The sequence below is a fragment of the Corvus moneduloides genome, chromosome 5 (assembly GCF_009650955.1).
Source record: "Corvus moneduloides isolate bCorMon1 chromosome 5, bCorMon1.pri, whole genome shotgun sequence".
Taxonomy (NCBI): domain Eukaryota; kingdom Metazoa; phylum Chordata; class Aves; order Passeriformes; family Corvidae; genus Corvus; species Corvus moneduloides.
Window position 1 is genome coordinate 58,507,958 of NC_045480.1, and position 121,244 is coordinate 58,629,201.

At 39.4% G+C, this 121,244-nt stretch overlaps 4 protein-coding genes across 11 annotated transcripts; 1 reads left to right on the plus strand and 3 right to left on the minus strand.

The window, feature by feature from the left end:
* Positions 1-1,748: 1,748 nt before the first annotated feature.
* On the minus strand, positions 1,749-35,780 carry ANAPC10 (anaphase promoting complex subunit 10). 7 transcript variants are annotated; one of them, XM_032110198.1, is made up of 5 exons: positions 35,620-35,780; positions 28,571-28,687; positions 27,177-27,267; positions 26,284-26,404; positions 1,749-2,130 (listed from the first exon to the last, which is right to left on the minus strand). In XM_032110198.1, exons 2-5 carry the CDS (start codon positions 28,683-28,685, stop codon positions 1,900-1,902), a joined length of 558 nt encoding a protein of 185 aa, XP_031966089.1. In that variant the 5' UTR covers positions 28,686-28,687; positions 35,620-35,780; the 3' UTR covers positions 1,749-1,899. The 7 variants fall into 7 exon arrangements, with proteins under 7 accessions (XP_031966089.1, XP_031966086.1, XP_031966083.1 ...); XM_032110195.1 differs by lacking the exon at positions 35,620-35,780 and adding an exon at positions 34,931-35,245; XM_032110192.1 differs by lacking the exon at positions 35,620-35,780 and adding an exon at positions 34,395-34,467.
* ABCE1 (ATP binding cassette subfamily E member 1) lies at positions 34,571-52,636 on the plus strand. Of its 2 annotated transcripts, none has more exons than XM_032110190.1 (18): positions 34,571-34,714; positions 41,723-41,890; positions 42,192-42,277; positions 42,791-42,888; positions 43,267-43,384; positions 45,198-45,335; positions 45,482-45,551; positions 46,633-46,729; positions 47,693-47,782; positions 48,366-48,487; positions 49,151-49,372; positions 49,790-49,849; positions 49,934-49,992; positions 50,166-50,276; positions 50,367-50,509; positions 50,606-50,728; positions 51,745-51,856; positions 52,103-52,636. In XM_032110190.1, exons 2-18 carry the CDS (start codon positions 41,788-41,790, stop codon positions 52,148-52,150), a joined length of 1,800 nt encoding a protein of 599 aa, XP_031966081.1. In that variant the 5' UTR covers positions 34,571-34,714; positions 41,723-41,787; the 3' UTR covers positions 52,151-52,636. The 2 variants fall into 2 exon arrangements, with proteins under 2 accessions (XP_031966081.1, XP_031966079.1); XM_032110188.1 differs by lacking the exon at positions 34,571-34,714 and adding an exon at positions 35,450-35,542.
* A 1,701-nt stretch (positions 52,637-54,337) lies between these two features.
* On the minus strand, positions 54,338-72,073 carry LOC116444628 (OTU domain-containing protein 4-like). Its single transcript, XM_032110187.1, has 15 exons — positions 71,987-72,073; positions 70,025-70,082; positions 69,521-69,639; positions 69,230-69,294; positions 67,451-67,551; positions 66,033-66,157; positions 65,740-65,920; positions 65,016-65,181; positions 64,053-64,173; positions 61,968-62,023; positions 61,262-61,420; positions 60,601-60,739; positions 59,323-59,592; positions 58,619-58,659; positions 54,338-56,965 (listed from the first exon to the last, which is right to left on the minus strand). The coding sequence occupies exons 4-15, from the start codon at positions 69,257-69,259 to the stop codon at positions 55,739-55,741; spliced, it is 2,616 nt and encodes an 871-aa protein (XP_031966078.1). The 5' UTR covers positions 69,260-69,294; positions 69,521-69,639; positions 70,025-70,082; positions 71,987-72,073; the 3' UTR covers positions 54,338-55,738.
* LOC116444630 (OTU domain-containing protein 4-like) lies at positions 71,983-80,208 on the minus strand. Its single transcript, XM_032110191.1, has 7 exons — positions 79,678-80,208; positions 78,056-78,139; positions 75,105-75,155; positions 74,748-74,794; positions 72,907-72,979; positions 72,363-72,444; positions 71,983-72,131 (listed from the first exon to the last, which is right to left on the minus strand). Exons 1-7 carry the CDS (start codon positions 79,840-79,842, stop codon positions 71,983-71,985), a joined length of 651 nt encoding a protein of 216 aa, XP_031966082.1. The 5' UTR covers positions 79,843-80,208.
* Between the last annotated feature and the right edge of the window lie 41,036 nt (positions 80,209-121,244).

Consider the following 121,244-nt stretch of genomic DNA (forward strand, 5'->3'; position numbering starts at 1 on the left):
ATAGAAAACTGCCATCTTATCTTCTGGGAGAAAAACAGGAAAATTCCATGCCTAATAATCTCCTTTCTTAAAAACCATCCATAACTTATCAAAAATAACTAGATAAATCCAGGAGAGGATTTTTGTTGTTTTTTAACAGCAGACTATCATGTGGACATCAAAAGTACATAATTTGCTTTCAATTAAGTGAATGGGAATGTACAATTCCCTGACACTATATAAGAAAATCCACTGAAGAGACAGATTTGGTGAAAGGCACAAGTTCAGCCAGCTTCTGCTAAGCAGGAATTCTGCAGTTGATCCACCTTTTACATGGAAAGGTAAAATAACATTAAGGTCCGCCCAAAATGATTGAATCTACATTTAAATAGAAACCCCAAATTAGTCATGCACTTCTCTACGAGGTTCATTATCAGGAAATGCCCTGTTTAATGACCCTCCTAAAGACTGTGGAATTCAGTCACAGATAAAACTTTCCAGTAAGCAACAGCTTCATCAAGTATATAAAATGAATTTCAACAGTTAAATCTTCCTCCTTCTTTGACAACTTTCCTATTTTCCTCTATTTCACCTCCTTTCTCCTCTGCAGGATTATGTATCATTGTTTGATGAGCCTCCACTATTGTCAGCCTTTCCTTGCTCACAATTAAGAAGAGTGACAGAAGTTTTCCTTGGCTGAGATCAGTCTGGATTGACCATCAACTTTCATGGCGCTATGAGGGAGAATGGGTTTGATCAGTACTGAACATTTTAAAAGAAACCTTTGAACTTCAACAACCTCTCTAAAATCTACTCCATTTTTTAAAAGATTAAATAACTAATGACTAGATTATGAGACATTAGTAGAGGTGCTGAATATTCCTACTCACAGCAAGCAGACAAAGCACACATTTTCCTCGCAATGCTCTTTACTTTAAAACACACATTAAAAGAATTCTGTGCTCTGAACCTGAGATTACTTGTGTTATACACTTGAGTTCACAGTACTTTAGAAGGTGCATTGGACCACCACATTTATTCCTACATTGCTCCAGGATGCCACAGCGTTCCTAACTCTCCTGTTTTCAACAGCTATCATGCTAGATGACCTATACACAGTGTATCTACATTAATGTATATATACTATATGGAATAATTTGGAAAGGTTTGGTTTTCTTCATGTCATTGTCATCTTCACTGCATTATCAGTCACTAGAACAGGCTCCCCAGGAGAATGGTTACAGCACCAAGCCTGTCACAGTTCAAGGAGCATCTGGACAACACTTAGTCATATGGATTAGTCTTAGGTAGTCATGCAAGAAGCTGCAAATTGGAGTTGATGATCGTTCCAGGCCTCTTCCAACTGGAGATGTTCTATAATTCTATGATTTACTTTGCAATTACAAAGAAGGCTAAATCCATGCAGATGGCCACTAAGCAGAAACAACCCTCTAGAGAAAAGGGTACAACACATTAGCATAAGTAATAGTGGGAAAATACTACTGATAATGTCTTTAAATCCTCTCTGTTCAAGAAGAAGAGCAACTTCTAAAAGAGCAGGTTTTGGTAGAAGAACAAACTATTTCCATGCATGATCATTAGGGGAAGAAATCACCAGCCCAAAATACCTGTATGACATCAAATTAATTATTGATTCCCACCCAGTCAAATACATTCTTTTAAGAGTGCCTGGATTGTTTTTTCCCCTCCCAGAGAGTACAAGAGCACTCAGACTCCTAGAAAAAGAAACAAAATTACAGACTACAACATACTGTAACACAAGATTATCTTTATTTCAAAATTGTACAAAGTATAAAGATATAATTACACTGAAGTAAACCCTGCTCTTTAAGTATCTGAATACTTTAGCAATGATATGGTCATGAAAAAAATACCTTTACCATTTCTCTTTAGGAACTTTTATCTGATGGAGCGATACATCATGAAATCAATTGTTGTACATCTGGGAAATTTACCAATGGAGCTCTCCTCCACAGGGGTGTACACTTTGATTTGCCTCATGTGAGTGTCTCTTCCATTTTGGTGATTCGCTAGAACAGCAATCTGGATCATAAAGGTGCGAATGGGCTTCTTGTGAGTATCTGTCAGAGGAACATGGATCCAGCCACTCGGTTCCACTAATTCCAGTTGCTGCCAAAAACAAGACAGGAGAGCAAAACACTCAGAAACAGTTCACATACTTCATATAAATGATCACATATTATACCCATTTAATAAAGCAGTCTTGTTAATCAGATTTTAGTTACTTTTTCAAATTAATTTGAAATAACAGAGTTGAATACTCATAGCTAATTTACTGGTCACATAATTGAATACAAATTAATTTGGTTGTCTGCAGTTGTGTTTGCTTTTGCCTTTCAGAATCTACTCCTCATTTTGTGCCCTAACCTTAAAATAAAAATCAATATAGAAGAACATAGAATCCACTGTAAACTCAAGAAAGAAAAAGCAGTAGTATTTGGACCTTCTCACTGAAGAGCAATGCTCAAAGATGACAGAAAGGATGCATTTTAAATTGCTTTATCTAGGCGCTCTGAACTACAATATACTAAAATTACTTATGTAGGAAATTAGGTGCACACAAAGTCTGGATTTTCAGAAATTCTTTAGATTATTAGGGGGGTTGGGGAGGAGGAAAAGGAAGGTGACAGAGGATAAAATATCTCATGTATCAAGACAGATGCCTGGCCAATTAATAATTGCTGCACAGCCATTTAATCACATTCTAATCACACTTCGACTTGCATTTTTTACAACATACCCAGTGTGATATGATTCTTTTTTTCTTTTTTAATTTTAATCCTACACAAACCAATGCCAAGGCAAGCAAAGAACAGCATTTTGTTAACTCTAAACCACATCACTGACACATCAGATTGCTGAAATCAAGCTGGATGCTATGCAGAGCATGGTAACAGCTTTTGTTTAAAGCTAGCTGCCCAACTTCAAAGCACAGCTCAAGACACACATGGAAGAGCACACAAGTAAACAGAAGTCTTGGGGGGGAAAGAAAGCAAAACACAAAACAATTGTCCACTAGCAAGCGGATTTCACACAGCTAAGCAAATAAGAGTGCTGTTCTTAGCAGCTGAGTTCCCCTAAGGAAGATGTCTGTGCTTTGAGCAGCTCAAAATTCCCATCGTTCTCCTGAAAATACTGCATGGCACATCCTGTTCAAATGCCTTGTTTATGCTGAAGCTTTCAAAAGACCCATCTGAGAGCTACTGGTTCAGAGGCAAACACCCTGAGAAAATTACTCAAGAAACAAGTAAAAAAGTTTGATGACTACTTCAGCTTAAAGTAGCAATCAAAAAAAATCTTTTTCACCTCCACCTTAAAAGGAAGAACAAGAAAAAAACAACCAACAAAAAACCACAACCCAAAACTCTCCACTGCTGCAGACTCTCCAACGAATTATTTCCAAAGCATTAAATTCACTAAATCTTAGCAGCAAATCATTTTACTCTGGGAGCTAGACATTTCCACAAACACACAGTCACTTATTTGTTGTAGCGCTGTCCCTTTCAAAAACTTTTAAAATCTTTTTTTTTTTTTTTTTTTTTTTTTTTTTTTGCAAAGGAAACTTCAGGTAATGGCTGGCTTTACAAAGGGATAAAAAAAAAGATGTCTTGTTGATGCAGCTTGACAAAGGGGAAATTTATCATGGTGAGGTGGCAGTAAACAGCTTGAGCAAGGATGCTTTCCATTTTCATAATAAACAGAGGAGGAGGATCCTCCTAAAATTTTATTCAACTACTACTGAGGTCAACTGACTGTGATTTTGAAGAGAATTAAAAGGCTATTGTTTTTTAATAATATTATTTTTAATTACTGTTAATTAAACGTGCATTTTAATATTATTCTCAGCATCTACAAATTTTGACTGCTAATTCAAAGTGGAAAATTTGAGTTCAAGAGCTACGATACTGAGATTTTTATGCTTGAATCAATATGAAATTGATCAGTTAATAAAGTTTTTTTTTAAAGTACCAAAAATAAAAGTATAGCATATTTTTCAATGCTTTGTTTCCTCCTGATCAAGGGAGGTGGTTACACACTATTCACAGCATGTTGTTTTCCAGTCCTGCTACAGAGGCAACCAATTTCTTCCCAAGCCTTTCTACAGAGACCGGACAAGTCATTCCTTCACCTGTAAAATTGGCAACTGAGGCATTAGGTTAATTAGACTAAAAGGTTCCCCGGCTCCAGATGTCATATTTCACGTACTCTGAGCTGGTTTTTACTGTCTTAAGTGAAATACAGGATTTTACAGGAGGTTTAGCTCCCACTGAGTTCACTTGCAGTTCTGCATTTCTGCAAGTAGATCCAAGTTCTCAACACAGCCACTCGAACACAGAGTCTGAGCAGCCACCTAGGAGCAGTCACTTGAGTGCCTCTCGCAGAAATACCACGACTGAGCACAGACAGAGTGCAATTCATCAAGCACCACTGAACTGTCTTAGCCACAAAGTCTTTTTCTTAATTCCCCATGTCTCAGCTTCACTCACTCCACATTTTTAAACTTCCCTAACAGATGAATACACAACCTTTACTTGTACAAATTCTGGACTCATCAGAATAGGCCCCTTTCCCCATTCCAGTCAAACAGTTGCCTCTTGGACAAAGCACACGGCACTTGTGATAAAGTTGGAGGCTACAGTGTACTAAGTGCAAGAGGTCAGAGTTAGATGTTTGAAAAAAGTGAGCTCTTGATTTCTGCCCTCTAAATAACATTCCTGTACTGACATTTGAGTCTAACCTTTTTTTTTAATTGATGTTCACATAGTTCATTAAAACCTTGATACCCACTCAACTATGGAGGTTTAAATGCAACAAAACCAAACAGAACATTCCGTAGAAAAGGAAGTATTGTTTTGCCAGTATGATACACACATTTTCTGTGACCAAAGGAATGGTATAAACCAGACACACACACTCTCCCAAATTCTTCTCCTCCACATCTGTCATGCTCTTTCAGATGAGTGAGACAGTTTCTTTTTCCAGAGGGCACAGGTCTGTCACCAGGGAGAAGGAACAGGACATGGGAATAGGCAGGGGTGATACAAGACACAATGCTGCCCACTCCTAGCTCAATGTCAGCACCCAGACCCAACCGTCACAACTCCTAGCAGAAGTGGGATGAAATATGCAGCTCTACTCTGCCTGGAGCATTCCCAGTGTGAACAGAATCTAAAGGAAGCTTACTGTGAAGTTTTCAGAAATTCCTATTAAGCCCATGCAAATGGCAATCTTTCAAAGCCTTGTAAACCGGTCTGGAAATTTGGGTGGATTTTTACAGGGAGGCAAAAGGCACATCCTCAACACAAAGGCTGAACTATTGCCAAATTTCAAATCCTTGCTTTAGAGCTTGGGGGCACTGGAGCATCAAAGAAGGACACCAGAATATTCTCACACAAGCAAAACAGCATACTTTTCACTAGCCTTATTCTTGGAACAGAACTGCTTTGGCTGAAACTTTCAAAAAATTCAACCCAAAGCAGATATCTGGCATGGAAAAATCTGTCTGAACTTTGCCAAAAGTTAAAGTAACTAAGAGTTAAGCCTTAAAATGGAAAGGGTCCCATAACCTTATGTACAGGTGGCACTGGCATCTCCACCTACAGTAAATACTATACTTGAAATCCATTTCAGTCAACTTTCCTCAAAGTCAAGCCTGTTCTTTAAAAGCACAGACTACTGCATATACATACAGACATACACACACACACGTATATTTCACCTCAATTCTGTAGCATCAGTCCACTATGAGCAAATACCAGATTAAGTTTCCTCCTGTATTTTTAATCTTATGTAGATCATTAAGACTCAGTCACAATTAAATGTCTTCCAAGAAATTTTTAAAAAATCAGCTTTATTACTAATCACCTGAGTGAAATTAAAAATTCAAAATTTCTTTCTGCGTTTTTCAGGAAAAAGTTTTTTTTAAAAAAAGGAAAACACAGGAATGAATCAGTGCAAGTTCAGTATTGGTAACTCAGAACAGTTCCTGCAGCTCTAGACTAATCTTACTGTACAATATACTAAAAGACCAGGGTTTGTGGCTTTTTAAAATTTGCTTTTAATACTATACATTTTATGACAATTGGAAAACAAGAAGACCATGAAAGTCAAAATAAAAGAACAAAGGGATAAAAATTGAAATGGAAAAATCACTCACTTGTCCTTGCTGCTGTTATACTCTAGCTCTTCTCCTGCTTTCTCTCCGTTGCTTTCTTATTTTTCCTGTCCTCTGCGTGCTACAGCTTTACCTACGGACATACACTCCCAACTCCAGGAATCCGCATTATTTGGAAAACCAAAGCAAAATTAATGTTCTCAATGGAAGTCTCCTCCCCAGCCTATTTAACGGCCCTGTTTCTTCATTTTATTGTACAGTCCAGAGGTTCTACACAATTCCATACATATTTGGCAAGGCTACTGTTGCAACTAATGGGTGTCCTATCATAGAAGATGCAAACCACACAACAAAACGAAAATTTAAAAAAGAAAAAAAGACCAAAGCAACTTGAGGCTACACTTCAGAGAGATGACTGAACACAAGATTTTTAGGAGGAAGCTCGTTCTACAATCACTAGCCTCCTTACAGGCTAGGAAGTTATTTACCCAAAGAATACTTTTCTATTGTATTAATCCTACTTAAATTGAATATTGATCTCTTTTCCATAATCAGTGATATTTTGTTTACATTCTGTAGTGTCTCCAAATGGCACTTAACTCTAATTGCTATTTCTACTGGGTTACGAATGCAACCCAAGTTTTTGGCAACATTTACAGCAAGCTAACATCCTTGAAATAAGACATGATTTTTCTTGCCCTTTAAGGGTATCTTTTGTGAAGATACAGAAAGGAAAAAACTCCCTGTAAGTAGTTTCACACTCAGGGATGTATGTTAGACAGGGCTCCCAGCTCAGGGGAATAAATATATATATATAGGAAGAAAAAGAAGCCCATTTTTTTGCTCTGGGAAGAGTGTGCAGAAGAGGACCTATGTACTGACAGAAAGCTGAGAATTCTTGCTGCCATCACAGCTTCAGCATGACAACATGGTTCTGAGATGTTGGTACCTCATCAAATTTCCATTTCATCAACTTTACTACTAGATTCAAATGGCTGTGAAATCAAACAGCATTTGATTTTACTCCTTCTACTTTTCTCATAAAACTGTTAAAGCTGCTTTTTGTTTTAGTGACTCAGCCAACTATGAAATTAAAAGTAGTGGCTAGACTCCTCTTCACACATACAATTTTGTCTCTCTATGTGCTTAGCTAGTTCTTACAATACACTTCTTATAAAAACCTAAGCTTTCCAAACAGGTGTTCTCAATAAATAATGTATTCTTTCAAGCAGCAGATTATAAAACTAAGTTTCAGGGAAAAGAAATGCTATGTTCAGAAATTAAATATTTATCAATACACAAACTTTCTCATGTAGGGAAAGGCTTTTTCCTGTTTAGCCATTGTTTTTTACAGCTATGCAAATATGTTTTCACAACAACTGACAAGGAGAAAGAAGGCTGGCTTGAATTCCAAACTTCTGTTTCCATAACTGCCATGTCCTACCATGTAGTTACCAGGACTGAGAATCTGTGTGCCTCTGCATAATTCCAAGTATTGGAACTGTCAACACATGAAGTAGCAGAGCTTGGGCTTCAGCCATCACTTCACTTAGGAAGGAAGAGAACCAGTTAATAGCAGTGATGCACCAGTTCCAGCAGAAAAAATGAAGCATGTCCAAAAGAAACTCGGTGAGTTCCAAGTGAGCCAAAGGAGGGACACCACATTAGCAGCTTAACAGGGAACATAGGAACAGGCTCAAAGGACCCACTGTGAACAGCACACTCCTGTGCTCGGATGAAGCAACGACCACCTAAGGAGGTGCCTCTGTGGTCTTAATCAGCCACCTCCTTAAACGGTCAAGCAATCTCATTTCAGTCCATTAGGCAAGAGAAGTTTTCCATTCTTTTAAACAGCAGTTCCTGAAGAGTCTAGAGGAAACAGTCCATCCCTCAGGAAGAGTCCGCTGTGGATTTGGGTAGACAGGAGACTGATGCAGAATAAGCTATATTAGAGAGTGAAACCTGCAAACACCAGAAGTTCCTATCTTTTAGTATCCTATACACTAAAGTATCCTATAAGCTCTTTGTTCAAATAAAGTGAAAGAAATAACTTTTGGGAAGACTGGGAAGGTTGAAAAAGGTCCAAAAGATCCTTGCAAGAAGTTTTATAGAACCTCCTTCAGACTATTCTGCTCTAGATTAAAACAGTAAAAATTAATCAATGCCCAGGTGTTAGAAAGTTGCATCCAATTAAAATAAAGACAACTAAACACTCAAACCAAGCTAGGAAGAATATGTAGAAAAGGAAGAAAATCTAGAAAAGGTAATTCTTCATGGATCAAGGATTAGTATTCACAATGCTTAAATACAGATTCTTACACTGCCTTTCCAAATTTCCTATTTGAATGACTTAAGCAGCACAACACACGTTGGACAACGTCAGTGGGTTGTGTCACAGTGCCACTTTCTGAGGGGAGCAGATGATGCCAGTTGAGCCATGTATGACGCAACCTAAACTTCATTTGGCAGAATGACTCACCAGCCAACCCATGAAATGGTCTCAGTGACTGGTCCTCTTTAATATTCTTCAGAATTGGGTGTCTTGATTGTAATTTCCCCATACAGCTAAAAAGGAACCCTTTTGATTCTGCTGAGAAACCAGTGCAATACCTTCCAAGATGTATAGTTGATTCAGACAGAATTTCAATATTACAACAGGAATAAAGTTAGGAAGAGTTGAAATTTAACCCATGGAATGGTAAACATGGAAAGTCAGTTTTTTCATTATGGATGCCCTCATAATCTGTCTTTGAAATCTTCTGAAGTCAGACAAAGAACACATAAGAAGACAACAATTAAGTCTTAGACACAATGGGCAGCCTCTGGTAAGTATGTACATGAGCCTACTGTCAAATGGAGGAAATGGGGTACAATGGCACACACTGTGGAATACCAAGAGTTTTAGAACATGGATTCACAGGAAAAGCAGCTCTTTCAAAAGCACCAAGTGATGAAGAATCCCACGTAATGATGCCTGCAAAAGGGTCATGGCTGTGCTGAACTGCCCACATACAAAACTCCTGACAGATGAAGTCATGGATGGTCTCGACACGTGTGGAGGGGCCCCTGTCCGTGGTACTTAAGCAACCTCCACCCTGCCCATCACACTCCCACCACTGCATCTGCTCACAGCACTTGCACAGTCAGGTACATCCAGCCTGAGAGGCAAATAAATAACCTGCCAAATGCTCAACTACTGTGAAATTGTCAGCCAGAACTGTCTGACTCAATTGCCTGCTTAACTCTGGGTGGCAGGAAAAAAAGCAAAAGGAAAGGAAAAAAGAAAAAAAGAATTGACAACAGTCTTTGAATACTTCATTCTCTAAAATGTGGCTGAAAACAACTCTTCATTCTAGAAAATTTACCTGCAGAAACCATCAGGAATTTGTCACAGACTGTTTGCTAGGAAAGTCTCTCTGGAAAGAAAGAAACACTGTTTTCCCATTTGCTGTGCCATATGCACTTTTTTTTCAGTATGTTCTGTGAGGAGCAATGCATAGGGAACTCAACATTTATTACAAAAATGCATACCTCAAGAGGTACATAATGCTTCAGAGAAGGACAAAAATGTTGAACAGCCTTGGACAGTTTGCTTTTCAGTCCCACATTTTTGAAATCCTATTGTAAAGTGAGGTCATTTGAACTTTCACGTAACAGTTTATGCTGGACACATCCATAAATTAAATCTTGTTCGGGAAGGATTGCCAGGCCGTGTATGCCTTAAGTGGCAACCATCCTATCCACTGGAACTTCAGAAAAAAAATACAAAGACCTTCTCCCTGTCCCTTTGAAAAGCAGAATGATCAAGCCAGCAAATATAGAATGACAATGCAGTCTAGAATGGAGTTTCATATGTGCAAGTACGGAAATAAGGCCTAAAACCCCAAAGCAAACCTACCCACAGCAGGAAGTCATCTAAGTTTAGTTTGGTATCAGCTAAAAGAGATTCCATCTTAACAGGAATCTGTTGCTCCAGAAGGAATACTATCTCCAACTGAAATCAGCCGTAACAGCTGTGAAATTTTGAAACTCTGATTTAAAAAAAATGGGTTTCATAACTCATTTAAGAATCAGTCAAGAATGGAGGAAAGGAAGACAAATACATCCTAAGTGCAGCAGCATTCTCCTGCAGGGACCTAGTCTCACTCCACAGCTGTCACAGCCCACAGGAGTGCCATAGCAGTGCCTTTGCAAGGGCACTGCAACTCTGAGAAGATTCCTGTATTGGGAGAATCCTTCAGATCTACAGGGACTCAGCTCCAATGTGAACCTGTTACTGCCCCTGAGCTTCAGCACACTGAAGATGAAAAAGCTACCAAAAAATTCTTAAGCTTAGGCTCTGGCGCGGTGGCCTGGCTGAGAGTATCAAAAAATAGGTAATGCAGCCCAAAACTAGCCTTCGGCTGCAGTTTGCCTATTTCTGGTACCTAAGTTGTGTAAAGTTTTAGTTGCAGACATACTGGAACAGACTGCATCTGGACAGTCTGGCATGAAAAATGAATGGTAGAAAATCCATGGTTTGCTGCAAGTCTTTTCAAAATTCCAGCATTCTGAAAGAAGAATGAGGATTTTTTTTTTTTTTTTTTTTTTTTAACCAGGGTACTTTGCAACTCAAATTATCGGTGACTCAGTATTATAGATGCAGATGTGAGAAAAGAAACAGTACATTCAAAAAACAAACAAAAAAACAAAAAAAACCCCCCAAAACAAAACAAACAAACCACAAAATATTACTGTAAAATATATAGCGAACACTGCACATAGCACATTTAGAAAGAAGTGCAAATCTCATTTAATGAAAACAAATGTTCTACACCTTTAGGGAAGCACTTCAAATCAAAGTTTATCTTATTAATGTTTCTTCATTTTATGGACAAGTAAGTAACTAAGGAGGAGGCCCCATATGCACAAGGTAACTGTGTAAGGATGCTGCTAAGCAGGAATCTGAAAATGATGACCAACTGATACAGTAACTTTTGCAGTGCTTTTGAAAACCCTCAGTAAATTTTACATGATCAGAAGATTGGAAAAAACAACTGTCAAACATAACAAAAGCCACTACAGCTTTCCATGTTCACTCAAACAAATAGTACCATCTGCATTCAAAGTTTTTTGTCATAACACAAAATAAAAAATAGTGACAAAAGTATCAGAAAACCCCCATCTGGTTAAGTATGTGGACTGAGGTTTTCATAACAAAGGAAATAGGGCACAGAGTTCTTAAAAATTACTTAATAAAACATATTACTAGCCCTTTTATTTAAGTTTGTATCTTAGTCATAAATTTGAGTTCTCCCTGCCCAAGCACCAAAAAGCCCTAAGATTTTCCTGTACTGAGATATCAAAATCTTAGTCCCTCTTCAGAGCAGCACCCACCCAATATAAAGACATCATCTCTTACAACTTCCAGGTGAGTCAGGCTGCTCTCAGGGAAGAGAGTAGCACTTCATCTACTGAAGAGAGGCAGGGGAAACCGGTAATGAAACAGCAGACAGCTACACAGAGAGAATAGAAACAGACTGAACAAGGGCTACTGCAAAGAAGCCTGAATATATATTTAAAGAACCATTCTGAAGTTCAGGTTGAATTTGCATTACAAATGGAACTGCAGAACGGGACAAGGCAGCTGCCTTTTATGAAAAGTAACAGAACAGGCTGGACTTGATGGTCTTAGAGGTCTTTTCCAACCTAAATGATTCTATGATTAACACCACAGAATCTTCAAGGAGAGTATAGACAGAATATTCTTTAAGCAAGAAACAAGTGCTGTGAACAATGGCCTTATACAAGAGGACCTTAAGGCAAATAGAATGAACACCCAGAAGATGGCAAAGCATAAAGGGAGAAGTCCTATGAATTCTTTTTGAGCTAGAACTGCTGGGTACAAGTAGGAACAATATAAATGTATTCTATGGGCGCACTGCACATACTGACTGTAAATGGAGGTTAAGGCTGGAAAACATTTCTGGGAAGTAACTAACTTTACAAAGGGGCAGAAGTTTGCAAATTGGATGAAAACTGTACTGCAGATGTCTGCAGTTCCCATTTCTCCTAACATATATAATGGAATGATACTATGTTTGCGAGAAAGTGCAAAAAAACCCAGGTCATAATTTACCTTCAAAATTGTTTAGCCATATCCAGGAAATATGTCTAGACATAGCTACAGTTAAATTATACAAAGAAAGTATTTGAAAAAAAAAATTATGCAAGGAATATTAAAGATTTAAGTGTCTGAAAACTGGCCACACTGAGTTAATTGTCTATCAAACCATTTCAAATAACTTAGTGGCAATAACCTAGTGACCACATTTCATACCATGCACTTTGCATCCCAGAGAATACAGAAAATTAATATGGGAAATGAACAAATGTAAAAAAAATGGGAATATCATGATATTTAAAAATTAGTCCATAGTAGTAGTAGCAGCCAGCTGCTAGCTCTCAAGAATTTTTTATAGGTGAGGGGAAGAAAGTACATCTAAACCAAAAAAAAAGACCAACATTCCCCTCACTGAAAAGGGCTATTACCACACCTTGAAGAGAACTAGATTCCTGGTCTTCTACCAGAAGACAGGCCCACAAAACTGCATGGCTGTAACTTTTTATCTGTTACACAAGATTGCAGCTCCTGAGTGACTTTATTTCTCGGAAAAGACAGGAACAAATTATACCTGAGTGCTACCAAATTAAAAAAACCTTGCTCATTCTTTACCAGCGAGAGGAAAAGTTGCTGCTTTAAGACACAAAAAGCACTGGGGTTAAGGGAAAGCATTTTTCCTGGTTTCATAGGAGTGGCTTGTTTCTGAGAATTGCAGAGGGTTGCCTCTCACAAAAATCAAGGAATTTGAAGACCCTAAACCTATGTAAGTAATCTCCAAATCCTGCAGAAGTACAGTATGCAAACAAGTAAAACATTTCTGTGTCTGAATAAGGACTCTGTGTACGCTCAGTAAAAGCGAGCGGGGCAAAACCTGATAAACTTCAAGATTACTCAAGTGTGTTGTAGCATGCCAGGTTTCAACATGCAAATGTAGAGTAACATTTCACAGGATCCAGAGTGTAATGCTCAGCTCAAGGAATATTTACTCTTTGGAAACAAATGCAAAAGACTGTTGTGAAAACTATTTGTGCAAATTTAAAATGCAATGCAAAGTCTCATCTAAGAAAGATCCCAAATTCATAAACATGTCTCACTGGAGATATATTTTCATAGGAATGAACTTTAAAAGGGAAGAAATATGAGTATATCTGTCAGCGGTTCAGCTGGGTAGTTTTATGTGAGCCAGAATACACTTCCATAAATTTGCAAAGCTGGAATCAGGTCTGTTGCCCAATGGAAGCATTTAATTTTACATCTAAACAGAATTTCTTTAATGTGCTGTAACAAATGCAGTGGAGTTTTTACCTTTTGCTTGTGTTTTCTTACAAATCAGTAAGAAAGCATGTCCAAAAAAAAATGCAAGGCTTTTTTCCGTTGTTTTATGTGGAGGTCAGACTCTAGACTCTGCTTCTTTCAATCTAGATGAATTTTGTTTCTTGACTTCTTTCTGGGACTCAAAGGTTCCTCAAGTCATCATTTACTCAAAGAATGTACAGTTTAAAAAGGTATTCAGTGGTGCTGTACACTGTTGGGCTAACAACTCCCGCACTGCAACAACACTTCTGCTACAAACAGCATCTGGAATAGCCTTCGTGCTACATCCTACAGACCAAGAACATGAGCTTTTCAGCATGAACTGTGTAAGAATCAAAATAAAATGACATCCAAAGTATGCTCCTGAAAAATGAGGGGGCAGGGCAAAAAAAACAAAGCATGAGAATGAGATAATTAAAAACTTGTTTACTAGCAGGCCTGCTATGTCCTAAGTCTAGAGCTACTGTGGGGTGTCATCTTACTGCTTAACAAAGTGCAGTCAACAACAAGCAGATGGAATTGGATTGCAAATCTATGCGATTTACTGTATATCTACAAGTCCTGTGGCTACATATGCTCCTCTGCTTAATTTATTTCTGCTATGCAAGTAAATGTCTAACTCCTCATGACAGCTTAAAGAAAAAGAAGAAAGTCCAATAATTCCACAATAGAAGTTCCTACTCCAGCAGTGCTGGATTTACCGAAAGCTGATTTATGAAATCCTCTTTTAAACATGGTGACCATCATAATCACAACAGAGACCTGTTCAAGCAGAGGGAAGTCTACTTCAAAATTTTACTACATCATTTCTCCTGATATGGAATCACAACTCTTTTTGAAACAAAAAAAAAAACCAAAACATGATTTGATTTTTACCTTACTAATTATGCTCAGCAACACCATCTTACTAAGAAGTAACAAATTAATCTCAGCTAAGAGAAACAAATCAGGATTTTCTGCATTTGCTAGTAGAAATAACCCAAAAAATTCCTTCATACCCACAGTTGAATTTGATCTCTGACAGATGGGGGGGGGGGGGGGGGGTGGGAATAATAATTAAAAAATAAGTATTAGGGGCTAGGCCTCATGATTCACTCAAAAACTGTGACTGAGAACAGCATTCATAAAAAACTTCAATAAAAAACTGTATTTGTTAACATTCTTTTAACATGAGACATAAAACACTACAGAATTCATTCTGAAATAAAATAGGACTGTTAGATAAACCTTCTTTAGGAACTGGATGAAGGCAGCTAGAGAGCACAGGCCCTCAAGCCAGACACATATGCTACATTATTATTCTCACTCCACCCTCTCCTGTGTGTTCACACTGAAAATGGAAAAATCCTGGGAAAGGTTTTTCCGACTCAAACACACAATCTCAGTTATCTTATGACAGATTAAGACAGAGAACAGCCCTCAGAAAGAAATAAATTTATACTTCATATCTATAAAAACATTTCCATGCACTACTTGAGATAAGGAACAGGGTAACACCACATTCAATCCCTTCCCACCCAATAAAACTTAGCAAAGAACTGAATTTATACCCTGCGTAGCAGTGTTCTCATCAAAGCTACACGCAGACAAGTGATCTCTGACCAAAACAACATTTCAGTAATCACAGGAGCAAGACCTCACTCTGGAAAGAACAGCCATGATGGCAGCTCTGAAGCAACTGAGCCTCTTGCTCAAGAACCCTGGATTTGTTCTAGATCTCTACCACCTGCCAGGTAGCATTTTCTTCTGAACACTGAGGAGTGCTTTAATTTACTACATCAGAATTCCTTTCTGGAACTACTTTCCTAGTGACACCATGAATAATCTCAGCTTTCCACTAGAATGTTAGGCTTCAAGAATGACAAAAAAAAAAAAGGCAGATTGTAATTATAAAATCCCCCCCATGTGCCTACATAAAATACCCTTGTTCCTTTATTTCTACCTGAATTTATGGAAATTTTTGATTGGATTTTTTTGGTGCTGACTTGACAAAGCATGGCACATCCAGTGCATTTAATGGATTTGTTTCAGGGGTTTTTTAATCCTAATTAATAGCAACACCTGATAACTTTGCCACAAGGCAGTATGTACTGCAAATAGCCAAGTGTGACTGCATTTGTACAGATGCAAATAAAAGTATTATAACATGGAAGCCACACATACAGAGAATAATAAGTGGTGGGCCAATTGGCTCCTAATTTCTTCTAAATTGGGGCCACTTCCTCCCTCCACCCCACTGCCAAACTATTAGTTTGGCAAAGGGTGGTGAACACAGTCACAGGATGTTTCCAGCTGCTGGTGCCTACAAGTTGTTTAAGTGAAACATAAAATAAGGTGTGCTGTGCCAGCTGACCAGCACCAGTTGAGATGACAGCTTAAAACTTTGTTAGGTATCCAAGAAAATTCCCATTCCTTTCATATCTTTTCTTATGCTTAAACCAAATTAAATGTTGACTGCTGGCTTTACTTTTGGAGGATTTTGATACTATGCTAGCAGCAGCACCCAGAGGGATCAGAATCAAATCTTGGACTTGACCTTGCTGCATGTATTTGGCACTTCTTAATGTCTGAAAATATCTAGTGCTCCCTCTAGTTACTCTCCACAATTAAGTCTGTGAAGGCAATCAGGTAAATCAAAGATGATTGTTTATAATTCACTGACTTTATCCTCCCAATCCATTTCACAGTGTAGAAAAAAGTAGCTTAAAGGCAAGAAGCTTCCCAAAGGTGAGCAACCTCTCTAGAAAGAGGAAAGCAGGAGTGAGTGAGCAGCATCTTACTGTCAGTTTTGACACAAGTCTTTAACATCCTTCAAGCAAAAGATGGTGGTGTGACTCCCATGATGTTTTCACATTTGGAATCCAAAACCAGAGGAGATAATTTTGGATTACTCAAGCCTTCAGAACTTACAGAATGGGAAAGAGCATGACTGTAGAATGTAGTAGGGTAGAAGAAGAAAAATGGGATAGAGAAATAACCCTTTATTTAACAATTTCCATGCACTATGCAGGGCCCTTTACTACAGAATAATAGAATTTCCCTTCCAAATACAGGTCTGCTGCACTTTTCCAAGATCTCCTTCCTAACATGCCGCCTTCTTGAGATCAAAGAAGTGTCCCTTGTTCCAGACAGTTTCTTCCATGGTACCTACCTCCTTGCTCTGCTAAATAACTGTGAAGTCAGGTGTCCAGAATCCACTTCCCCAAAAGCCAATAAATGATACAGCCAGCCAACAAAGACAAAGATATTCATTTTCCCTAGTTCAAACCTTGAAGCCTTATGTGACCAGGAACCCCTTCAAACACCCAAGTAAAAAAATGCACTAAACAGTTTGCCTACCAGGGTCTCCATCCTTCTGTCCAAGTGCAGAGAGATCAAACACAAGAGATAAAATAGATGTTGCTACATGCTCCAGTTTGCAAGTGAACAGGATCACGTTTCATAAACCACAGTTCAAATGAACTCCGATCAGCTGAGGGGGTTCGCCTGACTGAGCACCATGAAGATGTTCTGGGTGAGCATCACACTGGCACCCACTATAAGCTGTAATGCTGGAGGCATTCGTATGTTTTAAAATGTCAGCTAGACACCACACTTGCATTAAAAAAGGAGAGGGAAGGAAGGGAAGGGGTTAAATATCGAAGTAGAGAAGCTAAGTATGTGTCTTCTGTCATGCTGTCACCTCCCCCTCCATCCACCCACCTTATTCCTCACTCCCATGTTCAGTCTTCAAGAGAATGCTTAAATGAAGAGAAAAGCAAGCACCAAGATCTTTCTTGTTACAGTTTTTATGTTGCCAAATCCCTGCTTGCTTCTCTTACTTCTGAAACATTAATGATTATCTGCAAGAAGTATCTAGTGAGCCTACACTGGTAAACTGTAACTAGAAATCCCTACAAACTTTGAAAAACCATTGACCAACAAGTATCCCAGTACACTCCCCAAACACAGAACCTTTATTCCAACAGGAACTTCCAGTAAAAAATTATGTGTGAACAGCAGACACTGATGTTCACACAAGCTTACTGCATACAACCCAGCAGGCGATTTTTCTGGTTTTTTTTGGATTATGCCCTGGAGGTGCTGGCACAATGGAATTTCAATATAATTGCTTATTTCTCTGTGTGCCAGCTACTGAAATAACAGGTAAAAAGAAAAAAAAATACACATAAAACAAACATTCTCTTTTTTTAAATTACAGGAATCACAAAATGAAATGTTTTTAATTCTCTAGTTCAAACGATGTAATTTATAACCATGACACAAATAGAGAAGAAGCACAAAAGAAGGGAAAATACAGAAATAACATAACGTTCCCAAGGTTCAGTTTACAAGGACCTCACACAAAGTTTTTTTTTTTTTGCAACTCTTACTAGAAACAGTATTATTTGCTAAAAATGCAGTAGCTGCCAAAAGCTATGATCCATCTAAAGCAAACATGTTTAAGATGGAAATAGAGTGTTAATGCTGAAGAAAGACAGAATTGAGTATACAAGTTTTCTTTTTAAAGTGTGGAAGCAACTGCAGTACAGAGTTAAGTTTGCTTTTCATCTTTCTGAGCAAAAATTGATTGCATTTGCAGATAAACACCTAAATTAAAGAGAAGTGCATTAAGACAATAACAGAAGTAATCAAATTTCAAACTTTCTAATTAAACCTCTTTTTCCTGCAGAAGGTTATTGGGAATTCAACACTAGCCTTGGTTCACATGATAGAACAATGGGAAAATTTTCCGAATGGTTGAACGCTAACCCTGACAAGTGTGGAGAGCCAACTACAATACATTATATGGTAGCATAACCTGCCACCCACGTTGCTGAGAGAACAGCTTTCAAACACATGCACCGAGCTGTAAAACCACAAAATCCCTTATTACACATTGTCCCTTACTTAAGGTGAAATACACTATTCCCCCCTCCTCCTTTTACAGATCTTGGTGGGGTTTTTTTAAACCTTCATCTCTGAAGTTTATTTAGCAGCTAACTAGACCATTTTTCAGACTTTATTTTCCAAATGCCATTTTTCCTGTTTTGTTTTCTAACCAAAATAAAATCATGTTTTTATAGTACACAGTGAAGCCTGTTGTGCCTTTCACTGTTCCTTTTTTTTTAAATACTACTTCCACCTGTGTGACATTATCCAAACTTTTAAAAGGAAATGTCTGATATATGACTAATTCACTTGTGAAGACTTATTTCTGGAGTGAAATATTTTCCTTTTTTTAATGGGAAGATACATGACTCATCACTGGGTAAAGTAAAAAAAATGGTTCCATCGTTCTTTTGATTGGAAGACCAGATATTCTGATATTTACTGTGGTTCTTTTCCACTGTTATGCAATCCGAATGTATTCAAAAAGATAAACTGCCACAGCCTGTGTGGTTATAGACACTGGCATTCATGAAAGTCAACCATTGCTGCAGAATGACAAACACACTCCACCCTCATTACAACATGCTGTGGTTACCAGCCAAACACCTTCGCCTTTTCTGAAAAGGCTACATTATAATAAAAGCAGACCAGCAAAACAAATCATACAAGGGGACCCAAGGGATGGTAAAAGTAGTAACAACTGGTAGAAAACATAACTCTGAATATGTAAAGTGAACAACTTAATGATTTGAGGAATGCATACAGCCTCATGCTGCAAAAAGAGCCCACTGAAAACTGCTGGTACGTACAACTTTCTTGGTTAATGATTCCCCCCTCCTGCCCCCTCCCACTGCACATGTCTGCTGCCTGAATCATTGCATTCCAAGATAGTTAGAGGATATACAAAGTTTCTTCAGGGGTTTTCAGTTGCAGCTTTGCTGGCAAAGGGAATTTTATTTGCAAGTGTTTCTATTCTACTGACAAGGTCAATTAGTCCCGCGAACTATTGGTTGTTCTGTCTGATAGCTCTGTGTATTTATTCAAGCAAGCACTTTTATAACCCACAATTGAATGCAGACAGTTACCCTTGTAAACACGACTGTCCACAGGGATTTTCACTACATTTTGAGCATGTAAAAGAAAAACATGCTTTTCTTCCCTCAGCCTGATAGCACATAAGTTTGATTACAACTTGGAAATTTCAGGGAGCGAAGGGCATGGGGGCTACTGTTTTAGATCGATATGATCTACTGTACATCAATATACATATTTGGACCAATTCCTAGGAGCTAAAGAACACAGACATTTGATCTCTCTAAGAGCTCCAAAAATTTGGTAATGCTATCAAAGGAAGACAGATCAGCATCTCTGCTCTATCCAGGCATTAGAAAGAAAAAGCCATGGTTTAAAAGAAACCAAGCTGTATGTAGCTCTAAGGGCTGAAGGCTACATAAAATGCTTTCACAAAAGCCAAAAGCACAATATGTGTATGTGCGTGTGTGTGTCTGTGCAAATCAGGTGCAGGAGTTGGTAGAGTTAAAAATAAAATCAGGACAAAAACCCAAGACTATTCAACAGCTCTAGCTAGAATTTTCGTATATGAGCAGCATGGCCATGCCACTGGCAACATCTGCAGAGGAGAAAAGTGACAAACCCTACTCTCACAGAACTTTTATTAAGACATACGTGTGCTCCCTTCACCATACATGTACTCCCTTCATAACAGTATCTTCTTGTGAAGAAGAGATTCTTCATTTTTACTAATTAGGAATGCTAAGGGGGTTAGTCTATTGGTACACTGATCTTCATTACTGAAGTCTTCCCTGAATAAATCTTTCAGAGATATAGAGAAGGTAAGAAACTATCAAGGAAAACCAGCAGTTTTTCACAGCTCCCTTCAACTGCTTTGGGTATTCTAGAGGTACTAGAAAGATTGAAAAGCCTACTGAAACAATCTGGGAAGTCTGTAGTACAGTAGACAATCACAGAGATAATCAATAATGAAAAATGTACTCCATAAAGCAATAAACTTGGTGAACAACACAGAAGTGTACACAGTATATTTAATCTCTAACATCTACCTAATCAATATTAAAGCACCACTAAAACCATACTTTTCTGAAAAGTGTCACCGAGAAAAGCTGACTCAGTATAACAAACTGATGAACAAATTGGAACAATAGGTTTTAAGGACTGTTCTTAATGGGAAGGAACTTTATACTTAAGTGTGTATGGTGCTTTTTCTGGGGAGCTTTTAAGTAAATGATACCAGTTCAAGCCAGGCAATCCTACACAGAACTAATTCACTTGAACAAAAAATGTCAAGCAGCTATAATCTGGTACCAAAATGAACAACACAATTGCAAGTTTCAGTCAGGTATAAACTTTGACTTGGGATACTGGTTCAATAGCAGAGATAACCTGCATAGACTACAAACAAACCACTTCACTCTCCTACAAGATGATTACTATTCTATAACAGTAGTATAAGATAACTATCACAACTATTATATGATTACTACTCTACAACAGTAGTATTATCCTACAAACTTCAAAAGAGTGCCAGAGATTATGCTCACCTAATATGCTCTATAGCATTCTATATCTGCTGTAAGGCCACAAGTCTATCCCTGCTTTTTAAAAAAAATACTAATATAAAAAGTTCAAACATCTGACTCTCTTGCCCTCACACACAGAGCGCTGTGTGCAACCTGCTCATGGCCCAGCAGAGAAAGGACTGGAATGTGTTTACAGTATTGTAATTAGAATACAGTAGGGAATGCTGCATTAAAGCCAATGAAAGATTACCCCATCATGCTGGAGGACAGTTTAACTGCATTGATAACATATAGTTTGAAAAATTTGAATTTTTAAGCCACTGGTACCAGAAAGACTTTTACATAAGTAAAATATTTAACAAAGATTTTGGGGAAATCTCTTCAAACCCGCCTACTAGAACTTCATGCACAGAAAAGAGATGAAACAATGTAATAAAATACTGGCTACAGGAAGAGAAGGTGGCAGTGTGACCTAACTGTGGCCTTCCAGTACCTAAGGGAGCCTATAAGAAAGAGACATTTTACAAGGACACGTAGTGATAGGACAAGGAGGAACAGTTTTAAGCTGAAGTTTAGATTAGATCTTACTAAGAAGTTCTTTACTGTGAGGGTGGTGATTTTCCAATTTCTTTTCCACGGTGGAACTTAAAAGAACCATCATGAAGAAGGTTATAACTGCAGGAGAGGCTTTCACACATATGTAACACTCAGTGCTTCAATCAGTTCCTAGGCTCTCTGTACTTGAGTTCCCTCGAGGAAAGCTCTGTACTTCATCAACTTGCTGCCCTCCACAGAAGCTGTTGCCATATTGTTTCACATGGCTTTTCCTCTGCTTCAGAAAGTCAAGTCAAACTGACAGTATTAAAAATACAGGGCCTCTTTAAGGTACCCTTCCCTAATTGAGCCCTTCTGTGGCAAGAAAAGATTCCTTCATAGATTTGTTTCTGACTGCTCAGAAACAAAAGAAAAAATATTTTTTACATGTAACACATACCACAGCACAAAAACCACATTTAGTTTTCCTCTACAAAAGAGATGCTTACTTCTCTTAATATACCATTTCATAGCAAGGTAAGATAAAAATGCTTAACAATTTTATAGTGTGTAGGCCAAAATAATCTTCCACTGTTCTACTAGCTCTAATGTGGACCTCCCTATTTGTATATACCTCATATGCGTAACAGGCTATTTCAATAACTGCATTTCTCATGACTGCACAGTAAGCTCTGCTCTAATGTATTACCATTCCAGAGTATAAAAGGGCAGGAAAATTGTAATCCTGTTCATAATTTCCACAGTTTGAAGCATTGAAATAACTAATACATTAGTTATTTCCATAAGCATATGAATGATGAAAAGGTCATATCACCTACAGTGATGATGATATTGGCAGGGAACGGTGATGTTATGTCATTTAATTTGCCTTCTTTTTGTAAAGATGAGTTCATGTAAACACCCCAGTTGGGGATTCACAAAATATCCGCTGCTGGAAGGTGGAAGTACGTATGGAGTACCAACTGCATCAAATGGAAATAACCCTGCTTCCAAAATTTGATTCCTACCTTTGACATCAATCACAAGGCTTGATAACTAACCAATACCAGTGGAGCATTCTACTCCCCTGCTTTGCAGATTTCCAATACCAGTGCATTTTAGATGTAAGGAACAGGTCCTGTGTGCATCCTGATGAAACAAATCCATACTCAGCCAGCATTAAGAGGAAGATAACAATCAAAACTAACAACTTGTGTGATGATTGTGTCTGTGGAGCATCTTAGAGACAGACAGGAAAGACTACAGATTGAAATTCTATAAAACTAAAGTTTACTCAGTCTTTTCTTAGCATCAAGAGTAGTTTGCAGAAACCAGACTATTTTTAATTGACATTCTAAACCCAAGGAATAATTAGTGGTCAGAAATGTCTCTTTTCTTGAATGGAAGAAAGAATACAGAGGAATGCTTTCTAACCGAAGTACCTGAAGCCTAGTCAGGAATCTAAAGGAATAACAACTCAGTACTCCACCTTCAGTGGCAAGCAGTTTAAAAATGCACCTTAGAGATTTGATTTCCTTGATTGAATACCTTGCAACAGCCTTATGACAAGCTAGCATGTCCTCACTCCTCAGTATCTAAGTTTACTCCACATACAGGAAATAGGTGAAGATTGCTCGCTGCTGGATTCCAGAAAACATCTTCACTACAGTCACTGGACACTGCAGGAGTAAAGGCATTACAGTAGGGTCACTCTTCCTTAACTATCTCTTGGAAAAGCTCCCCAGCTTGGGCATTCCTCCAGTTGGTAATTCGTCCCTCTACTGCAGAATCTCTTCAGTGAAGAAGGAGCCCTGTCCGTGGTGCTCAGTCACAACCCCACACCATCAGGGAGGCTGCTGTGCTTGCACCTGGTTACAAAACACCAGGCAAGGCCAAGAGGGACAGAAAACAAACTGAAAACAAACCAGACAGCAATCCAAAGGAAAAGCAAACAAACAAAAAATCCCAACAAAAACCTAAAACAAAGACTTCTCACTGTTGCCATCAAAGGTGTATTAAGATTACAGGGCTTTCACCTGAGTCTACATGATAGGCTGACAGCAGAAACCCCTGCAACTACGAGGTGTGTGTATATATATATTATATATGGATAGAGACTATACCCTGAAATACTATGTGCACTTAGCATCAAAACACTTAATATTCTCATAGCAAGATGAACTGCTGAAGATCTAAATGTCTCAGAGAAGTACAAATGTAATAAGCAGGTGAGCATCACTTGAAGAGAGCAGAGATCTCTCACAGACAGTACTTCACTCATACCCTTTGCAGTGGGTTATTTTCATATAATGAAAAAGTGTAATAACTTAAATCCTGAGGAGTCTGGACACTGTTCCAAAAACGCCTCTACAGACTATCTTGTCCATCCAGACTGTTTGTACCACCATGTGGGAAAACTCTATGACTGGAAATGAGAAAACATTTGCTCTCCAAGCCTGGCAGCTGTGATACAAAGGCACTTAAGTCATAGGAGAAGGCTGACTGCACACACCTTAACTGCAGCAAACAAGGGAACGGTCCTGCCAGATTGCGACGGCTGTTCCCATCACAATCCCTTACAATGGAGTACAAATGAGGGGGAAGAATTATTCAGAAAATAATTTCATCTTAGGTTCCAAAAAAGATACGCCTACATACTAGAATACAGACTAATACTAATCTTATATTTGTGACAAAATTTAGCCTAACAGCATATTGCATTGTGTTGAAAATTAGACCATTAGAAAAGAAAACACATTCATTAGACACTATGAGTTGGGCAAGCATCCATGGAAAAATATAAAATGCTTTAGCCTGATTTTCCACCCAGTTAATCAGTACTGAAGCCAATGGAATCATTGTATAATTAAGCAGATTTCTGTAAAGAGCTCATAACAGTTCACACTGCTTTAATAACCTCCCCATGTGTCAGAGAAGCTGAAGAAAGGAGACAGTTTCAGGACTGAAGGAAAATGTAACAGTATCATGCAGTTTAGGAAATATGAAAATTGATAGCAACATGTAACATCATGGTGATGACAGTCACAAGCATTTTACAGCATCCAAGTATTGTATCTCACTAACAAGAAGTGTGACCGTATTTTCTCCTAAATTTGGAAGTAAAAAAGGCACATGAGCATGTGGTATGCATAAGAATTACTGTCATGCATCATATTATAGTCACACTCACATACCATAAAAAAAACCTAGTAACTTGTTTCATTTAGAAGTACCATTTTTAACTACATAAATTTATGCATAGAATCCCGTGTTTAACAAGAAAAGAGCTAAAGAAATACTGCCTGAGACACTGGAGAAAACTAATACACTTTTTATACATTTAATTGCTTTACAGATCTTTAATATGTTAATAACACACATACCCTCGAGAGTGGGAGTCTACCAGTGTATGAGAAACTTAGGCAGCTTTATGTATAGTGCTGTACTAAGCATGATTACAAAAAGGATAATAATCACTCAGTTACTGAAAGGGCAAATAAAAGTGCAAAAATCAAACTGATCATTAAGGACAACAATGACATCTAGTGGACACTCGGGAAACTGACCCGCAGCCTAGCAGGGAAAAGATCCAGCTGCCATTCTTCATATACTGTGCAATTCCCAAATTGCTATGATACAATTAGGAAGATTGAAAGGCAGAATTTGCAGCTGATGAAAGTCAAAATAATGTGGTGACTAATTTCTTCCAAAAGAATATTTAATTAATTAAAGAAAAATAGAACACGTTAAGACCCTTCAATTTAAAATTTAGGATAAAAGTGTAAGTCAAAACATATATGCTGAGAGAACATCACAAATCATTAAAAGGATGTAGACAGAAACATAATGCTAACAGACATCTCTACTACACTTTTTTTACTCCCACACCATCTACAACCTTCTACTTGCAACTTACTATTGGGACTTTGAATTGTTGGGACTGAAAACCAAAGCGAAAACAGTAAAAATCCCAGAAGTAAAAATTCAAGCCACCATTTAGCACCACCCTTTTCTCATCATCCCAATCCTTCTGTTATTGTAATACCTGCCATATAAGGCTAGTAAGTTAAACATTTCCAAAATACCAGCCAGTAACTGCTGAGCTCCAGAGAAGAGGAATTTGAAACATGAGGCTACCCTGACTCAGAATGAGCAAAATACCTGCTTATGAGTAACCTGATTAGTTTCCAAGATGGACTTCTACCAAGATCATCGATAATTTCAAATCTGCTTTTACCATTTACCAAAAGGTAAGCAAAACTAAGCAATTAAAGCAATTCAAATCTTATTAGAGTTCTGGCTAGAAGCACCACCATAAAAAAATACTGGATTTTATTATTTTATAAATAATAACACTAACAAAACACTCCAACTCTGTCTCATTCAAAGTCTTAAGCATATCTGCAGAAACAAAAATTGGATTTTGCTTCATATTGTTAAAAAACTGCATCCCATCCAAAATTTTTACATCTCAGTGACTGTCCAGTATTAAAAAGATTAAAAACTATACTCAAAAGTAAAACTTAATTTATGAACATATTCAATTATAATAATATTTGGTAAAAGAGCCTGATTAAAAAAAAAAACCAGAAACCAGTCTACTAAATTTACAAGACAAAAACTAAAAGCAAACATCAAATAAACCCAGCCATCTTCCCCCTTCAAGCACAATGCCACATTTTACCTCCAAAAACCACTTGATTACATCAGATGTCCTAACAAAAGAGAACTGCCTTAAAACAGAAAGCAAAGCGTCATTAACCTACCCGGATTTCCTGGAGATTATGAAAATTATTTCCTACTCTGACAGAGATTTTGCTTGGAGTGTAACTTTCATCAGATTTGTAGTCTGCATAAATACATAAGGTCTTCACTGTTGTTTTTCTTCTGCCAAGAAGCAAAACAAGCTATGTAAGCATCATAAAGAAAAATATTCAGGATGAATTTGTTGCTAGCTTGCAATAACTAAGGATTTAAATGAAAATGAATATAAGTGTGCCTAGTGATTCATAAGAAACTTGCTGTTAAAGAACTAGGTGATTTTCCACATTACATTATGCACACAGTTGATTTTCACCATTCTCCTTTGCCTGCCTTCAGAAATGCCAGTATACCAAGAAACAGATGCCAAATAAGCACCTGTATGCACGTAACAAAGCTTAAGTTTAGCTTTTCAAATATGGGCTCTCTTATTAGACCAAGGCCTTCTCAAGAAAGTAAGCAAAAAAAGGTGACAAACATCTCATCTCAAGTTTGGTTAAAGAAAAAGTACTGAAAGCATCCTACACAGGACAGAATAAAAAAAAGTTTTCTCGAACTCAGCTGTCAGGTTATACAGGACTACATTAACAGCAGTCATCTACTCTCCAAATGACACTCAAAGACACAAAATCAGGACATAAGTCACTTTACATGAGTAAATGTGATGCTGTCACAACTGACATACCATTAAGCATTCCTTTTTGTTGCTTGTTTAGGCAGTTATAATGATCATAACATTTGAAAATCTCATTTTTATAAATGCTATCTGACTTGCTACCAGTTGGGTAACAGAACTAACCCAGCAGTTCTTGCACTTCCAGAATTCCTACCTTGGTGAACAGTAATCAATATAAAGTTACACAAAGCACCCTAACCCATAGGGAGTATATTTTAATACCTAAATTGGATGTTCACCAAATGAGGCTGTGATCCATCTGACTGCCAGTAAGTTTCTAGATTATCATCTCGTAACTGATCCACTCCAAACCCTAAGAAAAAGAAAATGTGATAATCTTGAGTATGCCATTTCTGTGATGCAAATGTAGCTTTTCTTCAACCGTTACAAATTAATGTCCCCCAAGTTAAAACATATTAGGAAATATTTCTAGATATCCAAGCTGCACCTATGCTTTTCTAACACAAAACTGAAATAGCGGAGTCTGCAAAAGCTCAATACTGTTGAGGTCTGTGGGGTGTGAAACTATGTCAACATGTCCTGGAATTTCAAGTGGTTAAGTAGTAATTCATATTGATTGCCAGAACAATTAACATTTAGACTTTTCCACCTATTCTGTAACTTAACTGCTGAACTAAAGAAAAATCATTAGCAGAGACTATTCATTTATTATAAAATCTTAGCCAAATGTGACATTTCCTTTTCAAGTAGTCTCCTGAATTTTTTTTTCAAGTTACTAGCTAGAACAAGCAGCAGGTGGCAAAAACAGTAGTCCTAAAAGTTAATGCCATCCCATTTAAAGAAACAACTCTAAATCTGTATTTGCCACTGCCCCATTATCCGTCCTTTTACTACGCACATCCTTTTATTGATTGTCCATGCTAGTTGCAGTTCTAATACAGCAGTTGAAGTTTAATCTGCAATAAAAAATTTCCTTCAGCCTCTTTAAGCAACAAAACCATATGGTATTTTTCTACAATGTCCCAGGATATCAGACCAAAGCCATTTAGCCTGGGCATGATATTGTGACAAAGGGATCATCGACCCTAGGCTGCAGCAAGATAGCAGATCAATTCCCAACAGATATTTCTGAAATAGCAACTCAACCACCCCAAAGGGAAAGAATACAGATTTTCAGATATTTTGAGCAGGTATCACTGACTACACCTCAGGACCATGGGTTCATTTTACTTGCAGGGTTTTAGGGCAACCCTGTAATGGCTAAGCCCACACAAAGTTTAGGCAGAACACGCAGGTCACCCAGCTGCGTGGTCATCCTTAGTTAAAAATGGAAGAGAGCCAGACAAAATGCCAAAGCATAGAAACAAATTACAGAGTGCCAGCTGTGATTCTGCTCACATGGTTTAGTTTGTTCACTGTGCAAGGAAAAAAGAAAAAAATTAATATAAAATAGGCAAGAGTTCTGTTTAGTTCACATGAGATAGCTCCTCATAGTAGGATTTCTGATACAGTTATAACTTTCACACTGTATCACATACAGAGAAGGCCAAAATTATTTGTAGTGACTACAGCCTACACTACAGCAGTTTTACTGCTGTGGATGTCTTCCTCCCAAAACATAAATGCAACTTTTTACATCGTTGTTGTGATTTTACCTGGCTTACAGGATGAAAGAGACCAAACTGCTTGTGAGCCTATTTCTCTAACAGTACCAGTCCTCTCTAACTGCTTTGGATCAGCACCAGGTGGGGTCTTGTTTGGGGCAGTCATTTCTAGTGAGAGAAAAGAAGTGAGTTAGTTGACATATTTTTAGCTTGATGGGAAAATTAAAGGATTTTGTTTGTTCACACAGACAGTTTAATTCTTTGGCCTCACACTTATTATAATAGCCCACCGAATATGTGGTTTATACATATACACACATAAGCATACATTTTTGCATGCCTGTAGAACCTTTTATTTATATATATATATAAAGCAATAAGTATAAATATATAGCATATATATATGTAATAGATCTAAGAGGTTCCACATACATGTAAATTTTGTGTCCTTAATAATTCAACTTACACTTGGAACATTCTAAAGACATATTTTATTTGTATCATTCTAATTTATGCACACAGAGTTAGGGTTTCAGAATTTGGTTTTTACAGTTCTGTTTGGTTTTTAAGAAATTAGAAATGTTGGTTTAAAGGCTAGCAATACAACTTCATTCTCTCCAGCAGTCACACTTAAAAGTTCTCTTAACCTGCAAATTCAGAAACTAGAGCAAGAGATACTTCTCCCTAAAATAGGAAATGGGAGTTTAAACAAATTGTATAATTTGTAGCAATTGGTTATAGCCACATTTATTCATGGACCACATCCTTAACTTCACAACTTCATCTGGAATCATTAACTTGTGACTTGCATTGTTCAAGTAATCACAGTCAGTCTCAACACCCAGATTATGACCACATATACGACAACTTCATTAAGTTGGGTTTTGTATAGTACAGAGCACATTACTATTTCCTAGGAAGTAGTTTAAAATACTAAAAAAAAAAAATTCCAAAGAAACATAAGTTCCATGAAAATAACTACATTAAAGCTTAAAATTAAACCTAGAGCACTAAAGAGTCAGGGAATTAGAGCTGACCTCTCATCCTTTGCTTACATGCATGACATCATGTCATGCTCTGCTAATCTTGGAGAAAGTCTTCCAGTGCCTCTCCCAGACAGCAAATAAGGGATTGAGTTAGGCTGGTACCCCCAGGATCCAGGTCTTACCCACTACAGGACTGACACAAGGCAGAGACAACATTTTCTATGTACCAAAGACTCTGCAGCTAAAAATTCTTTGTGGGACACAGGAAATCTGCATTCTGTAGTGCACCAAACACTTTCTACTGTCCCTTGGCTATTTTTTTTTTAATTTTGCAAACATAAGACTTGACACAGGTATTTTACCTGCTTTCTCATGTACAAGACTGCAGTCCTAACTACCATAAAGAAAACATGAAGAAATAATTGCACATGTAGAAAAATCTAAATACTGACAACAGTGAGCGCCACAAAACAAAAGGCTGCAGACAAAACACCGTCCTCTCAGAAGAGAAGTTGGACACTACACAGCAAATCCTACAGATATCACATATATATTGACAAATATATTAATCCTAATGCCATCTAAATAAAAAAACCTTGGAAAAAAATTACAGAATATCTACTTCACAGCTACTTGAAAAGACAAACATTTTTCAGAGAATGGTTTGGACTGGTGGAAGGGACCTTCAAAAATCACCTAGTCCAACCCCCATGCTGCACCAAAATTCAAAGTATGTTTATTAAGCATTGGGGAGACTACTTTCCTGGACTTGTGAATTTTAAAGCTCAAATGGCTAGTCCAAACTCTGTGCAGTTTTTTTTACTTTTGTGACAATGAACTAAGAGAGGTTGAGTAGCATTCACTTTAATTCTCAGATTTATATAGACACCAGAAATGCTGTTCTTCCGACCTCTAAAAATAGACATAGAAAATTCAACCTCACGAAGTAAAGCTAAATTGTTCACTTGTAATTCAAGCGATCACATCTCAAAAACATCATAAAAAACAACTCTTGAATATTATCACCAACAAGTCTTGACATTCTTTTGACTTCAAGAGAAAATGAATGAAAAACTCCAAATCTCACCCTTAAGATGCAAGGAGTATGCAATCAACCCCTCAAAACCCACCAAAGGTAAATCAGAGGAATTACATTTTTCACTCAGATTACATCACAAAGTTGATTACACATGCTTTTAGCAAAAATTACTGGAATTTCTAAGGTATGCAGAATCCCTTAAGACAATGATGTTGAGATTTCTTATAAGCTTCAGCACACACAGCAAAGCTCTAAATAACTTAATAATGCAAGACTTGCATTGCACTGGCTCTCAAAAGTTTGAGGCATTACATTTTGGGGGTCTGAAACATACAGCAAGAAACCCCATTTAAGTTTCCTACTGTTTTAAACTGAGCTTGTTTCTTTCTATCTAACAGGCAAAGCTACTCAAACCCCAAAATTTCAACTCCAAGCCACTGCTGGCAAATAAATCAGCCACATATTGTGTGCTAGTGACGAGAAAGACCGAAAATTTTCAATGGTTGAACTAACTGAATCAGACTTTTATGACAGAACTCTTGCTCAAGAACAACACATTCTGGGTAGCTTTGCTGAAGCTCTGAAATACTCTCAGAACTTTAAAACCTGAAAGCTGATAGAAGTATTAAGGAAAAACAGTGCAACAACAGGCCAGCTCACTCAAGTAACACTTCTGGACGTTTTACTAGCAGAAGTAAAAGTACCTTATTTTAAATGAGGCACAAATACTTAGCTTGAAAGGAATTTCAGCCACCTAATAAAATTTTTCTTTCCTTTTTCAGGCTGTGTAAAAACAACTAATTTTTCTAGAAGCCCTTCTCCTTGACATGTGCTGAAAAATGGAAAGACACACTGTATCTTTAGAAGCATTGGCTGGAAACATCTCTTATTTTCCAATCCAGTTATTCCAAAAGATCATTAACAGCCTGCTGTTTCCATATTAACAGCATGACTATATGAATGTCTTAATGACATGATCAAAGCCACACTTTCATTTTGCCATTTTCCACTCTGTGGTTTGCACATCCTTTGATCAAGACAAAGCAGCGGCTTTTTCCCCCTCTCCTTGAACTCTTTATCCCTCATCTTCCTCAGAGAAGTTTGCTCTTTTCTGAAAAACATCCCATCCCTGTGAAGTAACAGCCAACTGAAGATGTTTTAGCAAGTACAGTTTGTGAACAGAGTGAAATGGATTTAAATGGTTGGACAGCCTGCCTTTCCCAACCAAACCAGCTAGGTTGTTCTCAGTGTACCAGCAGAAGACACCTTTAAAAGGTGCACACCTGCAAGCAAACCCTTCTGTAAGCACACAACACACCCAAGAGGAGACACTGAATGATACCTCATGGGCCTTTCCTACTAAAGCTCCATAAAAATCCAGGCTCAAAGAAAATTGCAGATTCCAAAGCAGTTTTCCCCTGTTAAAGCTTCTAATTCCACCACCCTGTATGCATAGAACTGTTTAAACACACACCTGTAAAGGCCTTTGAGAGACCAGACTGTGTCCAAGAGATGTCTGTCCAGACATTTACTTCTCCAGCAAGAGATCTGTGGACAGCCAGCTTCAGGTTTCATCAGCCTAAAAGCTAAATGCTTTAGCATCCAAATCAAGTATCACCTAAAAACAAGCATCTCTTGCTCTACAGAGGACTCAAAGACTTGTTAATCACTGGCTTTTACATAGCAACCCTTTTATTGATGCGAGGGCACTCATCAAATTTGCTCTTAGTTTCTTCCTTTCTAGAATGTCTATGCCTTTCAAGCTCCCCTCACAAGGTTTTATAAACCAAATATTCTTGCAGATTCTAGGTATCTAGTACTATTGTTTATAACCAGACCATTTCAGCTAAGGCCCTTTTTCAGCAGAGTAATCACTTCCCTTGTCTTTATTTTTACTCACACTAGTTAACGTGACAAAGCAACATCTGGTTAGGTGAAAGAAAATAATTCTCAATTAATAGCTGTTTTACTATACACTACAGTGCTCAAATGCAGTACAAATATCCAGTATTTTTTGGGATACTGTTTCTGTTCACTGACACTCTTTCCACTAATCAGGCCTTTGATTTTTTTATTCCTGTGTTCTCTTCCTCCCTCAGTTCTTGTTAACCGAGCAAAGTTACACTGATTTCCAACCTGCTACAAATCTTCCCAAGATGGTTTTTAATTTGAACCCTTAGTTGTACAGTGCTTGCAATCCTTCCAGTTTTGTGTTCAACATTACAGGAAGTAGTGAAAATACACTCAAAACTGAACTCTCCAGGAGCATGTTTCATGACACCCGTCTAAAAGTGAGTTATTTAAAAGTCAGCCTCAAAAGCTCTTAAAAAAAGATCTTTTAAAAGAATTATTTTTAGAGCACACTTCAGTAGCTTGAACAATGGCAGAAATCCCGTAAAACTCAAGAAAGACTCCTCATGTTCCTTCCTTATTAAGTGCATTGACTACTGTAAAAAAAAGCTTGATCTAGACTACTCTTAACAAACCACACTAGAGTATCTCCTGTGCACACACTGATTTTAATTGTTCTCTACTTACTGACAGATTCCCTTCCCAAACCACCTCCTCAGAATCCTTCAGGGGATCAGAGCTCATCTGGCTTTTCTCTTTTTTTTTTTTTTTAAGAAGTATTACTCTAATTGCATTCCAGTAATGTAATTTTATTCCATTTTAGCAAATATCTGACCACAGCCTTTCCAGGAAAACTGAACAAAGGCTCCACTGACTACCTCAGCATTTTCGCAACATCCATAAGACTGTTTTTCCCATTCTTAACAGAAGCGAATTTCATACCTCAGATTCCCTGATTTTCTTAACTGCACTACTCATTTTACCTCACAAGTTCTTGTCCCTGCTCTCATTTTCTTTGGCTGGACCCTTGCTGGTCTAAGGCCTTTAGAGATCTCAAGATATATCTGAAAACCAGACTCTCACTATGCTTCCTATTTTTTACTCAGATAGAAGATTAAACATTAAACATTCAAATTACTAATGTTTAACTAATATTTAATAATGATAGTAAGCATTCAGCAGCACCCTATTTCAATTAGCTCACCTGTACATTTGATCCCTCAGATTATTCTCTCAATACAACTTTAATAAACTTATTATTTTTACCCTGCCTCCAGTGCATTGCTTTCAGCCTATTAGCAAAAATTACTAATCTTTCGTTGTCACAAATATATTTTACTGAAAACAAAGATAATTAAGATAATTATACAAGCAATTTTCTACATGTATTCCTAATCAACCTAAACATATACTTCTTTCAAAATATATTTTTGTGAAAGCCCAGACTCCCAAAGGTACCTGGTAAGGCTACAAGCTGTTCCTTAAAGGAGGCGAGCACATCTTTACAAGGAGTGTAAAGGGTAAATGTTAGGTGGAAGCTGTCGTGAAAACCCAGAGCAAGCAGAGGATGAAGCCGCTTTGAAAAACCAACTGGTAGCCATCCCCCCACGACTTGTTTGTGGGGTTTTCAATTAATATTAATTATAACAATTATAAATAAATATAATTAAAATTAACCAGGTTTACAACACTATATTGCGGCCATGTCCCCCAGGCCTACAAACCGCTTCAGTATCGGAAATAAAGCAGCAGCAAGCACCTACTCACGGCACACACCGGCCTCGCCGGATCCCCAGGCAGGGCTCCGCTCTCCGGCCGCGGGGGCGATGCGAGACCCCGCAGGCTCCGCGGGAGGGACCAGGCTGGGCAGCCCCCGGACCCAGCGCGAACGTGCTGCCCCAGCCAGCCGAGCTCCTGCCCGAGCTGGACCTTCTTCTTCTTCTTTTTCTTCTTCCTCCTCCTCTTTCCCTCATGCCCCCGGTAGAGCCTCAGCACCCACCTTTCCCACCTGATCCCGCCAGGAGCCGCCGCCGCCGCAGCGCAGGGCGGAGGAGCCGCAGTGCGCGCGCGCCGCCCCGCCCGCTCCCCCTCAGGCGCCGGGGCCGCCCCTCACACGACGCGCTGGGCGGGGCGGGGCAGGGCGGGAGCGGAGGGAGCGCCGCGGCCCGGCTCCTCCGGCGTGGGACTGATCCTGGGATGTGTTCGGTGTTGGCTACGGAACCCGAGTTCCCGAGGTGGTCTCTTGGAAGTGCTTCCCCACGGGAAGGAAAGCGCGTAGTCCTAGAGTTTCAGATGCAGATGACACGCTGCTCAGGTCAGGTAAAGGCCAGCAAGACCTTGGTGTCGTGGCACCCCTTGTGAGGGAGCAAATCCTTAGACATAATTATTACTGGGAGTGGTACCCTTATTGAGGTGATGGGCTCCTGAAAGAGAGTGACAGTTCTTCCCGATGGGAGTGAAAGCCCCAGTATTCCAAGTGCAGATGACAGCTGCCCAGGGCAGGTAAAGGCCAGCAAGACCATTCTATCTTGGTACCTTTCGCGTTGTATCAATCCCCGGGCGGATCCGATTTTGGAGCTCGGTTCCTAATGCCGAATCTGCGCTCGTGAAAGGGAATGGCAACACCTATCCTTGAGGAAAGAAGCAGCCGTTCTAACTGCTGCTGCCGCCCGTGATCATCTACCCAGTGGAGATAGAAGCCAGCAAGACTTTTCTGTCCTGAGAACGCGCCGTGCCGAACCGGGGGCTCCCCTCGGAGCGGGGCCGCCCCTCGCAGGGCAGGCTTGGGGAACCGGGACGGCTGGTGCCTCCCGCGCAGCGTCCCGACAGGCTGCGCTCCCTCCGCACGGCCGCCCTCGAGGTCTCCATGGCGAGGGCCGCCCTTCCTTCCTTCCCCTCCCCTCCCCTCCCCTCCCCTCCCCTCCCCTCCCCTCCCCTCCCCTCCCCTCCGTGGCGCGCGCCCAGACCCCGCCTCCCAGGCCCGACGGCCATCTTGGCCGGGTGGCGGCGGCGGCGGCGCGGGCACGTTGCGCGCGCGGGCCCGCGTGCGGGAGCACCGGACGCCGTTCCCCCGCCGCGGCCCGACGGCGCCGCGCGCGCTCCCAGCCCTCCTCCCCCCGCCCCGCCTCTGCCCCCTCACAGCTCCCGGTAAGTAACGCCGGGGGGAATTCCGACCTTCCCGGACGCGAATGGAGGCGGTAGGGCAGGGGCCCCTCTCCTCATACCATGCTGCTGGCCTGGCTGCCGCCGCTGGGCTTGGCCTGGGTGGTGGCCTCGCCCGATCCACCGTGGGAGAAGGGTCGGCTCGACCGCGCCCCGCCCGGGCCTTAGGGCCGGACGCTCCCGGGAATCGGGGCTCGCTGCCGGCGTGGGCACGGCCCGGGCCGGCACTGCCTGCACACGCGGTACGTCATCCCAGACGCCTCGGGTTTTGTGCCAGCCGGGGTCAGAGAGCGCCGTCCCTGCTGCTGCTCCCGGCCGCAGGAATGGCTTCCCTGTGGATACAGCGCGGGATCCTCGCCTGCTTGCGGTGGTGGCGGCCTGCCTCTGGGAAAGGGAACGCCGGCATTTTGCTCCTGTGGAAAGGGGGAACTTCCTCCTCGGGTGGGGGGGAAAGCCGTATTTTGCCTTCTTTTGGGAGAACCTGATATCCACGTGGGTGCTTGTGGGGCGGTAAGGAGATCAAGCCTTCTTGCAGGTGCGATAAGATAGTAGGGTAAGGCCATTTCCTACGAGGTATGTGTAAAAACAAAAGAAGAAGTCGGCAGGGCTTTTCTCAAGGACCATGGTGGTGTTTCCTCCCTGGAATGCACATGGATGTTTCACCTGCACGTTCCTGTGACAGTTTTCACGCCCTAATTTAAGTTTCCCTGTTGTGGTTCCTTCCCTAAACTGCAGTCCTAAACCAGTGGTCGTGAAATTCTTTCATTAGTTTCATTAGAGTGCTAATTTATGGTTTCATTCTCACACGTTTCACTTCACGTTAAGGGGAAATGTTAAAGACTGAGTGATAATTAATACTGCTCAGCACAAGCTAAACACACCCACTCGTTGTGCAGCGTCAGTATATTTGACTATATGCTTTCATGTTAGCATCCTGTTTTCTTATTCGTGTTGTGTCTTATGAGTAACATAATGATTTAATACAGTAGGGAAATTTAGGCATGTCTAAACTTTTTTTACATTGCCTCAGTTTCTAAAACTAATGTCAAAACCTTAAGCATACACTAGTTCTTAATTCTTGGCAGATTTTGTTTGTTCTTGTATCATTTACTATTGTTTCTGCTTTGAATCTTATAGATGTAGTGATCTCCCATATGCAGTTTGAAAATCTGTTTTATTTTTCATTTAAATTTTTTTTGGGTATTCTAGTTCTTAACTTTCTTGTTCTTGTTATGATGGACTGTATGTAGTCAGTACATCAGCAATGGAATTAATAGGCAATTCTTGAGCTTGTTTTCAATGGCAGCTGGAAATGCTGCTCATCCTCTCTTCTTTCCACAGCATTTCTCTCTGAGGTCTGATGCAGTGTAATTTTATAAAATGTTCACTGTTTTTGTGCAAAGCAACTAAAGTATGACACAATTCTGAACCCAGACCTTGCCTTCACATCTTTCATTGAATAGTCTCTGGTTCTGTTTCAGGCTTCGTTTACTTTTAATGTTTTAATTTTTCTTTGTTTTAAGTCTGAATAATTCAGTGCAATTTCAAATCCTTCTCACTCATCATTGCCTTGACTTAGTGGATTCTAATTTAGCTCTAATGCCTGTGAAAGAAATAAATATTATTATGCAAGCACATTGCACTTGTTCTACAGATCGTACATGGCTGTTGCCTTCTGTGACAGATAGCAAGATCTGCACATGTGCTGCTTTTTTTTTTTGTAATCTGGTGTGTCAGGGTGTGCAGCAGCTGTGTCAGACAGCCTAAGAATGCTGACTCAGAATGCTTGTGATAACATGTTTTGTGTCTTATTTTTAGACATGTTTGATTTTTTTGTATTAAATTACATAATTGAACATAATATACAGCTTTTGGCTTCAACAAGTGATACTGCCAAGGTTTTTAGACCATCTTTTTTTCTCTAGCCAGAAGTTTTAGTCATTCTCTCATTGTTTCACCTGTGTTGTCAGTCCTTTCTGGGAAGATTTTCTGCTGCTACTCCATCATCATTCACTAATTCAAAGCAACTCTTTAGTCTAGTAGTTAGTAGTAAATTAATATTTTCATACTCTGTTGTTTATTCTGTTCTTCTTGAAATGGAAAGGAGGAGTGCAGTCATGAAGTCAAATGCTTCTGAGTACCAGTTTCTCCTGCCCCTAAACTGCTGACTGCACTGCACAGTTGCAGGTGTGCTATTCTGTAACATTGCTAATCTGTGTTCAGTGTCCTGAGAGTTCTACTTCTGCTCTTTGGAATCAGACCATCCTATAATTTAAATGCCACTCAGCTAACTGGACGTGAATATGTAACTTGAGTTCAGTCTGGTTTTGGACAGTTTGTTTATTTGTTTCTGAGTTCTAAGTAGAAATTATTACTTTCTGTCGTGGACAGTTGTCATTGTAGACATCAGCACAGTCCTGAAAATATTGCAGAAGTTACAGGAGTCACAAATATTTTTTTTTCTGAAAATGGTTAAGACCACCAGAGAGTTTTGGATAAACTGACGCTTCCGTTAGGTAGATGGGAGCAAAGTGGGAGGAGTGTGTGTCTCCATGCTGCTTCATTGCTTCTATTCCCCCCCACCAAGTACTCTAATAAATGCTTAGTGTACATACTTAAGTCTGTGACCCCTTCAAAACTATTCAGCACAGATGGGCATTTTCCCATGTAAGTTAGAATTAGAAAAAAATCCTAAACTTGGGCTGTTTGATTGCTTACCAACCACAGTCTGATTTCAGCAGTGAGTGTAAACTTCAGTCTGATTAACTTGCCAAGACTGTGCAAAGCTTGCTGAGAAAATTGGCAAGAATTGCTTGTTTTAAGCCATACTTGCCTTGGTGTTTGAGAGCAGCCCCGTCCCACTCTTCTCTTTTGCAGCTTCAGGCTAAACCCGAGCTGGAAGGGGGCGTGGCTGAGGGGAGATGTCTGGGCTGCTCTCGGCGCTGCTCAGCAGGAACCTCGAGCAGGGTTTGGGGGGCTGGGGAGGGCAGCCTGCTGAGCCACAGCAGGTTTGTCTTCTGGAGCTCGCCTGTGGAACCCACGGAACTGGTTCACTGCTGCTTAGAGCCAGTGGTCTGTCTGTCTGCTCAGGCCTTGGAGAAAGGGCTGACCCAGGTTAGGCACTTCCCCTGGGAAAACAGAGAGGGAGTGATTCACCCCCAAATACTCTTTGCACTGTAAACTGCAGGATTTTAATGAAAAGCATTGGGATGTCTTCCCAGAGAATGTATCTTTATTTGAAATAATGACAATAACCAGTATCTGTCCCCAAGAAAATTACCCTGACTTAGACAGCTTTATAGTCCTTAAAAGTAAGGCTTTCAGTTTCTTGTTTTCTCATGTATTAAAGTGAGAACTGCAGACTCATTATTCCGTGCCTGTTGGCCTGGCCTGCGGATGTCATTTCAATGTTCAGCCCTACTTTGTCAGTCTGGTCTGACAATACAGAACTGTTAAATAAATTTTAATTTTTTTTTTTAATATTCAGTTGTTTGTTTGAAAACATCAGCTGTGTTAATAGGACTTTCTGCCTTAGGAAATTTAAAATAGTAAAGTAAGAAAATGAAATACAAGTAGAAACTAGCGCGGTAAGGTTGGCAGCGTGACTAGTAGTTACATTCATTTATAGCTGATAAAGAATATTTTTGACATTAGTTTTAAAATACTTTGTAAATTTAATAAAGGAATAAGACTACCACTTTTAAAAGGAACCACTTAAATTATTCGTAACTATGGTAGTAATGGATTTAAGGATACAGTAACATCTGCTTTTCTGACCTTTGCTGAGTGTTAGATGTCCATCTTCTTTTCATTCATATTGCAGTAATATCTGGGGGATTCCTTCCAACTGAAGCTTGTGGAAGAGTAGAGTTTAACATGATAAATGTGCCATACACCTATTTGGTTCTTGCTTCCTTCAGGAGTTTGCCAGTCACAACCTTTCTTCATCCAGTAGCCTTATGAAATAAATACAGTCTGTAAACCACTGCAGGATACTTTGGTTTGGTGAAGCAAAGGTGAACTGGACATCCAACAGAAAATACTTTCTTTAATTAGAAATGTTGGAGTCCTTTGGATGCAACTGCACCTTTGGATTGTATGGAAACCTGAAGTATTTCAAGACTTTTTCCCAATTATATCACTGAACTACTGATACTGCATTGAAATGGTTTTGAACATGCACCATCTGTAGGGCTGTCATCCCTTTATTTAGTGGTGGTGAGATGGAAATGCTTTGTACTTTATGGCATTTTTTGACCAAAAAAACCCTGTATGTCATCTGTAATATCTTAAAATCTTCCAAGACCCTCATAATTCAGTTGTCTTTGTTGTTCTGGAGCTGAAGGGAGTTGTCCTTAGGCGTGCCTTGTTCATAGGAACACAAAAGTTATTATTACTGTTATTTTCAGTACTGTGAGTGAATATAGTAATGGAAATATGAATGCACTTTAAAACACATTGCACCTTTTTTACCTGTCAAGACTTAAATGTAAAATTCTCTGACCTTCCCTTCATTTGCTGCAGCTATACAAAGTCCCAGTACTATCCCGTGCTTGTCAATGTACATTAAAAAAGCTAAGCAAGGAAAGAGAGGGTTGTAGGATACAAGTTGTAATTTCACATCTTTGCATGCATTTATTTGTTACTTCAGGAATATTTAATCATCTTGTACTCCACAGAATTATAGAATTTTTTAGGTTGGAAAAGATCTCCAAGGTAATTGAGTCCCACCATTAACACAGCACTGCCCCCTAACCTGTGTCCCCGAGTGCCACATCTACATGTCTTTTAAATGCCTCCAGGGATGGTGACACCACCACTTCCCTGAGCTGCCTGTTGTAGTGCTTGTCCACCTTTCAGCGAAGATATTTTTCCTAATATCCTATCTAAATCTCCCCTGGTTAAATCTGAGGCTGTTTCCTCTTGTCCTGTCTCTTGTTGTCTCTTGTTATTTTGGAGCAGAGTCCAATCCCCCACCTTGGTACACCCTCCTTTCAGGCAGTTGTAGCCAGTGATAAGGGCTCTCCTGAGCCTCCCTTTCTAAACACCCCCAGCTCCCTCAGCCGTTCCTCAGACCTGTGCTCCAGCCCCTTCCCCAGCTCCATTGCCCTTCTCTGGACTCCCTCCAGCACCTCAGTGTCTTTCTTGCACTGAGGGGCCCAGAACGGGACACAGCGCTGGAGGTGCAGCCTCACCAGTGCCCAGAACAGGGGCACAGTCACTGCCCTGGTCCTGCTGGCCACACTATTGCTGATGCAGGCCAGGTGCCATTGGCCTTCTTGGCCCCCTGGGCACAGCTGGCTCATGTGCAGTCACTGTTGACCAGCACCTCCAGGTCCTTTTCCACCAGGCTGCCCCAGCCTGTAGCACTGCCTGGGGTTGTTGTGACCCAAGGGCAGGACCCAGCGTTTGGCCTTACTGATCCTCTGCCTATGCATCCGGCTTGGCCACATCCTTTTGCAGACCCTTTCGATGTTCTTTATAAAGAATTTTACTTATTTTTATTGAAATGTATTACAGGCATTGATACCATATTAGGAGGTGCAGAATGTAACTGTAGTTATTTAAATACTACTGAAACTCGAGATTACAGAATCAAACGTCATCGTGTATGTCTGCTCACATTGCCTGCTTTACTTTTTATATGCGATTACAATTTTCACTTTGAAAACTAGTTTACATTTTACACTGTTTTAAACCTTTAATACAGAATATTGGCATACAGTTCGTAAATGTAAATTCTAATTATATTCTCGGAGTAATAGTTGTAGTCACAGTTTGACAGTGTGAACAAGGGTGCTTTACACAAGGCAGCTTGTGAAACTAGACTTTGCAGCTGTATAGATTCTTACTTATGTTCTTACTACAATATGCTTTTTTTGGAAACAAATCCATTTTCAGATATAATCACAATTTTATTTTTATACTGGAAAAATAGTAATGGGATGGAAAGTTGATGTTAAAAATTTGTGCAGTTGTCTATGCATCAGTATCCTTGTTATTTGTATCTCTGACTTTGCGCTGTTTGCCACGTTGCTTAAAGGAGGAAAAAATCAATTAATTTTGTGTTTTTCATCTCTGCACTCCACTAGTAATAACTTAGGACATGTCTGTTCTCTGTACTGTCAGTAACATGGGGTTTTTTTCCCTTTTTTTTTCCATAAGGTCTGGAAGACTCCCACTACTACTTGTCATAATTGGTGTATGTGTTTAACCCTAAATTGTGCATTATGGCAGACAAATTAACAAGAATTGCTATAGTCAACCATGACAAGTGTAAGCCAAAGAAATGTCGTCAGGAATGCAAGAAGAGTTGTCCTGTGGTTCGAATGGGTAAGATACAATGTAACAAAGTATTTAAGCAATTGGAGACAATTCAATTTCTACTAGGAGGAATGAGCTTTTTATAATTGCTAGATTTTTGTGTATCATTCAAGGTTTTGTTTCATAAAGCCTTTAGAAATATCACTGAAAGCAGGAACAATTCTTAGTAATAATGACACTTTTCAACCCTTTAGATGATCTAAAGCTGCACTGAACATTCATCAGTTGCATGTTCCTCTGTGGAATTTAGTAGGCAGGAGTTCTGATTCACCAGAAACTTTATTGACCTTATCTTAATTTTTTTCACCAGGAAAACTTTGCATAGAAGTCACATCACAGAGCAAAATAGCATGGATTTCAGAAACACTTTGTATTGGTTGTGGTATTTGCATCAAGGTAAATGTTAAACTGCTTTTTTTTAAAGTGCTAAATGTTCCTTATTTTGCTATTATATTTAGTAATGCATACTGTTAACTTGAAAAAGCAGTTTTCTTTCCTGGACTGATCAGACCAAGTTAACTGCTACTGTTCACAGAAAGTTAAGAACTGTGTCACTTGACTGAACTGGTTGAGTTGCAGGGTGTGGGTTTTGTTGTGGCTTTGTTTTTGCTTAGCTTTGTTTGGGTTTCTTGTTTGTGTCTGTAGACAGCAGCAGAATGATGTTTTTTTGAAAGAGGTGGAGAATATGTGCAGTGTGCCTTATTTGTATTGTAGACCAACAGTCTAAATTGCTGACTATTAATTTGAAAAATGTGGTATAGAACTTCCTTGGCAGGTTGATCATGTAAAGGAAATTTGGCACAAGTCCATGTAAAAATGCAAATGCACAGCTGGGTGCAGTATAAAACATAGTCTTTTGATAATAAATTGTTGTGTGCACTAATAATCTCTATTTTATTTCAATTCCAGAAATGCCCTTTTGCAGCTTTGTCAATTGTTAACTTACCTAGCAACCTGGAGAAAGAAACAACGCATAGATACTGTGCCAATGCCTTCAAACTTCACAGGTATTTTATTTTTCAAATATCAATGTAACAGAGACAAAAAATCCAACATAGTGCACATCCAAGCGTTCTTGTTTCTTATTTCCAGTAGCTTCCTTTTAGAATGTTAATTACGTTTTTCTTAGTAAAAGGTATTATAATGAAATAAAGTGTAAGGGATTATTTTACAGAGCCCCTATTTAAAAACAGACGACCCTTAAATATTTCTTATGATCTTCTATTTGTAAGGAATTTGATATTATTTGAGTTAGATATTTGCAAGTTAACAAAGTGGGCTGTAATAATGAGAAATCTGAAAATGACTTGTAACATTTACTTGACCACTTAATGTTGGTGTCTGATGACATTAATATAACACAAAGTTATCAATGTTGTGTACAGGTTGCCTATCCCTCGTCCAGGTGAAGTGCTGGGATTGGTTGGAACCAATGGTATTGGAAAATCAACTGCCTTGAAAATTCTAGCAGGAAAACAGAAGCCAAATCTTGGAAAATATGATGTATGTATCAGCAATAGAGTTGGCATTCTAGATAGCTGTGTTTATATATTTGGACTGAATTTTTGTATTTGTGTGGATCTTGGTGCTTTCCCTGTTAACAGCCAGTGACCTACTCCACACAGGAACAGTAGTAGAAGGTTATTGTTAACAAAGGCTTTCTTGCAAATTGCGTGTATCTCTCAAGAAAGATCAGGATACTAATTATAACTATAACTCGCAGAAGATAAATATCAGAGGTAGGTTTCTGTCTTGAAGTCACACTTAAGGGCTTGGAGTTTTTTTAATACCAGTCTTTTAAAAAATGTCAAGTTTTTCTCCCTGCACAATTTACCTGTTCCCAGGAGGGATTTCCATAGCTCAAGTTTTGGAGTTTCTTCTAAGTTAACTTTGTTTTTATCTGAATAGCTCTAGGGTCTATGAGCACTTGCCATGTACACTTGTAATTTCTTAGGCATTTTTATCTTTGATTCTTTTGAGGAGGATTTCTCATAAAGTATGTTGTTAGTACGTAAGCTGTGGTTGAAGATATTTTCCAGTGTACAGTTTAATACTGAGCTCTGAAAATCCTTAGTTTCTTCATGTTGCTAGTTACTTAGAGATAAGATTTTTTGAGAACCAGACTTAACAACAACTTGTAACTGCTGGTATTGATGGGAATTCATAATCCATTTTCCTATGTATGTACTCCAAGTCAAACTGCAGCCAGTGAGCAAAATACCAGGGCTTCTTTACCTAGCACTACTCCAAAGAGTAAATACTGTTAGAGAAAAGGCATAAATAACTACTATTAGTACTCGTCTTATAAGTATTTCAGATATCAGTTTCTTACCTTCAAATTGCACATGGACAATTGAATTCTGATGGACACTTTTGTCCTTCAATAAGCACTTGTAAGAACAAGTGTGTTCAAACTTTCTTCAGCAGTTTCTTTACCTGAAAGAGTAATGTTTTGATAAACTGTTCATTTCATGGCGGCCACCTAAAGCTGCAAAGAAATAATCATTTCCCAGATACATTCTCTTTCAAGTTTGGTTTATATTATTTTGTGGACTTCTTGTTTCAGGTGGTAGTATTGCAGAAATAACAAAATTTTTGACTTTCTGAATGTGTATTTAATTGAATTACCATGCTTCCAAAATCAGACTTTGCTGTGAAGGAGCTATATCAGTATGACCACAGAAACATGTGGTATGAATTGAATCTTCCATGTTGCTTCTGCTCTAAAACTGATGGAGCATTTCCTCTGTGTATTTGCTTGGTTTGGAAATATGACTGTGCCGGTCTGATTCCATACTGTTTATCATCAAAGTAATTAACTCAGCACCCCTCAGAGTAGTACACTGTGCAAGGGGGAACTTTTCATGGGTGAGTGCTTTGAATAGTCCCTTTCTTTTTCAGTTTGTCATTTTTCCTTGGTGTTCTCATTCTTTTTCCTTGGAAATGTTTGCTAGAAGCAGAGAAAACTACCAAATTTTATTGCATCTTCTGTGCAAGTTTGTGCTTTTATTGTTCCAGTCCTTTTCCTTTGGATTAGCTGTAGTGTAGTACTCTAATCCATGCTGTCATTTTCCCCATGAAGTTGTTTCAGTTCAGTAGATTCTTTACTGTGCAAATTTAATTTTTTTTTTTTTTTAAGGCTAGTGATACTTGGAAAAAATCTCTGAACTTTGTTTTTAGAATGTTTTTGGAGGGTTTTTTTGTTTGTTAACTTACAAGCATATTCTATTTTCCCTTATTGGTTGGAATTTAAAATTAGGGTTTCTTATTATGCTTTTAATGGTATAAGTAAACCCAGGCTTTAATTTTGTCACAGGATCCACCTGACTGGCAAGAAATTTTGACTTACTTCCGAGGATCCGAATTACAAAATTATTTTACCAAGATCCTGGAAGATGACCTTAAAGCTATCATTAAACCTCAGTACGTGGACCAGATCCCTAAAGCTGCAAAGGTGAGACCTTTCACAAGTTAATAGAAAGCTGGGAGCTTCTTCTGTAGTACTTCTCTTGTGATTAAAGGTTTTATTTAGCAGCATAATTCAGAACTGTCTGAAATGTTTTATGTTGTTTGTTTTGTTCTTTATTATCTATCATGCAGGGAACAGTGGGATCAATTCTGGATAGGAAGGATGAAACTAAGACACAAACTGTTGTATGTCAGCAGCTTGGTAAGTAATTTTGTACAGTCAAATTTTAAAGCAGTTGAGAAGCTTGTATTTACTGAAACAATCAAGTTACCAGAATGTGATAGAACATGTAAATTATACCAAAAAAAATTATATACGTAAATTATACAAAAAAAAACCCAGAGAAAAAGTAAAGGTGCTTTAGTGTAAAGCCTAGGGCTAAATAACACAAATAATACTTCCTGGTGGCAAAGGCAAACTAATTGATACATGCTAGTTAACAGAATGTAATGCAGTTTCTGTTTCATAGTAGAAAGTGCTTATTTTTAAATCTGCTGCTCTTGCTTGCTCACAAGTGTGGCAAAATCTTAGCATCCCCCTTGGGAGAACCACTGCATGTAGAAAGTATTATCCTAGTGTACCACACTCCCCCCAAAGCTTATATACATCTAATTATAGTAGGAGTAACACTGACTTCTGAGATTAATATAACTAATAAGAGCATCTGCATAGTTCAGCCCTGGTGATGTTTTGTATGTGTTTTATGTTTGGTTGTTACTGAATTTAGTTGTTGCTAAATTCACAATAGGATTCTCTTTGGTAGAACTGGGTGGTAAAAGTGGGGCTGCTATTGTGCCACCAAGAACATGGGCTTTGAGTCTCAATTTATTAGTGACACAATCTATTCTTGAAATGCAGTGTTCATTAAACTGCCTAGAAAATACTGGCTTCACCCTTCTGCTGTAAGGTTTGAGGGACTTGATTTTCTTGAAAACCAGAACTCTTCAGCCAAGTCTGACAACAAACACTTTCAAACCTGGTATAGTTTCTTTTTAGGGCCAGAAGTCTTTACCAAATATGTGGTGGAAAAAGAAATAGAAATGTAATCCTTCTGCATGATAAGAAGCAGCCATGCAGTTAATGCTGCAGAGAAGCCATAGCTTGCTGTGACATAGTATTAGCAGTATGATACTGATACTGTATAAACTGAATGCTTATTCTCCTTTGTTTTCTTTTCCTCTGTGTAGAATGCTTGCTATCTTTATACATGTTTCTGTAGGTAATAAAAATATGGATTGTTGTGTTGGTTATAACATACCTAAAATTAACCACTTATTTGCAGACTTAACACACCTGAAAGAAAGAAATGTTGAGGACCTTTCAGGAGGAGAACTTCAGAGATTTGCTTGTGCAGTTGTTTGCATTCAGAAGGCTGATATGTATGTTTAATTTACTTCTGTTACACATTGCTTCTAATAATCTGTCTCAGAATATGGTCCTCGAATTTACACTTAACAATAATACTTCTGTTTGAAACATTGAAAAGTATTTATTAATTATTAAATAAAGTTTTAAAAGGATTTTTTAAAAAACCAAAACTTTTGCCAACTCATCAGCTGAAAGCCATATTTAGTTCATGTATAGTCTCTGGATTTTGCATACTTTTATTTACCTGAGTGGAAATAGCTGATTTCAGAAGCTAGTGTTAAATTTCAGCATCACAACTTCATAACCTCTCCCTAATCCCACCTAAATATATCCTGTTGGACAGCACACCTGTCTCAGCCTCTCTGAATGAGAAAGGTACAGCTGCTTCCCCACCTCTTGGAACTTGTGTCCCTCCTCTCCTGTCTTGCAAGCAGGAAATCAGTGTCTAATATATGCTGTTTCCTGACTCCTTGGGACCAGGAAAGCAAAATCAGAAGAGTTATGAGGTTTTGGGTTTTTTGCTTTGATGAGGTTTTAGTTGGTTGGTTTTGTTCTGCTTGGGCTGCTGTTTTTTGGTTGGTTGGTGTGAGTTTCAAGTGAGTTTCCTTGTTCAGTTTTCTCTTTTTGGAAGATGTCCTTCTTCCATTCTTCTAAAGTATTTCTGCACTTTTCAGTTCATGTTAAATTAAGGTAACTCAGAATGAGTGCATGGGACTCCTAACTGCTGATTTCTTGTAACTTTTGGTAACTTTGTCAGAGCTCATGACAAAGTAATACTTAACTCACTTTTCAGATGACAGTCTACAGAGAATGAAGGCAGGTGTGCACAATTCTCATTTTTTGTCTCCCTTTCTCAGTATAAATAATGATATTTTTTTTATTTCCATGTATTTAATGGTTGAAATGTTAATATTATGTTTGAATAAGTAGAAAGCTTGCATTCACTAAGACTTCACTCCTCCTTTTGGGATTAGCTTCATGTTTGATGAACCTTCCAGCTACTTGGATGTCAAGCAGCGATTGAAGGCTGCCATTACTATTCGGTCCCTGATAAACCCTGACAGGTAAATACAAGCTTCAAATGTTTTGCTAGACTGTAATAATGCATGCCTGTTCACAGAGGGAAGAAACATCCAGTCCATCTCCTTAGAAGTGCTTACTCCTCAGTATGGTATACTAACATGTTTCAAATATTCCAAGCCAGTCATATTCTATTCTTTTGCATTTTGGAAACTTACTTCCTGTAGTTTCTTGTCTCGATTCAGAATTTTGTAATAAGGATGGGAAAACATTGGTGGTTGCTTTCCACCTGAATATTGCTGTTTCATCCCTTTCTCACAAAGATTTTTATTTTCTTAAAATGTGCTAAGTATTTTTCACTCAAATCAATCAATATCCTTCCACTTACATAAAGAAGCTGCCGGTTTACACTGAAGATGGGCTTTCAATTTGTCATTTGCAAGTTTATTGGACAGTTTAAAAAATGCTTGTTAGAGATTTGAACTCTCTCCTTTTTTAGTATAAAGTGAAGAAACCATGTTAACTAAAAATCGTGTTGATAGCTCTTGTTTATGCAAGACTAGAGTAAGAAAAAAGGAAAAATGTTTTGCACTGAAGTAAAAAAGCATCTCTCTGGCTCTTTTTCAGGTACATTATTGTTGTAGAGCATGATCTAAGTGTGTTAGATTATCTCTCTGACTTTATCTGCTGCCTGTATGGTGTGCCAAGTGCTTATGGTGTTGTTACCATGCCTTTCAGCGTAAGAGAAGGTAATTCTTGCCATATTTCTCCTTTTAAGCATAACCAAAAAAGACAGCAAAATGCCAATTGTCTGTTGTATAAACTTGTCCTCTTCCTGTTACAGTTCAGCAATGAAAATCTACTGTTTGATTTTCTGCAGAATTTCTGTGTTACATGATTCTAAATTTGTAACTCAGCCCAAAAGCCTTAATTATGAAATGCCCTTTTTCTCTTGCTATGGACATCATTTTGATACTTGTAGGCGTTTCGTAAACAGTGGAGTTACACAAAAGACCTTATTAGTAGAGAAAGGTCAGGAGGCAGTTTGCACAGTGCAGAGGTACATATTGTTCATCTGAATTGACCCCACTTGTAGTACTGAGCTCAGTAAAAACTCGTTTTGAGAGAATGGGCCCAACAGCAGTAGTTCCTTTAAGCCCCACACACATCACTAACTGTGGGTTTTCAGGAAGAGCTGCTACAGCCATTCTGTAATTTAGTAAGGGTTTTCTTTATTCAATTTGTATAATGTGCACACTTTAAAAAGGGGAGGTCTTGTTGCTTCTTTTACCGTGCCATTTAAATTCCAGAATTCTCCTTACCTGAATGGAATTTATAGCCAGGAATTGAAATTCATCTTGTTTTACTTTGTTACAGACCTTTTTTAATGATCTTTTTTCCTCCCATCATAGGCATAAACATTTTCCTAGATGGCTATGTTCCAACAGAAAATCTAAGGTTTCGAGATGCATCTCTGGTATTTAAAGTAGCTGAGACAGCTAACGAAGAAGAGGTTAAAAAGATGTGTATGTACAAATATCCAGGAATGAAAAAAAAGATGGGAGAATTTGAACTATCCATAGTAGCTGGAGAATTCACCGATTCTGAAATTATGGTGATGTTAGGGGAAAATGGTGAGTGCAATTTATGTTGGAAACTGTTTCTCCAACCTTGAATATGCTCCTAAAGCCCTTCTTCACTTCGGGAGCCAGGCTTCAGAATTACTGAGTTTGAGTCAGGTTGAGCTGCTTGTTACCTGGGGAACACATCACACCATGAGTCCCCTGACTAGAGAGGTGAAGTTACCGTGTGTTAACAATGTCATTGTTTGTCTGTTACCCCATTTTAAAACCTTACCATTTTAAGATGTCTCTTCCATTTGAAAAAGCAAGTAGTAAGTGCTGGAAGTTAATATAGGAGTTCTCAAAGCAGTCTAATTTTAAAATGTATTCTTTATTAAATAGTCTTTGTTGTTGTTGTATCAGTGACTTAATTGTTAGAGGTCTAAATTACTAAAAAGTGATTAATCTGTAACTTGTATTTTAACTTAGGAACTGGCAAAACAACATTTATCCGAATGCTTGCAGGAAGACTTACACCTGATGAAGGAGGTAATGTGTAATACCTTAGCTGAAATCTATTTTAAAGATACTGGAAAGGCTCTTGTTTACAATATTAATTTTGGTTTTTTATAGGTGAGGTCCCAGTCCTAAATGTTAGCTACAAACCACAGAAAATCAGCCCTAAATCTACGGTATGTTTCAGCCTTATTTACTAAGTATTGTGTTTGCTACAAAACGCAGAGACAGAAATTTTTTTATTCTTATTTTATATCTATTATCTATTTTAGATAGAATTTTTTTATTCTATTTATGCTTGTTTTCTTGTGGTGCATAAAACTGAATAGCAACATTTTCCTTTTGCTAGGGAAGCGTCCGTCAGCTGCTGCACGAGAAGATCAGAGATGCCTATACACACCCCCAGTTTGTAACTGACGTGATGAAACCTCTTCAGATAGAAAACATCATTGACCAGGAGGTATTAATTGCTTGAATCAACATCCCACTTGTCTTAATTCTTAACCTGTACCTGAACTAAGCATGGCCTTGTTTCTTCCCACACCACCAGGTTCAGACACTGTCTGGTGGTGAGTTGCAGCGTGTGGCATTAGCTCTTTGTCTGGGGAAACCTGCAGATGTTTATCTGATTGATGAGCCCTCAGCATATTTGGACTCTGAACAGCGTCTGATGGCTGCCAGAGTCATTAAACGGTGAGTACACATGGTGGGGAAGGAACTGAAATTGGCAATAGTACTACAATGAGATCACATTACTCTCTCTTCTTTTCTTTTTCTCCCTCATTTCAGTTTCATTCTCCATGCTAAAAAAACAGCTTTTGTGGTAGAACATGATTTTATCATGGCTACATATCTTGCTGATCGTGTGATTGTTTTTGATGGCATTCCTTCAAAGAACACACTGGCAAACAGGTAAGAGAGTTGTTGGGATTAGTAAGCAAGATTGTCATCCCTGCTTAGGGAAATTTAAGCTGCATCCAAGGCTGTCCTGAGGGTTCTGACTTTGGTTTTGAATCATGGAACAGAAAATGGGATTAATTCTCACTTACAGGCTGGCTAGACCAGAGCTGGGGTGGGGTTGGAGAACCTAACCAAACCCTCAAGAACTAGACCACCTCCTGGCTTAGACCAGCCTTAAGCCAACTGCACAATGGCTAAATTACGATCAGAAGAGATCAAGTAAGTAGCATCAATAGTAAGGAAACAAAAAAGTAGCATCTGTTAAGTGTGCTCATTGAAAATAACTTTCAGATGTATTACAAGAAAGCAGTGTATTAGTGGTACCTGTATGCAGATGTAGTGAAGGGCAAGTCTTGACAGCGACATGCAGCATACATTGTTTTACTCTTTCAAAGCTGTCCCATTTGATATGTCTACTTTCGTAAATAATTTTATGTAGATTACAGAGACTTTCTGATGAGCAGCCTTATCAGAAACCAGGGTTTTAGAACAGTGAGTACTTGGCACGAGCCAGATGAAGTAAACACATTGGTCTGCCATGTGTCTGCAACCCCCTGCTCTCCTGGTTTTGATGGAGTTCCTTCCAAGAACACACGTATTGGAATTCAAAAATAGCAATTATACCCTGATGCTGAGAAAGTTATGATCTTTGTCAGATTTCGCTTATGGTGCAAGGGTTGGGGTTTTTTTCTTTGAATATAAGCAAGTGTGCCGGCACACACATGTAGATACAAAATAAAAATAATGCAAAGGTCATGGCTGGAAGCCACACTGAGGTACTACTCTCATCTTTCAGCAACCTCTCAGACAAGGTTTGACTAAAAATGTAGCACAGCCCAGTACATCAAATGCAGCTCACATTTGCATTTCCAGCTCTGAGTGAACTCAGGATGGAACTCAAAGTTGCCTGTAATTGTACAGTATAATACTTCTGAAAATGTAGCTAAAATATTCTTCTCTTTTAACAGTCCACAGACTCTTTTGGCTGGAATGAATAAGTTTTTATCTCAGCTTGAAATCACTTTTAGAAGAGACCCCAACAATTACAGACCAAGAATAAACAAACTCAATTCCATCAAGGTAAGAGAGGAGCACCTTTACAGTAAAGGAGCTGTGATTGTTTAATATGAAGCCAAGTTTTAAAGTAAGGACCAAAATGAAGATTGACATGGGAGTTCTGCTGTGCTGGAGAAACAGCATGTGAAACTAGTAAGAGTAATAATAAGGGAAGCAGAAAGGAGTTTAGATAAGTGTCTTTTATTTCAGTTATGTTCAAGTCTGCCAAAGACTACTTCAAGTAACTGTGACCTTTTTTCTCTTCCCAAGGATGTGGAACAAAAGAAGAGTGGAAACTACTTCTTCCTGGATGACTAAATATTGAATCCCAGCATCTTTTTAACTGGCATCTAGACATGCATATTGGAACCTAAACAGCTGTGATGAGATGGCTCAGATCAGGTTTTAGAAAAATTAATCTTTTGGAGCTTAAAATCTCTTGCTGCATTTAACATCCAAGACAGTAGCAGTAAACATCCTAGTCTGAGTAAAACTGCCACTTTCTATATTTTGGTGACACAGCCCTATTTTCAGTGTAAAAATTTCAAAATAGACCACCTTGAAATTGTGCAAATGGGTCTTCTGATTTTTCAAAATTTAAGGGAGGTTTTCAGTTCAATATATCCTACTCATGTACCAAGTGCTGACTGAACTTCCTCATTTTAAAATAAATCTTTGAGGCTGTTTTCTGTCTAAGAGGGAAGTTTACTAAGAATGTCACGCTACAGGACCGACTCCTCTTTCTAAAAGGTTGAATCTCTCTGGATGAGGGTTTCAAAAATAAAATATCCACCTAACTTACAACTCTTCTGTGACACTGCAGAATTTCTTCAATAACTAATTCAGAAGTGTGTATATGATGTCACACACCCCTTTTCTCACACTGTAGTGCACACAGACGATGCAGCACAAAGAATGTAAAAGGTAGCGACATCTTTTTTTGATCATCTGCCCCTGTGCATCTTCTCAGACCTAGTGAGACGAAAATAATTTGTGAAACAATCTTAAGGAAATACTAACATCCTTTCCATCTTTCCAACTTCCTCTTCCATGAAGTTTTTATAAGGTTAAGATGCAGGAATTACTTTAAGAAAAAGTAAAAGCCTTGATCCTTACTACAGACAAAAATGAAAGTAAGAAATATCTTGCTAAAACCTTACTTCCATATACAGTAAGGTCCTTGAGGGAACCAGAAAGGAAATTTAAAGGTTCCTTGCTTACTTAAGCAGACATGTAAAAACAACTTTCAGCTATGTATCTTAAAAGGAAGGGTGTTTTCCATTCAACAGTTCTCTGCCTTCACTGGCATGTGAAAAACATTATGAGAAAACATGGCTTTGTTCTTTGTTTACATTTTTGCCTCAGAAGCTACAGAAAGGAGTGGTTTTGTTTTTTAAGGCAATTCTGTGTGTTAGTAACGTGGTTATTTCATAACCTTGGCAGTACTGAGCATTATATACACATTACCTCCCTCTTGTCTTGTAACAGCAATCCACCTGTACTACACCAGCAGAGGGACTCCCTATGGAAGTGCAAGTATTGAATACATCTTTACACCACCACCCTGGTCAGACAAAAACTTCCAAAGGCTGACTAAAGCTTGTTCTCCTCTCACAGCTTAACTCCCCTTGGAGTGGAGTTGTGCATTTTCTCTTAATCACGTGTAATAAGGCTAGGTAAAGATGTGGTTCAGCAAATACCTGAAGCTGTGTATCACAGCTCATTATATGCTGAATATTACATATATTAACAGGAAGATCCTGCAGTCTAAAACATCATGCCCCAGGCCAGAGGTTGGGCCAATCAATCTACAGCTCTTTCAGCAAGAGAGGAAACCAGACTTACTTGATCAGCAATGGAGAAAATACATCTACACCTTCCAGTCCTTCACTGTCCTAGAGTAGCAAGGCAGTGTAGGCCCAGCTGAAAGTTGGTTTTTAAAAGTAAATTCTAAAAGCACATCCCTCCTAGTTACTGCCATGCCTCTCTTCCCCAGTGTTTCCCAACAAACTTCTGTAGAAGTGTTACTGCCTTCATTCTTGCAACAAAGCTTGTGACGAAGAGCCTGGTCAAGGACAGAATGATTATTGGGGTACAACTGGAGTTACAAGTTTAAAATTCACCAGTAAACTCAACAAGCAGCCCTCTATGGTTTTGAAAGGAGTTGAGATAAACTGAGAACGACAATTGTAACAACAGTTAAATCCCTCAGTGCTTGCTTCATTCTTAACCTGAAAAGGTGAAGATTGCCTCTTTGAAATCCTGAATACATTTCTGAATGAAAACGTATTTAAGATTAAAAAAAGAAAAAGCAAAAAGCCTTCAGCATGGCCCCTACCCCTACAAACAAAAACTGCAAATTCAGTATATGGCCCCTTTTTGTTCACTGCTTGCCACATCCTGTTCATCATTCTGCTGCTGACTACAGCTGGCTCTGTAAGAACAACACTTCATTTAACATCATTGCAACAGGTTTAAATACATAAATATAATTTAGAAAGCAAGTGAAAAGACAAAACATTTATTTTAATTAGGGTTTTATACATGGCATGCATCTGAAAACAAACTCTTTATCATGTAACTATCATCTGGTTTCCGCACCAAGGGTGTACAATCTCAGACACAATGAATGGGTACCATCACCTACACTACTGTTTACAGAGATATAAAAATATACACAACAGTTCAATTTTACAGAGCAACAGAGCTGAGTGAATACTGTGCACACTGCACTCTCCGAGTCTGGACAGCTGAACATCCAGGCTGCAAAGGCAACAGGAACACTGCAGAGATCGTAACCGGGCTCAGAAGAAACAGCATCAGAACTCTGACACAGTGTAAAAATATAAGGCAGAAGCCACTTTCTTCTGAATTGTAGGGAAGAGCAGAGCACACTGAGACTCTCCATTCTTGCTTTTAAAAGTAGTTCCAGCAAGGAGTTGTACATGCAAAACATCAACAGTGCAACAACAAAAGAATACTGAACAGTAGCTCAATCGTACAAACTTAAAAAAACGTAACACGTACTTTATGCATCTCCTCACAAAATATCTAGGATTTGTCAGTGCATTAGTGTTAAAGTGGCATTAAAAAAACTTCTGCTATTATAACAGATGCAGAATTATTTTGGAAATGCATAGCATCTACATTTTTATTGTCTTTGTAATTATTCAGTTGGCATAGGCACCATTCTAGTCACACCAGCATTAAGAAGAATTCATGGTGGAAACAGCCATTCTTATCAGTTCAAACACAGGTATTCTTGACTGCTTGTCTTGATTTTAATTTCAACAAATAAATGCTTTTTAAAATTCAAAAATATACCCTATGATTATGAAAAGAACTATATACAACATACCTAAGACACAGGGTTAGCTGGCTGCCATACGTGTAACACACAAGAGAAAACATTCAAGTTTGACAGATATTTTTTCTTTTTGAGATGAAAGGCCTTTGGGTTGGAAGCATATCAGAGACAACAGTGCAGTAGGCTGAGAATTCCTTTAGCTCAGTTCAGAACTAAGGCATTGTATGATAAAATATACATTTATATTTGGTGCAATGTTACTGTCAATTTTAGAATCTAGATCACATCAAATGCTGTCATTTGTCACTCTAGTAAACGCACATACCCATCTTCTATCACAAACGCAAACCTTTGTGGGGAAAAGAATTATCAAACACTAAACCTATTTTTTTTTTCTAATTTGACATTGAGGAAAAACTGCTAAGCCAAACAAACTCTATAGACTCTCCCCAAAAACCCTGTGGTAGGACTTGACATCCTCCTAGTCTTTACTTGCCAAAAATTAAACATACTGAACTTCACTAAAAAGAAATTAAGATTTTAAACTGCTATTTCAAATTAGTTTTTGCTTCTTAAATTTTCCAGTTATCCACTAAACTCTATGCTTGCTGTCCCCTCTGATTATCTCCCAGTGTTGCCCTTCTCCTGTCATTCCTATATGGCTGCCCTCTGAAGTTTCTCTGATACTGGTAGCCATCATCTCTGCTTCTGCTGGGTGGTCCTTTCCAGGCCTCCTCGTTTCTTTGGAACTGGTACCCTCCCCTGCTGGAATACCCCCTGTCAGGTCTAGGCCTTCTGCCTCCTCCATAAGTCTGGTTATAGAACTGCTTGGATCTGCCACTCCTCAGCATGTCAGAAACCTCACTGTCATCTTCAGAGCTGTCTTCCCTCGTTCTCTGGGCCCTGCTTTCTGTCTGCACGTTCCCAGTGCCCTTGGACTCTTTTCCTTTAGCAGGCTTCTCCTTCCGGCTGGGAGTGCTGGGTTTCAGTTCGTTTTTGGGAGGTTCTGCCAGCAGTGGCTGCATGCTGGGCCCTGCCACCGGCCTCTCCAGGCCCTGTGTCTGTGGAGGGCGATGTTGCTGCCCAGCTGTTTTCTGCTTAGGAGCAGCTGAAGGACAGGTTTGCTCCAGCTGGGGGGCTCTTGCTGAAGCGTCCTTCGGGGTCCCTGCAGCAGCCACTGGGAATGGGACGGTGTTGGAGCTGCTGCTGCTGTTGGTCTTCTGGAGCTGCTCTGCACAGTTCACTCCAGGAACTGGAGGGCTGCATTCTTTGCTCACATACATGTTGGCAGAGGTGCCAGCTGCTGCCTCTTTGTCCTCAGGTGACAAGACAACATTAGGTCTTGCTACTGAATTCTCAATGAAACCCTGAACTGGGTACCCATACCAAAAGTGAGGAAAGAAAGGAGGTGCTATTGGAACAGCTCCTAGAAAGTGATTGTGTCCAAAGGGCGGCTGCGGGAACATATTTTTCCCTCTTAGGGACTCCTCGTAGTTCGCATGAAGAGCTTGTGCTGGATTCTCCGGTTCGACACAGACCTGCCCTTGACTTTCTGACACCTGAGCTGAAGGGATGATCAGAGGCAGTGATGGAGATCTGTCAACCTGTGGAATCTGACCGTTGGACCTGGTCTCAGTCTGAACAGCAAAGTGCCTGTTTGGTCGTGCAGTTTCATTTTCGTTCTGAGTCGGAGCAGCCTCCTGGAACCAGGGGTTGTGTGGATACACAGGAAGGGACACATTTGGGTACATTCTACAAGCAGCTAAATAGGCCTGGTGCAGGGGGTACAGGTAAGAATGGGGTGCCCACATGGGACAACTGTATGCCTGCAAGACAGCAGGGAAAAGAAAATTTAAAAATCAGTTATTTGGTCTTTGGAATGTTCAGAGAGACATAAAAGCACACTAGTCGTTTACCATTTTGAAACAGTTAAATTATAGGAGATAAAAGTTAATTTTCTTTACAGTGACTGCCCTCAATTCTAAATCCTACGACTCTAGGATGGTGTTCTTGTTTTTTGTTTTCCTTCCAAATGCAGTTGAAATGGGCAACAGTTATGACCAAGCAAGAAAACATAGTAGTAGTTTCTATACAGTTAAACATGCAATGCTATTAAGCTCTAGCTATGTGTTTGAAGAGAAACATTTCAAACTCATTTTCCAGAATCACACTTACTAACTAATCAGCCATTTGTTCTACTAGAGCTCACTTTGCAAAGACTACAACACTGAAGTTGTCCACCTCAGGTGGCAACCCCTTCCCTTTTCTCTACCTCCGTGTTAATGAACTGGACTCTGTAGGAACAGGCCCTGGAGCAAACCATCCTGAAAAGCCTAGCCAGACCTCCTCTCCAGGAGGCCCTTCCCTCTCAGTGTGCAGCTGGAAGGGTGTGGGCAGGGCAGAGGCTGGAGCAGAGCAGCAGACAGACAATGCAGAAGGTATTTTCCCGGGCCTGCTGTACCCTGTGACACCACCGAAGGAGCACAGCCACTAGAACATGGGCTGAGACCAGCAGATGGTGCTGAAGCGCCAGAACGACAGGCTAGATCCTAACTAATCCAAAATACCAGTAAGGAGAGTCCCAAACATGTCAGCTTATGAACCTCACGCTGTTTAAATACATTGTGGTGACACTTGCTAATGAATGACTTAATGGATTTTCTATTAAGCAAAGAGACTTATATTAGGTAGAGGTATCTAATTTACATTGGAAACTGCTGAATATTCCCTCTTTGCATGCCCAGACACAAAAGAATATCGTTGCTATAGCCAAAGTCCCATGAAATAAACCCAAGAGCTCTCAGCACCTTGCCCAAAGTCGTTTGCCTGACAGAAGAGATAAGAAGGTAAAAAAGGAACGTGCAGAAGGGAGAAAGAAAGCAAACAACTAGTCCTTCCCAAGCAATGGAAAACGCTGGGATTTGGCTAAGCCTCTTCCCCAACCAAACACACAGATTTGCACCACATTTACACATACACACACCTATAATTACTGAAAAAGTAGAAAACTGTTGTCATTAACCTGAGCAGAAAGAACAGACACCCAGGTTACTTTTAAGGGAGTGTCCCCAGGGAAAGATTTTGGGATCTGTACTGCAGTGGCTTTGCCAATACACAGCCAGGGTTGAAGTCTGAGGACATTTTCTCATTCCCTATGCACTGCATTCAAAAGAAGCATCTTCACACTCACAATTTATCTGTGACTTGGTAAAGCACAATTTGCTGACTGTGCAGCCACAGTTGGAAGCCAATAGTTCTCACTATGGTGTTGACATTAATTTGATTTCTGCTGACTTGAACTGCACTGTGGACAACTGCTGGAATCCCAGTTAACAGCACACAAATAAGAAAGTATTTCAAACTGAAAGATGGACTTGAAATGCACAGCTGCAGCAACAAAACTTCCACACTCCAAGTTCCAACAATTATTTACAAGCGATTTTTGTAATAAACATGAAAACGTAAGTTTGAAGAGTTACCTTCACACCAAGATTGAAGAAAAATCTAAGAATATTCTTATCTAGAAAAAAAAAGAACAAAAATATTTATGAAGACCAAAAATATTTCATTTGATACAAGAACTGCATAAAGTTCTGTTTCAGTAGAGAACACTGGTATTAAGTTACTGCTTGCATGTCTTCAATTGATTAGTTGGGGTTTTTTTGCCACACTAAGATATCTAGAACACGACAGCAGTTTAATTTTTTTTTTAAAGAAACAGTTCACTAAACAAACACCACTGTGCAGTCAGACATGAAATGTTCTTTATGGGCATACCTTGCATTCATAGTATGCCAAAACCTGTATTTTCTCAGGCCAGTAAGGAAACGCTCAACAGCTTCCAAGCTTTTAAATGACACAAGCAAACCTATTATTCTCACAGGAAGCAGTTCTCCAAGAATAATTCTTTACATGCACAAAACCTCAAGTTATGGTAGGGCAAGCTAAGAACCACAAAATGATCCTACCAGATTTCCAGGTGTGACCACTTGAAACAGTCACAATGTTGGCAGTGCAAACTACAGAGTTACAACTCTATTCAATATTCCACATCTTAAATCACAGAATGACAACTACTGGATCTTTTGACAGAGAATGACAACAGGACCAAAAGTTGTGTTTATCTGCATTTTAAGAAAAGAAGACCTATCAGGGAAAATGGTGTAAAATCCAGACTTCTCACCTTTAGGTAAATCTTCCCCAGTACTGCACAGGGAGTAAGGAGGTGCAACGGCTCTTTCTCCCTTTTCATTAAAAGGGAATCCAGGGTATAGCGGATCCTGGTAGGGATTCAGAGTCTGAGGCAAAGGCATTAAAGGCTGGTTAACTGCTTGTAGCCACACAGGAACTCCAGCAACTGAAGCAGATGTTACCTGAGCCTGTGATACAATAGAGTCAGGTCCTGTTGCTGGTCCTGGCATCAGTGAAGAAGCAGGTATTTGGGTTGGAATACCTAGAGGGAAAAAACCCCAACATACATACATACATAAAAATATAACAGGTATCAATACATATATATATATATTTATGTATATACAGATGTATAATCACAAACCAAAAGACATCAGAAAAGCAGGATTCAAAATGCAAAGAATAGTTTTCAGAAAGAATTAAGCAGGTAAGCTAAGCTTTCCAGAAACAGCTAAACTGACCCCGTATTTCTTTTTAAAATTATGAATACCAGAAGGAAATAGGAAGGAGAAAAAGTGAAGGAACTGAAACTTTTATGTGAATCCTTGAAGTTCTCATTCTGACAAGTCATTTACAGTCAACTCTGAATCTGAGCTCAGATCAACTGGGCTACACATCTTCTGTCACAGACACAGTCAAGCGTGACAAGACTGTGACTGTCTCATGTGAACAAAGCAGACTGATCTGAAAGCTGGTTCTTGTAGAGAAACAGCAGTGTGAAAGAAAATGCAGCACCTGATCTAATGAGCAATATTGATTCCAAGCCAACTCCACAGACCAGAAGATATGCACAGCACTCAAAAACCCACTACACTGGCTTTGCAGCTAAGGTCCAAATGGATCTCATTAGTTCCAGACATACAAGCCCCAAGTTAAGTCCTCAGTCAGCCAAGGAACTTATTATTACATGGGACACAGAGCACAAATACGTATCAGGTTTCAACATGCTGACAATGTGTTCTACCTTAAGCAGATCCTCAGAACTCAATGCTATCCCAGTCAAGAAGAAAAATGGCAAATTGAGTACACAACCCTCTTATACCTTCAGGTTGCTCTACACCTTAAAGCAATCTGTACATACAGGCAATCAAAGATCTGCCAGAACTCTCACTAGCTTTCAGCAGTGAGACGCTACATTCCTATGAATGCCTGCCTTTGGAATGTGAAATATACGAGACAGTGTATCCTGGGCGAATCTTCAACTTAGTAAGAGTGTTAAAGTATTTTCCAGGGTTAGTAATTTCTGATTAACATTAGTATTTCTGCAAACCTGCTGGTCCATAGGTTGCTGGCTCACTTGGCCAAGCTGGCACAATGGCTGGTACAGAAGGCACTGCTGGAGGTAAATGCACCTCGGAAAAGACTGGAGAGGGTGTCGGAGTTACACTCGGCACGCATTCCGTCAGGTTCTGTAAAAACAAACAAACCTAAACCACACCATGCTTGGTGACCCTGTTGACTCCATCTTACTCAGACTACCACCATCCCCACAGGGAAGTACTAACTAGGAACATATCCAAAGAAACCTGAGCTATGTCACTGTGTGGAGAGCTCTGCTCTGAGCTCTATCCAGCCATGCCTGTATCACAGAGCCATCAGTGCTGGAACCACCCCCACAAGCTTTATATTTAAGTATCTCCAACCCAAAAGAACAGCCACCCTCACAAGCAGTTACCCATAACCTTGGAGAAACCTGAAAAGGCAAAGCTAAAGAATTTAAAGGAAAAAGCACCAGTTACCTTGGTAGCAAGATACGAAATAACCCCTCTCTCAGAAAAGAGTAGATATACTTCTACTTTTCTACCAAGGGTTGTCCTTTTACACTCTTTATGCTGGACATATCATAAAGATTCCTAACTGTAAATATGCAATTTTAGCATTATCACCATAGAAATGCCTGTGTAATTAAAAGCCAGTATTGTAATACATACGTGGCTGTGATGAAGCTCCCCTTTGTCTGAAGTCTCCTGACTGGAAAACTTTGAAATCAAACAAACATTTCTTACTTGCTCAGCAAGAATCGGAGAATCTGTTTTTACTTGTTCCAAAGGAGATGAAGCTTTTGGATAACTCTCATCTTGACTATTCTTCTAAAGCAAAGTTAGAAACAACAGACACAGCTAGTCTAATAGTAAGATTAACTTTACAAAGAGTTACTCAAAAACAGTAAACCACACTCCATACAAGGTGGGCTAAGTACCCATCACTATTACACTAGTGTAACATTTTGCTCATTGAAAGGACAGCAAAGGTTAAAAGCCAACAAGAGGCCACAAATCTTCACTGAACTTCAGAGCTCAGGGTCTGTTAGCACAGTAGCTATTAGCAAACATCAAATCTTCTGTGGTCCCATTAAACTGAAAGTACAGACTGTACTAAGCAATTACAAATCCAGATTCGTAAGTGCTCTCAATAGCCCAGGTTTGAAGACTCCCATTGCAGAGAAAGACTAAAAGTATGGGTTACAGGGCTGAGGAAAGCTGACAGAAATACAAGCCTCCAGCCTTAGGAGTATTTCACTAAAAGCTGTAAAGCAGCAGCAGCAATCACAGCTCTAAAGGCAGCTATTGCTCTGCTAATCATGTATCAGAGAAGCAATAACATTAAAAAAAAATTTGGTCTTTTCTTTAAGATTACCTCAGATGAATTTGGCTCAAGCTTCTGACTTAAGTGGATCTGCCTGGAATTTGACTCTGCAACACCAAGACATAACCTAGTAAATGAACCATTACACCACTTATGGCTATCAAAACTTAAGCCAGTTAATTTGTCTTTCCAAAATTAAACTTTCAAAACGAAACCTATACCTCAGTATATATTACTTCAGAAAACTTAAATTTCTATTTTTACCAAAGATCAAAGCATCCTAAAACAAACAGTTGTTCAGGCAGTAACAGAGCAGCTACTTCAACCTGGGTTCTCCAAGCTCTACAAGAGTTCTTTAGTGATGTTTGGTAACCATTTCAGTGATGCTTGGGGAAAGCAGGAATGAAATGCAGCCGTCCCTTTACACATATTCATTCTAAATTGCTCTTAATGAAACAGAAGTTTGTACTTTGCTTAAAGTGAAAGTATTCTGATCTGCATTTTCATTTTCAAGTGTTAAGATAACAGAAGCTCAAAGTCTTGTCTACTTTTGACTGCATAAAAAACCAGTTTAGAATGTTTCAGTGGATAAAAAGATCTAAAAAAATTTTCAGACTGCTGCACAAAGTTTCATTTCTCAAGCACCAGCAAATACTTTGGTAGGGAAGTGTTAAAAAACAGTCATGATATAAAAAGATCTGAACAAGTTCTTCACGTTCTGGCTTATATTCAGACCCGGCTACCACTGCTTGTCAATCAAACTCATGCCCAGAAGATTATCAATAGCAGATACCAACTGTTTAAAAGCTTGTTATATACTCTGTCACAACTAGACAACAGTATAAATGGAAACAGTATTGATTTTGAGAATTACTGCCAATTCCCCGAGCAGCAATAGGAATCCCTAAACACTCAGAAGGAAGTACACGTGATTCCCATGGGATTGTTAACCTAGTTTCACAAGAGGCAACACAATCCAGAGCATCACAAAAAGCAGAGAAAGCTGGACATGCCATGCCCCTCAGCCAAATCCATCATGACACTGGAGTCTTTACTTTCTCTCCAGATTTCTCTACATGAATGTTCCTTTGGCATTGCTTATGGAACAGGTTTGCAAAGGAAACAACTTTTTAGACATTTGGAGAATTAAAAATAGCTAAGGTGGGCCCTTGTGAGACCACTCAAGAAAGGATTCCATCTTGTAAGAGGGACTAAGGAGCACACATACCATAAACAGACAACAGCAATGTCTCTGCTGTTGCCAGAGATAAGGGAACAAAGCAAAAAAAAAAAAACTTTTTAAAAAATTGAGGGAAGGAGCAGCTTCTATGAGGAGACTAAAGCATCTGAGTTTTATTTAGTCAGGGGAAAAAAAAAAGTGGAAGAAGCCAAGAAAAAATCTGGGTTTTAGTTACGGCAAAGCTGATAGGACAAAAAGTTTTAAAAATACTAATTAAAAAATCCTACCAACCACTGCCAATTGCAATTAGCAAAGATTTACTAACTACCTCCTGACACGTATAGCTTCCATCTATTACTGCCATGTTCCACTTCGTCACAGAAGAGGAAAAGCTTTGAGTCCCTCAAGAGAAGCTAAAGAATGCTGTAACTGACTGGGGGGAGGGGGAAAACCCAAACAGAATTTTGACCATGTGACAGATCTTTCTACTGTAAACAGGTTTGTTTTTCCAGCTCTTCTGTACGCCATCCTCTCCCCTTCCTGTACCATCATATGCTAATTCTTAACCATGCCACACTGAATACTTTTACCTGTTTTTCTCATAAATTACTCTTAATGCTCCTCCCACTGGCACTTTCTGCCACACACTCTAGAATTTCAAAAAGGATCTAATTTAGAGTAGCTCTGGTAAGTACTTTAATTTCTCCTCTTCCCATTTACTACAAAAATCCCAGCCAGGAGTCTGCTCTCTCAGCCACATTCACAAAGCAGGAAAATGTACCTTCTTGACAAACCACACCCTTGCTACCTCCAGCCCAGCTTAGTTTGGTACTGCTACTCAGGATAACTTTCCCCTCATTGCCTAAACAGATACCCCATTTTGAATAAATTCTGGGGCTGGTAACAAAACCAAGCAAACAAAAAAACAGCCATGATCTAAACCCATTTAGTTTTACCTTTCTCCTTCTGCTCTTCCACTTCTGCTGTCCACTTGCTGTTTCTTCTTTCATTATTTGAGAACTTTTTCTGGTTTACATTATCCACAGTCTGTGTAGCAGCCTGACTGACTGACTGATTCTAAAGACGTTGACAAAAGCAGAAATACCACTTTATGTAATCACTCCAGTGACACTCTGCCATCATCTGCTATGAGACTATTATGCCTTCATGACAAGTAATGTTTATGTTTGTGATAGGCAGAAATGGGGGGGGTGGGAGTGGGGGTGAGGTCTGGCTCAGTATCACCCACTGGCAGATTCATCCACTCTTTCTCATTCCTTGCTACATCTTGCCAAGTGCCCTTTAAGAGCATTCATGTCACTAGCTGACATGACAAAATCTGCTTCACTCAGACAATAAATCACATCTCCTCCTGCAGGTGAGCAAATAACAGCAAACTGTTACTGCTCAGAGGGAGAGAGCAACCTCTGTCCTTTAGGCTTCAGTCTTGCACCTACTCATTCTTTCCAGCCTTATTTTTGTTTCTGTTTGCCCTAGGATTTAAACCCAAAAAGCCCCACACATGTTTAAAACGAACCTATGTGGAGACTAGCTCTTTACCCACAGGATCTGCTCACTTCCCTGGATGTACTGAGATTCCCACTCACTTCCATTAAAACTGCACCAATAGAATGATCTCCAAAATCCTACAGCTACAGATGCTCATGTGTCTCCCATATTTACATGCCATGTGTGGTGGATGTTCAATTATTCCCAGGATAAATTACTATGTGTATTTTCTTATCTTTAACCTGTAAAGTGTTGAAGATACTTTGTAATTAGAAATACAGGTGAGTGCAAAATTAACATCCCTAATTTTTGAATTGCAGCATGATTCAAGGACTGCAAACAAATCGCTAATGAAAGGTTCGCAGACAAGCATGGAAAGTGCACTATTAATTACAATGAATACAGCATACATTGCAAAGAGCAGGAAAAGCTTGTTCATCCCGCTGCTGGATCTCATAAAGGGAGCGAGACTCCTCTATGGCCTGCTTCTCCCTGCGCTCCTCCGGAGACAGCCCAAAGTAATTGCAGTCCCTGCTGCCATGGCTCAGCTCCTCACTTCGCTCACGCTCCGCTTTTCTGCACAGGAAAAAAGGAAGCGGGATTACCTGGACTACAAAATTCAGGATCAAACACAATACAAACTCATGGGTTAAGGAGGAAGAAAGCAGATGCAATGATGGAAATTAATTCCAGAGGAATCAAAAAATCACTACCAACAAATGCAGGCAAAACGCTGTTCTCATACTCCTTTCAAGTGGTTAAGTCAGAACATGAAGCAGTCCCCTATGACAGGTTTAGCAAAAGCTGAGGGAAGATGTTAGCCGTGCCCAAGAAGCACTTGCAACATTATTTCAGCCCCAACCAAAAAGAAAAACAACAACTGCAACAAAAACCCACACCAACATCCACTTTCCAAGAAAAAAATGAGGCTCTGTACACAGTTGCTGCCATGCAAAAAAAGAAATAATTATTTTTCCTGTACTTGTGTGTATTCTTAAGGACTTGGGACACTTCTTAAGAATTCAATGGCAGCATATTTCAAAAGAGTATGCTGGAAGCATCTGAAGTAGGCACCTGGGCTTCCAGGAGCTCAGTCAGAGTTCAAGCCAAGGAAGATGCTGTTTGCAGTTTTACCTTACAGACTGGGAAGGATTCCTGCCTGGAGCTTTTTGCTCAGTTGAGGTCTGATGAGGTTGGGGCCCAGAACACAAGAACTGGTGCTGCCTGGTTCCCACAGTATGCTGAAGTCGAGGAGGTAGTGCTGACTGGGGTTTGATTGACTTGCTCTGATTCTTTGGCCCTTTGCACTCTGCATCTGTGGTAACAACGTGGAAACAGGTAAGACTTTTGCTTTAATCATTTTTTAAGCTCTTTGGGACAAGACATCTGACAAAGATTCTGCCACACAAAGACAGGTACAGTCCTACCAGGCTGAGCATTCTGCCCCCATGTTGGGTAAAACTTTTTTATCTTCTTCCCTGGCACAGTGTTCCAGCCCTCCATAGGAGAGGTCTGTGGAAGAGGTTTAAGGCTCTTCAGTGAGACAGCATGCCTACAAAACAAGGAATTACAGAGGGAATAATATCTTAAAAGACCAGACTGTGGCTTGCAGAAATTAATACCACATGTTCACTAATACTGACAGATCATTCCATTTTTGAGAACACTGCACTCAAACTCCTTTGCCTTTATGATTACACTCAAGCAATGTGTAGAACAGCAAACCCTTTTTTTTTCCTTTTTACATAAAACTGGTAAGTTGACACAAACTTATCCGGTAAAGAATGATCAGCCATTTGTGAAGTGCCTATTGTAATGTCTCCAAGGCAAACAGAAAAAAAAAAATGATCACAAAAAGCAATATACTTAGATAAAAGCAATACACTTAGATAAATTTATTACCAACACTGGAATAGGTGCCAAGATAGAAAGACGTTACATTGATGGTGTATATCCCAGAACAATTACTGCCTTTTTAAATGAGGATGCTGTAAGGATGGTCCAAGCAATTGTTTGGATCATTTGAAAGGCAGACATTCAAACAGGTTAAATTCCAATTTAAAAAGGGTTCAAACTGCAAGATAATCTTTGGATCTCACAATATTTTCTTTTTCTAATGGAGATCAAATGAGATTAATGGACATCTTTCTCATTTACCTTGATTGAAAGTGTTTCCTCTTCCCAAACTACAATCAATGTGGGTTTTTTTGACCCAGAAGTCACAGGACTTACAGCAGAGCTCGGGATATCTCAAACTGCTCTCTCCCTGCCCCCTCCCCACCAAAAAACCCCAACAAACAAAAAGCCCCACCCCACACAACCAAAACCATCAAATCTGCAACCCACAACAACAACTTTAAACGATTTTTTGTCTCAGGTAGGGCAAAGATGATGCTGATCTAAACAGCAGCTTGGCACTCTCTGCATGAAATCAGGCAGAGCTACTCAACCAACAGAGGAGCTCAGTGCTTTAATGGACCTTTCAATATGAAAAGCTTGTCACAGATCTAGCATCTAATTATTAAGTACAAGCAACACCTTATTAGCCTGGTGTCAATCTGTTTAGGTTTGAATCTTGTGCAAAAAGAATAAAATTAAAATACTACTAATGTAGTTACTGTTCTACTCTCCAAGTAATACCTGGACTACTTAGCACTACAGAAAAAAGTATGAAGTGATAATCAATTTTTCCTTTTTTTATTAGTATGTTGTTTTCTTAACAAATTTGTGGTACTACTGCTTCAAGTAAAGAAAAAGATACATTTCAAGGGCTGAAGTTAACTCTGAACCAAAGTAATGCTTTGTTCAGTTTGGTGCTTCCTTCCAAAAGAGATTAAGCACTTACTTTGCTCCAAGCTCTTCTACAAATACAACAACTGGCCCATTCTCTGAAAAAACTTCTTGAATATGGGCATTATAAAATTTCCCATTATGGTCTAAGCGCACCTGTAAGGAAAAAGAAAAAGAAAGTGCATTAGTTCCAAAGATGACAGTGAGAGGAGGTAACTCTTCAAAATATCAACATTGTTAGAAGCAGAACTTTTCCTCTGGGCAGCAGAAGACCTGAGAATGCACATCACAATTCAGTAAATGAATCAAAAGCCAATCTTCAATCCCTATTGCTTCTTCAAAAAGAAATAAAAATACTATTAAAACAAACACACACACACACACAACACTAAACAAGCAGCTTACTCAGGAACACTACTTAACGAACTATGCTTTTCAAAACCACATGAGAAAGTTAAAAGCAATCAGTGCAGCCAGGCTTTTCAGCTTTTCTGAAAACACTCTCTCACAATAAAACTCAAAGCTTTTCCATATTAAAATCCACTTCACTTCAGTGAAATTTAGTCCCATCAGGAACATAATGAACACCAATTACTTTGGGAGTTATTCTTCAGAAGGTCTTTTTAATTTATAAAACAACTAAAAATGTTCTTCAGACATGATCATGTTACTGGTCTGACTGACATTCTATGTTCTTAAAATTCTTCTGTTGAATAAAAAAAAAATTCTTAATGTTCCACTACAGTATTTGGCTTTACAGTTGTATTAATTTGATCAACTCTAATTTTCACTATTTACTTCATGTTTTCTTCCCATGTTTTTATCCCACAGGTTTACTGTCTTGCCACATACATATGAAATCTGAGAGAGAGAATATGTTAATTACCAGAGTGTTTTCTCCTAATAATATCTGTACCCTTCAATAAACACTACACAAAACAGCCTTAGGGTCTAAAATGCAAATTTTAAGCCTGTACTATTGAACAATAAATAGTCAACTCAGCATCAAGTTCCTTTGGCTTGGCTTGGGGGGGAAGGGGTTTGAGGGCTTTGTGGGGTACTTTGTGGTTGGGGTTTTTTAGGTTTAGAGATGTGTTTTCCCTGGAGTTTAGTCACTATCGTTGATTCCATTCCACAAACAAAAAAGTACAAATTGAAAAAGCCCCTGTGCTGCATGATTACCCAAACTGAATATTTTCTCATTAATACTGATCATTTTAATAGATGATCAAATGTCCTAGAAAGAAACATGTTTAGCCAAGTACCATCAGTTTAATTAACACACTTAAGGGGACTAATCTACAATTTGAGAATTTAATGGCAAACCTTGCTTCTTCTTAAGCAGCAACACTTAATACAAATCTTAATCGAATTTAAAGACCACCTCTGTAACACACTTGCAACACCCTAAGCGGAAGAATTGCCCAAAACTTCAGGATCTGCAGTAACTAAAGCAAGCTCTACTTCACTACTTGGAAGTATTGAGATTTCATCAAAGCCAATTTACAAACAGTAATCGCTATCTCCAGTGTCAAACACAAATACATGGATCTACAATTCCATGCTTAACGCTGAGGCTACCAGACATCTTACACACGTACTCTTGCAGTTAACCTTGTGGCTTTTTAATGTAGCAAATTTGCACTGATGAGTAGTACGTATGCTGTAAGTCACAAACACTGCCAACAATTAAAGAACAACTATATCCTCAGCTGAAGACATAACCCAAGCGTATTTAGAAAGCAGCAATATCAAAATAGTTAATAAAAAGGGAAAATTAACATCTTGGGCAAAATGTTAATGTGGCTATAAACTACAATTCAACACTACTTACTTTACATTTATCTCCAATGGAGTATTGCATGCCAGCAGCAATAGAGAAATCTTGTTTTTGCTGATCTGTAAAAACAGAAGAAGTAATACACTGTTAGTCTAAATACAACAAAAGAGTTACTTTCTTGATGCAGTAAAAATGCAAACCAGGTGTTCAGGCCCTAAATCTGCCCAGTGATCCACGTGAGGAAAACCAAACTAAACTCAAACTGCCACTTGCATCTGTTCTTCGGGAGGGCTTCACTTCACACAGCTTGCAAAAGCTGCAACTTTGAAGTATTCTGTTACTCACCCCATTTGGATCGGAGCCAAACATCGTATTCAACGTTTCTGTAAACCAAGGGATTCAAGCGATTTCAGAACCTTTTTAGGCAACGCCAACAAGTTGGGATTCCCATTGCTCTCAAGGTGCTGCACAGAACAGAACAAAGTGCTAAATGGTCAACTACATAGACCTGTCAAGTTTTGCATTTTTCAATCAAGTGCTCAAGCCTTGTACTGAAATATAGAGAAGCTGAAGATACCTAGAGCATAAAGAGCTTTGAAAAAAAATAATTAAATGGTGTTCTTTTAACCATACCAGAACGTAATTAAGAACTAAGCAGCACTAGAAAGGACACTGTCCACCTCTGAGCACATCAAAAATATACATTATTTTTCAAAAAAGAGGGTAGTTTTTAGGATATTACATGTTAGGAAAGCTATTAACTCAAGAGACTCTCAGGAACATTAAATACTAAAAAATACAGGAGAATACAAGTTATTAGAAAGAAAATAAATCTCAACAGAAAAATACCTTGTTGCCAGAAAGAGACTTCATTCCATTCATATCACTAACTGTTGTAGCTTTACTTCTGTAATAGGACAGAGACAAGTTATGTTTTTATAATGAACTGCAGTATTACTAAGGTGTGAAAATCAGGTAAGACACATCTAGAAGGGGACAAAAATACTGAAGCTACCATTCTCTACATGTTTTCCTGACAATAAGCATCCCACAGAACATCTTCACCTCTTGAAGTGAAAAAGCTGTCTAAAATAAAAACTACGTTTTTAACTTTCTGTGATATAGAAATAAGATCTTGGGTTTAAGTACAAGTTTTAGGAAGTCTATTTTATGTGCGCTGACTTTGTTGTCACTTTGAAAAAAAAAAGCAAGGGGTGGAAGGCAAGGGAAACAAAAATCCTCTCAGAATTTTTGCAACCACAATGCATAAGCAGACATAAAAAAACCTCAAAACCTACTCTGTTAGTTAACTTGCATCAGGCACTCTAATTTACTCTTATTTTCTATACCTGACATCACTGGAAAAATAGTTTCCATGGAGAAAGTCCCACGTATTTTTCCCTACAACAGTTGTAGGCAACTCTCAGCGTGAAATTCTCCCAAAACTATTACACTTAATAACAACATAACTCAAAAGTTTGTATTTATAAAATGAAAAGAATCTTCTGGAAAATTAGCTGATGAAACAAGCTGAAGTCAACTTTAAGACAAGCAAAAGATTTAGGACCTCATAAACACAGTAAAGGGTTTGTAATTTGTGTTAACTGGGTCAAGAGTCACATACACACACCAGCCCTTGCGTTATAGGACATATGGTTTAAATCAAAAACATTGAGTTCCACAGTCTCCAGTGAGAATATGACCTTATTTCCAAAGGTGCTGAGGAGGTTAGCAGGATATTTTCTTAGGAATCCCAAAGATACAGGGTAAGGCTACTGCTTTTGAATCCCAGAAAAGCTCCAAGAACAGAAAGGAATAAAGATTTCCACTCACTGACATTTAGCTACAGTAATTGTTTCCTGAAGCAGAAATACTTTGTATTTTAATTGGCAAAATTCCCTAGTATTTTTTTTTCCAAACACAAAAATAAGCTAATCCCTTTCCCAGAACTTCTTTTTTTTTTTTTCTGTGATATTTTCCATCATCTTCCTTTCTCTTGTTTTCAACCTGTGGGAGAAACCAGCTCCCAACAGCTCAAAGAATTTTTTCTGCCACATGCCACACAGCAGAGCCCTAAGGAAGGACTGTAACAATCATTGGGAAGAGGGGACATGATCCACTAATGCAGCATCACCTCCACAGTTTCAATGGAATTTCATACAAGCCAGAGTTAAGAATCCTACTAAGCAGAAGAAAACCCGCCAACACGTAAGTGCAAAAATGGCACTGTGAAAGACTGACTATGCAAAAGGAGTCAGGTCAAAATCTCAAAGCTTGTTAGAGCATCCAGCAAAAAGAATATAAACCCACCTCATAAAGATCAAGATAAAAATGGTGCAAGCTACATCTCTGTGTCTCCATTAGCTTCACCTCAAGCAGGCATTCCAGCCCCCAAATGTGGAAGCCACACAAGATGGATTACATTCCTGTAACTCTACTCAGCTGCAGAGTAAGCCAAGTCATTCTCACAGAGTTTACCATGGCAGACTGGCACACTGACAGGTCTCCCAGGGAATTCTGTTATTCTGAACAGGAAGAGGTACATGTTGCAATGGCAATAATCCATTATGTAAAGAGACTCAAGGCTAGACCGCATAAAAAACAGAGGAGCCAGAAGCCTGTCCTTAGGTAAGTGAAGATTACACATTGCATTCTTTCACACTTCTAACCCTACCTCTTTGTGCTTCTTCTCTTAGTCATTTGTAAGTGTTTTCAACCCTAACTTTGGATTCTACTACCTATCAGAAATTCAGAAAACTCATTTAACTTGTGTTCACAGGCATCTTGTGTTACCTTTTCAATCTCATTTACCTGTAGTTGTCATCTTCTGAATCTGAAGCAGACACTTCACTGCTCCCATTACTTTCCTCTGTCACACCAACAGCACTAAGTTCTGCCATGATTTTCTTTACATCCATATCAAACACTTTCTCATAGAGCAACTCATACAGCAGAGCTGGGGAAGAGGAGGAGAAAGTAGAAGAGCAAAATCAATTACCAGCTGAATCAGTTTTTGTTCCAGCATTACAGATGGTAATCACACAGTCACTGACAACTCAAACCGAAAACCAACCTACTAAAAACAACTGCGACAAACTTTCACACAGAGCCTTTTCCTGAAACCTAACACTGACAGCTTTAAGATTTTTGGTAAAAATATGCTTTTAACTAATGGCTTAATACTTACACTGGCACAGAGCAGCCTTTTCTGCATACTCTATAGGATACACAATATCATAGTGATTTCCATTTGAGAAGCACAGCAATACCTATTAAAAAAACCACACAGATATTTTAGGCTTTGCATCTCACTTGATTTTTCATAAGCACTACCTTTTAAATTCAATTTAAGGCACCCATGTGCTTTGTTGTGTCTCAGCATTTCAATGTATCAATAAACAGTCAAAATGTTTGGGGATGTCCTTTAAACCAAACAGAATTTGAACAAAAGTCAAAAAGAATTTAAGACAAGTTAGTGCCTGAAAATTTATTTTTACAGAATTTTATATTAGTAGGAAGACATGCCACACCCTAAATACATCCCATCTATTTATAAAGAAGTGTTACATGTATTAACAGCATAGCTGCCTTAAATACGTACAAAACAGCTAAAATTGAAATCTCAGAACATTTCATTGTGTTGAATAATAAAACTCACATGCAACTACTTGCTGTTTATAAAGTAGTTTTACTTCAGCCTGTCACAACAGCCATAACTTTATTTTTTTTACCTTATCAGGAAAGCCATTTTCAGTTACACGTGAAGGAGAAGCATTTGGCTCCTGGTATATTATGAAATCTTTCCTGGAAAAAAAAAAGGTAGTTAAGAATTTATTTTAAAAGCAGTATCAATAAAAATTTGAGTATTGAAGTCAAATTCAAGGAACATATATAACCACAGAAAACACCTAGGGGTTTCTCTGCTATCATCAATCTCTACCATGGTTTGAAACTTAAATATTTTCTCTCTCCCTTTCATCCATAATGTTCTCTTTCAGTTCTTTGCTTAACAACCTGTCACTTCCTCCAACTTCTTTCTCACACAGGCAAAAGTGTTATCAGTCTTGCAAAATAATTGAGTATATTCACAGTTTCTGGATTTAAAAAAAAAAAAAAAGAAACTTTTTACAGCTAGTCAGAAAAAGCAATTCTGAGAGGAAAAGAAGACCCACGTACTTCAGGGAGCGAAGAAAAATTTACTAGATAACCAAATTATATTCATGAGAGGTCTAAAGAGTGAAAGTGAAATCACACCTATTCATACTGAATTTCTATCCTATGCCTGGAAAGTCTGAAACTTGCTTACTTATTCACTTGGAACAGAAAAGGAGATTTGTACTTCTGCTTCCATTAAGTCTGCCAGCATGCAGGAAAGAAAGCAACTGTTTCCCTTTACCTCCACCACCATTCCTACCTTCCCTGAGACTCTAAATTGCCTTTTCAATAGAAGCCTGTCTTCCCAAAATAAGCACGGCAGTAACTACTCTTGTGTGTTCACCTCTGCAGTGAAATACTACAAAAGAGTTGCATCTGTGCCACAAAACCCTCCTGATGCTTTCAGTGAAAATTAAAAAACCCACTATTATCAACCAGGATTTGTCTCTATTCATTTATCAGCCCTGGATACCAATGTGGCATGACTGCAAAATAAACTACTCCTATTTATGAGAATACATTTCTCATGGCCAGAATACAACAGATCATGACCATCCAGTTTCTGATGTGATTAAGCATCCAATTCTGCTGACTTTGAGTTATATCGCTCTACAACCTGGCTCAGTGTAACCATCAGACCTTCTCACCAAGCCTCTTGAGCCAGATCTTGCTCTGACTTTCAGCTCAGTCCTCCCCCATCCCTGCAGCCACGCAACTCCGAGCTGGTCCCACTGACCTCACAAAATGCAAAGAGAGAATTCCATGCAATTTCCCACACGTAGCACTCGAAGTGCCTAAAGGCAATATTCAACTAGTTTTGATTCTTCCTCTTATCAGCTGTCTCACTAATAGAGAAAGCCATTAATTTACAGTAAACATTTTGAAGTACTGAATTTTTAATGGTTTTACAAACAGCAGACAGTGAAGATGCTGCGGATTACTCACTCTCTTGTGCAATAACTAGAAAGCAGTTATAAATATTCAGCACATTGTTTCTCACTACTTTGTGAAGAAAGATTTAGTATATAGGAAATCAGTACAGCCCACAACCCTTAGCAAGAGGATTAGTACTAAAGCCTTAGTGAGAAACAGGAAGAAAAGCAATTTTAACAGAAAAACTAGGATATTAAAATTAATGAAATACAAACTGTACGAGATTACCCACAACTGGCTGGCAGGTGCAGATACATGGCATTACTGCAAACCTCTACTCACATCCCGGATTAAATGTCATTTTCTAAACTCATTTTTTCTATTTTTTATTTAATCCCTTGGACAGCTGCAATTTTCAAAGCATATTTATAATTTGACAGAGTACTATGGTATGCATAACATAATTCCAGTCTTTCTATTCCAACTGATTTACTAAAAAAACAACAGAAATTATCTCAGTAGACATATTGAAAGATCTTCTTACTTGTACATAAGAGAAAGGGCACTTATTTCTACTTGTCCAACCCATTCCTGTATTGAAAACAAAAGAAAACTTAATTCAAACAAACACACAATTATACCTCCTCATTAGATGATCAAGAGATGCAAGAAATCATTGTTGAAAATAAATATATGAACACTGAATCTGGAATTCAGCAAGACATAAAAATACAATTCCTCAAATCATTTTACAGTAGAGAGTACATACATAAAACTATATATTCACATAATTCAAAGACCTTCTAAGCTCAATCAAAATTACTTTTGAGGAAAAAAAATCCAATTAGCCATCAACTTCAAGGAAAGTACTGTTTTCTATTATAAATCAAGTTTAACATACCTGTGGATTTTCCAAACTTTTTAAATAATCTTCAAATGGCCCCTCTATGAACTGGATTAAAAAAAAAACCAAAACAGCAGTAATTAGTCATTTTTAATAGTGCAGCATATGGAATCCCCAGTCTGTGACCCACTGTACCAATGGGAATGTACCACTGGAAATTGAAGGCTCCCCTGCCCTCAAAAAAGCTTACAACCTAAGTATAAAGTGATGTCGAGATGAAGGAATGAACAGTCAAACACATTGGTTTGCCTTGCAGAAAATAACCACATCAACAGCTTTCAAAGTCATCAGACAAGCCAAAATAAACCAAAGAAAAAGCCCCAAAAAGAAATTCAGCAGCCAAATGGGGAATCTGGAAGAAAGCAAAGATGATGTAATGTAGACGTTTATAGGCAATTCATCACAGGCATACAGAGCATCACTGAAGAGAGGACATGTGGACTTGAATTCAAGTATCTTGTTAAATAAACAGCAATGGACAGTCAGGAACAGGCATCACACTTCTGCAGTAAGGAAGCAGTGGTAAGGATCTAGTACAGCCAACTCATAAAGCACTTTTTCCTCTGTTCTGTATCACTTCAAACTGCTTTTACTTTCAGCAAAGGATGCAAACAATCAGACTACACTTCAAGTGCCAGCCCAAGAAAGTGATCCTTCAGCTGGACTCACTAACACAAATGAAGAGGCCAAACTCACATTTGCCAAGAGCAGACAAAGATGCTGCAGTAATTGAGATATCTTAACTTCAAAGTACTTCAGCCACACTGGCCACAGAGAGGCTAAATTTAAAAATTACTCTTTAGTCACAATCTGCTTGATTTATTTGAAATAAAGATCCACAGATGTCCAAACCAAGACGGAAATCCCTTTATGAACTTAAGCTGCAAGCTGGATGGCCTCTTTACCAACAGAGATTAAGAACAAGATATAAGGAGAACTGAGTGGAGTAGTGAGATTAAAAGTTCTGCTTTAGCCATTTTGAAGTGAGAAGAACCAACAAGCCTGGCCCGAATTTCTAATTTAGATAGAAGCAGTCAGGTGTGAAGTTAAAAAATGTGCATCAGTACGACATGATCACAGACAGCAGTTGCTTTTTGTGTCAAAATTGAATGACCTGAAGATATTGCACAGAGGAAGAAAGGAAGGGCACCAGGAAGTTCTCACAGGAAGCTGAAGAGTTAGAGAATGAATGTAACACAGCAGCAATTCAAGATAACACTTCAAGAAAGGCTGAGGATGGAAATGAAGATGGTGGTTACACTCCTGAAATTTTGGTTATAACAGTATCAGTGGAAACAAAGACACAAATTCAAGCTGAAGTGATTACAATAGACAGAGAAGAGGAAGTTCAGTAAGTGCTGCCAGTACATGTCAATAGAGCATAACTACTGAGGAGGCAGCAAGTGAACAGCTGAACCAGGAGATATGGGAAAGAGGCATTTGTTGTTTATGCTGGTTGTGTGTTTGGGTTTTTCAAACAGAGATAACAATGCTGTATTCCTGACAGAAAACACAAAGCATAGTGAGAGACAGAGGCAGCAAAGGAGAACAGCAGAGCTGAAGCGAGGTACCCGAGGGAGGAAGAACACTGGGAAATGACAAAACATCAAACACCTCCTCTCACAAGAAACTTTTAGAAAGGAAACTTTTCAGAAAGACAGCAAAGATGAACAGACAAGAAGTCATACCTTGGGATAATGTCTGAAGGAAAAAAAGAACACTGGGATCAGGAGTTTGGAGGAGAGACACCAAAACAATACTAAAACCATACTAAAACCAGCTCAGGCTAACAAAGTAGGGATGGGAAACCACAATATGGGAAACAACATACACTTAAGAGTCAAAAAGGGCATGGAATTTCAAAACACTACACAATGGAACAAGAGAACAGAAGCAGAGAAGCAGATGTTGGAATGAGTGGGGTAATTCTGGAAAGAAAGGTATTAAAAAGTCAGCAGTGAAAAAATCAAGTAAGAGAGACATCCAGGAGTTGGTAAGTCCTGGATGGACTGGAAACAATTGGAAGGAGTCAAGTCAGAGCAGCATTGTCCCAGAGAGATCTGCTGTATTTTGTATCTTTAATTCCTGATAACTTCCACATTCATGTGATCACTCACATTTGAGCCCAGGGTACTATGTCAGAAATTACAGCACAGAGACACACCCTTATTCCTGCTTTCCTTCTCTTCCCTACACCAGTGCATATCTATAATAGTCTCTATTTTGGATCTGGGTAAATTCAGAACAGAAAAAGAGAGCTGAGTAACAATCTTCTAGTAGCAAATCCTTACACATACTCACTTCCCCTTTTGTCTATCGTGGAAATCAGGTAACAGTATATACACTAGAACCCATACAAATACAAACAGAAGCACCATTATTGATTAGTGCTCTTTTAAAAGGAAGTGAAAAAAAGGATTTTATGATGTTAACACTGATGGTATTGACCAAGTATAGATCAATATCAAGCTTAGTTACAGATGTTTAGGGAAAAAATCCTACAGTGCCAATGCAGAATAAACTGCAGACCCTGAAACAAATTTCACTAATCTCATCAGTCAAATCCCTTATATATTGGAAAAGTAATTAATTAGCAGAACAAGAACATTTTATGACTTTTATTAAAGTAGGCATAATACTAAACTAAATCCCAGATTTTAGTAGCTTCACTATAGACTATTAAAGTTTAAGTAAGTTTGCTTTTCTTTCTTCATGAGCATTAAAAACTTCTCACACCCCACATCACTCCAGTCCAAGGAGTACACAGGTTTCTCCAGGCTCATGAAAATGAGTTACCACCACATATGAGCTAATTAATTTAAAGAGCATCAACTGGTATTTAGCTATGATGAATATTGCCACAAACATAGGGAGGCACAGAATACATTGAAGTCGAAGGAATAAAGTCACTTCTTTTAAATGCTGACAAAGAAAACAAAAATACTTACTGCTTCAAATTTCTCCCTATTTTTCCGAAGATAGTCTACACAAGCCATCCTAACATCAATGTGCCGAGACTGAGAGTGCAACACCTACAAAGGGAGAAAGAGAACAAGGTGACATTGGATCTCAGGAGTTTTGATGACAGGCCACAAATAATTAATGACTGCTGTCTAAATACAGGTTTGGAAATACTCTAGTTTTATTTTTAAGAATATTTAATATGCATACTCATTCATTAGCAACCTCCTCAGGCAAGTCAAACCTCAATTAATTAATAAAAAATTAAGTAACTGCAGAATTCACAGGTTTGCTAAATTCAAACCTTCAATTTCAAGAGGACTTACTAAGCAAATGAATAGCATTTATTGTTAATCTTTAACTGCCTGCTTCGTAAAGGACTTCAGTTAACTGAAGTAAGTTATAGCAGGAGTGGATGAGGATGTCAACTACCAACATGCATTCATTCAAATGAAATCCAACCAAGTCTCACAGTGCATGTTTACCTTCTCTTCATTTTGAGAGACCTGTTGCCCAAACACTCTCTTGGAAGCCACAAATTCAGTTCCCAACATTGACACCTGCATCTACCTCCTGTCCAAATCTCTACTGGAAAACTGACTTTCATCACAGGTTCCAAGCTACCTCACTACAACATAGGAAGTTCCAGACAATTTAAGTCACTGTGTCTCTTGCAGTCCTTACACACAACCCTCAACATAAATCACTTCCAATTTCAGTTCAGTATTTCTGAATGAAGAGTACACAAATTATACCACATTTGCACATAAACACTTAATAACTCTGAATTAAAGACTTTACTTTCTTAGAGGTCATTTCCAATCTACATGATTCTATAATAAGACTGGGATATTAAAAATGTAATAGCTGACAAAAAGTTCTATCAACACTGGAGTGTGAGAGAAACCTTCTATGTATTAATTAAAAAGTCAGAATAGCAATATATATTACACATATATATTCCCTTGAGATAAAAAACCCCACCCACTTCCAATCAATAGTGTTTACTTGCCTGAACTTATCAACTCAGCAGAGAAAGGAATTTTTTTTTAAAAAGTGATCTGTGTATAATTAGCACAGGAATCTGGTTTCCCACAATCAGAAGCACCAGAGCTCCCACTGCTGTTTGCTTGTACTTAAGACAAGATGACGCTGTCGCTTTTTTCCTTTAACACTAACACTGAAATGGGGGAGGGGAATTCAACAGGAAGAACAAAATAAATTACTCATTTTCTCTGATTTTATAGTAAACTAATTAACAAAACTAAGAACGTGGCTTTTCAGCTCTTTCCACTAAATTCTGTTTCCCAGTCTCATACCAAGCAGCTGTATTCCAATGTTGAGATCTTACACCGACAAAAAGCTCTGAGGAGGCGGTAGAAGGTCAAAACAGATAAGGATTTCTTGGTGGCAGGAGGCAGCTGTACACACAGAACTTCTCTCACCTTGCAAGGTGGAAATTATTGTAATAAAGTCATGTTTTTCACTGGTACGTGACTGCATAACCTTAGCCTATACCTGTCCGCATTTTAACACTAATTACCACCCACTAATGAGATCTACTTCCCATACCTTCGTGAGAAGGAGCTTTGTTTATGTAACCAGTTACCTGCTCGGCCACAGCCCTGAAAAGGCAGGACCCATCCTTGGCCACTTTCTTCCTGTACAAGCCCTGAGATCGCAGGTAGCGGTCCATGGACGTGTCCCCGGGGGCGTCCCCGCCGCTGCCGGGATGGCTCTGCTCCCCTCCGCCGGCCCTGCCCGCCGCATCCATGTTCACCGAGGAGAACGCCGCACCCCTCCTAGTCCCACATGGCGAGGAGAAGCCGCGGCGCAGCTCCGGGGCCGGGCGCAGGTGCAGCAGCCGGAGCGGGGGGCAGCGCTGGCCCGCCGGCAGCCGCAGGAGCAGCAGGAGCAGGAACAGGAGCGGCAGGAAGAGCAGCAGCCGGCTTCACGTTGTCCACTCGCATGTGGGGAGCGCGGAGAGAAGCGGCAAAGTTTCCCTGCGCAGCCCGGACTCGCAGCTCCGTCACTGCCGCGGCTTCCCGGCTGCCGCGGAGGGCCGGGGGCAGCTCCGGCGGGTCCCGGTGCCGGGTGGAACGGGCGCGTCCCGGGCGCGTAGCCGGCCTGCGGGCGGAAAACAAAAGGGAAAGGAAGGACACGTGCAGCCCGCCGGGAGGGAAGGAGGGGAGGGCGCAAACAGGAGCGTAACCTGGCGCTTATTTTCACTTTCAGCCCGGGCGCTGCTGGGAGCCGTAGTCCCGGAGGAGGAGGAAGCGGCGGGAGGCGGACACAGAGCCGGGAGGAGGACACAGCGCCCGGGGCCGTGCTGTCAGCCTTGCTCCCGGTTAGGATCATTCCATAGCTTCTAAGTTTTAGAACCAGCACGGGGGGGAATGGTTGGTGAAAAACTCTACGTAACTCGGTAGTGTGCGCTCGCAGCCCACAAAGCCAGATGTATCCTGGGCTGCATCCAAAGCAGTGTGGGCTGCATCCAAAGCAGCACAAGGCAGCAGGGCGAGGGGGAGGATTCTCTCCCCCTCTACTGCGCTTCGCTGAGACCCCACCTGGAATACTGTGTCCAGCTCTGGTGCTCCCAGCACAAGGAGGACATGGAACTGTTGGAGCAAGCCCAGAGGAGGCCACAAGGTTGATAAGGGGACTGGGGCACCTCCCCTATAAAGACAGGCTGAGAAAGTTTGGGCTGTTCAGCCTGGAGAAGAGAAGACTGTGTGGAAATCGTACAACAAACTTCCAGTATCTGAAGGAGGCCTAAAAGGAAGCAGAAGAGGGACTAGGAACTGTAGTGACAGGACAAGAAATAACTGGTTCAAGCTCAGAGTGGAAATTTAGGTTAGATATTTGGAAGAAACTCTCCACTGTGAGGGTGGCGAGGCACTGGCACAGCTTGCTCAGGGAGGTTGTGGATGTCCCATCCCTGGCAGTGTTCAAGGCCAGGTTGGATAAGGCCTTGAGCAACCTGGTCTAGTGGGAGGTGTCCCCACACAGGGCAGTGGGGTTGGGACTAGATGATCTTTAAGGTCCATTCCAACCCCTTCACATTCTATGACTTTGTCTGAAACCTAATCCACAGTATGTGGAATGTGTGCATTTAGTTAGGCTTTGTTTGGTCTGGGCTTTCCCACCCTGACAGATGAGATTGTGAGATTACTTTTTAACTCCATCCACTTGCAGGAAAGAAGATGGAAATAAAACAGAGATAGTAAAAATGGGCTTACTTTATAAAGGGATTTTAAAAAGCCACAGCAATTCAATACTTTTAATGTATTACTTTTTTTGTATGCCACTCTTAGTTGTAAGAAGCCCAAACATTTGTATTGTAATTGCATGATTAAATTTTGCTTGGCATTGTAAACAGGATTTTTGATGCACAAAATGTGACAAGAAAGGATGCTCTTCAAACTTGTAAGGCGTTTATTTTTTTACTGTGGTTGTGCAACCTACCTGGGAGGAAGAGCTACAAAGCTCTCAAGTAGCACTAGCAACAAATAAGATGCTATCAGTTACTTCTTAGCCTAAATGAACAAAATCAGATGCAGGAAAGAGAAGTGAAGACAGAAATAATGGAAACCATGATTTTCACTTTCAGCTGATAGTAGTAAGACCAGGGAGGGGGATGATTTGAGTTGAGATCCCCTAAGTAATAATAACAAATAATTTATTTTATAAGCACAAGTTACAAGCCAGGCCAAGTCTAGTGCTCTACCAGCTCCTTACAAGCAGCATCAAACCATCTTTCCTAAGAGAAGCTCAGGTTTGCCGGAAAGGAATAGGAAACAAATGCCAGTTCCTGGGATCTACATAGACAAGGAGAACAGAAAGTGAAAGAAGTAAAAGCAAAGCTCTATCTGCAGCCGAACCTCCAAGACACAGCCAGCTAGTGAGACAGCAAGGAGATGGATGTTTGAGACAAGGAAGGGGGTAAAAATACCAGCGAGGGGCTGAGGGAAAGTTCCAACTTCTCCCCAGAAGATGGGAAAGGTCATCTATAGACTAAACTATAAACAGTTGCTGCCACTGACTCAGCTACCACATTCACTCAAGGAACTCAGGCTAGCAGAGCCCTGCATGTGAGAGCTGCTTCCTCCCTAGATAAAAGTGATTTGGAAAGATGCTTTTGAGACCTTTCAAACTAGTGTCCAGTTACAGAGTTTCTTAGGAATATCCTATTTTTTCTCACCCTATTTGTCATGTTTAGAGGCAGAGCTATGCTCTAATATTTAACAAATCTGTCTTCTCATATATTTCAGCCTTTTGTCATTGTGATTCTAAAGGCTGGTGAGGGGAAGGGCAAATGCCTTTCATCACATCTGTTAGACTCAAGAATGCCTATACACACCAGGCCACTCAGTATGTGACAGGATGTAAATGTGGTTCTCATAAGTGAATACACAGAAAATTAGAGCATTAAAGTCGTCTAGTTGCATAAAACAGTCTTCTAAAATCCTGCTCTTCCTGCAATCAACCCCTGAAGCTGATCAAGTGATGGTGACCCACAGAGTTTTTTTCCAAGTGCTGCTATACAAGAATCAATCCATTTCTAAAGAGGTTTAGTTTTCAATGAAGAAATCTACTCCATACGCATATTTGCTAAGGCTCAAGGAGAAATGGACCCACCCAAAGGCACCTGAAACACCTCAGCATTAAAATAAATGCTCAATCAAGATAAGAATGACCAAGTTATAACTCACGAGGTATTACAGATGTTCTGATTAGAGTTCCTACAGATGCTCTAATTAGAGTTAATACAGATGTTCTAATTAGCAAGTAGCTTTATTAACACTTTCAACCAGCACTTGTACCACGTGCAGCAGCTCCAGCCACGAGTTTAGTTTCTCCTCTCACTGCCCATACCCTGAATCAGCCCAGGAAGCTGACTCAAGCTGAAAACATTTTTTTCAAAAAAAAAAAAAAAAAAAAATCTAACTTTATCTTTAAACCAAGATTGGCTTTGTGATCCAGCTCACGGCCTGCTTGTCCCAACACCTGGGCCAGCAACCTTGAGGAGAGCAGCCCGGTGTTCCCCCGCCTCGCGCGCGCCCTTCCCGGTTCGCCACGCGCCTCCTCCCACCCGCAGGTCGGGCACGGGCGGCTCGGCGGGGCAGGCCGGGGACAGGCACCCGGGCGGGGGCGGCCCCCCGGCCTCCCGGAGCCGCGCCCGCAGCCCCGCGATGCCCTGCCCGCCCGGCCACCCCCCCGGCACCGCCGCCGCCGGGGCCGCGCTCCCGCTGCCGCCGGCCCATGGCACTTACCGGCCCCCTCCTCCTGCTGTCCCCCCCACGGGCGACGCTAGCAGCGGCGGCACCGCCCCACGCTCCTCGCCCCGCCGCGGCCCCGGCACTTCAATCTCCCGCGGCGGCCGCTCCGCCCGCGTCGCTCCCGGTGATGCGCCCGCTGCCAGCCCCGTCCCGTCCCGCCCTCCCGCCGCGCCGATCCCCCCCCGCCCGCTGTTGGTTTGTCCCGCCGGCCACACCTGCGGCTCGCACCATTCGCCGCGCGGGGGGGCGCCAAGGGGGGGAAGAGTCTGGCGGGGAGGGCGCCCGGGCGCCGGGGCAGCGAGCGGGATGTAGCGCTGGGATGCTGCGCTGGGATCCGGCCCCGATCGGCTCGGAGGAGCCGGATGGTGCCGAGGCGAGCGGCAGTCGCCTCATGTCGTCCTCACCCGCAAGGCTCGCAGTGGTACAGCCGAGGAACCTCTCCTTCCCCTCACCCAGCAGGTCCCAGCGAGGGGCGGGCGCTGCCATGTGTTAGCGCCTACATCAGCTGTTCGGCCCGGCGGGAGCACCCCGCTCCAGCTGTGGAGTGCAACGGGAAGCGTTTCTAAGCGTTTTTCTGACGGGTCATTTTTCTCTTAGTGAGGTAACAGCTGGGGAAACAGGTGTGGAATAGAACAGGGGACACCCCGCGTCACGCTTGCCACAGGGATCACGCCACAGCCACACAGGTTGGAGGGATCATCCCACAGCCACACAGGTTCGAGGGATTATCCCACAGCCATACAGGTTGGAGGGATCATCCTGCAGCCACACAGGTCGGAGGGGACACCCCACAGCCGGTTGCGCTGCCAGAAGGAGAAGTTGTTGAAACGTGCCCTCGGTACGTGCGTGCTGCCATAGTAATTGTGTATATTTCCGAAATATAACCATAAATTCAGAGTGTATTCTCATATCCCATTGCTCTTCCTCAGAAATGCTCTAGCAGACGTGAAGAAACCTATGAAATGTTTGTAAAGCAGTAGTGGGAAGATTGTGAGAAGAGTAAGCAAGTGCGTAGCAAATTCAAATTCGATTTTTTTCCCCTGGCTAAAAAGCTTATTCAGGCTGGGAACTCAAAAGCAGCATGGCCAGCAGGGCAAGGGTGGGGATTCTGCCCTTCTGCTCCACTCTGGTGAGACCCCACCTGCAGTACTGCATCCAGCTCTGGGGTCCCCAGCTTTAAAAGGATGTGGAAATGTTGGAGCGAGTCCAGAGGAGGGTCATGGACATGCTCAGAGGGTTGGAGCACCTCTCCTATGAAGACAGACTGAGGGAGCTGGGGTTGTTCAGCCTGGAGAAGGTTGTGAGGAAACCTTACTGCAACCATTCAGTACCTAAAAGGGGCTACAAGAGAGCTGCAGAGCGATTTTTTTATTGCCTGTAGCAATAGGAGAAGGGGGCATGGCTTTAAACTGAAAGAGAGTAGGTTTATATTAGATACTAGGAAGAAATTTTTTACTCTGGGGGTGGTGAGGCACTGACACAGGTTCTCCAGAGAAGTTGTAGATGCCCCATCCCTGGAATTATTCAAGGCCACATTTGATGGGGCTCTGAGCAACCTGACCTAGTGCAAGGTGTCCCTTGCCAGTGGCAGAGGTGTTGGTTGGAACTAGAACCTCTTCCAACCCAAACCGTTCTATGATTCTGTGAGTCAGCTATCCTGGCCATGCTCCCTCCCAGCTTTTTGTGCACTTCCTCACTGGCAGAGCATGAGATACTGAAAAGTCCTTGACTAAGGGTAAGCACTACTTAGCAACAACCAAAACATCAGAGTATTTTTCTCATACTGTATCCAAAACAGAGCACTGTACCAATTACTAAAAAAAAAAAACTCTATCCCAGCCAAAACCAGGACATCATGGCAGAGGGGTTGGAACTAGACGATCTTCAAGGTCACTTTCAACCCAAACCATTCCATGATTCTGTGTTTCCCTGATCATCACTCAAACACATGATCAAGCCAAAGAGTTTAGGGAGCATTAATAAATAAATACTTCAAGCTAGCTAGCATGAATATTAATAGTGGTGATAAAGCCTGATGCTTAAGGGAACACAATTAAAAAAAAAAAAAAAAAAAGAGGGTGATCTGGCTAGAAAAAAATATTTTAAGTTGCCTATTTGCTTAGTAGTCCATGATGAGATTTGTGTCCTGTCAAACTCCAGCCTGAGAGACTGAGGATGTTAGAGTTTGACTTGTCCCAACCCCTTCTGAACCAAATCTGAACAGCCTGTTAAAAGTTTTAGTTTAATTCCTCCATGATACCATATTTTTTTTATGGATGTGTGTGTGTGGACAAGCTTGGATTTAATTCTGCTGATGAAGAATAGACCTGGATTTAATGTCCCTCATGCAGAATAGTGGTGTAGTTATAGCAGAATATAGTAATGGTTGCATTATTCCTGCATGCTATTTATAGCTGACTGCATCTTTGTGCTTTATGCATGAGCCAAAGGTGGTACACTCCAAGGACCTGCATTCCTTCATTACATCTCAGGGAACTACAAGAATGCAGTCTGCTTGAGTTTGAAATAATTATTCCTCAAAAATGTAGTGATCATGTAACATTTTGCCTTCTGGAGAGCTTTGGTCAAGGCTAGAATTTTAACTACTTTAATGGCTTTCCTTCCATTTAATGCCACATCAGGTGCTCAGCATTCAGGTGGGCAGCACCCAAAATATGATGGACTGATGGCACAGGCAGCAGGTTAGTATATCAGCACAACAGAGCAAGCAAAGGAAGGCTGATTTGAGTTTGTGGAATGAATTCCTGTGGGAGCAACTAATTAACGCTGTCCCACATTGAATGAAAAAGACAGGATAAAAGGGCTGCGTGTGACACGATGGTCACGGTTCTTAGTTATACCAGAAGTACTTTTTGTGCAGCTGTGGAAGGTGTATCCTCAAATTCTGGCCAGAATATCCCATTGCAGTCCCTAATTTTGGGGAAGAATATTTTTCTTGGTTGGTTTTTTTTTCTTTAGACAAATGGTTACCATTCAGTACAACACAAATGACAAAAAGCATGTTGTGCTAAAAGCTGTTCCTTCCACCCTGAGGAACATTTCATAAACTGTCTTGAAGATGTTGGTCTGAAGATTTGTATAGTCAAGAAATGCTGAGAGTTGAGGCAAGAAGGTATTTGAGGTAAATCGAGTCTTTTTAAAGCTTTCAGAACTCATGAATGGTTGTATTCTAAGCGCAGAAGGAAGATGGCAGAGCTGTATCCATTTAAAATAGAGTTTCTGGTGGTATAAAGATAGAACGCGAGTAATTGGCTGTGAATTGGGGGCTATCACTTTAGGTAAGGTGAACAGGTAGTTACATTGTACTAAAAATGTGCTCCTTTCACAGTTTCTTTAGGCTTCCAGAGCTTTGTGTAGGGTTTGTGTGCCAAGGTCTTGGCAGAGGAGGGCCGCAGGGGTGGCTTATATGAGAGGCTGCCAGAAGCTTCCCACACGTCCAAGGGAACCAATGCCATAATCCTGTTTACAGAAGTAACTGTGTGACTGCAGCTAGAAAAATCCAGGAGTCTGGCACCAGTATTTGCAGAAAAAAATATTTCCTGTAGCTTGGAATGAGTAAACACTAACACTTTGGAGGATTGGTTTGAATCAGTCGTCATGAAAATTTATCTTAGGTCAGTGAAAGAAAACTTTGATTTAAATGATTGTTTATATTAAATTACAGTTATATTGTGTCTTAAAGGCTGATTTTTCACTGTTTGGTAACAATTAAAATGTGCTGATTATGGTCTTCATGCATAATTTACCATTTCTTTTTGCTAGCAAAGAGGGTGTGGTGTAGTTAGTGAGACATTTCAGACTTTGAGATAACATCTCAATTTTTACATACATTTCACTATTTTGGAAGATGAGGACTGTTAATTTTTTTTTTTTTCTAGGTAATTATTACACTTTTACTTGTGGTTCATACCAAACTCCTAGTGGATAAATATGGGAATTGAAAGAAAATAATGAGGAAAAAATCCCTTTTTATAGCTGCTTTTAGTTGAATAAGATTACTATAAATTTATTTGATCCTTCTTCTTAAGGAGATTGTCTAAGTATCTTTTGCATTGAAAAAGGTTTTCTTTAAAAAATGGAAGTACACTTACAGGAAGAGAACATGATTGGTTTGATCGCTCAGTCTTTCAAGTGTTAGAACTAGTAGAGATCATCTGGTCATCTCCACCTCTTTTTTATTTATGGATGGAAATAATGAAAAAGAAATCAGCAGAGGTAATCCATGTAAGTGAGCCGGTTGAATGATCAGAAATGAAGGAAATACTGCCCCCTTGCTTGCAGAAAAAGATGCTTGTCAAAAACTGTTTCAACAGTTCAGCAAACCAAGATTAATCCTTCAGCAGCTTGAACAGAAAGTCCACACTGTTTAATAATGCTACTTTTGTAGTATTAGTATTATTATTTTGTTTTTCAAAGCAAACATATTTAAAATTAAATTTTAAATCAACCAACCTGATTGATTTTATTTTTATCGTTTTATTTTAGAAACCCAGAGAAGTTACCAGGCAAGAACAATTTTTTTTGCCTTATATTTAAATCAAGCACAAAATCAGACTCTTCCAGAAACGAGGTACTTTTCTTCATGTGTAAAGAGGCGGTATGTGATTGGAGGAATCTGTCTTTTAACAAGGCAGGAAAAAAATACCATTTAAATACATAAATCTCAAATATTGCTGCAGAATATTTGTTCTTTAATGTGTTTTGGAAGGAGCATAAGTTCGTAGCACTATCAACTTTGTTTAAACTAAGTGCAAGTGCATGAAATTATATTCATTAATAAAATCAGGATAAATCATGTTACTAATAGAGCTCTAGTGGTAAATAGAAAAAAATACAGAGGTGGACTTTATAGGAGCCAGTCTTGCTGAGTAATAATTTTTATTTTTTTGGCATTCCAGCTCTAGCCTTCTGTTGCCTGTGCTGTTTTGAGCCCCAGAACAAGTGAAAATCTGTGGCGTTTAGGGGCAGTGGTTTTCCTCTCGCTGATAAGGCCGGGGGCCGGGGGTTGTAGTTCAGCTTTTGGTCGTTAGATGACGGTAGCTCCCCGGGCATTTTGGGCTCTGGGTTTTCTGACGTGTTCAATTATGAGGTGAGAGAGTGCAGCAGGGATTTCGGACTGGTGTTTGGGTAAGGGAACACAGGCAGTACACTCGATGCATGCTGTCCCACTCCAAAAAACCCCAAACACCCCCCGCCACAAACAAAAAAAAAAAAAAAAAAAAAAAAAAAACCAAAAAAAAACAAAACAAAAAAAAAAAAACCAACACCCCAAAACCACACAACAGAAAAAGAGATTTTTGACTGAAAATGAAGGATGCAGCCCAGCTCCAGAACACAGGGCTGAATAATGTCCAGTTCTCTGAGCTCAGTCTGTCCCCAGCCACTGTAGTACAACAACTCTGAGGTGTAAATTAAGCAGCAGGGTGTTGTCAGGTTGTTCTCCCACCTATTCTGCCTCTGCCAGCTGTGTACAGGCACAGAAATGTGGTGTTTTGTTGGCTTGATGCCACGAGAGGCTCTTTGTACGCATTAGTGGCTCCCTGTGCTGTGGCAAGGTCAAGTCCTACTGTTGATGTGTGCAGGGACAGAACTGCAGTTATCTACTTGTGATTAAGATTATGCAAAGGAGTGCCACTGATAGCACACTGCTTTGCTGAAAATACCGCTGTGTTCCTAGGTTTTGTCAGTCACTGCAAGTAATGCTCTTTGAAATGATAGATTTCCCACATGCTGTGTTGCTTTTCAGTAGGATACAGGCCTTCTGCATGTTTTCAAGTGCAACGTTCATGTGCATTTTGTGTAAGAGAATTAATTCAGCTGGTGATGACACATTGGGGCATTTAAACTGTGTATGCCTCTACTGCAGAATGTTTTCAGTGATAAGCCAAATTACCTGAATAATGCATTAACTGCAAAGGAAAACAACTGAGTAAGGCTGCCACAGTTAACAGTGTGCAGTTCCTCCTTAACTGCAGACCTTTTAAGCCTTTTTTCATCTCAGTCTCAAAGCACGGAACTTCTTGAACAAGAGCTTTACTATCCATTTTGTAGATGAGGAAACTGGAACAACAAAATTTGATAATATGTATGTGATCATCCAGGAAGTGCCTGATACATCTGGAAATGGAGCCTGGGTGGGTTTTTGATCTCTGTTCTCGTGCCTTCACTGCCACATTAATTTTTCCATTTGCTGTACAGCTTTATTTGGTAATAGTGGGGTTGCTGTTTTTCACAAGACAGTCTGAGCTGGTGTCCAGATTAGAACAATAGCCATGACAACTGTTTTCTCTTTGATAAAGTACCATAAAAATGCACAGTGCTTTCAAGTAAGCACATGTGTGAGCAAAGAATGCAATGCCTGTTCCTTGACTTAAAAGTATCTTTTGTGAGCATGGAGTTCAGACTTCACAGGATGCTAGTCCATGGATTTCCACTGTTTTTTCTGAAGTCAGTGAGGCTGCAGCTATATAAGTGAAGTTTGAGTTTTGCCTTCTACTTTCAAAGTAAGCATTTAATAATCAAGTAGACATCAGAGTGTATTTTGTGCTGGCTTTTAACTCAATGATATGCAGCACTGCAGTTGAGAAGGCTTTCATTGCAGCTATGTCTCAGCTTGACTTGTAAGGTTGCTAAAGGAATGTCTTGTTCTCGTGCCATATTTGTCTTGCTCAATATTTTTTTTTTCTTTGTAATTTATTTGCTTTAGAGAACAGAACCAGACTTAAGCATCTGTTTCTCAATGAGGGTGGGTATTTTTTGGGGAGATGTGGGGGTGTTTTCACCCAGTGTTACAGATGGTTTTACTAAAGAACGTAACAGTTAACTGAGTAGCCCAAGGTGATTCAGTGAACTGATCAGCCTCCCTGAAAATGTTGAATTCTTCTGGCTCCTTGTCTTTTAAATTTGTCTAGCCACTAAATCATATTGGCTCCCAAATGAAATGAAACTTTGGGAACTGGAAGTCACTTTTCATACCGTCTAATTGCCATTCTTGTGTGGGAAAATTACTGTAAAATCCTGCCTGGGAATGCTACTGAAATTGTTTTAATAATGTTAAACAAAGCTTTTTGCATCAAATAATTTATTATCTGTTGACACTAATTCACGCAGAGTATACGTATGAGAAGTTGAGCATGTTTTACTGGACCAAAGCAGGAGTGTGTGAGGTGATGTTGTATTGATGTACCCAGCAGAAAACAGAGGCTGTTCAAGAAAAGGACAACAGTTTCTGCCAGTATAAAAAGAAAGGGAAAGAATTCTCTCAGAAAGGCATCTTTTCTTGTGTAATGATTTTTAAAAGACAAGCACTTCCAGTTACTAAAAATTTTTCTTTCCAACTATTATTCAAAGGTTTTCTTGTCTCTATGCTTCTCCCTTTCCCATTCTTTCTGTTGCACTTTGGAACATGTTGTGATGACCATGACAATTTGAAGCAGTAAATGAGGAAATGTTTGTGAGGAGAATCTGTTATTAGACTGATAGAGTGGTAAAAAATGACCATACTTTAAGGCACAGGTGTGATCTGAGGAAAGGTTTGTTTGTTCAGTACCTTATCTGTGTTTGTTACTGTGTCATCTGGTGTAATAATAGAAAAAAAACCCCAAACCTTGACTTTTATTTTCCATTTGTCTGTCCAATTTCTCTGTCAATTCTCTGTTTTCAACTCTGAAAACAAATGGTGAAAACAAATGGGGACAAAATATGGAGAAAGTTGAATAGAAATAGAATGCTAAAACTTTTTCTTTACTTATTGACAGAGGATTTTGTTTGCTTTTGGGAGAGGGAGATGACTTCTAATAGCAAAACATTACTTAAAAACAAATGAGGAAATGCTACGGCATAGATAAATTGTGCATTTAAATTTGTGTAAGACAAAACCTGTTAACTGAAAACACACACCTTAGTTTAAAGTTGAACTCACATCTTTTTGTCTTTTTAAAAATACCATTTTATTTTGCATACCAACTTTTTAAATAAAATATATGTCTTCCAGTTATGTGGCTTACAATGTAGTATTAGCTACTGATGTAAAGGTATTTTACCCACATTTCTTCATATTTCTTTTAACTTTCTTAAAATAGAAACTGTTTTATGTAAATACTTCTCTAAATAAAAATCTTTCCTGATTTGCTAATAAGGGGAAGCTAAAGATATGTACTCCAAGCTAGTGGATTGACATAGCTGTTGCATAATCAACTATTCCAGGATAATGATTCTTGCTTGGATAGGCTCTTCCAGAACAAAAAGTGGATTTACTCCAAAATAATAAATATTTTTCCAAAGTAGAACTACTCTTTGCTGATTGGGTTATTGTGTGCTGAAATAAAATACTCACCTGAGAACAGGTGGTTCAAGTAAATAACAAATATTTTCCTTTCTAACAAATATTTTCATTAGTTTCTCTGGGGCAGCTTAGGTAAGATGTTGGCATCCCAAGGTTTTCAAACAAGGGGAAATTAAGTAAATTTTGACTGAAACAAGTACCTACCTAGCTCATTGTGTCACTCCTAACTCATCATGACATGCAGTATGGAAATTCAGAAGAACAATAATTGGGAGATACTTCTCTACAACAAAATTTATGTTTCAGGTGGAGATTGCTTGACTTCTTGCTAGGTAACATGGTAACATTCACATTCCATTCTCTTCAACATTATCTTATTTACTCTAGCAACAAACTCAGCTGATGTGTTCGGCTGGCACTGTTCACTTTTGCTCTGAGTCTTGGCCACTGGAATTTTTACCGTTTCCAAAGGGGTTTCCAGGGGTTACAGACTCAGAGCCCTTCCTGCTGACCAGCAGACCATCATCTCATCCAGATATTAGTCCAATGCTCAGGCAGCAAGCAGAGTGGTGACTGAGGGAGACAGAGTGTGTCTTCTCCTGCTAGATTAATCACATAATTGTCTGTCAAATTACTCAACTTTCCAGCACTGGCACTGGAACTGAGACTGTCTCTATTGCTGCCAAAGAGTATTCCCCTATCTTTGGCTGTATTTTAGGCTTTTCCAACTTGTGCAGGCTATCTCTGCCTATTATTTTTCTGACATCATACATTTTGCTGTCAGTAATCCTGCAACACACAAATAATTTGTTTTTTATGTCTGTAATTTATGCTCCAGAGTTGAGTAAATTGCTGCACTTCAGACCCAATCCAAAGTCTAATTAAGTCATTGGAAACATTCCAGTTGACTTCACTAGGCTTTACATCAGGCCCATAAGTAGTACTCAGCCTGCCACTGAGTCAGAACTTATAAAAGACAAAAAAAGCAGAACACTTTTTACCATTCTTAGTCAGAAAATGCCAAGGAAAGGAAAAACAGCAAAAAAGAATCAGACTGTAGTTTAAATTGCAACTCTTTCAGCTGCTAGTCCTAAATAGTGCTTCATTCAATAAGAAACCAATAAAAAAACTACTTAAGCATTGCTACATTAAAGGATTTATGAAGACGTTTCTTTTATTTATTTCTGGGTTTTTTTCTTGTATTTTAATTGCCTATTTAGAGGATTCTACATCATGCTAATATGATTGCTAAATGTTACTTTTATTTTCAAAGTCTTGTTTTATATGTTATGGGCACCAAAGTGCTGCAGCTAACACCAAATGTGTGACTCGCGTGACAAACAAGAAAAATTAAAAAGATAAGGTAAAAAAAAAGTATTTATTATTTCTTCTACAGAATCCAGGTAGCACTGTGAGAAACAGGGACTCTTGCTTCTCTTAGTAATGCTAACAATTGTGGAAACTGTTAAACCTCTCTTGAAAAAGCTGAACTTGAAATGTTTGAAAGAAAAAACCCACCACACTGATTTTCCCCCAGGGCTGCAGCAGATTCTTTAAGGTAAACAAGCTGTAGCACTGTGCTGTGGGTGCAGGTGGCTAATTAGTGCTCATCCCTATCTTTAATACCAGGGGAAAGGAGAAAACCTTTTAAATCTCTCTATCAAAAATGGATGTAGTCAAGCTTGAAAGGAGGCCATGACAAGCTGACTGTAGAAGCTGTGTGAATTCAATTAGATCTTTAATGCAAATATCTCTGGAATACAGTTGCATTTGCATATCCCTCAGCAAGGACTTAAATCAACATTTTTAGTGCATTTTTCAGCATCCACTGAAATTAAATTAGTGAAATATTTGTGAAATGTAACTTCAGGATCTAGAAAACAACAGATTAAAATACCATTTATGGAGTAAATGATAAAGAAGATTAACTGAGTTTTAGGGTGCCAGGGAAGAATCTGAAGAACCTGCCAGAATCCAAAGAGCTGGATTCTCACAATTCTAAACAGGTCATATAAGGTCGGATTCACAGATTTAATTAGGTATCTAATTTCCTTTGGGCTTCTTAGTGATGTTATAAGGATCTGGTTCCTAGCTTTTCAGGTCTTGGTTCTGTGGATGTTTCTCTCAACAGCATGTCCTCAAAACCAGAAAAAAACGGGGAGGGGAGGAGGAGTGCCTTTAAAGTTGGATCAGCTCTCTGCTCTGGTTTATTATTCAGCTCCACAGACAATCGCAGAAGAACAAACAGGGCGTGGGCACAGGCGTGGAAGTGATCAGGGATGAGGAAAGGGGGCTGGAAGCACTTAGCTCTGCCAGCGTGAGAAGCTGCTTTGGAACCAGCAAGCCTCATTTCCTCAGGCCTCATCTACACTACAGAGTTTTCCAAGCAAAGCTGCCTTGTGTACCCACATGAGTTTGTAAGCTGGCAAAACATAACCCTTACTCTGGGTGAAATTTCCCATACCACAGCAGCCCTCAGCCACCAACCACTCTGCTCATGACATAGCAGCAGTGGCATCCAGGAGCTCCTGTCCCTGCTCATGGCAAGCATTTTTTCAAAGTCATTTTTTATCTAGGGGAGCATATCTAACAGGTTTTCTGAGAGGTGATGGTAAAGCATCCTGATTATATAGATAATACCTATTGCTATTTTGTTCCATTTTACTATGGAAGTGAGCCCTTTGCAGTCAGACTGTTACTGGTCGTACACTGTAATAATCTTTAAATGCTTTGTCTCAGAGAAATCTTCCATTTAAAGACAACTTGTAAATCATAGTTATCAAGTGTGAAATACCCAAGTTTAAAAAAAGAGAAAACATTTTCCATTCTGTTCACATCTGGGAATGAGAGGAATGAGAGAAATAGAGAATTTTCTCTCTGTGAGCAGGTTTCCAGAATTTAATTTAATTGCATTTGGGAGACTCGTCTATTAGTGTTGTAGCACTTACACTGCACAGTGACTGCATTGCTTGGTAACTGCTTGGACAGGAAAAACAATATAGTACAGAAGCAGAAACACATGCAGTAAACCAGCTTGGTGCACACAACAGCAGGAAATCCTTCTGAATGCAACAAGTGCACGAGGTAGCTACCATAGCAAAGAAGCCAAAACCAGGGTAAATATTTTGTGCTGATTTCCTTACGCAAGATACTTGGATCAGTTGCACTCTCCTGTGTTTAAGCCAACAACATGTTTCTTCTCTATGAACACTGACAGTGGCAAGTGGTTATGCAAAAAGGTCCTCACCAGGGAAAGCAGCGGAACTGAATGAAAAGTCTGTTCCTGTTTCTCACCTCAATATTCAATCAAATACACTAAATGGAGAGAATGGGTTTCCTTTTAAAACTTTATTAGTTGTCTGAAGAATGTCTGCTGCACAAATAGGACAACTGTTTGCATTTTGAAACTGGTATTTTTTTGCTACACCAGTTCAGTTCTAGAAACGCTCGGTAAGATTTGCACGGGAGCATTCTAAGTCCTCACAATGTCCTTATTTAGTGGAAACTTGAAAAACTAGGCCATGACATACAAATGCACATCTCTATACTAATATAGGCTAGGCTAAGGCTTTTACAAACTATTGATAGTAATTCTCATTCTGATGGCAACTGCCGAGAACTTTGTGGAACAGCAGCATGATTTGGAAAAATAAGACCAAAATATGCATAATTTCAAAATTAGGAAGGCTTCTGCTCTTGATTTACCTTGTTACCCTTCTTAATGCAGTAGTATCAGTAAACACACTATCATGATAAATTCCATCTCAATCATAGTGAATGTGGTTTTCTCCTCATCCTTGACTATATCTATATAAACCATTATTATCAAAAGCACACAAAAAGCTAGGAAATCTCTTCATATTTCTTCGCTAACTCTACCCTCATCAAAATATGTTATTGCTGTAATCTGAACATAATTCTCCCTGAGTCTGTAACTTCTGGCAACTTTGAGTTTAATATCAAGACCTCTTTTACACACTAATCAGATTGATCCTTTATTTCAACTGAAAGCCCTCATTCTGTGATTCTGTGATTATATAGATTTTAAAACCTTTTTCTTAAAAATTTTCTTAAAAATCTTTTACAAATTAAAATAGCTAGTGCTGATAGATATGGGATGTAACACTATGGAATAACTATTTTGTATGAAGAAAAGAGATAGAAATCATGAACAAGCAATTCATCCCTGCAGCACTAGCTCTTCTTTGCTATCAAATAAATCTTTACATATACTTTCAAACACCACTTTTATCTAGACTCTGCAAAATTTGAAAATAATGTAACTTTAGACTGAGAAATGTTGTCCCTGTCAGCTGTAGTGAGAATAATGTACAGGAAAAGGTGATGTAATGATCGTATCACTTACATTATTCTCTCCCTAATGAATAATCTTCCACAATAAGGATGAGCTCACTTACTATTATTGGAGCCACATCTGTAGGCCACAGCACACTGCTGAATGTAGCAGAGTTTGGATGCTGTATCATCTGCCTGTAGCTAACACTTTTCATTGGAATTGCAAAACCATTATATGTACTGCATATGGAGTAAATTTTTCTCATGAGGAATCCGGCAGAATCAAAGAAAAAAAGCTTTTATTCACAGCAGTTGTACTTGGGATTCACACACTTCCTAAGCACAGCTACGTCTTTCTTTGAAAACTGGTCCCAGACTATTATTAGTTTGAAACAGCTAAAACATGTGATGAATGTTTTCTGTTCTTATTTCAGCCAGAGCTCACATGATTAGTATAGTAGTCTAAGTTTGATTTCAAACTAAGGATAGAAAATCTTCTCTATTTCCATTCCTGTTCCTATTTGTACCTTCAATGCAGACAGTCTGTGTGCCCAGTTGTGCAACTGTGTAGCTGACTTATGTAATGTGCTTTCTGTAAATGATGAATCATATTCTTATTTATACCTGGTAATATAAGTACGGCTGGGAGTCAATTTGGAACTCAAGAAATAACATAATTAGAGCCACTGAGTAATGTAATTCAGTATTACAAATGTCTTGAATGCACAAGCTTTTATTAATATTAATGAAGCGGGAATGGACAAGGAAGAATATAGTGTGTATAGAAAGTCTAAAATAAATACTCTCCCATAGAATAGGCACATTCCCTTACGCTGTTCTCTCCATGCATCTAATCCAATAACTGTACTGGGCTGGAAGGCGTACTGGGAACATTTTAGGCTGTGATTCAGGAAAGGGTTAAGCATGTGTTTAAAATGACACGTGTTTTTATGTGTTTTGCTGAGTGCAGTACTAGGAGCTGAACATAGCAGACCAGATTCCCTTTTTGTGGTGGCACTGTGTGTCTGTGGGAGCAGTGTTTCTATGGATAACTGTAAATTTCTCATTTAAGTAGGAATAAAGTTTTCTCATTTCAGTGTTTTGTCTCTGTACTCATAAAACCAGTTAGAGAAGTCAATTTTCTTAAGAATTTTTGAACTAAAAATACGTCAAGGATTGCAAAAGAAACTTCAAAGCCATTCCTCTTCCAAATATGGTCCTAACACTGGGATCTTCCCTCTTAGTTAAACAACCTGTCATCACAAATCCCAAACTAGACTTATATATGTGTGCCCCCACGTACACAGGCAAACCCTTGTGTAAGCAGTAGTTACACCGTTTCAGATTTGAGAAGTTTGCCTCCAGGGGTAGTGATGGCCCCCTCAGGCTCTCCCACGCTGACACTGGTGTCCCCATTCTCACAGTCACTGACCCAGCTCCCAGCCCACCTTGACTTCTCCATAGCACTCTGGCTCCCAGTGTCCCCTCACGGAATGAGCCAGTGCTGTCTCTGTGTGTGCAGATAAAGTGGGTGAGTTGCTGGCCTGATGGGTGGCCCAGATATGCAGCTCTGGGGAGAGTTCTTCCCAGGTGCCTCCTGCTGGAAACTGGAGCAGCTTGTCACATTTGTGCTGAGGTCTGCACCAGCCTCGGGACTTGCCCGGCTGGAATGTGCTAACAGAAAAGTTCCCAGTTTGGATTCAGCCTAGGAGGTACCACAGCTCCTTGAGGACTGTCATCTGTCCCTGGGGTTATCTGTGGGAATGAAGCACCAGCAACTGGCATTACTGGAAGCTGGGCCACTCACTGTGAGAAAGACATCGAGGGGCTGGAGTGAGTCCACAGAAGGGCAAGAGAGCTGATGAAGGGTCTGGAGAACAGGTCTGATGAAGAACAACTGAGGGAGCTGGAGGTGTTTAGCCTGGAGAAAAGGAGGCTCGGGGATGACCTTAGGACTCTCTGCAACTGCCTGAGAGGAGTTTGGAGCTAGGTGGGGGTTGGCCTCTTCTCCCAAGGAACAAACAACAGGACAAGAGGAAAGAGCCTCAGGTTGTGTCAGAGGAGGCTGAGGTTGGACATTAGGAAAAAATTCTTCCCCAAAAGGGTGGTGGCAGTGGTTCCAGGCAGTGGAACAGGCTGCCCAGGAAAGTAGTGGAAGTGTCCCTAGAAGTATTCAAAAAATATACAGATGTGCCACTTATGGACATTTTTTAGTGATGGACTTGGCAGTGCTGGGTTAACAGTGGGACTTGATGACCTTAGAGGTCTTTTCCAACATTATCGATTCTGTGATTCTGTGATCTTACATGTAGAGATTCTCTTTTGCTTACTAAAATTTGAACTGGACTCATTGCAATGCAGTGACATGATGTCTTCCTCTCTTATGCTTAACTGGACATCTTTCTTCTATCACTTCCATCACAAAACATTTTAAACTTTAATTTTTGGGATATGAATGTTTCTTCTCGATTTACTAATTGGACCCTACAATGCTTGCCTTGACACATTTCATAAACATTTTTTATGTTCTGTTTCTATTAGCTCTCTTTCTCCTAGCTGTCTCCTCTCCATTTCCTTTGAGAGGCATCAAGATTGTTCCTCTGCCCTGTTTCAAGACCTGAATAATTCTACAAAATTAATGCATGATGTCAAGTATGGGTAGAAATAAGCCATTATGTCCCTCATCACTATATTAGTCATTGATTTATTCAGCTCACTCTCAACCTTCATACAAATATATCACATCTTATAAAATTTCTCTCTGTTGCTATTTTTAGTGGATAAACATCAGCCAACAAAATAAACATTTCCATTCCATAGTATGAGATAGAATAGAGGAAAATATATTTGGTTCCTCCTACTAATTTCAGTTGTCCAAGTGTTTTTTTTCTCAGTGTTTGTGTCTCGTCTTTACTTGTGTAGGCATATTTCTATAAATTCTAGAACAGGTCAGTTTTATTCTGTGCAGTGCAACACCAAGTGAAAGTATCCCCTACATGGACAGGCCAGTGAGTAATTTTCCTCTCTCTCAGCCTGAAAAACGTCCAGAAGTATGTACGTATATATGTGTATTTTTTTTAACTACAACATATTTCTTCAGGGAATGTGAAATTTCTGTAATTGCAGCAATGGGCACAGTAAAATGAGTACAGATGATTACAGTTTGCACAAAGTGAATGGAAGTTTGTTTTCCCATAGCGCAGCAGGTAAGAAAAACACATAAAATCTCTTTGTTGAAAAGGGATGATGTTTCCACATCTTTTACAAAAAGCACTTGTTTCCTAGATTTTCTTAGTTTCACTAAAAAATCAGACCCAAGAAGAGTGGATTGCATGCAAAATAGAAAGAAAAGTATTTACTTTAATGTAAAGTAAACAGTAAAAGGGTAGAAGTAGAGTGTTCAGAGACACTGGTCAGGCTGCTTTTGTACCTTTCACTCATGCTTCAGCATCTACTACCATGCCTCATTTCCTCTCTCAAAGCTGAATTTTCTGCAGCAATCCTTGAAAGGGATTTTTTTTCCTTCTTGATTTGAAATTTTTGAGTCAATGCTTAATAAACTGGTGAATGACTTGCAAGAACCATGTGATGAGAACATGCTTCCTTAGGAGCATCTGACACTGAAGTATCTGACATGCAATCTGGAGTAATTTGTCTGTTTAGAAGATTGCTTACAGCCTCTTATGGCATATAGTAAAAGACAGTCCAAATAAGAAGGTAAGTCACTGGAATTCTGATGTTGCTATAAAAAGAGGACAAGTTCTTTCAAGCATAAAAATTATGAGTTCAGCTTTTTTTTTTTTCAGTCAGGATCCATCTTAAATTAGTTTCTGAAGTAAATCTAAATGGTTTTGTTTGAAAATCAGATTGAAAACTTCAACATCTTGCATGACTTAAGTGCTTTCTTGTTTCATTTGGGTTTGACATACCACAAGAGTCAGACACTTTTGTGTTCATGTTTCAGTGCTCGCAGTACTCAGGATAAGTCAGTACTTACACATGAAGTGTCTTCACAGTTAATGTTAAAAGGCAGCTACTTCTGGGCTTAATCATGGTTACTGGTTATCAGTGCAGAGCAAAACCATGGGAGAGCTACGAGAGAAGCGAAGTTCAGCTCAATGGAATGCAGTTATCCAGGCCAGATTTTCCCTCTGCATCTTCCATTTCAATCACAGAGTGCTACAGGCTGTCTCTTTTCCTGGTGTGGAACCAGTTGTATCATGCTTACATGCATGGAATCCACTGGGCTAGGACACAAGGGATACAGTGTCCAGCTCAGTCATGCAATGGTATTCACCATAAGGAAATTAAAATTCATCAGAGAAAGAAACAATTTTCTCAACCATCTCTCTAGGACACCTAAGAATCATTGCAAATCATCCCACCATGTTTTCTCTGTACTATATGGACTTCTTGACCCCATGTCACTAATATGAATATACAAGAAGATACATTCTAAGAAGCAAAATAGCAAACACCTAATGAGATATTTCACAACAACAAAACAACTCACTAAATACTGTTCTACAAGCTAAAAATTATCACATTTCTAATTTCAATATATTTTTTTAAATTGTGCAATAATAGAGAAGTAGATTTAATTTCCAAATGAAGTAGCTTATAAGAACAGCTGGTTTCACACACAAAAGCTGTGAGTGAATATTAGCTTTGAGTTAATACTTTTTCAAGTGCATTGAGATTCATGACTAATGTATGAATTGTAGAGAGGAAGTTTTATAGATTTTATTTAGCGTGATGTATAAATTTGTATTTGATTCTTAAGTTCATTGCAAACATCCATTTGCCATCTGTGAGAACAAATATTTCAAGTATCAGAAAATTAGCTGTATTTTTAGCTGTGTGATACATGGCTAAACCCAATACAACAAAAATACAAATATTGTAACTACTGTTAAAATTCCTTGTATTACAGATAAATAATCTGGCGTGCTTTCCTATCTATATGACATATTCTGATAATTGGAAACTTAAATATATACATTTCAGTTATTTTTTTTCATTTCATGTTCCCTTCATTGTAACTCTTAACTTCTGGCTGAGAAAGGATTTTTGAAGCCAACAGCACTAAAATCCATGCAGCTACTGAAAATATTCTCCTCTCTCTGGCTTCAAAGCTTGCTGCCTAATGCCAAAGTAACACTGTCCCTGGGTCACAGCAACACCAGAGAATTAATAAATCATGTAAAACAGACAGTTGAGGAACAACTTGACAGCTTAGGAAGCACTGTCAGCCCCTCTGCCCATGGGTTCCCTATTGATGTCTACTCCAGTGGCCCACCTCAGGGCTCTCACCAGATGTGATCAGCCAGATTTCCCACTCGGGGCAGTGGGGACACAGAGAGCCCATTCATCCCTCTGCACCGTGCATGGGCAACTCCAACCCCCGTAGGCAGATCCCCAGGCAGCTCAGAGCCTCATCTGGTAGCCATTTGGATCTTGTGAACCCAAATATTATTTGAAACTACTTCTTTCTTCGTTCACTAGGCCCCACTGTTGTGATGAGACATCACAGCTGATGTGAAGCCCAGATTATTTCATGTTACAGTGTTAGCAGCAAACAGTTTTGTGAGCTTCTTCCAGTCTTCTCAGAAGCTTGAAGGATGCTTGAATGTGGAAGCTGTCAAATTTCATCAAAAGTTTAGATAAATGGATAGATATAAGTATCCGTAAGATAATTTATTTCAAAAACATATAGGAAAGGAACTGGATAATTATTAACTACTTTGGCTACCATCATCAAACACAGCTGGCAGTGAAAGGCATCTAAATTGTAGTTCTAGCCTGGTGTTTGATGGGTTATACCAGAATATGAACAGAAGAATTATTTCCATCCTTGGGCAGCAGTATCTTCCACCTCTCATTTTACAAGTTGATACTGTATTATAGATTACGATAAATGGGAGGAACTAAGCAGATTTTCTAGATACTTCTCTTCCTGTCACTGCCTGTAAATTATGGTACATTATGTAGTATTTAAACTTACTTACGTAATGCCAAGTCCCCCCAAATTTTAATCAATTTGTCAATGAGGTTGCTGTAGAAATAGATCTGGAAACAGGAAAAAGTATGATATAATCAGAAGAGAAATGAGGCATATTTGCTGCCCTGAGGTCTAGGCTGACCTATTGACACTGTACACTCAAAGATCTTAATTAGCTGGTCAATTGTAAAATGCATCTCTTGGTACATGTGGAGTCTTTCAGCTGTGCACACAAAAGGATTAGATCAGCCTAATTTAGTTATGAAATCAAAGGGCAGGATTTTTAAGTAAGAATTGTAACTAAAGGTTAACTAGAATGACTTGGATTTTAAAAACAAGACTTTGTAGATACAGAGAAAATTATAGTAGTCCTATGTGAAGTCTGAGAAACAAATGCCTTCTTTAAAAATAAGGTGAAGTGAGGACCAGAGTTTAGGGTTTACCAATTCAGAATTTACCTACCTTAGATCTTGCATCTAAACACATGATTTTCAGCTCTCCAAGTCCACTGTAGGACCCATAGGTAATAGTAGTCTCCTTACAGACAAGGAAAGCCCTAGTCTACCTGCATGAATACCTAGAAAAAGTCCTGAAATGTGTAACTTGAAATCAGAGCTGTCACCACCAAGTTTCTTCATGAAAACACCTGGCTTCAATTCATTCCCTGAATACAAGCTCAACAAGTCTGCTTTTCACTGTGGGGCAGATCTTGAGCTAAAATTATCCTGTTATCAGATACAGCTCAATGCAATAGAAAGCCAGTAAAAGATGCACAGGGCTTACATCAAAACTAATGCAAAAGCTTTTAGGATGATATTCCAATATAGCCAACTCCCCGTCTCAATTTTGATGTCAAATTTCATTAATTCAACCCTATGCCAATCCTAAACTCTGTATGCTTTCCTATGGTGCCTCAGTAAAGTGTACATCATATATGACACAGTCTTGCATATTTAAAGACTTAAAAGTCAGGATTAAGAATTGGTTGGCTCTTAGACCTTTAAATATACAAGAGTGTTTCAGAGCACTCTACTAAACTTCTGTGAAACTTCAAGCACAACTAAACCCTGTTACACTTCACTACTGCTGGTGCACTTAATAATAGGCCACCAGAATCCTCAAGTGTGGTGCCGAGATCACTTGCACTAACCTAAACTCAGGGGTGGTGCCAAAAGGAAAGATCCTATTCTGCCCCAAGGTGTGCATTTCCACATCCTCCCTCAGGCTTGACATAGGCATTTGAGCAGCCAGGAAACAGGCCAGATGACAAAATTGATGTGGCTTAAAACCATGTCATAAGAAGAAAAGAATCCATCACAGAAAAGTGAGGTGGAGTAGAACCCTTTCTTGGATCATGAAATGATAATTTGGGCTTTTTAAGCAACAGGCTGGGAAATTTCCCAGCAGAAAAGGACCTGTGGGTACTCAACAGCCCCTGACCATGATCCACTGCATGCCCAGGTGGCCAAGAAAGGCATCAGCAATAATGTGGCCAGCGGGACCAGGGCAGTGATTGTCCTTCTGTACTGGGCACTGGTGAGGCCACACCTCGAGTGCCACGTTGAGTTCTGGTCTCTCACTAAAGAAAGACATTGAGGTGCTGGAGTGTGTCCAGAGAAGGGCAGTGGAGCTGGGGAAGGGTCTGGAGCAGAGGTCCGATGAGGAGGGTAGTCACAGAAGTCTCCTAACTGTGTGGAACAATGAGCAATAGCATGTGAATAGATTCTTATTTTGAGAATGTTGTTGCAACATAAATTTGTTTTGAAAGGCACTGTAAATAAAAGAAAATTATGCAGGAGCCTATAAAAGCATAATTCACAGGACAAGTATTTCATTTGAGTTAATGTAGAAAGTAACCTGCAATATTAGGCCATAAATGAAAATGAACATAAAGAAACTTTTGTCTCCAACTATTCCCAGCATCAGAATATGAGACACTTTGGCAGAGGCCTATGCAAAGAATAATCTCTCCTCAAAAAAGCTCAAGATAGTGATAGTGGGAATCCTACAAGCCAACAGTGGGAATAGACTCATCAGTATTTGTGTGGGCATGCACAAAGTCTGTCTGTGCTAAGCTTGGCTGAAGCCACTGCTATGAGTCACTCACAAATTTAAACAAAAAGTGTTGTGGAAGATTAAACAGAGGCTGAATAAGGAGTTTGCAGTCGTCACCATGTGTATTTAAGATTCTGTTCATTTTACTACAGATTGACAACATGAACAAAACAAGGGAGCATTTAATAAGTGTTGAAGACAAACGCCTTCAGTGTTCCAGGTTTTGTCTCATTCTCCCTTCTGCTCCCTGCAGCAAACCGAAGGCATCTAAAACAATTTGTTTAAAATAAGTGTTTTCTCATCAAAAACGCTCTTCATATTTCAATGCAGCTAGCTATGTTGGTGTAGTAGAGAACAAAATTTAAGATGTGTTGTTCGGAATGTTTATTGACAAATACTTTGAAAATTTAAGTCTCCTGTCTTCTCTCTTTCTTCCTTACTGAGGAAAGCAGAATTTTGAGAAGGGATATCTTCAGGTTTGTAAGTGGAAAGACAGTAAGATGGGGCATTTCTGTCAGCTTTATATAGGCCAAAGAGGTAGAAATCAATAGCAAATGATACAATAGCTGTATTATTCTTTTACCAGTACATATTGGTAGTTTGTGAAGCATGCAGGAAAAAAGGGATTGATTCTTCACCATTCCTATTCTGGTTTTATAGATCTCTGATTTTCAAAGCCTGATACTAATTTTTCAGAAATGGAGGCTTTCTAGGTATCTAGAATAGATATTATTAAAAAATAAGTACAGTTTAATATACTAGAAAAAGGATCCTATCTTCTTTGCCTTTAAGGTGTCTGTCTAGTTAAGTTTGTCTAGTTAAGTTTGTGCTTACACTGTGGGTGTTTGTCAGCTACTCCTCTGAAAGTAACAAATGCAGGAGATCGTTCCATTATCTTGTAAATTAAGTTACATTCCAGTTAGCTGAGATGTGACACCACCAGGGTACTGCAGCACATAATTCAATCTGATTTCATTTTTCTCATCTTTGTGTGCCACTTGTAAAATCCAGATGTATTGCCAAGTTCTTCAAACACATTTCCAGCAGCAACATGAGCTGAACAAGAGCCTCTCATTCCTTGACAGCCTCCTCAGGCAGCTGCGTGGGTGGCTTTGGAGTTTCTTTGTGGTCTTTCATGTGGTTGAGTTGCTGATGGGCTGTTTTGTCTGCTTTGCCCTCCTGGGTATCAGTTCTCTTTGATTTTGAGGAATTTACACATCTTTATCCATCTGAGAATACAGTTCTGTGTAAAACTCTTCTGAATTATGCAGAATCTACTTCTTTGTAAGGAAAGTGTATCTTCTAAATCCATGATCTGGATTACAGTTGGATTGCATAAAACCTTGAAATCTGACATTGAACATTTGATTTAAATTATTTATTTATCTGTTTATAACAACAGGCACCCTTAAAAAGCACAACCTAATTATAGTTTATGAAATATCAACAGAGAAACAGGAAATAGAAGTTAAATGTTTTCCTGCAAAGTTTCTCGAGCTAAATTTTGTGACTGCTGTATCCAAACAAATCATGTTTAAGAGATGTTGCATAGAAACTGAATGGCACTGAATTGTGATTTTAAACAAACTCCCAAATACTTTAAAAAGTGTCAAAATTTTAAGAGTACTCTTGGTTTTTTTTTTTTTTTTTTTTTTGGACTTGCTGCACCTCCTGTCTGTGATCCCAAGAGTTTAGGGGCATTGTTCCTCTCTACCTGGCTGCAAAATAGTACCGTATGTAATCACATTCCTTCTTACATTTGCTCTTTCCCTACACATAATAGATAACAGAGTTAAACCACGTGGCTAATATGCTAATGAAGATTTTTAAAAATAGTTAAGATTAGTCCTGGGCTCCTGAAAATCTTTGCTTTGAACTGCTGAAGTGTGACAAACTGTTAGATGTAAAATCTTGGAGTGTTTGTCACCACCTGATAGCCTGTTACTACTTGTTACCTAGCTGGGCACTGGTTTTTTCCCGGAGGGTGGCTGTTTGTTAGGGAAGTTTTATCACAGCAGGGTTCCTGACATGACAATGTTTACCGTGTAGCAGGAACAAATAAGTGCTCCTGGCATCTGCAGATAAATATGGAGAATGTGAACAGTGATGACAGAAGGAGAATGTATTTATGATAGCTCAGCTAATTAGTATGATTAAATTAGAAACAGATGGGATAAACTGCAGCATACAGTCTAGTGTTTTTTCTTGACTCTGAGTTATTTTAGTTCACATGATATTCTGAGTGAAATGGAAGAAGCATCTAGACTGAACAAAGCACGCTGTTGTAGTAAGTAGGATGACATAGTAAATCTTTTTACCACTAACTCCTAGGCTATATTGTTCTAAGTCTTTATGATCTAGGGATACAGGAAGCTCCCTGACAATACAAATGGTAGCAGTGAGCATGAGAATATGTTTATTTCTCCCTGACAGACTTGATCTTTTCCATCAGCAAAACTTTATTTTGGAGGTCTGTTAAAATTACGATCACATAAAGTGGTTTATATTCCAAGTATAAATTTTCAATATACTGTTTTTAAAAGAAAAACTCATGGCAAAAGAAAAAGTCCTACAGAACTGGAATTGTAAATGACCACATAACACATCTCTGCCATAATAACGACAGAGCTGGTTCTGTCCCTCCATTAACTGCATAAACTGGAATTTATTGAAAGGGTTGCAGCAAAAGAGGTAGGTTGCAGGTCTGCTTTGATATGCCAGTGAAGTCAAGGCTTATCCCTCTCCAATTCCCACCATGGAAAAGTTTGTCTGGTTAAGGTGAGTACAGGTGAGAGCTACCTACAGATAAGTCTGGGGCGATGCTGGCCCCCGGGAAGCAGGCAAAGCTAAGGTGAGAATTGTGTCTGTGTCTGTTACAGGTGATACAGAGCTGCCACTTTTGTTCTCCATGGGAATAGTTTGACCTTTTGACCAAATCTATCCACCAAATCCATGATAAAACACTGTTGAGCTGAGCATGGTCATTTTAATTTGCTGCTTGGTAGGTATGGTCTCTTTTCCTTTCATGGAGCAGTGAAGAGAGCAGGGAGGAAAAATGAGATCCAGAACTCATTTCTCTGTGTGAAAGTGCCTCTCAGTGCTTCGTCTGATAAATAAATCAGTTTGTACTCTGCCCACCCACCTTGTAGAAGGGAAGTGCCTTGAGCCACTCTCTGGGCCTAAAAGAGGTGAGGCATGGATGAGAATAACAGACTCATCAGCTACTACATCAAAAAATGAAAAGGAATTAGTAGAATTTTTATATTACAGTGGTTCTGTCTGTATTGATGATAATTTCACCATCTACCAGACAGACTGGTAGGAGAACATTTCTTTTCAGTAGTGGTGCAAGGTAATTGGATTTGGATCTGTCAAATCATGGCTACATGAGATGTTCAAACACACCATCTGAGTCTATATTTTTCAATCTGTTGTGGTGTTTTTTCAGGCAGATGTTGTAAATTAGCTATAAAAATATTAAAGGCAGGCAAAAAATCCCTTCTGGTAGTTTTGAGTGTGATGTGGAATCCACACAGACTAGCTCACTCAGACACTGAAACTGATATGACTCAGCAAAGGTCCTGAAGTAACTTGAAATTATTTTCTGCTGCCATTTGCCCACTTCTTGGCTTAGAGCCTCAGCCACACATCTTACTAGCTTCCCAGAAATCTGTGAAGTATAGAGCTCTGATGCTTTTCTTCAGCCACAAAGAGACGTGAGTGCTTTAACCATTAGTCTCCTTTAGCACACCAAATAAATACAGTCTAGTGGATTTGAATTAGGAGACTTGTCAATATAGAGTTGCAGCACCTTGGCAGTTACAGTTTAGAAGTAAAATTCCTATGATGCTCATAAAAAAACTTCAAGGAAGCCAAAATTTTTCTCTGTCTTTTAAATAAACTTGGCTAATTCACTGAGTTATCAAGCGTTGCTTATCGAATGCATAAAATAGTGTCTCCAGTAATGGTAAAACATGCACACTATTTTAATCAATATCGAAAGTAGTTATCAAGAGGATTTTGACTGTATCTGCTGACAGATAAATGTGCATGAATAATGTACACAGATATGCTTTTACTGCTCTGCCAACTTTCTCTTTTGTAAGCATAGATGCTGCTAATACCAAGTAACTGTACAGAAAGCAGGTTTTTGATCCTATTCTCCTGAATTACTTCAATATAAAAGTCTAATAAGCACAGTCTAAATCATGGTCTTCTATTCAGCAGCTACATCAGTGTGGCCATATTGTTAAGGAATTGAGTTTGAGGTCTGTGATAAAGTAACACAAATCTGTTTCCAGCCTGATACCTGCTGGCACATAAAATGTGTGATAGCTGGTGATAATCTACTATGAAACATCAAATTCCTGTCCCCTCTGTCCTCGCAGTAAATTGCTGACAGACTTTCTTGATGCTCTCCTTAAAGTAGAAGAGCTGCAAGTATTTTAAAAAATTATTATTCTTGAGGGAAAATAGATTCTGGAAAACAGGGAGTCCGTGAGCATAAAGCTGCTATTTGAAAGCACTTTGCCTCACCGTCTGTGTGTGTCCCAGCAGTGTGAGGAGAGGCGGGCTGCTGTGTGTCAGCAGTTTACCTCATCAGGAACCCAATGCTAGGGGCTATTTATTGGCCTTACTTTCAGAGCAGTGATCAGGACACAACTCTCAGCACTTTTTATAGTTGAGGGTGGAACGACAGAGCTGGTGCTGTGAGGGAAGCCCAGTAAGTATCTCTGAAACAATCTCTTATCTCTATAAAGTTCTCTATAAAGTCTCTTTAAGCTTAAGTTTTAAGAAAGTTGAGCCTTTTACACATGAACACAAGGTACATTTTTTTTCTAGCATCAGAGGACAATCTTGTTAGAAAGAGAGATGTAACTAGAGTCTGGGAGAGTGCTAAGTGCTTTCATCTTTATAATTGAGGCCTACTGGTTAGGAGAAAGGAGAGAGTGGTAGTGCTGCTTACTAAATGTGCCTCCCTTAAGGATATCAGTCTAATGTTTTTCTTCAAAATTTGCTTTTTGATTTTTTGTTTATGACAGATCTTCCAGGTGTCCTTAACAAAACAGACTATTTCCTTGATTTCCCTTCTTGTGTGATAATTACCGAGATTTGAACATGGCTAGAGATTAAGTTTATCATGTGCTTGGAGCAGATAATCCTTTGAGAGAATGACAATATTTGAGCTAACTGGCAAGTATGTTATTGTTGCTTGTAACACACCTGGCAAACTTGAGACATAGTCTCAAGCTGCACCAGGGGAGATTCAGGTTGGACATTAGGAAGAATTTCTTCACAGAAAGGGTGATGAAGCATTCGAATGCCCAGGGAGGTGGTGCAATCACCACCCCTGGAGCCGTTTAAGGAAAGTGCCATGGTCTGGTTAGCATGGTGGTGTTCAAAGGTTGGGACTCGATGATCCTCAGAGGTCTTTTCCAAAACAATTGATTCTGGCATTCTCTGATTCCTTATTATATTTTGCTACTCTGAAAAAAGACTGTAAAAATACATCTTCAAGGAATTCTGTGATATAAGGAACTATCTTGCAAATCAGTCTTGGCTAACAGGAAGAGCTTACTTTAGTGAATGAGACAAATAACTGGAATTCATAACAGACGGAGCACTTCTGCTAAGCCAGAATTTGCTGTATATACGAGTCACTCAGAAAAGATGCATCCGTACACTTCCTTTCTTTTAACTGATATCAAACAGTCTCTTGTATACTAAAGGATGTCTACTTAGCCGTGAAGGCCTAGCTCAGCCTTTACAACACCTAGAAAGCAGGTGGTCATCCCATCAGGATACCCGCGTTAGGTACCCAGACCCTGGTTGGTGTCACTGGAGAGCCAGAGCTCTGATCGGGTCACTTTGGTGAGTGTGAGTGTAACCTGTACATGATGGGGAACACTTGCTCAGCCCCCTACTTAACACCACTGTTGCTGTGTCAAGTCTTAGAAAGACCACAAGCCCCACACATTTTGGCTAGCAGTACCACCTTTTCCATACAACTACACTTTTTCTCTCTCTTTTTTTCTTTTTTTGTGCTTAGTCTATGTCACTTAGAAACTGAATTTTCCATGGAGCTTCTCTATCTTGCAAACATAATGTTTGTTGCACCTGCAACAAATGTTCAGGTGTATCATAGATCTGGGTGTATGTTATCTGTGGTTGTAAAACTTACCTTGTCTAGGTACTACAATGTTTTGGGGTTTTTTCCCTTCTGAATAGAGTAGTATATCATTCTTCAGCTTATCTGCTCTATACATGCCATGTACATAATCTCAGTTGTCTTCCATGGGACTGCCTTTTCCAGTGGTCTGCATGTCAAGAGATACAGGGATAAGTGGAGGTTGATGAGTTACACAAAATATAATAACATTTCTTTCTTGCACCTCTTTTAGTGGCTTCCAGCTCTATCCAGATAATCAATGGATAACAAATCTTGTAAAAATACAAACACTGGTAATGTAATTTTTGAGACTTAGAGCCAATACTCAGCCTAGGGTAGCTTTAGGCAGTAGTACACAGTTCCTTGGGTACGCTTCTCAGTTATCAGTATCCTTTATTAATGTTTATTTTTACATAATTGCTTAAGAATAACAATATACTTGCCATAGAATAAAGATCTAAAGTGTTTATTATAAAAAGAACTATGCTGAGGAGAGAGCTGCATTGGCAAGTCTGGAAACAACCAAAAATACAGACTTCTGTTTCATATTGTGGTTATTTCCTTTAAACCAGAATAGCTAAGAATTTTCTTAAAACAGTATCTAAGTCCTGTAGAGACTGAAATACCACAAAGTGGCTGCAAGAGAGATTTTAGTATAATAGATTATTAGCAATTGTTATTCCTGTGCCTGCATTAAACTAGAAACAAAGTCTAGTGGCTTTTTAAATTATTTGGAATCAGAAGGGCCAAGGTATCCTCTTGCCCTGCAAACAAGCAGTTTCAAAGAATGTTTATCAGTATGAAAAAGATATTTATGTGTGCGTATATAAATATAAATAATATGTATATGAGTTCTGCATGGCACAGCTAAATGACAGCTATTTCTGTCTCTAGATATGTGTTTCTGATACTGCTGCTCACTTTCAATAGTTGCACAAATAAGGTTTGGATTATTCTGCAATTTATTCAGTTCAAGTGAAAGGTAAGCTGCAGACAAGATTTACATCCATGAAGATTATAGGGTTTGTTTCTCTCCTTTTTGAACAAATTCCCTCGCTATCAATGATGCCAATTCAGAAAACCATATGAATCTGACTATAAAGTTAAGCATTTTAAATCTAATGTCATTAGCTGCAGTAAATCTCAGAGAGGTTTTTAAATTATTTGCTCAATAGGAGACAGAGTTCTCAGCTACATTACAATTAATATGCTTTTCACTCTGAGCCTTTCTAAGCAGTTAATCCTGTGCAAAATCCACTTTCACACTCCTGATAGTGCTTTTTTTCTTTTTTTGCTTGTTTGTAAGAGCTTTTAAAGGTTATTTTTAATTCATTTGTGCATCTAAAAATATTGGAATATCTGGTTGGCTATCGCAGGTTTAACCTTACTGCTGAGGTTTGGTTATGTGCCACAGGTAATGGAAACAATATAACCATTCTAGTGTTTTCAAGCTATGTTCCCAAGTACAGTAGGAGTTTACACCTAGCTGTAGCATTGGCATCTGCTACTACTTTTTCTCTTGATTTCATTTTTTCAAAACCAATGAAGACAAATATTTATGAAAGAGGTGAAACTTGTTTGTTAGTCACAGAAATTCTGGTATAAATACAGCTGTGGCCTCTGAGAAGATTATATATATATAGAGAACATGAGCATATAGGTTCTTTATGACAGGCATTTTTCTGTTTAGTTTATCTCTTCAAGCCTTAACTAAATCATGTTGCTTTTAAAACTCATCGTCTATATGGTGTTAGAACTCAGAAAGAAGAAACCCTGTAGGTTAAAGTCACTTAACCTACACTCATGTTCACTTTCCTGAATAAGCAGGAAAAATTTTTGTTATGTCCCAGCTAAAACTGATAACTGTAGTAGTGATAAGGTCTTTAACAATATTGGTATTTTAATTGATACTGATAGGATTCAAGGCCAACACACAACAATGACTTCACAAACTTCTCCAGCTATTTCTGTACATGGACCTTGTACAGGCACAGATGGTTCCTCTTTAATTGTTGATAACAGTCTAGATCAGCCTCCCTACTTGCAGATTCACAAAACATTCCTTATGGCTGTGCAGCTATCTGACCAGCAAACTTTCATTTCATTCCTTATCTCTCTGTGACCCTCTGGAAGCCACCCAGAGACATCTTGAATTCCACAAGTTCCTGCATTTTTGTGGCTCAGCAGCTGAAAATTGTTCAAGGTTCTAGGCCTATTCAGAGATCTGCTTAAAAAACTGTCAGAAAGATTATCTTGAAAGTCTGTACTCTTTCACACATGCACAGACACAATCACTTTTATTTTCAGTATAAAACGTTAACGGAAGTTTATCAAAGTTCTATTAATTCTTTAGCTGGTTAAAATATGAAGAGGAAAATCGATGAATGTTTTCCATCTTATAGTTTCTCAGTTTTAATCTGCATTAAAAACCAATAGGTTTTAAGAAGGGCTTTTATGTTTTTAAAGAAGCTGAAATAAAATTCTACAAACATAAATGAAAATACTTCATGCTGCTCTAGCTTGTGCTGGGATTTGACAGGCTGAAACCATGATTTTCCCACATATTTTGAAGGGACCCAGACAGCAATAAAATTGCCTGTGGCTCTGAAAATCATGCTTCATGCTTGCTTGCCTAGTGTTGTTGGCCAGAATAGCTCTTCAGAATAATGGTGCATATGTGTACTGTCATCCAAAATAAATCAATGATTTTGTGGAATAAAAATGTCTCAGCAGGGAGTCATTCCAGGCTGACACCACCATTCCAGAATAGCTGCACTATTCACTTTTCCCATGCAGTCTTGCAGTGTTGTCCATGTTTTGCCCACGTTTTATTGCCTTGCCTGATTAAAAGCTTCTACTTGTTTATATAAAGTAGATTTTAAAAGGAAGAGAGATATTAATGGAAACTCCCAATCTCTTTATGCTAGCAACAAATATTAGCTCAAAGCCTAGGTCATTTAAAAACAGTAACATTCTGGAAGGGTGCTTCTCTCCTAACCTCCACCATCACATACAGTGACACTGTTTTTTATCAAGCATGTATCAATTATGTATTGAATGGTTTGGGGAGAAGAGACCTTAAAGATTTTCTAGTTCCACCCACCCCTGCCATGGCCAGGGATGCCACCCACTAGATTAGGTTTCTCAGGACCCCCATCCAACACCTGAACACTTCCAAGGATGGTGCATCCACAATTCTCTGGGCAACCTGTTCCAGTGACACAGCACCCTCTGAGTAAAGAATTTCCTCCTACATCCAGTCTCAGCTCTTTTAGTTTAAAACCATTCCCCCTTGTCCTATCACTATCTGCTCATGTAAAAGTTGCTCTCTATCTGTTTTATAAGCCCCCTTTTAGATACTGGAAGGCTGCAATGAGGTCACCCTGGAGCCTTCTTCAGGCTGAACAACCGCAGCTCTCTCTGCCTGTCTTCACAGGAGAGGTTCTCCAGCCCTTTGATCATCTTCATCACTGTCTTCTGGACTCACTCCAAGAGGTCCATGTCCTTCTGATGTTGGGGGACCCAGAGTTGGACACAACTTATGACACAGACTCTGGACAGTGTTGCTAAAACTAGAGGTTGATGAAGAGCTAGTAAGTAATTTAGACAGGCAAATCCGTGTCGCCTAACTTCCATTTTAGAACAGTAGTGGCCAGTCAGAAATGCTTATGATAAAGAAAATAAGCCAACACACAGTACTACCTGCCTGTTAATTCTCTGAGCTTTTGTGCCACCACGTTCAAAATGAGCTGGAAATTCAGGTGACCCTTGCAGCAGTGTACTAGAGCATTCTAAACAGTTCACCCAGGTTGCCCATTCAGATGTTAGGTCAGGGTATGATGTGCCAGGACAAACAGAGTCATCGTATACTGGATTTGGAAATTCTTTCAGACAGCTGGTGTGCCAAGGCCAAACGGAACCTGGTAAGATAAACCTGACTGTTCAAGGTCGAAACCCAGGAAAACAAGGACTCTGTTATTTAGGCCAAGTGCTAGAATGAGATGGGCTGGTCTAGGGTTGTATTCAGTTTTCCGGTCAGTTTGCATCTTGTTGTTTGACAGAGTGTCCAAGAATGTGAAGGTCTGCCTGAGTTTTGTTTTTCTCATAGTCTCAGGGCAATGTCCACAAAGGAGGATCCTGTGTATTCCAAGACGTTTAGTAATTTTATGCTTCTGCCTTTCCCTGACACATACCTGATAGGCATATATAAATACTCTCAGAGTCTTTGTCCTTAGTGCATTCCCTTTCTGCATAAGACTTTGTAGGAATCTAATTGCCTTGAGACCTCTATGCTTTATCAAATCCAGCTGCACGGATGTGAAAGGTATTCAGGTTGAGAGAAAGATATGCAGAGAGACACTGGGATCATAATGATTTTGTTTCCATTAGGACAAAAAATAAAGAGAAATTTTATTAGATATTCTTAAGGAATTCAGTAACCCTTCAGCTTTCCAAAACTCTTACTGATAAAGGGAAAATCTCTTACGTATTAGTGCAACAGGCCTGTCCTTTACCTTCTCCAAAATGGGCCTTGTCGCAAAATAATTGCAGCTTACATGAGGAGGGTGGTTCAGCCTGAAACCAGAATTCCATCACTGGGGTAAAACAAAAATCTCCCATTCTCAGACTGTGCCTTTTAGCTTAGTAACCACAGGGAGGGGAGAGATGTGTTATTGCTGAGGTGGGAGGTATCAGGATTCCAGCAAGCAGCTGCTCATCTGGAGTACGCTCGCTCCATGTGCATCCGATTGATTCTTCTGTTAGACTTAAATCCTAAGAGTCACAGTGGGTGTGCAGTTAACAAAGAGGGTGTGTGCATGCTGTGAGTTCTATATAGGGGTGCTGGTAGTGCCTTTCAAGGTGTCACCATCAGTGGCTGTTTATTTAAGAGAAATGGCTGTGCAGCATGATCTTAAATTGTAATTTGGGAAAGAAAAAATACAGTCTGGAAGACATCTCTAGAAAGCTGTCAATCCTAGTCTTTTTTTAGCCATACAGGTATCTTTTTCATGTATTATTGATTAGATCATATTGGTCTTCAAACTGGATGTGCTGCTGTGGAAGCTTTTTTCATCTGACAGCAAAATCATTACAACTAGCATCACTGCTATTACCTTTGCTAGTAGTCAAAGTAGGAAGACAAATTATCAGCTGGAAGTAAAGGCTAGCATTTTGTAGATTCCCAAAGCCTGTGACTGCCTATATTCTCCAGTTTGTGAGGCCTGGAAGATAAAAGAGATTTTAAAATACTTCTGGTCTTTCTCCTTATGAAGAGTGCCTTGAAAATATAGCATGACTTAAAAAAATCACTCAGGTGGAAGACAGGTCACAGATTTTTTCTGAGAGTTAGTAGGTTATTTGTGGTTCTCTGTCAGAAACTTAGATCTGGAGAGAAAAACATAGCTGTATGCCACAGGGTTTGCTGGGAAGGCAATCTGTGATGCTATCAACTAGAGCAGGAGGATGTGGCAAACTCCGTAATAGGTATCAGGAAGGATAATCTCCGTATAACACACGGTGCAGTTTGACCAGGTGGAGCAGAAAGCACTGACAGTAACTACCTGGCTGGCCTATGTAATATAGGTCAAACATTCAAAGGACCTGAAATCACATTCTGTGTTGCATTATGGTGTTATGGTATCACCGGTTACAAGGTTTTCTTATTCCAAACAGCATTACAGGACAGCTGGATCTTCTCCTACTATGGAAAAAAATTAAGGTTTCAGAACCTGTGTTATGTATTGGCAACTTTTGTAGGCAGTACACCTTTGGAAGATGTAGGATGAAAATGAAAAGTGCTTCTTTCTGGCAATAGGGAAAATACTTTCAGTACCAAGCTTTTATTCTGAAACCAGGTATAAGCAGACACATTAAGAACAGCTCATCATTTTTGCTGCGCAGGCTCATTATTACAGACAGATATCTTTCCCCTGTGTCTGTGCAACTCATCCCTGCAGGGACTCTGAACAGCTCCACATTGCTGCTCATGCAACTACAAGCTGCTCATAGCTGATACTCAGCTGTCGGGTTTTTTTTTCTGAGCCAGACTATCTGCAGGCACTACAGCTGTATTGACCATTCATTCTGCTCTGTGGATCCCTCTTGCCATCAGTGTTGTTGCTGTCACTGTATCTTTGCTTCTCTGACTGCTTCTAAAAAAGATGTCCTTTAATTGTGGTGGCAGCTAACTGTTGGGAATTTGATAGCCAAACACTGAGATGCCAAAACAAAATAGGCTATGTTTGAAAATGTAAGGTCTCCATCCTAATCCTATAACAGTGTCCTAGCATCAGTTTAGTACTGAAAGGTTGCTGAAAGCCCTAGACCTTTATTATTGGCCATACTTTGTTGTCTCTTGAACTTCTCCAAAGTGCTGTCCATTGCTTCCTACCACTCATTCTTGATGAAGTGTTTTTCTCATTAGCAAGGCAACCCTATGTGTAATCCTGCCTGATTTACATGAGAAGATACTCAGCAGCATGGAGCTGAAGCTGCTCCACTCCTGGCATAACTCAGAAGCAACAGCATGAGTGGTACTACTAATGTTAAATCAAAACTGCAGGTAGAGGCAGCACTGTTGGTGTTTGGGGCTTGTTTCAAAACAGTTGTGGTCAAATGGCAGGGAAAGGGTTGAGCAGAGAAATTAGCTTTCACATCTAAAACTACAGCTGAAGACAGATACCAGTAACTGCTGTGGAACTGAAAGTACTGAAGGCAGGGGAATACATTTATGTTGTGGACAACATCAACTATAAATCTTAATTGTCTGTGACATTTAATAGTCTAGAATTCAGCTCAATATGTAGGCAGCATCTCCTCACCTTTCACTGGTGTTAGCTCAGGCCCTGACTTGTTTGGAGAATTGTCATTTGAAAATATTATGTATGCCAGCAATTACGCCAAACTGTTCTGTCAGTGGAGTGGATCAAGCAGTCAAAATGATGCAGCATTTACAAAGTGCTTAGTTTCTCATTTGCTTACTACAGCGTATGAATAAACATTAAGCCGTGGTCTACTCCGAAGGAAAACTTTCCCACAAATTCTTAACACTTCTAACCTATATTTGGGAAAGATATTTAACAGTCGTTGGTGGTGTGCAGCTCCAGCTCTGGGGACACACTGCACTTGGAAAGTGTTTATCGGTCTGGGAGACCCTTCTTCACTCAGCTTCCAGTTCAGGATCCCAATGTCTCTCAGGCTTTGCTAACAAAAAAGGGTTTCCTTCCAACAGCGCTGTGGGAAAAACACAGCTCCATTTGAATATTGTCTGTATGACACCTTCCTCAGGCTCTAGAGCTGACAGCAATCCTGATTAAGGGTTACAGGTTCAAAAAAAATCTCACAGTAGGCAAGGCCCTGCTGACTTTTATTAAAGTTACTCACATGATGACTACAAAATCAACAGTTGTTTTTCCCATATAAAGACCTGTTTGAGAAAAGGTCTTCAGGAAGAATTGTTTAAATACAAACTATTGGAATTTTTTAAAGAAGCTGCTACTCAATTCACACTAGAACAAAGTCAGAATCATTCATTCAAGGATTTCTCTTTTTTTCAATAGAACATTAGGTAGATTAGCAAAACAAAAGCATTCGTAGCTCAAGGTCCTTGCTGCCTGTTGTAGCTTTTAAACAAACCCATTTCTGAGTTTTCCCTTTGGACCTTTTTCCCTAGACTGATTAGCCAACGTTTGTTGTCTGTAGTTTTGTAATTTCCACTTCTTGGGAGAAATGCAAATTAAGGCAACTTTATTATCTTGGAGCTTAGTATTTCCGTGAAAAAAAGGCAAAAGGTTTACTGTTCAGGCTATGTGTGAAAAGTCACCTTCTCATATGTAAAGAGCTCAGCCATCTGTCTTTGTTTTGATGTGGGTGTGGATTAAGCGTTTAACAAAAAGTGTTGGTAAAGTTCACACTACTTAATTCTTTGGTGAAGACTTGCTTAAACACAAACTTTCTAAAATAAAACATAATTCAAGGCTTCTCAATAAACAAACATATTCTAATTCCTTCTTTAACTCATTGATACTCAGCCGGGAGCCTTTGCTCAATTTTAATACTGTCTACATCAAAAAGACATCCCGTCTTATATGTGAAACTTGGATGATTTTCCCATCCCTAACACTTGCTCTAATAAGAGACATTACCTCTTCCTGCAAACCTTGGTTTATTATATTGCAAAGCATAGCAGAAATAGATGAAATTCAAGAGGTTATTATGGAGAGATTTTCGAATGATACACCAAAAAGATCAGAACGTTTTTAGAGAGGGAGCCAAATACTTGGCAGACATATAGAAAAATAAAATAATAATAATAAATTTTAAAAAGCAGAAAGAAAATAAATCTGATCTAGTTTCATTGCACCAGTTTATAGCCTGGTGACCAGACTGAGGTTTGTGTTAACTGTATTTCTGTTGCATTGAAAATGCAGTTTGTGTTAATTTTACCTTGATATAGTACAGCAATACACTGTGTTTTATTTGCTTTTTCTTTTGCTTTTATATATACATATATATATATAAAAGACATTACTAGGTTTACCAGGAAACTTCCGTGATTTGAAACTCCCTGGAGAAAGTTTGGCTTCCATTTCTTTTGCAGTCATATTAAAGTCACTTCCTACACCTGAATGGTTATATCATTCATACATGACAAACATGGGCAGGTCATCATGACTTGCAATTAAGACACATTTTTGGGACCCAGGAAGGTCTTATTTTCCAATACCAGCTCTGCAACTGATTTAATGAATAAAATAATTTAATTGAATAATTTGGTCTTTCTGTTTCAGTTGCTGTATTTATAGCATCTCACCCCAGGAATAACATATGATGAGGTTGTGTGTGAGTTTTGATTCATGTAAGAACATTCCTTATGTTAAAAAATGGTTAAAATTTATCCATAGATATTACAGGCAATATCATTATATATGAGAACATTTTTGGATGTCAGTGGACTGAGACTTGGGAATACATTCTGAGCTAGAACGGTAAGGAGTTGACAAGTTTCCTGTGGGATATTTTGTCTTTAGTAGGAGAGCCAAGCTCATCTTACTCACACTTTTGATATCAGTGTGACTGATGTAGGATGGGACTGGTGACTTGCAGAGTAAGAGTTGTGAAGTGTTGCCCTATGAGAGCAACTTTCTGCAGGATGCAAAAGAATTCTGTGATTTCTAGCAACACTGGTGGCAGTTATGGGTGAAAAATACTGTCATAGGGCTGGAAAAATGGGAGCATATACTATTCATTTTTACTTACAAAGATTTTTTTTTAAAGTTAATATCCATTATTTCTAACAAGAGATAACATTCCATAGTTCTTTGCTTTAAAAATAGATTTGTAGGGGAAATGGGAATAGTCAAGTTTTCCATGTTCACCAGACTAAACCTATCTGCCTAATTGCATACCACAGCATCCAAACTGTGGAATTGATAAAAAAGCGCCCCCAAACAAACAACAAAATTCTCTTTGCAACTAGCTCATCCTGAGGCATTTAAAATGTATCTTTGTAGAGTCTAGTAAAGCAAACACTTCAGCCGGTTAGTAATTACCATGAGTAATTAACTGTTAACAGTGTTCTCAGGAAAAGTGTGACATTTTGTTAATGTTCTACAGGACCATATAAATATAACCAAGGGAGAAGTTTGTTGTGAGCATCACAAAGATAGCTGACACAGAAGAACTAGGGGAGATTGTAATGTGGGAGAAAGGAAGGAAGATTAATTACTGATACATTTCCTGGCATTCACCTTTATGGTCTCAAATCTTGTGGTAGCATCTCTCCTCCAACCCATGAAGAAATATAGGGGTCTGACTCCAGTATATTTAGTGAGTTTGTAACAAAGATGTGTTCTGTAGATAGCATTTTTTGCTAAAAGCAGTGTTTCTCTTGAGTTTTCAGAAGCAATTGCATTTTCCAGGTGGGTGATTTCCATTTCACTCACCCAGCACAGAATTACTATTTTGCTGGCTTAGTGAAAACTCTGTAGTAACTGAAAGTAGTATTCCCATTTTGTTTTTCAGATTCTGACTGGAGCCTTTTTAAAAGGATATTCTTCTGCTAAGAAAAGGGAAATGATTGTAACAAAGTGATACAAATCTCATAGATATAAGTGCCAGGCCACTGTCTGGCTAAGGGTAACAATGCATATTCCCAGCAGGACATTGATTTTATGTGTATTTCAGTCTTGCACTTCTTTTGGGCCAGGGTATCACCTCTCCAGGGAGGTCTGCCTAGTATTTGAAGAAGCTTTAAAGAGGGAGAGAAAATAATACGCATATCCTGGGAGAGAAGTGGGAAGAGAGAAGAGAGAAAAGCATCTGACTGGAGAGCGTATGGCAGTAGATAGCATAGGAAGTTGAAACTGGGGAATAACATGGCTCACAGAAAAAGCCTTTGCTTTCAAGAGCATCCAAAACACTGCCTCCTTCTCCTCCTCTGTGCCCTTCCCTCTCCTGGCCCAGGGTGAGCCACGCTGCTGCCATGGCAGCCTGGTGGTTCTTCCTTTCCTGCCAGAGCCCAGGCTCACCAGTTTGGGCACGGCAGCTGTGGAAGGCAGCTCTGAAGGGCAAGGCTGTAGGGCAAGAGGTGGTTGTCTCAGGAGGTGCCTTAGCAAGCAGAAGATGCAGGTATTAGGGAAATGAAGGGAAGGGCCCGGAGGCAGTGCTTTGATGAGGCTCTGAGGAGTGCAGAGAACCAGCTAGAGGTGCTGGGGGCTCCTGCTGTAACATGGGCAGCAGGATTGCCTGGATGAAGCCTGCACATACACTGCTATGTATTTTTTCATGCAAAGACTTGAGGCAGGGAGAACAGAAGGTGGGCACTGTTCCACTTGAAGAACTGGGGTACAGGCAAGGAAGGGGAGATAGGAATAAACAGGAATGGAAGAAAGAAGGATGACAAAAGGGCTGTAAATGTGAACAATACTTTTAAAAAACAAACAGGAGTTGGAAAACTTCCCAAAGCTGAACTGGTTGTTACTTAAAGGTTGTATCAACCCTTGAACTTTTTTTCTCTTGCTTTAGCAGCTTGTGAAGATTGTTTTGGGAAGCAAGGCCGGAGGTAAAGAAA

Coding starts and splice junctions, on each gene's coding strand:
- ABCE1 (XM_032110190.1), top strand. CDS start 41,788: ATGGCAGACAAATTAACAAGAATTGCTATAGTCAACCATGACAAGTGT. Junction 42,278..42,790: donor GTTGTGGTATTTGCATCAAG/GTAAATGTTAAA, acceptor TTTCAATTCCAG/AAATGCCCTTTTGCAGCTTT. Junction 48,488..49,150: donor GCCTTTCAGCGTAAGAGAAG/GTAATTCTTGCC, acceptor CTCCCATCATAG/GCATAAACATTTTCCTAGAT.
- LOC116444628 (XM_032110187.1), bottom strand. CDS start 69,259: ATGCAATACTCCATTGGAGATAAATGTAAA. Junction 65,182..65,739: donor AATCCTTCCCAGTCTGTAAG/GTAAAACTGCAA, acceptor TTTCCTGTGCAG/AAAAGCGGAGCGTGAGCGAA. Junction 61,421..61,967: donor TTGAGCCAAATTCATCTGAG/GTAATCTTAAAG, acceptor ACTTTGCTTTAG/AAGAATAGTCAAGATGAGAG.
- LOC116444630 (XM_032110191.1), bottom strand. CDS start 79,842: ATGGATGCGGCGGGCAGGGCCGGCGGAGGGGAGCAGAGCCATCCCGGC. Junction 75,156..78,055: donor ATAGGGAGAAATTTGAAGCA/GTAAGTATTTTT, acceptor TTTTTAATCCAG/TTCATAGAGGGGCCATTTGA. Junction 72,132..72,362: donor AAAGGCTGCTCTGTGCCAGT/GTAAGTATTAAG, acceptor CCTCTTCCCCAG/CTCTGCTGTATGAGTTGCTC.
- ANAPC10 (XM_032110198.1), bottom strand. CDS start 28,685: ATGACTGCCCCAAACAAGACCCCACCTGGTGCTGATCCAAAGCAGTTA. Junction 26,405..27,176: donor TTGGTGAACATCCAATTTAG/GTATTAAAATAT, acceptor GCTTCTTGGCAG/AAGAAAAACAACAGTGAAGA. Junction 2,131..26,283: donor ATAATCTCCAGGAAATCCGG/GTAGGTTAATGA, acceptor TGTTTTTGGCAG/CAACTGGAATTAGTGGAACC.